Genomic DNA, 142,969 nt, shown 5'->3' with positions numbered 1-142,969 from the left:
ATGATGATAATGATGGTGATCATGCTGATGCCATTGATGATGCCGGCGATGATGGCGACGACAATGATGGCGATGATGGCGACCAGTTTCCCTGGTATCCCACCTGGCCTCCTTGGCCCGCTCCTCGGCCCTGCGGCCTTTCTTGGGCGGCTCCGGGTCTGGGTCCATCTCCACATGTTTGCGGCCGCCCTTCTCTGCGTGCTTCAGCTTTTCCGGTTTCTACGGCGGCACCAACGGCTCCAGTTAAAAGAGTTTCTAGAGCAGGTCAACCACCACCATCAGGATCAACACTACCAGGACAACCGACACAATCACCACCACGATCGCTGCCGCCGCCGCCACCACCACGACCGCCATCTTCATCACCACCGCCATCTTCATCACCGCCACCATCACCATCATTTACCAACATAACCACAAAATTCATCACCACCACCACGACTATTTTCAGCAAGGGGATGTTTGGCGAATACCAGATACACTGTAAGGTTTTTTGTTATAGCAACGACAAATTGGCACGTTCTGTTTACGTGACAACCCTTACTAGTTGGCTGTGTCGGGTGGTGGCGGGTTTAACGACACATTTAAATATATACCAGATCTAACCCAAAAAACCTCTATTATGGATGATATTGGTCGCGAAAGTCTCCTAAGTGTTAAACAGAACGCTCAAACTCCACAGAGAGGCGTCCGATTAAGGGAATCGAACCCGGGCCCCTTCTCCCTGTGAGACGCCATCGACCGTTCCCACCGCGACACTGCCCTGCCGCCCCCGCCCCCCAACCCGACTCACGGCGTCTGTGGTCTCCGAATCGGAGCCGCGCTTGCGCTTGCGGGCGCCGCCTGCCGCCGGGGCCTCGGCCTGCGGAGCCTTGTCTTTGCCACGCTCGACCTTGCGCTCCTTGCGGCGGGCCTGGCTCCCGTCGGCGTCGGCACCGCCGACGACGCTCCCTTCCTTGACGGCGTCGCCGTCGCCGCGGCCTGCCCTGCGCCGGCGCTCGCGGGCCACGCCGACCTCCACCGCCACCACCGCCTCCGCCTGCCTCCGGCGCCGGCGCTTCTCCGGAGGGGCCTCGTCGGCACCGCTCGGCTCACTGGTGATACCGACCGCAGAGACCATGCCCGCCGTGGTGAATACGGCAAGCGGTGAACTACAGCAACTAGAGCAAGCGCTGAACTACAGCAACTACAGCAAGCGCTGAACTACAGCAACTACAGCAAGCGGTGAACTACAGCAACTACAGCAAGCGCTGAACTACAGCAACTACAGCAAGCGGTGAACTACTGCAAACTACAGCAAGCGGTGAACTACAGCAACTACAACAACTACAGCAAGCGGTGAACTACAGCAACTACAGCAAGCGGTGAACTACAGCAACTACAGCAAGCGCTGAACTACAGCAACTACAGCAAGCGGTGAACTACTGCAAACTACAGCAAGCGGTGAACTACAGCAACTACAACAACTACAGCAAGCGCTGAACTACAGCAACTACAGCAAGCGGTGAACTACTGCAAACTACAGCAAGCGGTGAACTACAGCAACTACAACAACTACAGCAAGCGGTGAACTACAGCAACTACAGCAAGCGGTGAACTACAGCAACTACAGCAAGCGGTGAACTACAGCAACTACAGCAAGCGCTGAACTACAGCAACTACAGCAAGCGGTGAACTACTGCAAACTACAGCAAGCGGTGAACTACAGCAACTACAACAACTACAGCAAGCGGTGAACTACAGCAACTACAGCAAGCGCTGAACTACAGCAACTACAGCAACTACAGCAAGCGGTGAACTACAGCAAGCACCTCCCATTAGCACGGTTGGACACGTACGGTGCAAAAGAAGTTCAACGTATATACATATTCACAAGCGCTGAACAACAGCAAGCGCTGAACTACAGAAACTACAGCAAGTACTGAACTACAGAAAGCACAGAACTGAAACAACTACAGCAAGCGCTGAACTACAGCGCAGGTACTTGACCAGCGCTCTCTGATGGTGAGTGCCCCCGGGTCACCTGTTGGTCCCCGAGGGCTGCTTGGTTTTGTGAGGTTTCTTGGTCACGGCCTTCTGCACCTCCTCCTCCTCCTCCTCGACTGTGAACACGACAGACAGCGGCAGAGAGGTCACACGTCCACACACGGTCGCCGTTGTTGTTGCCGTCAGCCGTGTAACGTCCCACTGCTGGGGAACGGCGGTCCGCCCCATTGTTCTCACGTTCCCTCATTTGCTGAGGCTCACATTGAAAACCACAGTCACGTAAAGACCCACAGACTCACGTAAAGACCCACAGACACACACAGAGACCCACAGACTCGCACAGAGACCCACAGACTCACACAGAGACCCACAGACTCACACAGAGACCCACAGACTCACACAGAGACCCACAGACTCACACAGAGACCCACAGACTCGCACAGAGACCCACAGACTCGCACAGAGACCCACAGAGACCCACAGACTCGCAGAGACCCACAGACTCACACAAAGACCCACAAGCTAGCACAGAGACCCACAGACTCACACAGACACCCACAGACTCGCACAGAGACCCACAGACTCGCACAGAGACCCACAGACTCGCACAGAGACCCACAGACTCGCACAGAGACCCACAGACTCGCACAAAGACCCACAGACTCACACAGAGACCCACAGACTCGCACAGAGACCCACAGACTCACACAGACACCCACAAACTCCCATAGACACCCACAAACTCACACAAAGGCTCACAAAAGGAGAGAAAACACAGAAATCCATTGACTCGCCCACACTAAGAGACCCATACACGCAGAGACACAGATTAACAGAGGCCCATCCAATACAAGGTGGATTGAAATGGAGACTAAACACGACTGCATCTCACGATGCCGTGCAGAAGCAGTGCCCGTGTCAATTTTATAGAGGCGGCTTCACAAATTCACACGGACACCCGTGGGCTCTCAAGAGACCCACAGACTTGTGTTGTTGTTGTTATGGTTGTTGTTGCCAGCTGGTAACTTCCCACTGCTTGGCAAATGCCTCCCCTCCCCACCCCGTGTTGTTATCCTGCTACCCCCTGCTGTCCCCAGCTGCCCCCGAACTCCGTGACATCGAATCGCTGCCATTGGTTCCCCATCGCACAACTCCAACAGCGCAGCCACAACACGACGCACACACGCACAAAAAGACAAAGATCCCCCTCAAAGCCTTCACAGATTCTTGGGACAAGTGCTGTTAGCGAGCACCTACGAAGGCCGGCACAGCACACGAGGGGGTGGGTGGCCAGCACCATGCCCGACCGCCTTTGTCTCCCCAGTGGCGATGTTATCACACCTCACCGGGTACTCATTTGAGGCCGAGTCGACCTAGGGGAGGCCCAGGGCTGGTTAAGATAATCGTCACCGGTGTTGGCCATGAGTGGGAACCGAACTCGGGCCTCCGGGTTCGTAGCTCCGCACGCTAACTGCTACACCACCGCTCCCCACGCACGCACACACGTACACACACGTACACACACGTACACACACAAACCTTTTTTTTTCTTGGGGCCCTTCCTGGGAGGACTGGCTGTTGCTGCTGCTGCTGTTGCTGCTGTTGTTGTTGCTGCGTCCTCCGACCCCTGAAAAAAAATGCAGGCAGGGCGAGGGAGTCACAAGGGATCACGCGGGGCATAAACAAACACGCAGGTGGATAAATCAAAGCACCCGATTACGGTGCCACATTGCAGGAGCATTTGGATATCAGCACACGTGGCATTGGAAGCAAGGCCCGCTTGTGCTTAAATCCGAAGTCGTGTGGCTTGCATCAGAAGTTGCCCTTTGCCTCCCACCCTGCCCCTGCCAGTCTCATAATAATAGTGTAATGCGTGTCTGGCGAGGCACACACTGGGATAGGAGGCACCACACTTAATTCACTTGAACAGTAACAGCTACAACAAGGCTACTCGATACCCCAACGAGAGAGGGGAAGGATTCTTCATACCCGGAGCCTCAACACTCTCGGCTCCCGCTTCCACCGGCGTGACCATGCACCATCAGAACCCCACACCGACTGACCCACATGGTCCGAAGGCCCCGCATCCTCTTCCCTTCCCCGAGCGTGGCCCAGAGGTCGCAACCGGGTACCCGATACCCATACCCGATACCCGGCTACCCGTACCTGGCCGGGTACTGGTACGGGTAGCCGTTTGCGACCCTGGTGCGGCCGGGTACGGGTAGGCCGTGAGTCACTGGTGAGTAGCCGTTTGTCACTCATATCGGGTACGGTACGGGTACGGGTAGGGAACGGCTACCCGTACCCGGCCGGGTACGGGTACCCATTTGCGACCCTGGTGCAGCCGGGTACGGGTACGGGTAAGGAATCAAAACCCGTTTGCGACCTCTGGCGTGGCCCCCACCCCGCCTCTTGCCACGTCACTTCCCCTGACCCTCCCGATAGTACCCGAGCCAGCGTGACAGGCCCCTCGAGTCCCCATCGGCAGGTAAGTGCAGGTAAGGGAGCGAGTCTCCTCACAACAGTCACTACCCCAGGGACGCCATTTACGTCCCTACAATAGTAGCAATTGAGCAACTTGCGGTGCGATTTAAAACAAACCCGCGCTCTCCCTCCCCCGCCCCACAATGGGGGCCTGCCACTCTTTTTCGAATGACGTCACGGGAGAATCTTTAACGTCAGCTGTGAAGCGCACAAGACGGCGCAGCGGGTCTATGCTCCAATACACACGGAATACGCGGTATTAACCGGGGCGGCCGTGAGACTCAAGCAACGAAACCCTCTGCGGCAAACTCTTTGGTTTTTTCGGTAAAGTCACGTAGGTAAAAAATAAAATAAATGGAAAAACAACTAAATAAAATCACGACGTTTCGGGCGCAACACAAGCGTCCTTCTTCAGGTGGGGACAACGTAGCGAAAGCACAACCGCTGAAGTGCGTCTCGACACACTTGATTTAATTCAGTTGTTTTTCATTTATTTGTTTTTTACTTCCTCCTTGCCGATCTCGTCAAGGAGGATAAAGCATCATCCTCGCAGCGGCGGACTTTTGGCTAGCCATTGAACAAAAACGGTCGGTCACCGCATCGCGCGTTTTCAGATGCGCTTCCGCGGCAGTCTGGAACACTCTTCCTTTCGATATTAGGAATCCGCTGGAGCTCTGCACTTTTAAATCTACATCGAAAAATAATTTCTTGAGAATGGCTATGAAGGAGGCCGGTGCACTAAGAGGGTGGGTGGCCAGTAGGGCTGAACGATGAATCGATTTCAAATCGAAATCTGAAACAATGCGATTAGCAAATCGCAAAGGCTACGATTTTTTGCGATTTGAAAAGTCCTGTTACTTTCTTATTGGAATTGTTTTATTTTTTATTATAACTTTATTTAACTTAACAATTTTTCTATGTTTGATTGTTCTATTTCAATTAAAACATTTTCATAAATACATGTTGGAAGCAATTCACATCTTTCAAGTTCTCATCCTTGCATTAGAATATATAGAGCAGTTCATATTTTGATGGTATCATGTGGTAATGCTCCATCACATGTTTTACATTTATTACCAAGTGAATATTGAACTGAAGCTTGACTTCAAAAAATGTAATCGCAAAGGAAATCGCAATATCTGTCAGAAAAATCGTAATTAGATATTTCCCCCAGATCGTTTAGCCCAAGTGGCCAGCACCACGCCCGGCCGCCTTTGTCTCCCCGTCAGACAGACATCAAAGTCGGTCACTTGCATCACGGCGCTCTCAGATGCGCTTCTGCGGCCCGTCTGGAAGGCTCTTCCTTCGATATTAGGGAGCCCCTGTGGAGCTTTGCTGCACTTTGAAATCATCATCATCTAGATTGACAACCTCGTGTTTAGGTTGTTGTCCTTCCCCCGCACCTCCGCTCAGCACGGGTTGGCTACGTACGGTGCGAAGGAAGTCCAACATGCATACGTACAAACGTGTATCCGGAGTCGCCTGTTACTTGCCTTCCTTCTCGAGCGGGCATCTGCCGGCCACTCCTCGCCCTGGGCCCTCTTCCTCCGCTTCCTCTGCAGAGAGTCCTACACACAGAGATAAACTCCTGCTGAGCACCCCAAAGATTGCATCATGATGACAACAACGATCCTCCGTATAGCCTTGACAGACTGTCGGGGCAAGTGCTGTTAGCGAGCACCTACGAAAGCCGGAACGGCACACGAGGGGTGGGTGGCCAGCACCACGCCCTACTGCCTTTGTCTCCCCAGTGACGATGTTTACACACCGCACCAGGTACTCATTTCAGGCTGAGTCGACCTAGGCGAGGCCCAGGACCGGTTCAGATAATCGTCACTGGTGTTGGCCGTGAGCGGGAAACGAACCCGGGTGACCAGGTTCGTAGCGCAGCGCGCTAACCGCTACACTACCGCACGCACGCGCACACACACATAACGCATACCAACCGCAATTTAAAAAATCTGTCAACCACGAGACAAATGGAACCCCACCGCAACAGAAACCTTAACGTAATGCAGTTCTTGCTCGATTCTTATTTGTTTCAATCAACTGTACTCTGTTTGCTTTAGTAATTTTCGGTGAGACGGGTTCCCTCGTGCGAAGGAAACTCACCCTAGGTCTCTCAAGTTCTCAGCTGGTTCAACACAATCGCCCCGAAACTTGGATCTCTGTGCGTGAATGCAGCTCTCTGTGAGCGCACTGCTCCACGGGTGCGGTGCTGTGAGGGTGGTGGCTCTGTGTGAGGGTGTTGTGAGGGTGGTGCTATGAGGGTGGTGCTATGAGCGAGGGTGCTGTGAGGGTGGTCGCTCTGTGTGAGGGTGTTGTGAGGGTGGTGCTATGAGGGTGGTGCTATGAGCGAGGGTGCTGTGAGGGTGGTGGCTCTGTGTGAGGGTGTTGTGAGGGTGGTGCTATGAGGGTGGTGCTATGAGTGAGGGTGTTGTGAGGGTGGTGCTCTGTGTGAGGGTGGTGCTATGAGGGTGGTGCTCTGTGTGAGGGTGGTGTGAGGGTGGTGCTCTGTGTGAGGGTGATTCGAGGGTGGTGCTATGAGTGAGGGTGTTGTGAGGGTGGTGCAATGAGTGAGGGTGGTGCTATGAGGGTGGTGCTATGAGTGAGGGTGTTGTGAGGGTGGTGCTGTGTGAGGGTGGTGCTATGAGGGTGGTGCTCTGTGTGAGGGTGGTGTGAGGGTGGTGCTCTGTGTGAGGGTGGTGTCTCTGTGTGAGGGTGGTGGCTCTGTGTGAGGGTGCTGTGAGGGTGGTGCTCTGTGTGAGGGTGGTGCTGTGAGGGTGGTGCTATGAGTGAGGGTGTTGTGAGGGTGGTGCTCTGTGTGAGGGTGGTGCTCTGTGTGAGGGTGGTGCTCTGTGTGAGGGTGGTGCTATGAGGGTGGTGCTATGAGTGAGGGTGTTGTGAGGGTGGTGCTCTGTGTGAGGGTGGTGCTGTGAGGGTGGTGCTCTGTGTGAGGGTGGTGCTATGAGGGTGGTGCTATGAGTGAGGGTGTTGTGAGGGTGGTGCTATGAGTGAGGGTGGTGCTATGAGGGTGGTGCTCTGTGTGAGGGTGGTGTGAGGGTGGTGCTCTGTGTGAGGGTGATTCGAGGGTGGTGCTATGAGTGAGGGTGCTATGAGGGTGGTGCTATGAGGGTGGTGCTATGAGGGTGGTGCCATGAGGGAGGGTGTAACTCCGCCAGCGTGGAGCTCCGCGAATGTGGTGCCCTGCGAGTGCGGCGCTCGTACGGGCTGCGTGGGCGGCGTCGCTGGACGTTTGTCCTCGGTGACCTCTGACCCCGAGCCGCCCCCCGCCTCCACCTTGGCACCCGCTCCGGCCTTGTGCGCCGCTCGCCTCCCTACCGTCTGCAGAGCGACCACACAACGCAAAGCAGCGAACTTGAGCGTACAAAAACAATACAAATTAAACAGGCCCGAGACAAATCACAGAATGAGATGGTAATAACGAGAAATGTATAGTTGAATCAAAATCTTTGTTCATCCTGGAGGAATCCGATGAGCCGAAGCTCTTGTTCACAGATGTCCAGTATAGGCGGGAAGGTAAGCAAATCATTAAAAATCAATTAACTAAAAAAATGTTGTTTAACCAGGTAAAGCCCACTGAGCTATTAGTTATTTTTCAGAAGCGACCTGGCCACAAATGATAGCTCAACGAAGTGGCCTATCATGTGGACATTTATAGCAGATGATTCGTCAAAATAATAACTGCGACAGAAGTGATAATTCACAGTCCTTGCTCAATCCACTGCTGGATAAAGTCCTCCCCGTGTCTTTTGGTCGCGGAGGTTACGTGAGCAGACTGCACCCGGGCTAGCCAAAGCAGGTCGGCGAAAAGGTCAAGGTCTAGGCCGGTTATCGCTGGGCACGGATGTTGCGCTTCGACCAAGGGATCAAACCCAGATTCTCATAACGCGGTGGGGCCAACAACTTCACCCCCGCCACCACCCTCCCGCGGTCATCGACTCCGTTATAAACCCGTACGTTGCGTGAAACTTCGAGCGCGTGTCAAACCCGCGTACCGCGGCTTGCGTGCTCCGCTTGCGCCGTGCGCCCGGCCTGCCCTCGTCAATCACGAGCCTCCCCTCCTCCTCCTCCTCGTCCACCTCCACCTCCTTCTCCTCGTCGGTGCTGCTGCCCTCTTTGTTTTCCTTCTTGGTTTCCTCCATGGCACCGCGGGCCGCGTCCGCAGAGTCCTTCCGCACACGAGGGTGTACGCATTCACCATCGACTCGCAAAGGGACCCGCAGGCTCAAGAGAGACACACTCACAGCGGTGCATACAATACAAGGAAGGCTTTACATGGAGTAGAAGTACGATTGCTTCCCATGATGCTGTACCGAAGGAGTGCGGGTGTTTACTTTAAAAAGGCGGCTTCACCGACCCGCACAGACTGGTGTGGCGAAGTACGGTCAAACATCTCCCACACGACCTGCACAGGCATTTTTGGGGCAGCAGGGTGTGAGGTTCTCATCCAGCAGTGGAACGACAAGAGTGCCCCAGTGGCGAGATGTTATCTGCTTCGCCTGGTATGCAGGAGGTCGTTGTTTCGATCCCGACCCTGACGACTGTATATTTGGAGTTTGCGTGTCTCTCTCCCCGTGGTCGCGTGGATTTTTCTTCGGGTCCTCTGGTTTTTCCCCTCCACATTTAGAATCAACATCACGCGTTTAGAGTATTTGGCTGCTATAAATCTCCACGCAATGAGCCACTTCATTGGGTTACCATTTGTGGCCTGGTCGCTTCTGAATAAGAGCTACATAGCTCAGTTGGCCTTACCTGGTAAAATAATAAAACAGGAGATCATCGATTATCCGGCGGCTTCGGGGGGAGGGGGAGCCAAATTTAAAAAAATGCCGGATAAGCACATCTTATTTATACATTTTATTTTTGCACATTCTTGTATGAATCATGTTTGTTGGTGTTGTTAAATGTTTTTCTGTGTTTAAAATTTGCTAGCTATATAAAAGTGGCAAATAGACTAAAATAAATATCCTGTAAAAAGTTCCTGTATTTACTGTACCGTACTTGCCACTCCAATCTCGAAGACTCTGCATGGGGTGCTGTATCAATAGACACACGTGCAGTATTTTCATTGTTAAAGTTTAATGTAGTGTATAATGTACTGTATATCTTTTAGACTGAATTCAAGAATACCTACTTGTTTTGTTCACGCGCGTGGTGCCGATCGCCAGACTGGTTACAGCCTTCGAAGCGGTTTTGCCGGATCGGCCCGGGACTGCCGGATAATGTTGCAAGCTGGATAATCGCGTGCCTGATAACCAATGATCAACTGTAGTTGAGCTTTAAAGGAGCGTACACGTCACACGTCGAAATGAGAGATGAGGCCGTCAACCCCTCGCGCCCCTAACCTGTGGCGCGTGGGTCCTGAACTGCACCATGGGATTATTCTCGATCTCCCACAGGCCCTCGTTGAAGCCCTTGCGCTTGCAGGGCACCGCGTACTTGAGCTTGTGCTTGCGGTACGGGAACACGTCCTTGCTGCACAGGAAGCCCCTGAGCTCATCGCACATGTGGGGTGGGGTCGGGTAGGGGGGAGCATCAATCCATCAATCCACAAATTAACCACAATACCTTGCTGAGCTCATCAAGGAGAATCAACCATCATGTCCAACTCCGGTCATCCTCCCAGGGAGCTTTTGGCTCGCCATCGAATAAAGACGGTGGTTACCGCATCGCGCGCTTTCAGATGCGCTTTGAGATGCGCTTCTGCGACCGTCTGGAACGCTCTTCCTTCCGGTATTAGGCAGCCACTGTAGCCATGCACTTTTCAATCTAAATTCAGAACAAATTTTGGATCTCATCTTAACCGAATTTATAAGCGCCTTCACTAAGGCACTTTACGAAAAAATTATGTATGAGTGTGATGGTGGAGATGAGGTGAATGAAAAAGTTTAGAGAGGAAGCAATGGCAAATCTGTGATGTGTGAATTCGGTGAAAGCACAATTGATGACAGTAAATGATGACGAATGGATTGAAGTGATCGCCGTAAAATGAGAATATGAAGAGGGAAAAGTAACGGTGGCGGTTACGAGGGGGAGATTAAGGGGTCGTGGGGTGAGCTAGGGGTAACAATAAGTGAGTTTCGAGTGAGGAGCGGAAACTAAGTGAGCGAAGGTGACTCTTTAATGTAGAGTGGGAAGTTTGTTCCAGTTAAGGGGGGTGAGAAGAGAGAAAGAGCGAAAGCATGGACTGAGCGCAAGGAGGAGGAACAGAGAGACAGGCAGCAAAGACTGTGAACGTAGCGGGCGGGAAGGCGACACAGACACAAGAGTGGCAAGATATGGTTGGGGGCAAGGCCATGAAGGGATTTGTCGACTAGCATGAGGAATTTGAACAGGCAACGGCGGTACACGGACAGCCACTTCGGTTGCGCGAGGAGGGTCGAGGGGTATGCGAATTACAACTTCTCGTTTGTGTTTAGTTTGTTGTCACCCCCGCCCGCACCTGCGTTGGCTACGTACGGTGCGAAAGAAGTTCAACATACAGTACATGCAATCACACAACCTCCCTCCCTCCCCTGTCCTGCTTTGACCCTCTTGACATTCCGGGGAATTGGCATCCGTGTTCAGGGGTTGGCAGGCATTGATTTGTGACCCGAGATCTGGTACCAGTATTATGTTGAACTGCCGTTACGGTGTTCTGCGCCCTTTTGATAACTCACCCGTGTGCCGACTTGTAAAATATGTCTACAGTGGAAAAATGTGGGTGACCCCCCCCTCCCCAACCCGCTTCTGTCAACAACGCAAGCGTAACGAAGCTCATCCGTGCGCAACAGGCCAGAGGGGGTTCAAACCGGGGAACCCATCAGCTCAGGTGTATACGAACACAGCACACGTCGCGATACACAAGGGGACAGAGAGACCACTCACTTCGCCATGCATCCACGGTTCGGGGTAGGTATTTGGTGCTGACTTTTACAGCTTTCAGGGATAGGGCTGAGCCAGCAGGAGCTGTACTAACATCGGCGCCAACACCAGGGTTGCGTGTCCACTGGACGTGCTATGCAAAGTTCCCCCGGCCGCTATCACCTTTAACAGCGGTTAGCGAACAGCACCCATGAAGGCCGGAACGTCGGACAAATGGGGTTGTGACCAACATCACCCTCGGCCGCCTTCCATCTCCCCAGTGCCGATGTTCACAGCACACCGAACCAGGGTACTCGTTTAAGGCCGAGTCGACCTAGAGGAGGGCCAGCTACCGATTCATGAATCCGGCTCGCGAGAAATCGAAACTGGGCCCCGCTTGGGTTCACTTGCAACAGCCGCCAAGCGGCGAGTGACGTCCCCACGGCGCTTGTGCCAGGCTAGGTGCACCTTGAGGCCACTCGACACACACACACACGCACGTACGTCTCGTGAGTGCCGAAGAAGAAGATGGGGAGCTTGTGAGTCGGCGCCTTGCCCGCGCCCTCCGGAAGATGGTTTACCTGCAACCACCACAAAACCACCACGCACAGTCTCTCTATCCACTGCTGGGCAAGCCGAATTCAAATAAAACACCGCACAAACCCTTCCCCCCCACTACCACCACCACTACCACCCAACCCACCCCGCACAGCAATGCAAACAAAGCGGTGAGTGCGCGAAGGGCGAGAGACGGAACAATAGAGGCGAGCCAGGCCATAGCCACTACCGCCGCCTCGCCTACTCCTCCCCGGCGATACGACCGCTTGTCCCGGGATGATGATAGGGGGGGGGGGGTGGGGATGGGCGCCTTACACGGAGCCGGGCCCGAGACCCGGTGCAGCCACTTTAGTCGGGGACCCACGAGCCGTGGAGATGGACGGGGAGAGGAGGAGGAGGAGGGGAGGGATACAAAAAAATCTGTGGTGGGCGAGGAGGAGGCGGAGGTTGCAACAGCAGCAGCAGCGGAGGCGGCGGCGGTGTGGGTGGTAGGCGGGGCCGACTCGGGTGCGGGGTCAGAAGTCAGCGGCTCGGGGTGGGGGTGGTGGTGGGTGGTGAAGGGGGGTGGTGGAGGGGCGGGGTGGTGGAGGGGCGGGGTGGTGGGGGTGGAGGGGCGGGTGGTGGAGGGGCGGGGTGGTGGAGGGGGAGATGGAGGGGGGTGGTGGTGGTAGTGGATCGGGGGGTGGGTAGTGGATCGGGGGGGGGGTGGTGGTGGTGGAGGTGGTGGAGGGGGGGTGGTGGGGGGGTGGTGGAGGGGGGGGTGGTGGAGGGGGTGGTGGATGGGGGGGTGGTGGAGGGGGGGGTGGAGAGGGGGATGGATCGGGGGGGTGGTGGTGGATCGGGGGGGGTGGAAGGGGGGGTGGAAGGGGGGGGTGGAAGGGGGGGGTGGAGGGGGGTGGTGGTGGATCGGGGGGGTGTCTCTTAACAACAAGGACGACGACGAAGCCACACTCCAGCCACCTGTTTATCCCAATACAGTACATGACTATACTGTATTAGGATAAACATGACAGTACTGTATTAGGAATGACGCCCGACGTTTCGGCCCACGTACCAAAAAGCTTCTTCAAGGAGAATAAAAAACCCAAGGCATACAACGGTAGCTTTGGGGGAGGGGGGGGCGAATATTGAGCGACATTTGAAGCTCCCTGCTCAGAAAGGGTTAAGACATTATCATCTTTCTGCCAGAACGCCACCCACCCACACGCACAGAGGGCCTCGTTCCGAGTCAGTTCCCGAGAGAAGCTGTCCAGCATATGGAGGAGCGCGAACGCGTCGGACAGAATCGGAACATTTCTGTATGCTGGAGAAATCCGATGACCTATAAAGCTCTTGTTTGGTTTTAACCGATGTCCCAAGTAGGGCGTAGTGGCTACAAGCACGCACTGAAGAGCTATTGGGAGCAAGGCGCATTTAACCATCATGTCAACAGGTGGACTTATCCACAAATCTGGCAGTCGCCTGATGAAGCTCGTTGTAATTACTGGCGAAACGTCGTACTCGGATTGTAAATGTTGTGGCTTGGCTCTCCAACACACAACCGGTTAGTGCTGTACTAGTAAACTGCACTATACACTACTATACACTACTATACACTACACTATACAATACTATACACTACACAATACACTAGTGCTGTACTAGTATAGTACACTATACACTACACTAGTGCTGTACTAGTATACTACACGATACACTACACAATACTATACACTACACTAGTGCTGTACTAGTACACTACACTACACATTAATGCTGTACTAGTGGCGAATTGGCAACGTTCCTTTTACGTGACAACCCTTACTCGTTGGCTGTGTCGGGTGGTGGCGGGTTTCACGACACACATATTTATGCGATCTAACCCCCCCACCCCCAACTAAACCCTCTATTATGCATCACGTCAAACTCCAGTCATCCTCCCCGGAGGAGGGGGAATTGCATTTTTTTGTCTCGCCATCCAAAAACAAAGACGTTCACCGCAATTTGAAGTCGAACGAGAAGCCCCATAACGTGTCCGCTGCGAACGCTTTCGCTCGCGAGGTTAAACAGCCGTGACGCCGGCGAAACGTGCGAAACGTGCGAGACCAAGACCGGCCGGCGCCCCTAAAAAAGGGGGGCGGGTGAGAAAAACAAAAACGCGTGCCCCACGGAAGGGGGAGACGTCTCGGCGAGGGAGACTCGAGTCGCGGACCAAAGGAGCATCATCCCACGCCGCTTAACACACCCGGGTCGCTTGGAAATATATCGGGTCCGTCCACATTGCTCCATTGAACGGCTTCGTTCGGCATGGAGCGACCCCGGGTGGCACCACGAAGCTGATATCATGGTCCCCCATCACCACCCACCACTCTCCTGTTACCCCCCCTGAAGATTGCCACCGCTTTTCATTGCTGCGGCGAATTTGGCAAAACGCACCCCGGTGTACACGTGAGCTGTTAACCCTAAGGCAGCCCAGAGGTTACCCTCGGATAACTTGAGGCTGATTACCCCCCCACCACCACCACCCCTCCTACGGTAACTCGGCATTAACCCTTCCCTGTCACAAGCGGCCACGGCCAATCCACTGCTGGATGAAGGCCTCCGCCAGAGAGCGAAGGAGCTGCCCGGGGAAAGTCTGCCACGATTCGGCGGCGTTAACCATTCCCCAACCCCTAAGCACCTGCTGATTTCATCGCTCCGTCTCCCCGGTGGACGCCCCCGGCGATCAGTGGCGCCGTGAAGGGGGGGTGGTGGTGGCTGGGGGTGGTGGCTGGGGGCTGTCTGTGTCCCACGTACCCTGGATCCTGTGCCCTGCTCCCCCAATAAAGGGGGCACTCCCGCCGCCGCGTACAGGGGTTCAGCGAGCCGGCGGCCTGGCGCAGGCTTCCCGCACAAAATCTAGGAAACACGGGGGGGGGGGGTGGTTCGCGGGGGGGTTCACTCCGGACCCAGCGGCGGTCTATGTCGACTGCGCAACTCAACGCAACTGACCCTGGCCGGCCAGTGCGGGTATCCCTTCATCTTGGCGAAGATGAGGTCCCCGGGTTTGTAGTCGGCGGCCGACATGGTGGAGCACGGGGACTTGGAAGTGGTTTCGAGAGTCGCCAAGTCTAAGTTGGGACCCCGGGTTGAGTCGCACGCAGACTCCGACTCCCACCCCCCCCCCCACGCCGCCCTCTCCTCCTCCTCCTCCGCCTCCTCCTCTGTCTCCACCACCACCACCGCCGATGCTGCAGAGAGCGCGAAACCTGACGCAGCTCTTGAAGAGATGATGTTGTTGTTGTTGTTGCTGCTGAAGAAGATGAAGATGTTGTTGTTGTTGCAGTTGGTGATGGTGCTTCGCGATGCCTGTGCAGATTTCGTTGACTCTGAAAGTGGCGATGGTATCGATGACGACGATGCTGTTGCTGATGGTGACAATGACAATGATGGTGGTGTTGTTGTTGATGTTGTTGTTGATGGGGACGCGAGGTGGTGCAGAGCCACGCGGGGACCCAGGTTTCGCGCCTCTCGGCCACGACCACTTATAGCGGCGGGGGGGGGGTGAGCAGGCGAAGTTGTCAAACTTATACAATAACCACGCGCTTAATTTATTTTTTAAAATGTAAAAGAGTAATACATTAAACTAAGTGCGCGGAATATTTGTTTTTTAATTGAGCGAGGAACTACGCGTACGTCTATCCGTGCGCGCCTGTGAATGGGTTCGTCCCGCGCCGGGTGGCATAGGTGGGGGGGGGGCGCACGGCCACAGCTTCTGTATAAGCAACATTAAAGTGCGACTTTAAAAACAAAACCCGTTATTCACGCAGCGTGAAATAAAGTGATACGTCAACAACAACAAAACCCACTACGCACAACTCACAAGAACACCCCACTCCCTCCTCGAAAACATGCACAGAAACATATCTGCAATGTATCACTTTATTTTGACTTTGCACGATTGTACATCGGGGCTGTGGAGGAATTAAACAGCCACACTTGGCTGGTAATGGCTTCTGTTTATTCTCGCTGCACGCCAGTTTACCGTACGGCGGATTCCTGCATGAGGACGATCGTCCGAACCGTCTTTTCTCGGGTCATCTCGCCTGTAGCTGTGGTGCAAGGCTGACAATAGCGCACATCGTTGAAGATTGCTCGGTGCAAATTCACAAGCTGAATAAGACCCGATCTCAACTCTAGACATTGACCCTGAGACCCGGTCTCAACTCTAGACACTGACCCTGAGACCCGGTCTCTACTCTAGACACTGACCCTGAGACCCGGTCTCTACTGTAGACACTGACCCTGAGACCCGGTCTCTACTCTAGACACTGACCCTGAGACCCGGTCTCTACTCTAGACTCTGACCCTGAGACCCAGTCTCAACTCTAGACACTGACCCTGAGACCCGGTCTCTACTCTAGACACTGACCCTGAGACCCGGTCTCTACTATAGACACTGACCCTGGGACCCGGTCTCAACTCTAGACACTGACCCTGAGACCCGGTCTCAACTGTAGACTCTGACCCTGAGACCCGGTCTCTACTCTAGACTCTGACCCTGAGACCCGGTCTCTACTATAGACACTGACCCTGAGACCCGGTCTCAACTCTAGACATTGAGACCCTGAAACCCGGTCTCTACTCTAGACTCTGACCCTGAGACCCAGTCTCTACTCTAGACACTGACCCTGAGACCCAGTCTCTACTCTAGACACTGACCCTGAGACCCGGTCTCAACTCTAGACACTGACCCTGAGACCCGGTCTCTACTCTAGACTCTGACCCTGAGACCCAGTCTCTACTCTAGACACTGACCCTGAGACCCGGTCTCAACTCTAGATGCTGACCCTGAGACCCGGTCTCTACTCTAGACTCTGACCCTGAGACCCAGTCTCTACTCTAGACACTGACCCTGAGACCCGGTCTCTACTCTAGACCCTGACCCTGAGACCCGGTCTCAACTCTAGATGCTGACCCTGAGACCCGGTCTCTACTCTAGACTCTGACCCTGAGACCCGGTCTCTACTGTAGACACTGACCCTGAGACCCGGTCTCTACTCTAGACTCTGACCCTGAGACCCAGTCTCAACTCTAGACACTGACCCTGAGACCCGGTCTCTACTCTAGACTCTGACCCTGAGACCCGGTCTCTACTATAGACACTGACCCTGGGACCCGGTCTCAACTCTAGACACTGACCCTGAGACCCGGTCTCAACTCTAGACTCTGACCCTGAGACCCGGTCTCTACTCTAGACTCTGACCCTGAGACCCGGTCTCTACTCTAGACTCTGACCCTGAGACCCGGTCTCTACTCTAGACATTGACCCTGAGACCCGGTCTCTACTCTAGACTCTGACCCTGAGACCCGGTCTCTACTCTAGACTCTGACCCTGAGACCCGGTCTCTACTATAGACACTGACCCTGGGACCCGGTCTCAACTCTAGACACTGACCCTGAGACCCGGTCTCAACTCTAGACTCTGACCCTGAGACCCGGTCTCTACTCTAGACTCTGACCCTGAGACCCGGTCTCTACTATAGACACTGACCCTGAGACCCGGTCTCAACTCTAGACATTGAGACCCTGAAACCCGGTCTCTACTCTGGACACTGACCCTGAGACCCGGTCTCTACTCTTAACTTTGACCCTGAGACCCGGTCTCAACTGTAGACTCTGACCCTGAGACCCGGTCTCTACTCTAGACACTGACCCTGAGACCCGGTCTCAACTCTAGACACTGACCCTGAGACCCGGTCTCAACTCTAGACACTGACCCTGACACCCGGTCTCTACTATAGACACTGACCCTGAGACCCGGTCTCAACTCTAGACATTGAGACCCTGAAACCCGGTCTCTACTCTAGACACTGACCCTGAGACCCGGTCTCTACTCTAGACTCTGACCCTGAGACCCGGTCTCTACTATAGACACTGACCCTGAGACCCGGTCTCAACTCTAGACATTGAGACCCTGAAACCCGGTCTCTACTCTAGACTCTGATCCTGAGACCCAGTCTCTACTCTAGACACTGACCCTGAGACCCGGTCTCAACTCTAGATGCTGACCCTGAGACCCGGTCTCTACTCTAGACACTGACCCTGAGACCCAGTCTCTACTCTAGACACTGACCCTGAGACCCGGTCTCTACTCTAGACTCTGACCCTGAGACCCGGTCTCTACTCTAGACACTGACCCTGAGACCCGGTCTCAACTCTAGACACTGAGACCCTGAGACCCGGTCTCTACTCTAGACACTGACCCTGAGACCTGGTCTCTACTCTAGACACTGCCCTCAGACCCGGTCTCCACTCTAGACTCTGAGACCCTGAGACCCTGTCTCAACTCTAGACTCTGACCCTGAGACCCGGTCTCTACTCTAGACTCTGACCCTGAGACCCGGTCTCTACTCTAGACTCTGACCCTGAGACCCGGTCTGTACTCTAGACACTGAACCTGAGACCCGGTCTCTACTCTAGACACTGAGACCCTGAGACCTGATCTCTACTCTAGACACTGAACCTGAGACCCGGTCTCAAATCTAGACATTGACCCTGAAACCCGGTCTCAACTCTAGACTCTGACCCTGAGACCCGGTCTCTACTCTTAACTCTGACCGTGAGACCCGGTCTCAACTGTAGACTCTGACCCTGAGACCCGGTCTCTACTCTAGACACTGACCCTGAGACCCAGTCTCTACTCTAGACACTGACCCTGAGACCCGGTCTCAACTCTAGACTCTGACCCTGAGACCCGGTCTCTACTCTAGACGCTGACCCTGAGACCCGGTCTCTACTCTAGACACTGACCCTGAGACCCGGTCTCTACTCTAGACACTGACCCTGAGACCCGGTCTCTACTCTAGACTCTGACCCTGAGACCCGGTCTCAACTCTAGACTCTGACCCTGAGACCCGGTCTCTACTCTAGACGCTGACCCTGAGACCCGGTCTCTACTCTAGACTCTGACCCTGAGACCCGGTCTCTACTCTAGACACTGACCCTGAGACCCGGTCTCTACTCTAGACTCTGACCCTGAGACCCGGTCTCAACTCTAGACACTGACCCTGAGACCCGGTCTCTACTCTAGACACTGAACCTGAGACCCGGTCTCTACTCTAGACTCTGACCCTGAGACCCGGTCTCTACTCTAGACACTGACCCTGAGACCCGGTCTCTACTCTAGACTCTGACTCTGAGACCCGGTCTCAACTCTAGACACTGACCCTCAGACCCGGTCTCTACTCTAGACACTGACCCTGAGACCTGGTCTCTACTCTAGACACTGCCCTCAGACCCGGTCTCCACTCTAGACTCTGAGACCCTGAGACCCGGTCTCAACTCTAGACTCTGACCCTGAGACCCGGTCTCTACTCTAGACTCTGACCCTGAGACCCGGTCTCTACTCTAGACTCTGACCCTGAGACCCGGTCTCTACTCTAGACTCTGACCCTGAGACCCGGTCTCTACTCTAGACTCTGATCCTGAGACCCGGTCTCTACTCTAGACTCTGACCCTGAGACCCGGTCTCTACTCTAGACTCTGACCCTGAGACCCAGTCTCTACTCTAGACACTGAGACCCTGAGACCCGGTCTCTACTCTAGACACAGAACCTGAGACCCGGTCTCTACTCTAGACTCTGACTCTGAGACCCGGTCTCTACTCTAGACTCTGACCCTGAGACCCAGTCTCTACTCTAGACACTGAGACCCTGAGACCCGGTCTCTACTCTAGACACAGAACCTGAGACCCGGTCTCTACTCTAGACACTGAGACCCTGAGACCTGATCTCTACTCTAGACACTGAACCTGAGACCCGGTCTCAAATCTAGACATTGACCCTGAAACCCGGTCTCTACTCTAGACTCTGACCCTGAGACCCGGTCTCAACTCTAGACTCTGACCCTGAGACCCGGTCTCTACTCTAGACTCTGACCCTGAGACCCGGTCTCTACTCTAGACTCTGACCCTGAGACCCGGTCTCTACTCTAGACACTGAGACCCTGAGACCTGATCTCTACTCTAGACACTGAACCTGAGACCCGGTCTCAAATCTAGACATTGACCCTGAAACCCGGTCTCTACTCTAGACTCTGACCCTGAGACCCGGTCTCAACTCTAGACTCTGACCCTGAGACCCGGTCTCTACTCTAGACTCTGACCCTGAGACCCGGTCTCTACTCTAGACTCTGACCCTGAGACCCGGTCTCTACTCTAGACTCTGACCCTGAGACCCGGTCTCCACTCTAGACTCTGACCCTGAGACCCAGTCTCTACTCTAGACTCTGAGACCCTGAGACCCGGTCTCTACTCTAGACACAGAACCTGAGACCCGGTCTCTACTCTAGACACTGAGACCCTGAGACCTGATCTCTACTCTAGACACTGAACCTGAGACCCGGTCTGTACTCTAGACACTGAGACCCTGAGACCTGATCTCTACTCTAGACACTGAACCTGAGACCCGGTCTGTACTCTAGACTCTGACCCTGAGACCCGGTCTCTACTCTAGACTCTGACCCTGAGACCCGGTCTCTACTCTAGACACTGAACCTGAGACCCGGTCTCTACTCTAGACACTGAGACCCTGAGACCTGATCTCTACTCTAGACACTGAACTTGAGACCCGGTCTCAAATCTAGACATTGACCCTGAAACCCGGTCTCAACTCTAGACTCTGACCCTGAGACCCGGTCTCTACTCTTAACTCTGACCCTGAGACCCGGTCTCAACTGTAGACACTGACCCTGAGACCCGGTCTCTACTCTAGACTCTGACCCTGAGACCCGGTCTCTACTCTAGACTCTGACCCTGAGACCCGGTCTCTACTCTAGACACTGACCCTGAGACCCGGTCTCTACTCTAGACACTGACCCTGAGACCCGGTCTCTACTCTAGACACTGAACCTGAGATCCGGTCTCTACTCTAGACTCTAACCCTGAGACCCGGTCTCTACTCTAGACACTGACCCTGAGACCCGGTCTCTACTCTAGACACTGAACCTGAGACCCGGTCTCTACTCTAGACTCTGACCCTGAGACCCGGTCTCTACTCTAGACGCTGACCCTGAGACCCGGTCTCTACTCTAGACACTGAACCTGAGACCCGGTCTCTACTCTAGACTCTGACCCTGAGACCCGGTCTCAACTCTAGACGCTGACCCTGAGACCCGGTCTCTACTCTAGACACTGAACCTGAGACCCGGTCTCTACTCTAGACACTGACCCTGAGACCCGGTCTCTACTCTAGACTCTGACCCTGAGACCCGGTCTCAACTCTAGACTCTGACCCTGAGACCCGGTCTCTACTCTAGACACTGACCCTGAGACCCGGTCTCTACTCTAGACTCTGACCCTGAGACCCGGTCTCAACTCTAGACACTGACCCTCAGACCCGGTCTCTACTCTAGACACTGCCCTCAGACCCGGTCTCCACTCTAGACTCTGAGACCCTGAGACCCGGTCTCAACTCTAGACTCTGACCCTGAGACCCGGTCTCTACTCTAGACTCTGACCCTGAGACCCGGTCTCTACTCTAGACTCTGACCCTGAGACCCGGTCTCTACTCTAGACTCTGACCCTGAGACCCGGTCTCTACTCTAGACTCTGACCCTGAGACCCAGTCTCAACTCTAGACACTGACCCTGAGACCCGGTCTCTACTCTAGACACTGACCCTGAGACCCGGTCTCTACTATAGACACTGACCCTGGGACCCGGTCTCAACTCTAGACACTGACCCTGAGACCCGGTCTCAACTGTAGACTCTGACCCTGAGACCAGGTCTCTACTCTAGACTCTGACCCTGAGACCCGGTCTCTACTCTAGACTCTGACCCTGAGACCCAGTCTCTACTCTAGACTCTGAGACCCTGAGACCCGGTCTCAACTCTAGACACTGAGACCCTGAGACCCGGTCTCTACTCTAGACACAGAACCTGAGACCCGGTCTCTACTCTAGACACTGACCCTGAGACCCGGTCTGTACTCTAGACACTGACCCTGAGACCCGGTCTCTACTCTAGACTCTGACCCTGAGACCCGGTCTCTACTCTAGACACTGAACCTGAGACCCGGTCTCTACTCTAGACACTGAGACCCTGAGACCTGATCTCTACTCTAGACACTGAACCTGAGACCCGGTCTTTACTCTAGATCCTGAGACCCTGAGACCCGGTCTCCACTCTAGACTCTGACCCTGAGACCCGGTCTCTACTCTAGACATTGAGACCCTGAAACCCGGTCTCTACTCTAGACCCTGACCCTGAGACCCGGTCTCAACTCTAGACACTGAGACCCTGAGACCCGGTCTCTACTCTAGACACTGACCCTGAGACCCGGTCTCCACTCTAGACACTGACCCTGAGACCCGGTCTCTACTCTAGACACTGAGACCCTGAGACCCGGTCTCAACTCTAGACATTGAGACCCTGAGACCCGGTCTCTACTCTAGACACTGAGACCCTGAGACCCGGTCTCTACTCTAGACACTGACCCTGAGACCCGGTCTCTATTCTCGACGCTGAGACCCTGAAACCCGGTCTCTACTCTAGACTCTGACCTTGAGACCCGGTCTCTACTCTAGACACTGACCTTGAGACCCGGTCTCCACTCTAGACACTGACCCTGAGACCCGGTCTCAACTCTAGACACTGATCCCGTAACCTGGTCTCAACTTAGGACACTGATCCCGTAACCTGGTTTCAAACACTTGAATAATTTTGTTTTATTGTAGAGGGACAGATATATATACAATTGGGTAATTGGATGAAAACGATCTCGATGCGTCGAGGATCGCAGAACTTGGGCAATTGTTTGGGAGCGCCGGCTCACCACGTGGCCACTAACTTGTGATTCCTCCTCGCGCCCCCGAGTTGTTCTCTCGCAGAGGCAGCGAACGCCGTGCGGCCAATGTCAGGTTGTGTCGTGCGTTCTATCCACGTTAGGGGCTGTCCATAAATGACGTCACGCACCTAGAGGGATGGGGGGTCAGACATTTGTGACGATGTGTGACGAGGGGGGGGGTTTGAGAAATGTGACGTCACATCAAAATGCGCAACTTTAAATAAATATAGACAACACGTTCTACTTAATTAAATTGACTTTTTAATAAATGTTTTCTCCTACAACATCAGAGTGCAGCGGCACATTAAATACGCACTACAATGACAATAGTTTAAAGCGATTTGAAGCATGTTTTATTTTTTGGGGGGGGCAGAGCTTTGTGACGTCATATTTGAGGGGGGGGTCTGACTTTTTGTGACGCCGTGTGACGATGGGGGGGGGGGGGGTCAAAAATCGTCCAAAAATCACGTGACGTCATTTATGGACGGCCCCTTATGGTCATTTTTATGGTCATTGACAGTTTGCCTTGAGAGCTAACCCCACTCTTCCTGAAGACGACCGCTTGTGTTGCGATCGAAACGTCGTAGTTGTTTTGTTATTTTTTTATTATTTTCTTTGAACCAATCTACGTGACTTTACCGAAAGACCCAAGCATATAATGATATTATCATTCAAATCTAGAATGATAATTCTGTTGAGAATTCATCCAAAGGGGTTGGACCATTTAATGGGCGGGGCTAGAGGAGGAGGGTGGGGGGGGGCAATTATAAACAAGCCCCGCCCCGCTACGTTGCAGCCAACCAATGGAGAGCGGTGGAGCGAAGAGGGGGGGGGGCAATTATAAACAAGCCCCGCCCCGCTACGTTGCAGCCAACCAATGGAGAGCGGTGGAGAGAAGAGGGGGGGGGGGGCAATTATAAACAAGCCCCGCCCCGCTACGTTGCAGCCAACCAATGGAGAGCGGTGGAGCGAAGAGGGGGGGGGGCTCGGTGCGGGGTTTCCTAGGGCCCGCGGCAGGGGTACCCCCCCCCACCCCCCGAAAACCGCCTCACACCCGTGCAGTGCATGTGAATCTAGAGGTTTTTTACCTTTGTGGCATTTCTTATTAGAATATATTAATTTTATTATTCATTTTAAGCCAGGATTTTTTTTACTTGAAGGTGCATTTTAGGATGATCTTATTTTCAATACATTTATTAATTACCGGTGCTTGATTGGTTGCAAAAAATGTGATTATTTCCCTTTTTGATTAGCCATGAAAATTTCGTGTTATCCCATTCACTTTCAGCGTGAACGAATTTCGCTGAGGGAGTTGTTACGTAACCGGCCGCGGCTGCATGAAGTCTGAACGAACGGTGTGGGCCCGCACACGCTGAGGGGATTAATTGCAATCCGGTGCTTTAGTGATTCTATGAAGTTTGATGACGTCATCCAGCAGTGGATTGACCATGGCTGCTGCTGATGAAGGTGTCAGGATGACGTCATCCAGCAGTGGATTGACCATGGCTGCTGCTGATGAAGGTGTCAGGATGACGTCATCCAGCAGTGGACTGACCATGGCTGCTGATGATGTCAGGATGACGTCATCCAGCAGTGGATTGACCATGGCTGCTGATGATGGTGGTGTCAGGATGACGTCATCCAGCAGTGGATTGACCATCGCTGCTGCTGATGATGGTGTCAGGATGACGCCATCCAGCATTGGATTGACCATGGCTGCTGCTGATGGTGGTGTCAGGATGACGTCATCCAGCAGTGGATTGACCATGGCTGCTGATGATGTCAGGATGACGTTATCCAGCAGTGGATTGACCATGGCTGCTGATGACGATGGTGTCAGGATGACGTCATCCAGCAGTGGATTGACCATGGCTGCTGCTGATGGTGGTGTGAGGATGACGTCATCCAGCAGTGGATTGACCATGGCTGCTGCTGATGAAGGTGTCAGGATGACGTCATCCAGCAGTGGACTGACCATGGCTGCTGCTGATGGTGTCAGGATGACGTCATCCAGCAGTGGATTGACCATGGCTGCTGAAGATGTCAGGATGACGTCATCCAGCAGTGGATTGACCATGGCTGCTGCTGATGATGGTGTCAGGATGACGTCATCCAGCAGTGGATTGACCATGGTTGCTGCTGATGGTGGTGTCAGGATGACGTCATCCAGCAGTAGATTGACTATGGCTGCTGATGATGGTGTCAGGATGACGTCATCCAGCAGTGGATTGACCATGGCTGCTGCTGATGGTGGTGTCAGGATGACGTCATCCAGCAGTGGATTGACCATGGCTGCTACTGGGGGTGTCAGGATGACGTCATCCAGCAGTGGATTGACTATGGCTGCTACTGGGGGTGTCAGGATGACGTCATCCAGCAGTGGATTGACCATGGCTGCTGATGATGATGTCAGGATGACGTCATCCAGCAGTGGATTGACCATGGCTGCTGATGATGTCAGGATGACGTCATCCAGCAGTGGATTGACCATAGCTGCTGATGATGTCAGGATGACGTCATCCAGCAGTGGATTGACCATGGCTGCTACTGGGGGTGTCAGGATGACGTCATCCAGCAGTGGATTGACCATGGCTGCTGATGATGATGGTGCCAGGATGACGTCATCCAGCAGTGGATTGACCATGGCTGCTGATGATGATGGTGGTGTCAGGATGACGTCATCCAGCAGTGGATTGACCATGGCTGCTGCTGATGATGGTGTCAGGATGACGTCATCCAGCAGTGGATTGACCATGGCTGCTGCTGATGATGGTGTCAGGATGACGTCATCCAGCAGTGGATTGACCATGGCTGCTGCTGATGATAGTGTCAGGATGACGTCATCCAGCAGTGGATTGACCATGGCTGCTGATGATGGTGCCAGGATGTCATCATCCAGCAGTGGATTGACCATGGCTGCTGATGATGGTGGTGTCAGGATGACGTCATCCAGCAGTGGATTGACCATGGCTGCTGATGATGGTGCCAGGATGTCATCATCCAGCAGTGGATTGACCATGGCTGCTGATGATGGTGCCAGGATGTCATCATCCAGCAGTGGATTGACCATGGCTGCTGATGATGGTGCCAGGATGTCATCATCCAGCAGTGGATTGACCATGGCTGCTGCTTATGATGGAGCTAAAACCTGGAGGGTTTTATGACCTCTGGGTTGGCACCACGATGTTTTACCCCCCCCCCACCACTTCCATACGCAGCACACATCCCCAAACAGCAGCAGCAGCACCACCGTCATTGCACGAGACACCACCAGCACCACTCACATCCACACACACACAGAGAGAGATACAATCACGCTGCTGCTGCTAACAGCGACGCCAACATCTGGAAGGGGATAGCAGACAAATTTTAACCGGCTCACGGTGACGGACATTTAACGAGAGGTACGTGCATATTAATTGCAACATTTATTTTTAAAAAATATATATATGTAAAAAATATAGAACAAATACACGATTGCATTGCGGAGAGAGGCTGATGATTGAGGATGATGGTGCCGGTTTGGGGGATGGAGATGAGAGCGTCAGGGATGCGTTGCTCCGGTGTGTGTGTCAGTGTGTGTGTGTCAGTGTGTGTGTCTGTGTCAGTGTCTGTGTGTCAGTGTGTGTGTCTATGTGTGTGTCTATGTGTCAGTGTGTGTGTCTGTGTGTCTCAGTGTGTGTGTCTATGTGTCAGTGTGTGTGTGTGTCAGTGTGTGTCAGTGTGTGTGTGTCAGTGTGTGTCAGTGTGAGTCTATGTGTCAGTGTGTGTGTGTAAGTGTGTGTCAGTGTGTGTCAGTGTGTGTCAGTGTGTGTGTGTCAGTGTGTGTCAGTGTGTGTCTATGTGTCAGTGTGTGTGTGTAAGTGTGTCAGTGTGTGTGTCAGTGTGTGTCAGTGTGTGTGTCTATGTGTGTGTCTGTGTGTGTCTGTGTGTCAGTGTGTGTGTGTCAGTGTGTGCGGGGTCAGTGTGTGTTGGTGTGTGTGGGGCCAGCGTGTATGTGTGTCGGTGTGTGTGGGGTCAGTGTGTGTGGGGTCAGTGTGTGTGTCGGTGTGTGTGGGGTCAGTGTGTGTGGGGTCAGTGTGTGTGGGGTCAGTGTGTGTATGTCGGTGTGTGTGTGTCAGTGTGTGTGTGTTTGTGTGTGCGGAGTCAGTGTGTGTGTGTTGGTGTGTGTGGGGTCAGTGTGTGTGTGTTGGTGTGTGCGGAGTCAGTGTGTGTGTGTTGGTGTGTGCGGAGTCAGTGTGTGTGTGTTGGTGTGTGTGGGGTCAGTGTGTGTGTGTTGGTGTGTGCGGGGTCAGTGTGTGTGTGTTGGTGTGTGTGGGGTCAGTGTGTGTTGGTGTGTGCTGGGTCAGTGTGTGTGTGTCAGTGTGTGTGTGTGTTGGTGTGTGTGGGGTCAGTGTGTGTGTGTGTTGGTGTGTGAGGGGTCAGTGTATGTGTGTGTTGGTGTGTGTGTGTTGGTGTGTGTGTGTTGGTGTGTACGGGGTCACTGTGTGTGTGTTGGTGTGTGTGTGTCAGTGTGTGTGTGTCGGTGTTTGTGGGGTCAGTGTGTGTGTGTTGGTGTGTGCCGGTGTACATATCAATGTGCGTATTTCAGTGCGTGGAGAGCGGTGGGGCAGAGGTTAGCGCGCGCTGCGCTGCAAACCCGGCGACCCGAGTTCAATTCCCGCTCACGGCGACGATTATCCGAGCCGGTCCTGGGCCTCCCCTAGGTCGACTCAGCCTCAAAATGAGTACCCGGTACGGCGTGTAAAAAATAAAAATCGTCACTGGGGGAGACAAAGGCGGCCGGGCGTGGCGCTGGCCACCCCAGAGGTTAGTGGTGGTGGGTGGTGGTGGTGGTGAAATCTGCGTCTCTGTCAACAAAATTGTCGACACGACAATTTTTCTTCGCACGGCTGAAGTCGATGCTGATTTTGTGGAGCAACAGGCTTGCGATTTGTACATTTGGTTGGTGTGCCATGGTGTAAGCTGTGATGATGATGATGACGACGGTGCCAATCTTCTAGTCAATCGGACATTGGAGTCGTCGAATGGTCTCTCTCATCTCTTCTTCATTATTATTCTTCTTCTCGATCGGATGTAGCGGTCCAGCCCTGGACGCGTTGGTGCGTACGGCTATTTGCCAAGTGCAATGCACCCCCACCCCCTCCTGTTCAGCATGCTTCTGTTTAACACGATGTAGGAGGCTTTCGCGACCAATATCATCCATAATAGAGGGTTTATTTGGGGGGGGGGTGGTTAGATCGCGTAAATATTTCAATGTGTCGTTAAAACCCGCCACCACCCGACACAGCCAAACTACACTATGAGACCTCTTTTACCAGTGGCAAAATATAGTAGTAGGTTTTTACCCTTTTAAACTGGTACAAAACTGACACCTTTGTACAAGGCATCATTTTTGCAATAACCACAACACAAGTAGTCAAAAATGCAAACAAAAAGAAGAACTCTGATAATGATAATAATGTCAGTTTTGTACCAGTTTAAAAGGGTAAAAACCTACTACTACAGCCAAACTAGTAAGTAACAAGAGCATGCCAATTCGTCCATAGTACAGCACAACAAACAGGTTTTGCTGTGCTAGTGACGAATTGGCCACGTTCTGTTTAGGTGACAACCCTTGCTAGTCGGCTGTGTCGGGTGGTGGCGGGTTTTAACGACACATTTATATATTTACGCGATCGAACCCAAAAAAAAAAACCTCTATTATGGACAGCATGCTTCTGTTTGGCCATTCAGAATGATGATTCCAGACACTCTATTGAATGTTACGCAGCAGTGCTATCTATGCCTGTGCTGTGATAGCGAGGCACATCATTTACGCACAGCATAGACCGTAGGCTCATAGATACCCATGCACATAGACCCATAGACTGACGCAAGACCGTAGCCATGGAGTCAACATTGGGGGGGGGGGACCAAATCTTACAGGGGCCCCCCCCCCCCAGAAAAAAATCAAAATTTTAATTTCCTGCCTAAAATATTTAAAAAAAATAGTAACACATACGATGGACTTTTAATACAAATTTTAACAATGATGTCTAATAGTGTATTGTATTACATTGCTCTGTGTTTTCTTTTTTTAATTTTCTTGTTTCATTGTATGTAATGGCAGAGATTAGGGATTAATAAAGTACAACCATAACCCACAATCATATAAACAGAAATCAATTTTATAGCAATATATTGGGGGGGGGGGGCATTTTGAGCATATTTGAATATTGGGGGGGATGTGTACCCCCTCAATATATATTATAATTATGGCATTGGACTGACATACACAGAGACCCAGAGAATTGCACAGAGACCCATAGACACGCACCTTTCTACGTGCTATGAAGAGTGACCATTGCCCAGAACGTCACCACTTTTATTCATATACTAGCTGTACTACCCCGGCTTCGCCCGGGACTTGGATCCACCACGCCCGGCGATGTTCACACCCCAACAGCAGTTACTCGTTTGAGGCTGAGTCGACCTAGGGGAGGGCCCAGGAGCTGGTTGAAATAATCGTCACCGGCGGTGGCCGTGAGCGGGAATCGAACTCGGGTCGCCGGGTTCGTAGCGCAGCGTAGCGCTAACTACAACACGACAATGCGTTACGCTTCCACGTGCGCGGGTCACATGACAGATTTGACGTCACAGCTCAATTGCCGTGCAAAAGATAAATGCATTATTGAGCTCTCCCCCCAAAAAAAAATCAAAAGTGTATTTTTAAAATGTTTGCATGGTGTACAGTCTGGAAAGTACCCTCATGACACATTTTAAATTTGTTGCATGTCGGGAAGTACGCTAAACATTTTGAACAGACACACATATTCACGACTTTGCCTTTTATATATATGGAGATATTTTACTTTTTAGGCGAATCTGTTAAGATGTTTTCTTCCAGATTGTTTATATCTACGTGCTACTACTGGTACAGCATTGTGTATGTTCATACTCTCTCCCTAGGTGCTGAGCAACAGCAGTAGTTAAGCCCTTTGTATGAGAACAACGTTCCTGTTCAGGATGTGGAGCGCATTGTTTGACTCAGTCTGCAATTGTATTGGCTACGACTGGGCAGACAATTACCGGAAACACGAAATTAGCCCGCAGGAAATTCTCACCATTCACTGCGAAACAATCTAGGTTAGTGAGGCCAACGTAACGATTCCAGTTAATGTATGGGGCACTCATCAGTCCACCGCTGGATAGAAATGCCTCCCCCCCCCCACGCCTTTCACAGTTGACCTGAGCCCCAGTGCAAAGAATTCAATTTCCCGTCACCAAACCTCTTCCCCTACCTCTTCATAGCCCGGCAACCTGGGCCACTTTCAGCCTGGAGGTTCCCGGTCCAGTTGCACCGCATGCCACACTTTGCCCTTTTTAGTCACGTGGGATGTTTGACCATATTTCGTGCTGCAGGTTGGTGAAGATGGGGGGGGGGGGGGGGGGGGGTATGTACGTGTGTTGAACTTCTTTCGCACCGTATGTAGCCAACCGTGTCGGGTACCGGTGTGCGGATATCACTCGCCACATTCCGGGCAGCAGAGATTACGGAGGGGACGCTCGTTTCATGGATAAAAACAAATTTTCACACGACGCAGCGTGTCGCCGCTATTAGCCGGAGAAACTTGCGGAGTTTCCAGGGACTGTCAGAGACGCGAATGTGCCAATTTTCACGACTTCGCCAGACACTGAAATCAATGTCGGCGTGGAATTGAGGCCCGCCGTTTGAGCGCGAGCGCGCGAAAGGAAAAAAAATTGAATCAACTGTCACTAAATATGAACATGTTTTTAATATGATCTCATTAACAAATTAATGTCGCTGCCATACATCATTTTTCAATTGTGGTTTTACGTAGCAGTAATAATAAGAACGGTAATGATGCCCCTCACTCGTAAGGCCCACTGAGTTATACAGCTCTTTTTCAGAAGCGACCCGGCCTCTCACACATGATATCTCTACGAAGTGGCTTATCGTGTGAAAATGTATAGCAGCCAAATACTCTTAGACGCATGTTGCTAAATGCGAAGGGAAAAATCGGAGGACAGCGGAGAAAAATCCACGTGACCCACGTGGAGCGGGACACGCAAACTTTAAATATACAGCAGGCGTCAGGGTCGGGATCGGAACAACGACCTCCTGTATACCAGGAGAGGCAGTCAACATCTTGCCACCACGAAGGAGACGTAGAAAATCCAGAAGACCACGGGGAAAGAGACATGTAAACTCTAAATATACAGCAGGCGTCAGGGTCGGGATCGAATCCACGACCTGTATACCAGGCGAGGTAGTCAACATCTTGCCACCACGAAGGAGACGTAGAAAAATCCAGAAGTCCACGGAGAGAGAGGCATGGAAACTCCAAATATACAGGAATCAGGGTCGGCATTGAACCCACAACCTCCTGTATACCAGGCGAGGTAGTCAACATCTTGCCACCACGAAGGAGCTGGAGAAAAATCCACATGTCCACAGGGAGAGAGGCATGTAAACTCCAAATAGACAGGAATCAGGGTCGGGATTGAACCCACAACCTCCTGTATACCAGGCGAGGTAGTCAACATCTTACCACCGCAGAGGACCCGGATAAAAATCAACGTGGCCACGGGGAGAGAGGCATGTAAACTCAAAATATATAGGAATTAGAGCCGGGATTGAACCCACGACCTCCTATATACCAGGCGAGGTAGTCAACATCTTGCCACCACGAAAGAGCTGGAGAAAAATCCACATGTCCACGGGGAGAGAGGCACGGAAACTCCAAATATGCAGGCATCAGGGCGGGGATCGAAAAGCCAGTGATTGATGGAGCCTCTTGAGTGGTCTCTCTCGCAGCCGCCTAATCGAGTCTGACTCACGTGTCCGCGATGAGCGATGATGTCACCAGGTTCATTCAAGGAAACTTTCACACGTGTAGCCCATGAGCTTCGAGCATATATTTCACTCGGTCAGTCCGCACCATCCGAGGTGGCATCACTTTCGCGGTTTTCAATTTCTTTATTAAATTTACGCGACCTAGAACAGTGCATGATGCGATGACCGTTTGTAATGAGTGGGGTTATCAAGTAATTCGCTCATTCTTAGCCCTACAAATAAACTGGTACGACTAAAGTGTTGCTCTCTTAGGTGGTGACCAGTGTCTGATTTGGCCCGTGGACTACGTTGTCCAGGGGCAGGTGATCAACACACTGTCCACGTCATGGTACCTCCTTTGCCAGTACCAAAATATACTAATAGGGTTTTTACCCTTTTTTTCTGGCAACAAAACTGACACCTTTTGCAAGGAATCATGCTTACATTAACCACAATACTTGCAGTCAAATGCAAACAAAAAACAATACTCTGATAATTTATGCATTGTCTTTGAAACTGATTGGTCCACACCAGAGACAGCTTTCTTTGGAGCCTAGTCTCATATGGTGTTCGACCAGATGACGCCAAAAGGCGCACAACTCAAAGACAATGCTAGGCTCTAAAGAAAGCTGTCTCTTGTGTGGACCAATCAGTTTCAAAGACAATGCATACATTATCAGAGTATTGTTTTTGTTTGCATTTGACTGCAAGTATTGTGGTTAATGTAAGCATGATTCCTTGCAGAAGGTGTCAGTTTTGTTGCCAGAAAAAGGGGAAAACCCCTATTAGTACACTGTCCACGTGTTTTCGCCGTCTTACCAAATGTTATTGCAATTGCGCCACTGGTGTCACGTCGCGAGACAAAGAATCCATACGGAACTCTCACAGCACAGTCAGACCCCCCCCCACTCCGCCCGCAGCTCTCCACCAATATTTCAGCACGGCCCACAGAAATGAATATCACAGAAATATTTCTGAGATTCATTTCAAGTCTTAGGTTTTTTCGGTAAAGTCGCATACGTAAAAATAAAATCAAAATTAATAAAAGTAATAATAGAAATAAAATAAAAAATCACATAGAAATAATAAATTATAAAATAAATTATATTATTACTTTTATTAATTTTATTTTTTACCTACGTGACTTTACCGAAAAAAAAACCTAAGAGTATGATACCTTGCAGTCACGAAAGCTTCAAATCTAGAATTCCTTTCAAGCGCCGTAAAGGAGGTGGCCAGGGTGACTGACACCGCTGAGACCCTGGTTACAAATTCAGGTTTAAGCTGCCCGGAATTAAACTGGGTCCTCAAGTGTAGTGAGTTGATGGTGTCAGTCCAGTCTGTGCATGACCCCCCCCCCCCCACTTGTGACACGACACTGTGGGTGGCCGGTCCATCACGACTCCCATCGTCACCCCGGAGACCGCCGCCGTCGCTATGGCAGCGGTTTCCATGCCCGCCGTGACCCGTTGCCTCGGGGTGCAGGAAAATCACAATGATGGAAATTATCACCGACCTCAAATTTGTCTCCAAAAACACGCTCGCTTGCTCGCACCGGCTCACTGCACGAAGCACTGGGTCGCGGGCGTCGCTAGCGACTGTGCTTTTTCTGGAAGACTTTGCTGTTTTTTCCATTTTCTGTTGCGTGTAGTCACTTGAAGATGTTCCTTGTTCATGTTTTTGTTTGTTGCGGTTGCACCCGATTCAAATAGCCGCACGGCTCACAGGGCTATGCCTAATAAATGAAACTGAAACTGACTACACTTATTTGGCCAATCTTATTTGACAGACAACTATATACAGGTTATTGATAGACAGCCAGGCTTGTTTTACCATGTTTAGTTGTTTTCTCCTTTTCACACTATTGTTATATAGGCCAGGTTTAGTCACAAACCTCTCCATAACAAAGGCTCAGCCTCTTAAGCCTCACCTTACCATATGAATAAAAAGTGTGCCGTACTTGGCCCTTCCCCCCTCTACAACCATTATATATACGGAGTGGTAGCTCTTGCAATCTCTCATTGACTTGATACAGCTGTCGTGGCTGTGACGGTTCCACCTGAAGACGGAAGCTTGTGTTGCCTCCGAAACGTCGTGATTTTTATTTTATTTTACTTTTATTAATTTTAATGTTTTACCTACGCGACTTTACCGAAAAAACCTAAGAATATGAAACTGACTGTGCAGGCAGTTGCAAATGTGCCAGGGCTCACGGGGCCACTTGATGGGTCCAGGCGATGGATATTCAGAGGGGTGGGTGGGTGAATCGTATGGGGGGTGGGGGGGGCATTTAAATTCTCGCACCTGGGCCCATTCAGCACTGGATTGATAAAGGACTGTAAATTATAGTGGCCCGTGCTGACCACCACTGCGGCAGACCGATGGTTTGGGCGACGGGCTCTTCTTCAGAGATCCGAGGAGGGACAGAGAGGACAAATAAATTGAATGACTTGTAAAGGTGAGATTATCCTTCTTGGTTCTTTCGGTAAAGTCACATAGAAGGGAAGTAATAAAATAATAAAAATAAAACATAATAAAATAATTCTCACGACATTACGTGACTTTACCGAAAGAACCAAGACGATGAATCCCTGCAGTCACGAAAGCTTTAAATCGAAATTTAAGGTGAGATTAGAATTTACATTTTGGGGGAGGTGGGGTGGGTGCTTCTGAGAAATCTGGGGGATTTTTTATTAAGTTCACAAATTAACGGGTATTCTAAGATGGAACAGAGCGCCGTTTAGCTGCCACGAGACTCGGTCCCACTCGCAAAGGGTGGCCACAAGCACGCTTGCCAGGTCGCAGGACCGGCTCCGACATCACTCGCACACCTCTCCCACCGTCGCTGCACCCCTGTATTTAGCGCTCCATTTTTATCGAAACGCTGCGGATGCAGCCCACGCAGGCGCGCATTAAGGCGTCAGCCACACTATAATTACGAGCCTAGCCTCCTCCGCCTCCTGCCTTTCGGAGCAAGGAAGCATCGAATCTAATTCTGGCCGCATTGGCACAACCAGAGAAGAAAGTTTTCAATCGGGGCAGGTTAGCCGTTACGACAAGCGACGAATCGGTGATGGAGCGAAAACTGAAGAGTGCGAAAATCAAGCGTGGAGAGGTGGGTGCGAGCTTGGAATTCCACCGAGATGCAGGAAGGGGAACACTATGGATTGGAGGAATAGATGCAGGTTAAAGAAAACATTATTATCAAAAAAATACGTTTATTTGGCCAGGACATGCAGCTAAAACAAGATGACGGCCAGTGGCTGAGACTCACGAGAGAATGCCAATCAAGGGAAGGAACACGCCTGAAGGGTCGTCCGCTATGGAGATGAAGCGAGATGAAAACAGCTCGTGCGCAGATGCTTGATGGATCGTAGCTTCGCGGGACCATGACGGGATGGCAACGGTTTGGGGAGTCACTCATCCAGCAGTGGATTGATACTGGCTGACTATGAATTGTACGAAATTATTGGGTGGTACAATCACATTGAATAATTGGCCTCTGTGTTCCAGCTACCCTCTGACCTGGTATCCCCGACTGTGTCGTCACGATTTTCTTATGCATTTTCTTTGTTTTCCTTTCATATTTGTAGTTTTCTTCCTGAAGTTGTTCAAACATTTCCTGCACGGTGCGAAAGAAGTTCATTATACATACATACGACTCAGCCCCATCGGACTGAGTCGTATATTAATATTTTCTCTATCGTATCGCTGATGCCTTTAAGAAGTTAGATTGACCACGGCCGATGATTACGACAATACATTTTTTTAATTAAATTGCACAGAATATTTGTACAGGATGCTATATTAATATATATGCTTATTCAACAAGGAAAAAACCTCTCAACAACTCATTTGCATGAAGGTCCTGTCGAGTTTTCACAGCAGGGGGCGATGATCGCTACGTATCGGCACCTTTGGTCAATAACCAGTTGCATTGTACGACTTGTTTTGTATAATCAAATCGCATTATTTTGCTGTATCACCACATCACGTGCAATACTCAATTGCGATTACCTTAATACAAAGCGATCACTGCCCCATTACTGGCGGGCTACACGGATCGAATGTCCTCCCCTCTTGAGGAACCCCCCAACGTTCTGAAAATTAGTTGTTTCTATCCCTCAACTGCAGATCTGACGCCGAGCCTGACGATCCACACCAGGTGCCATGGACCCGGTAAATGGGGGGAGCCTGTGGGGGGGCGGCTCTCCGGACGCCCTCCTGGGCTCAACGTCGCCCTTCGACCTGTTGGAGCCTCCGCTGGCAAGCGGCTTCCTCAAGCTGTCTCGTCCGTGCTGCTACGTGTTCCCCAGCGGGCGCGGGGGACTCGGCGCTCTTCGCCGTAGGCGGTTTCAACCTCCTGGTGGATGGCGGCTCGGAGGCCCGGTCGTGCTTCTGGAAGCTGGTGAGGCACCTGGACCGTGTCGACGCCACCATCCTCACGCACACGGGCACCGACAACCTCCCCGGCTTTGCCTCCTTCCTGCGGCGGAAGATCTCCGAGGCGGTCGCGGAGGAGGGAGGAGGGGGCAGCGACGATGAGACCGGTCCCAGGTCGCCGCCGTCGTCGTCGTCGCCGGCCTGGTCGCTCCGAAAGTCACCGAATCTCCTCATCTCTCCCGAGCTGGGCGTGGTGTTCTACAACGTCCCGGAAAAAAGCAACAACAACAACAACAACGCTGAATTGGCGGCGGCGGTGGCCACTGCCCGTGACAAGGGGAGCCTCGAGGTGTCCACGGTGATCCTGGAGAGCTTGGAGAAGCTGCGAGTGGCTCCACAGCCGTTATTCCGGCTGTCGGCGCCCACCATTGAGCCGGTGATCCTCTTCCACAAGTTGGGCGTGGGACACCTAGACATGTACGTGCTGAGCCCAGTGAGGGAAGGCCGCGAGGGTAACCCACTCGGGCAGAAGCTGCCGTCGAACAGGGCCAAGGGCGGCAACGGCGTGATGGGGCACAAGGAGAGCGGGGCGGCGGTGCCGGCGGCGGCGGCGGCCCCCTGCGCCACTGGCACAGAGTCTGTGGCGGTGCTGGTGGTGTGGCATCCCGCAGACCCGACCGAGAGGATCGTTCGCGTCCTCTTCCCCGGTAACGCGCCACAAGCTAAGGTCCTGGAGAGCCTGGAAAAGCTCAAGCACTTGGAGTTCCTCAAGATCCCTTTGGCCACGCAGAGAGACGTGACGTCGGGCACGGCCACAGCAAAGAACGCCAGCCCGGGGCAGAAGACAGCCAGCAAGGAGAACGTGAAGTCTTCTTCATCCCGCTCCTCCTCCAGCAGGAGGAACCTCAACAAGGAGGTGGTGGAGAAGTCAGACGCCAACAATAGGCAGAGCAAGGGTGGAGAGAAGATGGACAAGAGGGACCCGTTAGCGAAGAACAAACTGGATTTGTCTTCCGAGGCGGTGAAGAACAGGGGCTCCGTGAAGAAGGACGGCAAGAAGCCGGAGGTGAAGAGGGATGCTCAGAAGGTGAGTAAAAACGACATGAAGCCCGCCGGGAAAAAGGACGATGAGCGGAGATCACCAAAGCCAGCGGCGAAGGCCGCGGGACCATCCTCAGAGGGCAGGAAGGGCTCAGCTAAAGCCAAATCTCCCAAAAAAGAGGCCGCAGACATCAAGAAGCCACTCGCGGGAGTTCATCCCAAGTTGAGGGAGAAGCTGAAAGGGCGGTTTGATGCATCAGCGGGCCCCAAGACATCTCCCACATCGTCGCCGGAAGACCTGATGAAGGAGTTTGATGAGGTGAAGCAGGACAACCTGCAGGCGATGATGGCGGTACACAAGGCCCTGGTGTCGGAGAGTCCCAGCGACATCTTCGTGTCAGAGGAGCAGTACGTGGAGAAGATCATCCCGAGCCCCGTGCACGAGGACTACAGCAAGACGCCCGACAGCACCGACGTGGCCGAGTCGCTGCTGTCCCCCGACGAGGGGATCACCACCACGGACGTAGAGGGCGACCTGGACTCGTCTCCCCAAGAGGACCAGGCCCAAAAGCCCGACAGAGAGAAGAATGAACGCTGTGCGCCAGATAAGAACCAGCGGAATGCGTCTGGAGCCGAAGAGCGCACGGAAGCGGGCGGTGAGAAGCGTTCTGCCGACGGAGATGGCGCAGTCGCGAGTGGCATGCAGCAAGAGTCCAACGAATTTCTCGACAAAGCGGAGACGGAAGCGGTGGAGAAGCATGCGCCGAAGGCAATAACAAGCGACGCGGAAACAAGGCAGGGCCACACATTTGACGCTGCAAACACCGACCCGGAAAATATCTCCGTTCACGGTGCCGCCGCGGTGCCGCTTCATCCGCATGCAGACACAGGCCCAAAAGGTTCCGCTAGTGATGCGGCTGCTACGGAGCCGACTCCAAAACCCCATGGCAGTGCATCTGCCACGGAGAAGGACGTCGCTAATGTCACGTCGTCGCAGACATCTGAAACGTCTGACTTTCCACCGAAGACTTCCTCGTCGCCCTCCCGGGAATCCCTGGCGCTCCCCGGCCTGGAAAGGGGCCCTCCCAGCGCCGGGGTCCACGACGTGAAGGACGGTGCCGTGGCAGAGGGTGGCACCTTGCGCGCTCCCACGTCCATTTTGCACCGCACGAAGACCCCGTCGTGCGAGCGGTCCGTGCTCTTCGACCTCACGCCACTGGAGATCAAGCTGACTCCGGACGAAAGCCCTGCCGACAAGGGACCCCAAGGCTCGGACAAAAGTGGAGAAAGCGACGCTTTGGCCGATGCCGATTCCCCAGCGCGCTCCCCTCCATCCAGCGCCGGGCACACGCCCTACAACCTCTCGCCCGTCGACGAACCCTCCTTCCTGTTTGAGGAGGCGGCAGCAGCCCGGGAGCAGGAGGAGGAGGACGCGGGTTTGGAAGAACCCAAGCTGCGCTCGGTTGAGGTATCGCCTGGGAGCTGCAGCGTCAATCAGACCGACGATCACGAGTCCGTCCCCGCCAGGGGCCTAGGGTCCAGGGAAACAATCATGAATGAAATTAAGGACATTGCGAATAAGGAGGTGATCCACTTGGCGGATACCAAAACGTTCGGCTGCGTGCCTCTTCCGGACGATGAGAAGAAAGAGACAGCCAGGCACTTGGCTAATGAGGTGCTGCTTTCCCTAGGCATGCTAGGGAATGCGAGCGAAGGGCCATCCAAGGCTGCCGAGGAGGAGCATCATCTGCAACATCAGAGTTACAACAGTGCGGCGGGGACATCAGAGCCAACTGCCAAGGACAAGCTGAAGACCTCCGCAGTGGACTTGCCCTCCCCAAAGTCCATGACGCCAACAGAGGACAGCTTCCTGCAGGCGTGCGTCACCGTCTCTACCACGTCGATCGCCACCAGCTCCTTCCTCAACGAACCCAACGCCCGCACAATGGACGACGTGTCTCCCTCATTGCCCGTCGATGTGGGCTCGCCGCAGTCCACCGAGGTGGATGAGTCCCTGTCCACCTCCGTGGAGAACCCATCGGTGGGCCGTGGTGAGGCCTCCAGGCCAATGTCGGCCTCGCCCGACCAGATCGTGTCCCCTGGGCGGGCGGACGAGGTGAGCGGGACAATGGCGAGTGATCAGATGACGCAGAAGCAGCACGGATCTCTGGCTTCGTCCGTAGCGTTCCAATTGGACAGATGCGACAACAGTAGCAGCAGCAGCTCCCCAGCCAAAGCAGGTGGTCACCACACAGCTCAAGACAAGAACCAGAGTGCAACTCAGGCTGCTCAGCCAATAGATATCCCCCTTCTTTGCAAAGAGGACCGACAGAAGTGTTTGGAGGCTTCGGCATCCACGGGTGGCAATGCCCCTTCTGTGATGACCTCGGGTCAACTCCAGCAAGGGATCTGCGAGGCTGCGGCGGCACTGACGACCCCAGGACAGCTGTTCCCCTCCTCCGCCCGGTTAGACGACCCCACCACCGCCGCGTCATCGTGGGCGACGCAGCCGCAAAGCAACGTGGACATCGAGACCCCGTCGACGTCGGTCAACAACTCTGTGGCTTCGTCGTCGGACTCGGAAGGGCCTCCGGAACTGAGTCGCGGCTGGGCCGCAGCTGCGATGGAAGGGAGTCCCTTGGCCTGTGGCCCTGCAGCTGCTGCTGGCGCTGCTTCTGCTGTGGGTCCGGAGGCGACACCAGCGCCCGTCAGCTCACCCACCTCACCGCCAGGGGGAGACCCGTGCTCGGCGTGGTCAGCCGAGCGCAAACTCGACCCCACGCCGCCCCCGCCCGACCCCGCCGTGCGCATGGTTGACCCCGAGCTCGCCAACTATGGACCGGCCATGGAGAAGATGCGAGGGGGAGCTGCGACGAAGAGAGATCCCCAGAGCGTGAAGACCCAGAAACAGCCGCGGGTGAAGACGCCGTCACCCGGAGCGAACGCTAAGAACCTCGGGAAGGCCACGACGCCTCCGGGAAGGCCCGGCGTGGGCAAGAAGTCCCCGGGAGATTTGAAAACGACCACGGGCGTCAAGAAGAAGGGTAAGATGGCACGCTAAGAATGGCGCGATGAACATTGTTCATGGGGGGGAGGGGGGAATTATTTGACCATACTTCACACCGCTGGTCGGTGCGGGTCAGCGAAGGTGGCAGGGAGCATAGCCGTTTGGAAGATAGTACAGTACAACAATGGATTGTTTTGCTGCACTGCCCTCTGCTCACAATACTGCCCCATTGCCTTGATCCGTTTGGTGTGCGTACAAACGCTCTAGTCGATGACGACCTGCGGCCCTTTAGCCAGGTCTGTCTGTGCGTTTTATGTAGTCACTCTCTTAGTCACTCTCTTAGTCGATTAAAGGAGTCACACATTTATGAATGGGTTCATTCATAAATGCGCTGCTACCACCCTGCCGAATGGTCCTTAAGACTTTACTGGAAGACAATTGATTGATGCTACATCATGGGACCTCCTTTGCCAGTACCAAAATATGAGAGTAGGTTTTCCCCATTTTTTCTGGCAACAAAACAGGTGTTAAGATGTTAAAAGACCAAACTGAAACCTTTTACAAGGAATCATGTCTGCATTAACCACAATACTTGTGGTCAGAATGAATACAAAAAACAAACTCTGATAATATATGCATTGTTTTTTAAACTGATTGACCCACACCAGAGACAGCTTTGAGCCTAGTCTATTATTTTAGTTTTTCTTCCGGTTCAGTTCCGATGACGTACGTTTCATTGCCGTATGTGTACGTCATTGGAACGAAACCGGAAGAAAAACTGATGACTTACACGTACGTCATTACACTACTAAACACTACACTACTATACACTACTATACACTACACTATACACTACACTATACACTACACTACTATACACTACACTACTATACACTACTATACACTACACTATACACTACACTACTATACACTACACTACTATACACTACACTACTATACACTACACTATACACTACACTACTATACACTACACTACTATACACTACACTACTATACACTACACTATACACTACACTACTATACACTACACTACTATACACTACACTACTATACACTACACTATTATGCACTACACTATACATGACACTACTATACACTACATTATACACTATACTATACACTACACTACTATACACTACACTATACACTACACTACTATATACTACACTACTATACACTGCACTACTATACACTGTACTACTATACACTATACACTACACACTGGGCTCTATGGAGACGCGTCATTAAGCGATTAGTCATTAACAGGGCTTGTTGTTAGGAGGGGTTCTACTCTAAACTACTATACACTATACTACTGTACACTATACTACTATACACTACACTATACACTACACTATACACTACACTACTATACACTACACTATACACTACACTATATACACTACACTATACACTACACTATATACACTACACTACTATACACTACACTATAAACTACACTAGTATACAATACACTACACACTACACTATACACTACACTATACACTAGACTACTATACACTACACTACTATACATTATGTTACTATACACAACAATAGTATACTACACTATACACTACTCTACTATACACTACACTATATACACTACACTACTATACACTACACTATACACTACACTATACACTACTATACACTACTATACACTACATTAGACACTACACTACACATTGGGCTCTATGGAGGGGTTCTGCTGTATCACGCTGACCCTCGCCGTCCATTGGCGTCTGACCCCTAACCCCGACCCAGGAGGTGGCGCGGGTGGCGCGAGTGGCGGCGCGGCCCCCCCCCTCGCCGCGGTGTACGTGGACCTGGCCTACATCCCCGCTCACGGAGCGCAGGGGCAGGTGGACGTCGACTTCTTCCGGCGCGTGCGGGCGACGCACTACGTGCTGAGCGGGAACGACGCGGGCGGCGCCGCGAGGGCGCCGGGTCGCGCCACGCTCGACGCGCTGCTGGTCGGCCGGGCCGAGTGGGGGTCAACCACACGGTGAGAGCGGTGGGGGCCACCCCCCACCCCCCACCGTGATGTGGGGGGCGGTGGAACAATGACAGATAATGATAAACGATAAACGAACGATTCTAATGGGACCCTTTTTGGCAGGATTTAAAATGATGATGCCATAAGAAAAGGCTTTAGCACAGAGGTCGCAAACGGGTTTTGATTCCTTACCCGTACCCATACCCGGCCGCACCAGGGTCGCAAACGGGTACCCGTACCCATACCCGGCCGTACCCGTACCCTACACGTACCGGGTACCTGATTGCGACCTCTGGGATGAAGCCATGTTGCAGGCGCTGGTGGGTTGATTCTAGGAACTTGAATTGTGAGAAGAGACAAGACGTTGGGAAATGAGTGACAAACGGTGACTCACCAGTGACTCACGGTCTACCCGTACCCGGCCGCACCAGGGTCGCAAACGGGTACCCGTACCCGTACCCGGCCGGTACGGATAGCCGGGTATCGGGTAGGGTATCGGGTACCCGGTTGCGACCTCTGCTTTAGCACTTTCTAGCAATCAAACAGGAGGTGTTAAGATGTTCGAACACCCATTGCAAGGCATCAAGCCTGCATTGAATACACGTGGCAAAACATGCAAAGAAACATACTCTGATAACACTGCTCAACAAAGAAAAACATTTTTTTCTAGCCTGGACTTTTGCAGCTGTTTTTGCAGACTAATTTCCAAATCTGATCTCAGATTTGCTCTATCACATCTCATTTTTATGCTATCGGCATACCCAATTTTCATTCATTTTACCCGAAATTAACTCTGTCACTTACGATTGCAAGTTGTTGCGAGTCAGTGACTGCTTTAGTGTTGAAATATGGTGCTGTATTTTTAGGATAGTGTATTTATAATATCATTTTATGTAGATATACACATTTATTTAATATTTTTCTTCTGCAGTTTTTATTGAAAATGCAATATTTGATATCTCAAAAACCTGATGTGATAGACAAAAACTGATGCCACATTTGGAATCAACACCCGAAAATGACCTTAAAACCGTTGGAATACAGTGATCCCTCGTTTATCGCGGTTAATGGGGACCGAACCCCTCGCGAATCTCGTCTCTGTTTCAAAGAACAAATTTGACCTAAGGTCTACACTCATTTACCAGCTTAATATTCCCTATTGCCGTACATATACTGGAGGAAGGGCCTTTGCTATTGATGCCCCCAGGGTCTGGAATGCTGTTGCAAATAAATTGAAACTTGAGTCACTACCTATGAGATCTTCACTCAAAACTGCTCTAGAGGAGTTGTACACCCCTAGCTGCCAGTGCTATTCAGTGACCTAAAATTAAATGTTTCGCTCCGGATGATCGCTACAAAGTATGACCTGTGTTTTGATTTAGTGTGCTGATCTTAAAGGTGCATTGAAAAATTACAATACTCCGATTGATGCTCCTGCTGTTGTGGAGTGACTCATGCAGCCAGCTATGGCTGCAGGGTTTTGGTAGTAGATGTTGTTTATGCCATTTATTGTGAAAATTCCGTCACAGTTCCTATGGTTGCTTTTTCATTGCTTTCATGGCTTTATTTTGGTGATTTCGAAAAGTGTATTGGTTTAGCCATGTTTGTTTGTTGTAGTACAGAGTTAGACTGATGGCCTTAATCTAAGCTGTCTTGTGGTTGTTGTTGTTTGACTTGCATCCCACTGAGATTTTTGCACACAGCGTTGGTGTACGGTGTTTTTTCTGCAATATTTTTGCTGTCTTTTCTTGAATTTTCTGTTTGCACTTAGTCACATATTCACTTTAAGATGTTTTTTGTTCATGTTTTTTGTTTGTTGCGGTTGCACCCGATTCAAGAGCTGAATGGCTCACAGGGCTATACCTAATAAATGAACTTGAACTTGAAACTTGAACTTGATGGGTGAAAATCCGCGAAGTAGGATTGGCCCCCTAGGAATTTCCGTATATGTGTGTGTGGGTACCAGAATGTTTAAAATATGTATATTTATACTTTATATATATATTTTACTTAAATCTATTTAATTATAAAACCTTAATATTATACATTCACTCTCTCTCTCTCATACGATACGTATTATGGTGTTCTACACTCACCAATGACAGTAGTATCTTGAGACTTGACTCCAGTAATGACGACGATGACGATGACAATGACGATGGCAATGACGACGATGACAGACCTGTGCAGTTCGATGAATGTGATGATGAATGATGATGATGGTGTTACTGCACAGGTATAATGAGGCCTTTAAATCAGTTCGAAAAATCCGCGATGCACTGAGGCCACGAAACTTGAACCGCGAAGTGGCGAGGGGTTACTGTACCTTATGCCAGAAAAAGTGTGTTGACCAGTGTAATATGTGCATTGTCTTTGAACCCGATTGGCAGAAAGGGTGAAGCCTAATTCTTATTTTTCCATCATGATAAATCCGACACGATAACATCTGCCTCCGCCTGCCGCGTCATTCCGCTCTTCCCACCGTCGTGCCGGCGTTCGCTCGTTGCCAAGCCGATTCCGACGCCGCCCGCGTTTTGTTTCGGGCGCGCAGGTGACGCTGATCCCCACGTACGACACGGCGGCCGTGCGCGGCTGGTACCAGGAGACGCACGAGCGGCAGCGCGAGCTGGGCATCATGGTGCTCGCCAGCAGCAGCACCGTGGTCATGCAGAGCGAGTCCTTCCCCGCCTGCAAGATCGAGTTCTGATCACAGCCCCGGCCGCGTTCATCGCCGCCGCCGCCGCCACCGGGTCCGCGGGATGGAGGCGGTGGGGAGTTTGTGCTGGCGTCAGCGGCGCCGCCTGGCACCCCGGCGGGTTTTCCCGGCGACGCCCGTAATCCACGGCTGCCGCTTGCGGCTCAGCGGCGGGCTCGCACGCGTTCCGGCCTCCGTCCCGGATTAACCGGCGCTGGCTGCGAAGCGCCGCTTGCTCGCCGGTCCCCCGTCGCGCTGGCACGGAGCCGCAGGCGAGCGCCGCGGTGCCCTCTGGCTCGGCGCCAGCGCGTGGCAGGGTGCGTTGCACGGCTGCCCCCGTCGACTGTTGGCCGCGAGACGGCCGGGCTCGTTCGAAGCCGTCCTCCAAACTTTGCACCGTCTGTCGGGCTCGCGGACTCGCTCGCCCCTGCCGGCCCTCCTTTGCACCCCCCACGCCGTGATCCCAATCACCGGGGCGCAGCTTACCGGGCGAGCGCATGGCCTCGAAAGCACAAGCGGGGACGTCGCGGGCGTTCAGGCTGACCGGGCACGCGCACCGGCTCCGCTGGCTCACCGGCATGTGTCTCTGTGTTGCTACGGTAGCATGGTCGGGTTTCATCATGAGTAGCCGTCACAGTCGTGTCGTCGTCTAAATTATATTGAAGGAAGCCACCGAGTGGTTCAGAGGTCAGAAACGTTGAGCCGGTACTTCTGAGTCCTTGGGTTTAACTGTGCAGGTTTCAGCCTCTGAACTACGGTGATTAAACCAGGTTCCAAAGTGAAGCAGTCTCAGCATTTGTCGCCACTGACTCACATACAGACCCATAGACTCGCATAGAATGACCCATAGACTCACGTAGAGACCCATAGACTCGCATAGTGTGACCCGTAGACTCACATACAGACCCATAGACTCACATACAGACCCATAGACTCGCATAGAGTGACCCATAGACTCACGTAGAGACCCATAGACTCGCATAGTGTGACCCATAGACTCACATACAGACCCATAGACTCACGTAGAGACCCATAGACTCACGTAGAGACCCATAGACTCACGTAGAGACCCATAGACTCGCATAGAGTGACCCATAGACTCACGTAGAGACCCATAAACTCGCACAATGGTCCACATGCTCAAGTAGACCGAAGTTGTGCAATGACTTAATGGTCTCAGCCAGGTCACCAATGACTGCCCAAAGTAAATAACAACCCATGACTTCAAACTCAATTTGGCAAAATCCCAACTCTTAGAATTAAAAATATGCGGTTGCAAAGCGGGCGGGGAAGGTGCTTCCGCCGTCTGTGGGGTTCAGAGGTCACTCTGCAAGGGATTTCAGAGGTCGCTCTGCCAGACCGCGATCTTCAACAGATTCTGCGTCGCACGACGGCGTTGGCGACAACTCGGTTAAAAGACAAACGGACGAACAGAATGCGTGTCACTCGGAGCCGGCGCGAGAGCCGCCGGTCGCGCGCACGGCCACACTCAACGCCGGGCGAATTCCCCGTCCCGCGGGCTCCCCTGACGCACAATAGATTTCTAGATTTGAAGCTTTCGTGACTGCAAGGATTGATATTATTTTGGTTTTTTCGGTAAAGTCACGTGGGTAAAAGATAAAAAATATATATATATTCAGAGCCCACCTTGGCTCCTGCCACCCTCAACCAGTATATATACAAGGACTGTTTTCTTGGAATTTCTCATTTACTTGATACAGCAATCGTGCTGTGACGGTTCCACCTGAAGACGGAGGCTTGTGTTGCCTCCGAAACGTCGTGATTTTTATTTAATTTTTATTTTACTTTTATTAATTTAATTTTTTTATCTACGTGACTTTACCGAAAGAGATTTGTCGCTGGCCAACCCACGCAGATCGGGGCCCCCGGCTGAGAGCCCCCCCCCCCCCCCCCGTGAGCATGGCGAGTGTCGGCGATTTAATTTGCGCGCCCACGGCAAGGCCGCCGACCTCGCGGACAAAAAATTCCGACATCGCCTTCGGTTGAACCCTCCCGCGCATCGCGTGATGAGAGATATACATAGGGGTGGGAAAATTCGTAGTGATGGAAGTGACTTGCCACTCGGAGCGAGCGTTGAATAATTGGTGCTCAAATTTCGATTTGAAGCTTTCGTGACTGCAGGGATTCATCTTCTTGGTTCTTTCGGTAAAGTCACGTAGAAGGGAAATAATAAAATAATAAAAATATAACATAATACAATAATTATCACGACGTTTCCGCCACAACGCAAGCAGCCGTCTGAAGACGCTGTCTTTCCGACAGACCTGTTCTTCACCTGAGGACGGCTGCTTGCGTTGTGGCCGAAACGTCGTGAGAATTATTTTATTTTGTTTTATTTTTATTATTTTATCATTGGTGCCCGTTTGCCGTTCACAGCTTTGTGAAAAGGGGTTGGTGGAAGTTCCACGTTCCGATGGCAGTGGGGCGAGTCCGTCCATCATAACAAAAACCACCCGTTGACTTCCCCACAACAAAGTGGTTGTCATTTTGTTGACCCCAGAGGGAGGTATGATGGCACCACCACTCCGCTCGCCCCACCGCCCCAAATCATGATTTAAACTAACAACCTTCCGATTGAGAGCCGCTCACTCTAACCAAGGAAACGTGTCTCGGAGGTTTTTCGTCACGAATTCATGAACAGGGTTAACCAAATCATCTCGTCCGATCTCGGAAGACGTGACAGGTGTTGTAGGTTACTGCGGAGGCTACGTGGGGGGGCCGCGCGGCAAATATTTCACTGTCGCACCGTACTTCTGCGCTCCCGATACCTGCCCCTCCGCTCCCCAACCACCCTTCTCTTTCGCTTGCAACGCGTTGCGCCGGGTCCACACTCGCGGCGTAGCTAGCCCAGTGCTGTGCAGGCACCGCGTGGGCCGGAGGGGGCTCAAGCGCTGGACTCAGAGGTCGCAAACGGGTTTTGATTCCTTACCCGTACCCGTACCCGGCCGCACCAGGGTCGCAAACGGGTACCCGTACCCGGCCGTACCCGTACCCTACCCGTACCCGGCCGGGTACGGGTAGGGTACGGGTACCCGATTGCGACCTCTGGGATGAAGCCATGTTGCAGGCGCGGGTGGGTTGATTCTAGGAACTTGAATTGTGAGAAGAGACAAGACGTTGGGAAATGAGTGACAAACGGTTACTCACCAGTGACTCACAGCCTACCCGTACCCGGCCGCACCAGGGTCGCAAACGGGTACCCGTACCCGGCCGGGTACGGGTAGCCGGGTATCGGGTAGGGTACGGGTATCGGGTAGGGTACGGGTATCGGGTACCCGGTTGCGACCTCTGACTGGACTAAAAATAGTTGAGAGGGATGGGAGGAGGGGGGGGTGAAATTGAACAGGGGGGACCGTACCCGAACCACGCATGTGTCCCGCCTTAAGTGGACCATTGAGCAAATGCTTCCTGCAACCGCGTGCAGATATGATCGTCCGCATGCAAGCGTTTCGGGTGCACGCGACCAAGTTGCATGAGACTGATTGCTTCAGCTGTGGACTGGTCCTCAGCGATCCCCCTAGCCGGTAATGACGAGCGCTGTGGCGAGTGTGCTGAATGTACCACGGCGGCCGTTAGACGAAGCATTAACATTCCACGTGGGATCCCGGAGGAAGGGAGGGAGATGACCAGGGCATTGATGTATCCTGTACAGTCGTGCTAAAAGCTGCAGATGAAAAAAAGCAACCGTGCAGTCATCTGCACAATCGTCGTAGGTGTTTTGACAGATGCTACTATATTTGTGTACCGCGTGAAACTTAGACTTATTTAGTGACGGAGCCTGACCGAAAGGGGACCAAGAATTGTGATACAAAGACGTATTTCTGTACACCGCACGGGCGGATTTTGCAACGGGCACGCGTTGTGAGAAGAAAGTAGGCCGTACGAGCGAAGGCCGACTCCGTGCAGTGTTCATCGGGGGCATCTGCGTTCACATTGAATGTACGAGCGAGCTGTGCTGGCATCGGCAATGAGCTGAAGCTCACGGTCGCTCAACGCAGTCTGTTCTTCTATCACGCGGTCATTGCGTGTCCCGAAGAACGCCGCGTTACGGAACAATTGCCTGATCACAAATGATATGTAATATGGAGGGGTAGAGCACGGCCCGCGATAATACGCGAGATGCGCACGCAGGCCGAGCGAAGACTTGAGGCGTGCGGGAAGCATCTGGAAGCATCCAGCAGCATCCCGAGGCAGCCGTGCGACCGCTTGTTCCGGCTCGCACGACGTAGTTCCGTTCACTCGATCGCCGTTATATTCAATTCGCGTTATGAAAACCACTCGCGGTGTTGTAAGAGAATGGACTGTGCTCGTGTTTTTTCTCCTGGCACATCCGAGTCAGGGACCAGAACCGGGCCACCGGGCGGCGTTTCGACTGCCGATTTACCGAGCCGAGCCGCAAAACCGAAGCCGCGCAACGCCGGGCTCACACGAGACTCCGGGGCCCAAGAAGGGCTTGCCGGGCTCGGGGCTGATCGCGTGTCCATTGCGCGCGCCGTCGGTCAGCTCGAATCGCAACGACGGCGTCGCCGCGCGCGTGTCCACGTCGCCCGTGTGACGTCGCTGGCACGGCTCGGCTTGCGCGGTGGGAAAAGCAAACCGCCGTGTCTTCCTGAACCCGTGCCGCTGCGCTGGCTCGGCACTGCCCCCACCGGATGCGCCAGTGGAATAGAAGTAAATGTCCCCCTTTTGCCACCGGGGAATCTGCAATTCGTGGGGGGCGGGGGTCGTAATGCCACTCGATAATCAAAGAATCCATCTCTCTGTGTTCACATCGCAGTGCACGGTAGCGCCTCTTCCAAACGGCTGCAGGAGGGGGCTGACGGACGGTGGCAGTGACTCCGAGACCAATTGCACGCAACGCAGAACGAGCCGAGGCCCGTGGATTCTTCCGCGCGATTTCGAGATGCGGGTACCGTGAGCTCAAGAAATCAGACTGATGGACCGGTGCATCGTTACACCGCTGAGAGATAAAGGCGCTGTTCGTTTTGGTGAACCACTCGCGGATCTGAGAGAAAGTTCACTACTATATCAGGGTATTCACTAGAACAAATTCTAGATTTGAAGTTTTCGTGACTGCAAGGATTCATACTCTTTGGTTTTTTCGGTAAAGTCACGTAGGTAAAAATTAAAATACATTAAATCACGACGTTTCCGGCAGCAACACAAGCGTCGGACACACTTAAGCAGTGTTGTGCTTTTGCTAAGTTGTCCCGACCTGAAGAAGGCCGCTTGTGTTGCGCCCGAAACGTCGTGATTTAATTTATTTTAATTTTTTACCTACGTCACTAGAACGAGTCTAAACACAATTTGAACCGGCACATTTCAAGAATCACTTGGGAACACCGACACATCGTGTGTAAATGTGCATTTGTTCGGGTCTCCTGTTCAAATGCGAAATGAAACCACGACACAGACGGGTACACCGACAGCCCCACATTCTCTGTAGAACTGCACCCGAGGAGGTAGCTCACGATCTTATAAAAAGTTCACAGTTTTAGAGCGATAAACTAACTCGCTTGCGCGCTCAATCACTCGACGACACCGCGGTGGACTCACCCAGCGAGCCCTGGGTGGACGATTGCTCGGAGCAGATGGATCGTTCCGTGCACAGCGATCGGTCGGAGCATTACGATCGAGGAGGAATTGACGTTTGGCAGCGTACGCGGTCGCTGTACACGGGGTCTTTGCGATCGTAATGCGATCGCTGCATGGAATCATAAAGACACACGGGAAGACGGTGCTCATGCAGTTATATTCGTTATGAATGAGGTGGGGGGGGATGGGATCGTTATAATAAGCAGGGTTCGGTGTCACGGGGTTACGTAATAATTTAAAAACGACGTGTTTATGCCGAGTTGCACATTATATATCGTGACGTTCTACAGCTGGGCAATTACAAGCAGGCGCTTAACAAGAGAGATTATATTCATTCATATATACGGTATACGTGTGTGTGTGTGTGTGTGCAAGTTGCATGGGACTTACCATGCAGTTACTTATGAGCTACCCTTATAGATATAAATGAATATGAATGCAACGAAAGCATCCTATTATACGACACAGATATTTATATTGCTAAGCAAGTCAATTATTCATCCCGTTGGTAGGGCGCCCCCCAAACCGCCGGTGTCGAACGGGCCGCATTGGGTCCACTGTGCATGAGTTTGGGTGCTAATCCTGGGGCTTAATTTCTGACGGAATATTTTCCGGGTCGCTGGAAGACTATGAAAGGCTTGCCTGGAAACAGGATCGAGGGGGGCGAGTGGGAGGAGGGCGGCGGGCTCCTGGCCAAAATTATGAAGTTAATAAATAAAAAATTAACCCGTAAAAACAAAGTTTTTAACTATAAATCCTTTATATGCGTGGCATCGGGGCGGCTAGAGTCCTCTCGTCCTCTGGCTTGAGATGGCTGCCACCTATGGGTCAGATGATTGTCTGCCACCATTAAGCAATTGGTAATTAAATATTTTTTAAAAATTGCACTAAACAGTGTCAAATTTTGGAAAACATTTTTCAAGAAAATTAATTGTCACGCACAACGAGTCTGTGTGCAAAATGTTAGCTCGATTGGATCACGGGAAGTGGGTTAAAAAACGACCGAAAGATTTGCACGGTCGTAAGCAAGCAAGCAAGCACGCAAGCAAGCAAGCAAGTGAACTTAATATAAAGGATTTAAAAATGTAATGGGTAGTGGTGGCCTGGCAGTTCAGAGGTCAGAGGCCATTGAGCCGGCCCCGTCTGGTTCCTGAGTTCGAATCTGGGTGTCGGCCACTGCCCGTGATTAAACCGGGTCCCGAAGTGAAGTGAGTTGATGTTCTCAGCCCCGGTCACCAACGACCATGCGAAAAAGAAAAGAAAACTAGCCGGAGTACATTTGGTTCTGCACTTAACAAGAAAACATTACATCGAATTAAGGTAATCATTGTCTAGTTGACATAGAGGTATGCTCGACTACTAAAACGATTGCAACTTTTTTTTATTTAGTAGGTAAGGCCCACTGAGCTAGTAGCTGTTTTTACGAAGTGACCTGGCCACAAATGATCGCTCGTCAAAGTGGCTTGCCATGTGGAGATTTGTAGCAGCCAAATACTCGCATATTGCTAAATTTGGAGGGAAAAACTGGAGGACCCGGAGAAAATTCCTTGTGACCACGGCGAGAGAGACACCGCAAACTCCAAATACACAGCAGGCGTTAGGATCGGGATCGAACCCACGTACCTTCTGTATATCAGGCGAGATAGTTAACATCTCCTAGCCACCGTGGAAACCCGTGCCGCATCCAGACCCTGCTGGAATTAAGCCCCTTGCTATGTGAGGCCACTGAGCCACCGTGTCCTGTTGGCGTGGGGGACACGTGTGAGTGTCGTTGTGGGTGTAGCCTACGCTGGGTGGCTGTCTTGTGTGGGGCCGATTCTATGGGTTGCCTCTAACCATATCGATCGGCCCAGGGCTTCATTGGCTCGGGGCTGAACTTCTAAATCAATATTTTCCGAGTCGTTGGTCGACTGGAGTGGGTGGCACACAGCTGCCAAAGCCATAGTGAGAGGTAAACTGAATGTGGTGTGAAAGATGCAGAAATATTTTTCGGGTGGCCAGACCACAGAGACCCAGCTGAAAGTAAACCCAGGATGTCGCGAAGGGTTGGTGGAAAAAGACCTTTCGCTGGAATTTTAGCGGAAAGACGAAAACATTTTGCCGGCATATTCTGCAAATTTGGGGTATTTTCTTTCCCGACAGATATCGGTGGGGGTTCTGATTTGAACCGGCACGGGCATGGAGGTCCCTTTGGTCCCTCCGACAGAAGCCGCGGTGACGGTGGTGGTGGCCGATGAATGTGAATTGTACAGAAATCAAATCGTGCACGGCAAGCGCGCACGATTGTAAAAAGCACAGCTGCTTCACTCGGACGAACGGAGCTGTTCGAAGGTGTTTTCATTTTTTGGTGTAAAATAAGTGCTGTATTTTTTTGTACGATCATTATTTTTCTATACCTGTAATTCATTTTGGTGACGGTGCTGTGCTGTGTTTGGGGTTTTTTCTTTCTTTTCAGTTCGACCGATAGCGGCTCGCGCAAATTAGTGATTCGTCAGCCGGGCCCGGCCAAACAAAAATCCCCATCGGGCAATTGAAATACATTCTGCGTTGTGTTTTGACAGAGCGGGTCTGCGCCTCCATAGCAATGCCGAATCACTACTCCACTCCAATAGTAGATACCTTCAGGGTTTTACACACATTAATGCTTTTAGGAAGAAGAAAAAGAAACGTCAGTTATTTATCCAGGCAAGTCTCACCGAGTCTAAAGACTTCTTAGGACGGTCCTGCCACAGTTTGGGATGTGTGGCCCCGTGAATGAATTCCATTAGCAGTGATAGTTTTGGCTTTCGTGTGGGAAGCCAAATTGGAGACGCCGGAGAAAACCCAGCACTGCTGCCACTTGACCACCTCGCAGTCACATTACATTGGTCAACCAAAAAAAAAAAATTCTGGCCTGGACTTTTGCAGCTGTTTTAGACTAATTTCAGGGTGCTGATTCCAAATCTGATCTCAGATTTGCTCTATCACATCTCATTTTTATGCTATCGGCATGCCCCATTTTCATTGATTTTACCCGAAATTAACTCTGTCACTTACGATTGCAAGTTGTTGCGAGTCAGTGACTGCTTTAGTGTTAAAATATGGTGCTGTATTTTTAGGATAGTGTGTTTATAATATCATTTTATGTAGATATCCACATTTATTTAATATTTTTCTTCTGCAGTTTTTATTGAAAATGCAATATTTAATATCTCAAAAACCTGATGTGATAGACAAAAACTGATGCCAGATTTGGAATCAGCACCCCAAAATTACATTAAAACCGTTGGAATACCTTATGCCAGAAAAAGTGTGTTGACCAGTGTTATCAAGAAGAAGCGACATTTTAGTAGCTAAGGTGTTTGCTCGCTCCCGCCTCTTCCAAGCCCAGCTTGGAAGAGTCGTCGGCCCCGAGTTGAGAGGAGGCTCCTCTAGAGCTCCCTCTGGTGGAGGCCCTTCTGCCGGCAGGAGTGTGAGCGAGTAATTGCAGGGCTGCACCTTGACCCGTTTAACTTTTAAAGCAATGGAGATAATTTACACTATGAGACCTCCTTTACCAGTGGAAAAATATAGAAATAGGTTTTACCCTTTCAACTGGTACAAAAACTGACACCTTTATACAAGGCATCATGTTTGCAATAACCACAACACAAGCAGTCAAAATGCAAACAAAAAGAAACAACTCTGATGATGATAATGATATGCACTGTCCTTGAAGTTGATTGGTTTGCATTTTGACTGCTTGTGTTGTGGTTATTGCAAACATGATGCCTTGTATAAAGGTGTCAGTTTTTGTACCAGTTGAAATGGTAAAACCTATTACTATACAATGGAGATAAGTTTTGTGGGGTTTTGTTAAACGTCTCCTGCACCCACATTGAGTGCCGGTAAGAGAATGCTGCTGGCAAACCAAGAGTGGAAGAATGCCGACGTCTTAGAATAAACGCCTCCTCATTCGAGACCCAAACACCGCAACTTTCCTCTTTCTTGGCTTTCACATTCCTCCTGGAAGGCACTGGCGGCATAAACCATCGACCGCGTCAAAAACGTCAACCCAGTGGGGCCCGATGCACAAACAAATTCTCCTTCCTGAGTTGCCAAATTAAAGACGCAGGCCACAGGAATGCAATCGTGGCCATGCCACCCAAACGATTGACCCATGTAGCAAAACCAGTAGTCCGCGCCTCCTTCAATCGGAGGAGCGATAGCAAAACGACACGAACTCTCTCCCCACCCCGAAGCCCTCCCGTCGTGGCAATCAGAGCTCGCGACACTGGCGATCGGGGCCGTATTAAGGTCCTTGTAAGCCCAAAGCAACTTCTAATTTCCTGGCAGCCGCATCACCTCTACATAACTAAAGGCTCAGTCCCATTTACACGCACCTTTAAATCATCCGCACCTAGTTTACACAACAAAGGCTCATTCCTAACAGCGTGCTTCAGCCGCACCGAATCTCACAAAAATAATATTCATGGCCTCCCACCCTCAACCAGTATATATACAAATACGGGTTTCTTGGAATTTCTCTCACTTGATACAGCTATCGTGCTGTGACGGTTCCACCTGAAGACGGAAGCTTGTGTTGCCTCCGAAACGTCGTGATTTTTATTTTATTTTTATTTTACTTTTATTCATTTAAATTTTTTACCTACGTGACTTTACCGAAAAAACCTAAGAATAACTTCTCTTTCGTAGGCCGTCGGTGATAACTTTCTAACGGTTGGCACTGCTGCTGCCTCAATGTCACCGCTGTTGCCCCCCGGCTTGCTCCACGCGGAACCTCGTTGGGCTGCTGTGCAGGCGACGTTTTCCGCTGATCAGTGCCACTATTTTAGATCGATGGGAGCGCAGAGTGTGCCGCAGATGGGCAGGTTTTAATTTGAAATTAGTGAGAGGGAGAGAGAAAAAAAAGCAACGTAAGCTTACAAAAACATTTTATGAGAAGATTTCTCGGTTACATTTTTTGTAGGTTATCATATAAACAACAACAACAACAACAAAACGTGGTCACATTTTTTTTCTTCTTCTCGTGGGCCCTTTAGGTTTGGTAGGCCCTTGGCCCTGTGGCCTCGTAGATAAATAGGGCCCCTGATCTGGCATTTAGTTAAACATATTTCTTCTTGGCTTAAAGCTTTCGTGACTGCAGGAATTCATATTCTTTGGGTCTTTCGGTAAAGTCACGTAGATAGGTTCAAAGAAAAGGACAAAAGCTACGACGTTTCGATCGCAACACAAGCGGCCGTCTTCAGGAAAATAAGACGACCGCTTGTGTTGCGATCGAAACGTCGTAATTTTTAGTTTTTTGTTCTTTTCTTTGAACCTATCTACGTGACTTTACCGAAAAACCCAAATGATAACATATTTCTTGCCGCTAGATGGTAGCAGAGCACCATTTACACATTGCCGAGGGCCGATCGAGCCGAGGCGTTGTCCTCAACCAAGTTTCAAATTTCATTGATTAGGTATAGCCCTGTGAGCCATTCGGCTTTTGAATCGGGTGCAACCGCAACAAACAAAACACTAAAACATGAACAAGAAAACATCTTAAAGTAAATATGTGACTAAGTGAAAACAGAAAATCCAGGAAAAAACCCAGCAAAACCACAACTCTTCAAACTTTATTTGAAGCTTCAACAACGCACTCATCCATTACATTTGTGGTCTTAACAGGCGACGTTTCGGGTAACGACCCCTTCATCATAACACACGGAGACGCAGTTACATCGGTGGTGGTGGTAACTCCTTGCGAGAAACCATCAAATTTCAATAATAACAATAATGGTGATTACAAACCAAGGCATAATTAAATTAACAAATTTCGATTTAAAGCTTTCGTGACTGCAGGGATTCATCTTCTTGGCTCTTTCGGTAAAGTCATCACGTAGAAGGGAAATAATAAAATAACATTTATTATTATAATATTTTTTTCTTATGTTTTATTTTTGTTATTTTATTATTTCCCTTCTACGTGACTTTACCGAAAGAACCAAGAAGATAAATTAACAAACTTTAAAGTCATGCGGCACGCGTGTGGGGTCCTATAGAATCATGACGAGGTCACAAATGTGCGCTTCGATATTTAAACCGCGTTTGCGTTACGAGTGGATGTTTAACTTCTTATAGTGAAGTGATTGGGGGTGCAACCTGTGGCCCTGGCAAACCCTTCATGGTGCCAGTGAATCGTGTTGTTGTTGTTCTCCGTGCGTATGTGTGTGTGCGCGTGCTGTGAGTACTTGGATTTTATCGGCCCCCTGGGCTGTGGGTTTGTGAGCTTTCGTGAATTTGCCACGGTTAGGAAATCGCCTCCGTTCACGTTTCGTGAGATAAATAATTCAATAAGTCAATAACAATGTGCCCCCTAAAAGGGAAAATATATCATATGCGACGTTCTTACTTTGTAGGGCAGTTGTGTTATTATTTGATGAATTGTGTTGAATTTCCGTTGCGCGTATGTGCCACTGCCACACGCAGTATCATCACACAGCACGTCTCGTCAGCACAGACGTGCGTTGCCTGCCCTGTAACCCGGCCGTCCGCTCTCGCACCACAACAATGAATGGTGTCCACTCTTGCCGTGCAGCTAATTAAGAATGCTTCATCACCATCTCACACACACACACCTCCCCCAACCCGCGCGTGACTCACCATTTCCAACCTCGTCATCTCGAACCGCCTCCGTTCGGAAGCTGGTGCATGTCACCGTGACTATTCTGTTCGTGAACTGCCAGCTCACCTCGATAAATAATAGAACGACGCTTTCTCTGTCTACTGCTGGATGAGGCGGTGGGAGAGGGGAGGGGGACGACGCGTCTGTACCCCCCCCCGTGACACCGCTGGACGCACGCACACGCACGCGCACAGGTGTGTGCGCGCGTGCGCGTGTCACCTGAGATGATGGTGGGGCTGTCTCTGAACACCGCGTGTCGCTTGGTGTGAATTTAAACGTGAAATAAACAAGCCGTCACTGCCAGACCTTTTTGCCACGTCTGAGTTGTAACGATGCGCCTGCCACGAGGCTGATTTTTCCTCCCTCTGGGTCATCGTTTTAGACTGCAGTAGGTGACCCTGTGACTCGTGGTCGCCACAGTCAGAGTAATATGAGGGTGTGATGGATGTGGTGTGCCGGGTGTGCACATATTCTCCGTGTGGTAGAATCGTTGGTCTGCGTGACATTTCTCTCCGAGGTTTCTGTCATCAATCGTCTGGCACATGAGGCTCTGCTCGGGATCGTAATTTGGTTATTCCCAACAGCTGGCTTTAGCAGTCGCCCAACATCCCACCAAATGTACACTCCATTACAACCACTTAGCCCCCATTCATTACGGACCCTGATGTGATAACTTGTCTGCAAAGCAGATGTAACGCATTTTGCGGCGTGTGTGTGTGTATACGTGGTGTCTGTGTATGTGGGGAGCGGTAGTGTAGCGGTTAGCGCGCTGCGCTATGAACCCGGCGACACGGGTTCCATTCCCGCTCACGGCCAACACCAGTGACGATTATCTGAACCGGTCCCGGGCCTCCCCTAGGTCGACTCAGCCTCAAATGAGTACCTGGTGCGGTGTGTAAACATTGCCACTAGGGAGACAAAGGCGGTCGGGCGTGGTGCTGGCCACCCACCCCCTCGTGTGCCGTTCCGGCCTTCATAGGTGCTCGCTAACAGCACTTGCCCCGACAGTCTGTTAAGGCTATATGGGGGATCTTTGGTTTCTGTGTGTTCTGTTGGCAGGAGCGGTGGCACGGTGGTCAGCGCACCGCGCGAGACGAACCCAGCCAACCATAAACCAATTTTATATTGTGGCACAACTCATCAGACGGAGAAGCGTGAGGCAGTCTGAGTGCGATGCCCAGGCCACGACTTGCATCATTGATAGGTAATATAAGACCCCTTATATTGTGCTTCCCTCTGGGTCACCTCAGCCTTAAATGAGTACCAAATTCAATTTTATCAACACTGGGAATACAATCTAGATTTGAAGTTTTCGTGACTGCAGGAATCCATACTCTTTGGTTCTTTCGGTAAAGTCACGTAGGTAGAAAATAAATTAAATAAAAACACATTCCTGCGGAGGAGGGAGCTGTGAGGACCGTTGAGTTGCTCGGTCAATGGCCAGGGTCAACGGCGGCGTGGTGTATTCCGCAAATATGGCCGACTGTGAGGGCGGGCACAAGCCGGCGTGAGTAGGTGAAATGTTGAGTTTTATAAGGGCACCACGGGGTGACCAGCCCCTCCCCACCCAGCCCCACCCCTCCCACCCTCCCCACCCAGCCCCTCCCTCCCCATCCAGCCCCTCCCTGCACGACGGACGCAATAATCCCCTGTGGGCTGGTGTAACCAGGAGGTTCCTACCAGTATAAGTGTATTTTATTTTATACCTACGTGGCTTTACCGAAATAACTGGGAATACAGCCCAGGTGGCCGGGGCGTGGTGCTGGCCACACCACCCACATCATGTGCTGTGCCCGTCTTGGCGCTCGTTGTCAGCACTTGCATCAATTAACAGCCTCTAAGGCTTCACAGGTGATCGTTGTGTGTGTTGCTTTATCTGAGTGTGAGTATGCATGCATCGTATCTGTGCAAGTGTCCTTATTCATTGAACGCTTTAGGGAGCAGTAGCGTGGTGGTTAGCGCACTGCACTATGAACCCAGGGGCCCGAATTCGATTCCTGCTCACGGCCAACATCAGTGGCGAATATCTCAAGCAATCCTGGGCCACCTCTAGGTTTACTCAGCCTTAAATTAAGTACCTGGTACAATGTGCAAACATCAGCACTGGGGAGACAAAGGCGGCCAGGCGTTGTTCTGGCCACACCACCTCCCTTCATACACCGTTCCGGCCTTCGTAGGTGCCCGCTCATAGCATTTGCCCGAGTAGCCTCCTTAAGATATACGTGGCATCTTTGTTAAACGAAACAATTTTACCAGGTAAGGCCCACTGAGCTACATAGCTGTTTTTCAGACGCGACCTGGCCACAGATGATAGCCCAACGAAGTGGCTTATGATCTGGAAATTTATTAGCAGGGAAAAACCGGAGGATCCGAAGAAAAATCTACACGACCGTGGGGAGAGAGACACCGCAAACTCCAAATATACAGCAGCAGGCGTCAGGGTCGGAATCGAACCCACGACCTCCTGTAAACCAGGCGAGGTAGTTAACATCTCCGAGCCACCGTGATGGTGATGCTGTTGAGAGAGACACCGCAAACTCCAAATATACAGCAGCAGGCGTCAGGGTCGGGATCGAACACCACGACCTCATGAAAACCAGGCGAGGTAGTTAACATCTCCTAGCCACCGTGATGATGATGCTGTTGAGAGAGACACGCAAATTCCAAATATACAGCAGCAGGCGTCGTCAGGGTCGGGATCAAACACCACCACCTCCGGTAGACCAGGCGAGGTAGTCAACATCTCCTAATCACCGTGATGATGATGATGATGAGAGAGACACCGCAAACTCCAAATATACAGCAGCAGGCGTCAGGGTCGGGATCGAACACCACTACCTCCTGTAGACCAGGCGAGGTAGTTAACATCTCCTAGTCACCGCAGCGCCCTTGTTACTGCGTATTCGCCGTCGCTGTCATCACGCGCGTGCGTGCGCGTGCGTCCCCTCGGGGCAGTTGCCACGCCGACCAGGTGACGACAGCGTCGTGTTATTTTGATGCGGCGTTTGGTGGCTCCCCGGCTCGCGATGATTCCCAAGTGAGGATGAGACGACCGGCTGCCCCCCCTCCTCCCCCACCACCATCACACCCCACCACCGCACCACACCGCTGACTCTGCATTGCCAGGTCTTGGGGGCACAGCGGAGGCAGTGGCAGGATTAAGCTCGTGCGGGGCCTGTAGCAGGTGTTATAAAGGGGCCCTAAAACACATTGTCCTGCGGAGAGAGCTGGTAGGAACGTTGGGTTGCTCGGTCAATGGCCTGCAGGGTCAACGGCGGCGTGGTGTATTCCGCAAATATGCCCGACTGTGAGGGCGGGCACAAGCCGGCGTGAGTAGGTTAAATGTTGAGTTTTATAAGGGCACCACGGGGTGACCAGCCTCTCCCCACCCAGCCCCACCTCTCCCACCCCCCACCCGGCCCCACCTCTCCCACCCCCCACCCAGCCCCACTCTCCCAACCCAGCCCCTCCCCACCCTCCCCACCCAGCCCCTCCCCACCCTCCCCACCCAGCCCCTCCCCACCCAGCCCCACCCTCCCCACCCAGCCCCTCCCCACCCTCCCCACCCAGCCCCTCCCTGCACGAAGGACACGATAATCCCCTGTGGGCTGGTGTAACCAGGAGGTTCCTACCAGAATTAAATAAACACGTAAATATTAAAACATACATTTTTTAATTGCATAGTAATTTTTTTTTCATTTGCTATACAGCCAGATAATATGACAAATCGCTAACCTTAAACACCCAGTCGTTCATAAAAGTTGAAGGCAGTATAGTACTATAGTAATAGAGCAAGTGCAGAATCACTGAATCTGAATTGATAGCTTGAAAGCATTTCGCGCGGGGCCCTTGAAAGTGCGGAGCCCGTAGCATTTGTAGCTACTGTTGCTACGAGGATGATCCGGCACTGGGCAGAGGTGACAAGGGACACGGGGGTGCGTGCAGCCCTCGTTGGTGGTGGCAAGGCAACGCCCGTGCCTCGCGGCAAGAATGGCCTGGGTTCGATTCCCAACTCAGGTGACATGATACCGTGTGGAGTCTGCACGTTGTTCACCTAGCTCTGCGGAGTGTGATCGGGTGCGGAAGTTTGTAAGCGGTCAGCGCTGCGCTACGAACCCGACGAAACCCAGGTTCGATTCCCGCTCACGGCCAACGCCAGTGACGATTATTTGAACCGGTCCTGGGCATCCCCTAGGTCCACTCGGCCTCAAATGAGTACTTGGTGCGGTGTGTAAACATCGCCACTGGGGAGACAAAGGCGGCCGGGCGTGGTGCTGGCCACCCACTCCCTCGTGTGCCGTTCCGGCCTTCATAGGTGCTCGCTAACAGCACTTGCCCCAACAGTCTGTTAAAGGCTATACGGGGAATCTTGATCTTTTTTTGTTTATCTATGGAGGGAAACACGGAGTACCTGGACGAAACCCATTCAGAACAGGGGAAGAACAGACACATTCCACACAAACACACAAAAAGATCCCCCGTATAATCTGAGCAGACTGTAGGGGCAAGTGCTATGAGCGAGAAGCACCGATGAAAACCGACACGGTGCATAAGCGGGGTTGGGTGGCCAGCACCACGCCCGGCCGCCTTTGTCTCCCCAGTGGCGATGTTTACACACCGCACCAGGTACTCATTTGAGGCCGAGTCGACCTCCGGGAGGCCCAGGACCGGTTCAAATAATCGTCACTGGCGTTGGCCGTGGGCGGGAATCGAACCCGGGTTTCGCCAGGTTCGTAGCGCAGCGTAGCGCTGACCGCTACACCACCGCTCCCCACTCCGTGTCCACCTCCATATCTAACCCTCCCCCCACACACACGCGCACAATGTAACCGGTATTGGCCAAAACATCCCCAGTGCTGACAAAATGACCTGCGAGATGAATCAGGAGGGAGCCCACACCCAGAGCAACATCGCTCCCCCGCCCGCCCCTGCTGTGAAACACTTGGCAGGACCTTCCTATAAAATATCCTTGAGACTCGGGAGGCATTCCAAGGCAATTAGCCATAAATATATAAATAGACATACTGTACCATATGAACTGGTGTCATTAACTCAGGGGACATTGAATTTCAATGTTTTGCAACTCGATAACAGACCCCGTTAGATAAACGTCTGTGAGAGGCATGTCCATTCTCAAAGACTTGGTCTTCCTTCTAACTAAACTAAACCGGTGGCTCGAAAATGTTAACTACCTCGCCTGGTATACAGGAGGTCGTGGGTTTTATCCCGACCATGACGATGCCTATTGTATATTTGGACTTTGCGTGTCTCTTTCATCACCACCATGATGGCTAGGAGATGTGAACTACCACGCCTGATCTACAGGAGGTCGTGGGTTTTATCCCGACCATGACGATGCCTGTTGTATAGTCGGACTTTACGTGTCTCTTTCATCACCATCACGATGGCTAGGAGATGTTAACTACATCGCCTGGTCTACAGGAGGTCGTGGGTTTTATCCTGACCATGACGATGCCTGTTGTATAGTCGGACTTTGCGTGTCTCTTTCATCACCATCACGATGGCTAGGAGATGTTAACTACCTCACCTGGTATACAGGAGGTCGTGGGTTTTATCTCGACCCTGACGATGCCTGTTGTATATTCGGACTTTGCGTGTCTCTTTCATCACCACCATGACGACTAGGAGATGTTAACTACCACGCCTGGTATACAGAAGGTCATGGGTTCGATCGCGACCCTGACACCTGCTCTATATTTCGAGTTTGCGTGTTTCTTTCCCCGTCGCTGCGTAGATTTTTCTCCGGGTCCTCCTGGGTTTCCCTCCACATTTAGAAACATCACGCGTTTAGAGTTTGTGGCTGCTATACATCTCCATGTGACAAGCCACTTCGTTGAGCTATCATTTGTGGCCAGGTCGCTTCTGAGAAAGAGCCAGATAGCTCAATATTAATCTCTGTCAATGTTATTTACTCAAGAAAGCTGCATTAGGAACTCCTCCCAGTTGCATCCGGTTGTTCAAATTGCTCGTGCAAACTTAATCTGCTGTCTTCCCTGCCTTCTTGTAGTCCCATTAATGTTCCCGGTCAAAACACATCAATATATTCAATCTCCTGTTTTCCCATCACGTGTCCAAGAAACATCGAACTTTGCCTTCATTCGTGATAATTATCATGAATGTTCTTGTTGTTTGCCTAGCTGCTGCTGCTATCCGTGATACTTTCAAATCACTCACCTTTCGTCGGTCCGAGAAATGTATAAGATCCACCTTATTAAACACCCCCCCCCCGCCACACACATACATTTCTCTTCTTGGTTCTTTCGGTAAAGTTACGTAGAATGGAAATAATAAAATAATAAAAATACAACATAATAAAATAATTCTCACGACGTTTCGGCCACAACGCAGCCGTCCTCAGGTGGAGAACAGGTCTGTCGAGAAGACAGCGTCTGAATGGCACACCCCATTCTACGTGACTTTACCGAAAGAACCAAGAAGATGAATCCCTGCAGTCACGAAAGCTTTAAATCGAAACATACATTTCTGTTGCTTCCAGTTTTCTCTGCAGAGTCTTTGTAATCATCCATCTTTTACGTCCGCAAGGGGAGAACGGACCACGTGATGCAAGACCGCAGCATACAAATTATTGAGAAACGTGACACATCACGGAAGACGCGACCGCTACAGTTTATTTAGAAACCAGGCTCTGTTTTAAAACGCAACTTAATAACAATCACAGGAACATCCACGTATTGCAGGAAACAATAATAATAATAAATACATTTAATGTAACAGTCAACATCATCAGAACTGCTGCAGTTGTGTTTTTTTCTGCAAAAGATCGTCCCAGACAGCCGTGAACACAATCGAGACTACAACTACGACTAACAATATAATTACTGAACCGACTCATGGCTACGGATCGTAACATCTCATCGAATCGTGGTGTGGGGGTTGGAGGGGAAGGAACCATTGGTGTCCCATTGTAAAATCTTCTCTGCTCAATATTTATCTTAATGCCACGGCTGGCTAAAGGGCCCTCCCACCGGACGGGTGCCTTGGAGAGCCGCTCTATTGCAAGTTATTTGTGTCGCCTGCTCTCGCTCGCTGGCCCAGTGACCTATCGGGAGGGGTGTGAACACCCACGCTTCACCCCACCACCGCACGCGATCTGCCAATCGATTAACTGATGTGGGGGCCATTTACTGCTGGGTGAACAGGAGACCTCTAATATTTGAAAAATAAGAATGGGGGTTTTACCCTTTTTATTATTTTACACGCTTTTATTTAACTCACTCTGTCTTGTTGTATCCTCAAATCTTGCAACTCAATTTTTACCCACTTCCCAATGTGGTATCGACTGCAAACTTGGTATACTTATGTCACTACTGATGACAATACAATATTCTATCATAAAAAAACATATATTTTAAAACATATTTTTTATGATGTTATTTTCGGCTTGGGTCTAATTTTCCACGGTCGGCTGTAATTGGCCACGGTCCCTGACGATTTGGCAAGCTTAGGGGCCACTTCCTCGAGTCGTGGAATTCTTCCATTACTCGTACGGTACATTTCATTAAAGCGTGTTTTAAAAAAAGTTAATTTTTATATTACTTATTTGCGAATAAAACAGGCGTTAAAATGTTCAAACACCAAATATAAACCTTTTGCAACGAATCAAATGACTGCATTAATCACGCACGGTACTTGTGCAGGACATGCAACAAAAAATAAAAATTCTGGCCTGGACTTTTGCAGCTGTTTTAGACTAATTTCAGGGTGCTGATTCCAAATCTGATCTCAGATTTGCTCTATCACATCAAATTTTTATGCTATCGGCATGCCCCATTTTCATTGATTGCAAGTTGTTGCGAGTCAGTGACTGCTTTAGTGTTAAAATATGGTGCTGTATTTTTAGGATAGTGTGTTTATAATATCGTTTTATGTAGATATCCACATTTATTTAATATTTTTCTTCTGCAGTTTTGATTGAAAATGCAATATTTGATATCTCAAAAACCTGATGCGATAGACAACAACTGATGCCAGATTTGGAATCAACACTCCAAATCTACCTTAACACCGTTGGAATACCTTATGCCAGAAAAAGTGTGTTGACCAGTGTTATATATGAAGCGTTGTCTTTGAAACTGATTGGCTTCCACCACAAGGACGTGTGATCAATGCAGACTTTATTCCTTGCAAAAAGGTTTCTATTTGATGTTTGAACATCTTAACGCCTGTTTTATTGTCAGAAATGGTAAACCCTATTCTTATTTTCCATACGTTGATACCGGTAAAAAGATCCCACCTCGATATTTGCTCTGGTGCGAAAACCATTACGCTTCTGTGGCAGCGTCCCACACCTAACTCTGTAACCACTGAGCTCACCACAAATGCGTTGCAGCTGAGAACTACCGCCACGTATGACGATTATGATTCTCTGTAAACACTGCATCTCACCACCATCATAATCAAATACAGGCAGCCACTCACAACACGAATGCGCTGACACCGCGATGATACACGATAGCCCAGTCGCAATACTCAGCCCGGTATTGCCTCGGTCAACATTCCAACGTTGGGCCGATGGTTCCAACCACAAGCCCAACGTTGGGCCCACGTCAGCGTGTTTACCGGGTTAATCCATCAGTGTGATATTGCCAAGACCGCGATATGCGGTTCAAGCATAATCATAATAATGCAGGCTTTGATAATTTGATAACTCTGTAAATTACAAAATACAGTGTTAACACACGAGCAATGTTATTGTCATCATGAATTCACGTAATATTGACGCAACCACGCGTTCAATAAACCGCACCACACTGCTGGCCTCTGACCAAATCGCCCGCAATGCACAATCTCGGAAGCTAAGCAGTGCCCGGCCACGGACAGCCCTTGGATGAGCGACCACCTCATCACCGGAGCAGGTTTAACGCGTAGCCTGTTCACGACCCCTGTTAATATACACAGGTAGTCCTCGACTCACGATGGAGATGCGTTACGACGACCCCCATCGTAAGTCGAAAATATCGTAAGTCGAAGATGGCCTAGCCTACCCAGGAGTCTTAAAGAATGGAGATAATTTAGCAAAAGAGCAATTTACAGTACCGTACTGTAGACACTTTCTACTGTATGTATTTATTAATTACAATACTGTATTGCACAGTAAAATGTTAAGTAAAAAAAACGAGGTAAATTCTTAGTCTACCTATATGAACTGCAATTTAATAGAAAGTTTTTTCAGGAAACAATCCTATCTGCTATAAAAACTTTTAACATGCATCGAACGTACCGTATCGTGGTAACTTGAACGATGTGAAGGGTTGTGGATGGCAATTTTGTCGTATCGCTATCGCCATCGTAAGATCGAAATATCGTAAGTCGGACCCCATCGTAACTCGGGGACTACCTGTATTCATCATTTATTCTGTCTGGGTCAGAGGTCGCAAACGGGTTTTGTTTCCTTACCCGTACCCGGCCGCACCAGGGTCGCAAACGGGTACCCGTTCCCTACCCGTACCCGTACCCGAAATGAGTGACAAACAGTGACTCACCGGTGACTCACGGCCTACCCGTACCCGTATCCGGCCGCACCAGGGTCGCAAACAGGTACCCGTTCCCTACCCGTACCCTGCCCGAAATGAGTGACAAGCGGTGACTCACCGGTGACTCACGGCCTACCGTACCCGTACCCGGCCGCACCAGGGTCGCAAACGGGTACCCGTACCCGTACCCGGCCGGGTACGGGTAGCCGGGTATCGGGTAGGGTACGGGTATCGGGTATCGGGTACCGGTTGCGACCTCTGGTCTGAGTCAGATCGCCACGTGCGTACGATGCCAACGCCGTGTCGTCCGCCCCTCCACCAGGGGCTGGCTCTATAAATAACGTTGCGTGGACAAACGCGCCAGTTTCTTACCGCTGCGGTGCACCGGTGCGTTGGAGGGCGATCCGCACTCGTTGAAACAATCTGGCTCAACGTTCCCGCCGGTGGCTACGCAACCAGCATCCATCGGTGACCGCCTGGAAGGGCTTAGTTCTGGCGATCGCAGCCGATGTTGGGCCATGGCGGGCAAATCGCTGGAGGAACGTTACGATTTGCAGCATTCCTTCGTCATGTATGTACTTGCTGTCCGCAATTTTAGCCGTAATCGCGAATCGCATCCGTAACTCTCTCGGCAAGAGAGAGATTGTGACGTGAGAAAATCGATGAGATGAAGTGGCGAGAGAGAATATGATATTCTTGGTTCTTTCGGTAAGGTCACGTAGAAGGGAAATAATAAAATAATATAAAAATAAATCATCAGATGATTGCTTGTGTTGCAGTCGAAACGTCGTGAGAATTTTTATTGTTCTATATATTTTATTTTATTATTTCCCTTCTACGTGACGATGATTGCTTGTGTTGCAGTCGAAACGTCGTGAGAATTTTTATTGTTTTATTTTTATATTATTTTATTATTTTCCTTCTACGTGACTTTACCGAAAGAACCAAGAATATGAATCCCTGCAGTCACGAAAGCTTTAAATAAAAAAAGAGAATATGACGTGAGAAAATCGATGAGAGATAAAGTTATGGTGCGTAACATCATCATCATTTAAGGTAAGTTCATTCATCAAGTATTATGTAATACTTTAATATTCAATTTGATTTCCTTACCGTTTATTACAACCAATGTTTTGGTTGCGTTATGATAATTTCACGTATTTAACTGCTAATTAACGTATTTATTTAGGGTAATTCATTAAAAGCATAGGTTTTCGCAGGCCAATATTATCGACCAAGTTTGCTACTAATACACTCACCATCATCATACCCCGGTCAGACTGCAGCAACTCCATCCTACTCGGCCTCGCAGCCCATGCGCTCACTCCACGACAACAGATCGAAAATGCGTCTGCACGCTTCATTCACAAACAACCAAACACTGCTGCCGCATCTCCACCCTTCTTATAGAAACGCACCGAGCTCCCCATCTCAAGCTCCTTACACTCGTATATGGGGCCGTCCATAAATGACGTCACGCGATATTTGGGCGATTTTTGAACGATTTTTGACCACCCCCCCCCCCTCGTCACACGGCGTCACAAAAAGTCAGACCCCCCTCCTCAAATATGACGTCATAAAGCTCTGCCCCCCCAAAACCATATTTCAAATCGCTTTAAACCATTGTCATTGTAGTGCGTATTTAATGTGGCGCTGCACTCTGATGTTGTAGAAGAAAACATGTATTAAAATGTCTATTTAATTAAGTAGAACGTGTTGTCTATATTTATTTAAAGTTGTGCATTTTTATGTGACGTCACATTTCTCAAACCCCCCCCCCCCTCGTCACACACCGTCACAAATGTCTGACCCCCCCCCCCACACCAGTTGCGTGACGTCATTTATGGACGGCCCTTATACAAATCTCGCCACGGCCTTGCCCCACCGTTACCCTATTACATCCCCTTCCCGGCCGCTCCGTTCTCAATCTCTCAGAACTCCTCACCGCCAACCCATCTCTCGCCTTGTGCACAATCATCATCTCTGCTCCTTATCCCCACTCGCCCCCGTTGCACTGGCGCAAACTCCCTGTCGAGTTTCCGCTCCAACCTCACGACCCCCCCCCCTCTCTCCTCCCTGGCCCATCCTTCCCTCCATCCCTGGGTACCCCCCCAGTAATTCCCGTTCCCACTAAACCTCCCTCCCCATGCCCCCAACCCTATTAAGCAAGCAGCCTCTCCCTGTCGAGTTTCTGCTGCTCCGTCAAGACCCCCTTCACCCTGGCCCATCGTTCCCTCCATCCATAGGTAACCCCCCAGTAATTCCCATAACCACTAAACCTCCCTTCCCATATCCCCTCCCGCCCCCATCCCTATTCACCGTATCACCTTTAGCTACCTTCATTGTACCACTCCACGTCTCTTGTAAAGCGCCTTGGGTAAAAGGTGCTGTATAAATATAGGATAAAAGATAACGAAGAAATCCTGCACAGAGGACGGCTGCTTGCGTTGTGGCGGAAATGTCGTTAAAATTGTATTTTATTATGTTTACATTTTATTATGTTTACATTTTATTATTTTATTATTTCCCTTCTACGTGACTTTACCGAAAGAACCAAGAAGATAAATTCTGCACTCTAGTTTGGGTTTCCTGCCTGAAGCCACGTGATGGGAATGGCGTGGCCGGGAATCGAACCCAGTTAGCCACGTTCGAAGCACAGTGTTCTCATACTCTTAGGTTTTTTCGGTAAAAGTCACGTAGGTAAAAAAATAAAATTAAAATTAATAAAAGTAATAATAGAAGTAAAATAATAAAAATCACGACGTTTCGGAGGCAACACAAGTCTCCGTCATCAGGTGTCACTTGATACAGTAAATCTGGCTGTGACGGTCCCACCTGATGACGAAGACTTGTGTTGCCTCCGAAACGTCGTGATTTTTATTATTTTATTTTTATTATTACTTTTATTAATTTAAATTTTTTTACCTACGTGACTTTATCGAAAAAACCTAAGAGTATGAATCCTTGCAGTCACGAAAGCTTCAAATCCACAGTGTTATCACCACTGCGCCACCACTCCCCTACTATACAGTATAAAGAAACAGACAAATATCCCCCATATAGCCTCCACAGACTGTCGGGGCAAGCGCTGTCGGCAAGCACCTAAGCCGGCGTGCCCAGCACCACGCCCGGCCGCCCGTGTCTCCTGAGTGGTGACGTTGACACACCGCACTAGGTACTCATCTGAGGCTGAGTCGATCTAGGGGAGGCCCAGGACCAGTCCACATAATTGTCGCCGGCGTTGGGCGTGAGCAGGATTCGAACTCGGGTCGCCAGGTTTGTAGCGTGGCGCTAACTACAGCACCACCGCTCCCCTTGCATAAAAACAGCACGTCCGCACACACAGGCTGAAACAACAACACAAGCAAACACAAGCTGATGTGTTCAGCTAAAGCAGCAGCAGCAGCTGTTAGGGTCACACGGTGTCATGTGAGGGGCCGTCCATTTAGTAGGTACGCAAAAATCTGTCAAAACTCCCCCCTTCCTTACACCCCCCCCCCACCACCTGCGAACGTACGCCTGACGCACCCCCCCCCCCCGAATCCTATAGAACGGCCGATATTTAATCCACGCAGAAACGATCAAGGATTCATAATATTGACGTGTTTAAGCAAACAGATAGTCCACCGCCGGACTATGCAACTCATTTGAAGGCCAATGTAGACAAATTATTATCGAGGCTTCACTCCCCACCCCCCCGTTTCCTATGCGTACATTGTCAGTAGACCCCCCCATACGCAAGTGTACGCATTTGGGTTAACCCCCCCTCCCCTCCATGTGTACGTACTAATTGGATGGCCCCTGATTCTCATGTGGTCACATCATCGTGGTCGCCTTCTCATCGACCACGATGCCATCTCTAAAGGTGCAACAACAACAGGCAGGGGGCAACGTCACAAGAGGAAGAACATCTCACAACATCGGGAGAGGGGAGAGCTACGTGTAAACACGTTGTCTTCAGTGGCGGATTACGATTATTGTTATTCCTAAGCAGTGCCGGATCAAGCTCGTGCGGTGCCGCCTGTATTTTTTGTTATAAAGGGGCGTTAAATAAAAAAACCCACGTAAATATTAAAACGCACATTTTTTAAATTGCATAGTAAAGCAATTGTATTTTTTCATTTGCTACACAGCCAGATCATACGACAAATCGCTAACCTTAAACACCCAGTCGTTCATAAAAGTTAAAGGCAGTATAGTACTATAGCAATAGAGCAAGGGCAGAATCACTGAACCGTCATTGATAGCTTGAAAGCGTTTAGCGCGGGGCCCTTGAAAGTGCGCGGCCCGTAGCATTTGTAGCCACTTTTGCTACGAGGATAATCCGGCACTGTTCCTATGCCACTGTCAAAAAAACTGGACTTTTTAAGCCAGGACAAGTGGCGACCCTACCCAGCGCACTGACCCTATGGCGGGGCCGGTGGCGGAGTGTGGTTGGCATGGCCCCTCGTAGTGCGAGGAATTAAACGATGGGCACCCCCCCCCGCCCCGTCCCGTTTCCTTTCTTTGTATCCCAATGCTTGGGGCCCGTTCCAGCATCGTGGGCTCCCCCGTGCAGTAGCATCGCTTGCCCCACGGCTACTCGACAGCCACACCACTCAGCGGGGCAGGCGCCCGCACAAACAGCGGCACGCGTGGTGCACGCTCCGCAAAGCCCCAGGACACGCGCACTGCGCGCGTCGCTACGACCTCGTTCGTGACGTTTTCTTGCCGGCCGCTTGACGTTTCCTTTTGGTGGCTTTCGCGCACGCACCCTTGGGCGGCCTTGCGAGCCGTTAATCCGCCGCGCATAGGCGTCGCATCTTAACGGGAGTCTCAACTGTGTTTTGTTGTCTTCGCGATGGCAGACCCACCGATTCGTCTTTGCCTCCGCCACGGTGACACTCGACCACCGCTCCCCCTCACCGTGTCCCGCGCCGGCGGTGTGGTCAACGCGGCGCGCTCTGGCCGTCGCTCGGGGTGGGGAGGCCATCACGCGCTGGTCTCGCCCACCGTGCCATTGTTGCCGGGCACCTGCTGCAGCCGGATCGCGGCGTCCGCCTGCTCGCCGTTGTCGAGCCGCGTGGGGCTGTAGCCGCGTCGGCTGCCGTCGCCGCCGCCGCAGCACACGAGCAGGCACACGGCCGCGACGGCCACCACCAGCAGCGTGGCCAGAACGCCCGCCGCCACAGTCGCGCTGCCCGCGCTCGCCACCACGCCCGCCAAAGCCACCGTGCGGTTGGCCACGAGGCGCCGGTGGCCGCCCTCCTCGGCCCAGCACAGGTACGTGCCCGTGAGATCCTGGGGGGCCGGGGGGGCGCCCTGGCGGAGCAGCAGCCCCGCCTCGGGCGGGGGCAGCGGCTGCCCCGGGGCCGGGCCCGAGTCTCGCTCCCAGGAGAGGCGCGCCAGGCGGGAGGGGGGAGAGCAGGGCAGCAGCAGCACCGGCGCCAGCGGCACGCGGACGGCCACCACGTCTGCACGCGACGCGGAGACGGCAGTGACGACGGTGAGGACGGGACAGCGGAGACACGGGGAGGGACAGACACGGGGAGGGAGAGACAGCGGAGACACGGGGAGGGAGAGACACAGGGAGGGAGAGACACAGGGAGGGAGAGACACGGGGAGGGAGAGACACGGGGAGGGAGAGACACTGGGAGGGAGAGACACGGGGAGGGAGAGACACGGGGAGGTAGAGACATGGGGAGGGAGAGACACGGGGAGGGAGACACACAGGGAGGGAGAGACACGGGGAGGGAGAGACACGGGGAGGGAGAGACACGGGGAGGTAGAGACATGGGGAGGTAGAGACACGGGGAGGGAGACACACAGGGAGGGAGAGACACGGGGAGGGAGAGACACGGGGAGGGAGAGACACGGGGAGGGAGAGACACGGGGAGGGAGAGACACGGGGAGGGAGAGACATGGGGAGGGAGAGACACGGGGAGGGAGAGACACGGGGAGGGAGAGACAGCGGAGACACGGGGAGGGAGAGACACGGGGAGGGAGAGACACGGGGAGGTAGAGACATGGGGAGGTAGAGACACGGGGAGGGAGACACACGGGGAGGGAGAGACACGGGGAGGGAGAGACACGGGGAGGGAGAGACACGGGGAGGGAGAGACACGGGGAGGGAGAGACATGGGGAGGGAGAGACACGGGGAGGGAGAGACAGCGGAGACACGGGGCGGGAGAGACACGGGGAGGGAGAGACACGGGGAGGGAGAGACACGGGGAGGAAGAGACACAGGGAGGGAGAGACACAGGGAGGGAGAGAGACGGGGAGGGAGAGACAGCGGAGACACGGGGAGGGAGAGACACAGGGAGGGAGAGACACAGGGAGGGAGAGACACGGGGAGGGAGAGACACGGGGAGGGAGAGACACGGGGAGGGAGAGACACAGGGAGGGAGAGACACAGGGAGGGAGAGACACGGGGAGGGAGAGACAGCGGAGACACGGGGAGGAGAGACACGGGAGGGAGAGACACGTAGGGAGAGGACACGGGAGAGGGAGAGACACGGGGAGGGAGAGACACGGGGAGGGAGAAGACACGGGAGAGGGAGAGACACGGGGAGGGAGAGACACGGAGAGGGAGAGACACTGGGAGGGACGAGGACACGGGGAGGGAGAGACTCGTAGGAGGGAGAGCACGACGTGGAGAGGGAGAGACACGGGAGGGAGAGACACGGGTGAGGGAGAGACATCGGGGAGGGAAGGACACGGGGAGGGAGAGGACACGGGGAGGGAGAGACACGGGGAGGGAGAGATACACGGGGAGGGGAGAGACACGGGGCAGGGAGAGACGGCGAAGGGAGGAGACACGGGGAGGGAGAGACACGGGGAGGGAGAGACCGGGGAGGGAGAGACTCGGGAGAGGGAGAGACACGGGGAGGGAGAGACACGGGGAGGGAGAGACACGGGGAGGAGAGACACGGGATGGGAGAGACACGGGAAGGGAGAGACACGGGGAGGAGAGAGACACGGGGAGGAGAGACACTGGGAGTGGAGACCACGGGGAGGCGAGAGGAGAGACACGGTGAGGGACCGAGACACCGGGGAGGGAGAGACACGGGGAGGAGAGACACGGGGAGGGAGAGACACGGGAGGAGAGACACGGGGAGGGAGAGACACGGGGAGGGAGAGACACGGGGAGGGAGAGACACGGGGAGGGAGAGACACGGGGAGGGAGAGACACGGGAGGGAGAGACACGGGGAGGGAGAGACACGGGGAGGGAGAGACACGGGGAGGGAGAGACACGGGAGGGAGAGACACGGGACGGAGAGACACGGGGACTGAGAGACACGGGACTGAGAGACACGGGGAGGGAGAGACACGGGGAGGGAGAGACACGGGGAGGGAGAGACACGGGGAGGGAGAGACACGGGGAGGGAGAGACACGGAGAGGGAGAGACACGGGAGGGAGAGACACGGGGAGGGAGAGACACGGGGAGGGAGAGACACGGGGAGGGAGAGACACGGGGAGGGAGAGACACGGAGAGGGAGAGACACGGGGAGGGAGAGACACGGGGAGGGAGAGACACGGGGAGGGAGAGACACGGGGAGGGAGAGACACGGGGAGGGAGAGACACGGGGAGGGAGAGACACGGGGAGGGAGAGACACGGGGAGGGAGAGACACGGGGAGGGAGAGACACGGGACGGAGAGACACGGGGAGGGAGAGACACGGGACGGAGAGACACGGGGAGGGAGAGACACGGGGAGGGAGAGACACGGGGAGGGAGAGACACGGGGAGGGAGAGACACGGGGAGGGAGAGACACGGGAGAGGGAGAGACACGGAGAGGGAGAGACACGGAGAGGGAGAGACACGGGGAGGGAGAGACACGGGGAGGGAGAGACACGGGGAGGGAGAGACACGGGGAGGGAGAGACACGGGGAGGGAGAGACACGGGGAGGGAGAGACACGGGGAGGGAGAGACACGGGGAGGGAGAGACACGGGGAGGGAGAGACACGGGGAGGGAGAGACACGGGGAGGGAGAGACTCGGAGAGGGAGAGACACGGGGAGGGAGAGACACGGGGAGGGAGAGACACGGGGAGGGAGAGACACGGGGAGGGAGAGACACGGAGAGGGAGAGACACGGGGAGGGAGAGACACGGGGAGGGAGAGGACACGGGGAGGGAGAGACACGGGGAGGGAGAGACACGGCGAGGGAGAGACACGGGGAGGGAGAGACACGGAGAGGGAGAGACACGGGGAGGGAGAGACAGCGGAGACACGGGGAGGGAGAGACACGGGGAGGGAGAGACACGGGGAGGTAGAGACATGGGGAGGTAGAGACACGGGGAGGGAGACACACAGGGAGGGAGAGACACGGGGAGGGAGAGACACGGGGAGGGAGAGACACGGGGAGGGAGAGACACGGTGAGGGAGAGACACGGGGAGGGAGAGACACGGGGAGGGAGAGACACGGGGAGGGAGAGACACGGGGAGGGAGAGACACGGAGAGGGAGAGACACGGAGAGGGAGAGACACGGGGAGGGAGAGACACGGGGAGGGAGAGACACGGGGAGGGAGAGACACGGTGAGGGAGAGACACGGGGAGGGAGAGACACGGGGAGGGAGAGACACGGGGAGGGAGAGACACGGGGAGGGAGAGACACGGGGAGGGAGAGACACGGGGAGGGAGAGACACGGGGAGGGAGAGACACGGGGAGGGAGAGACACGGGGAGGGAGAGACACGGGGAGGGAGAGACTCGGAGAGGGAGAGACACGGGAGGGAGAGACACGGGGAGGGAGAGACACGGAGAGGGAGAGACACGGAGAGGGAGAGACACGGGGAGGGAGAGACACGGGTAGGGAGAGACACGGGGAGGGAGAGACACGGGGAGGGAGAGACACGGAGAGGGAGAGACACGGGGAGGGAGAGACACGGGGAGGGAGAGACACGGGGAGGGAGAGACACGGGGAGGGAGAGACACGGGGAGGGAGAGACACGGAGAGGGAGAGACACGGGGAGGGAGAGACAGCGGAGACACGGGGAGGGAGAGACACGGGGAGGGAGAGACACGGGGAGGTAGAGACATGGGGAGGTAGAGACACGGGGAGAGAGACACACAGGGAGGGAGAGACACGGGGAGGGAGAGACACGGGGAGGGAGAGACACGGGGAGGGAGAGACACGGTGAGGGAGAGACACGGGGAGGGAGAGACACGGGGAGGGAGAGACACGGGGAGGGAGAGACACGGGGAGGGAGAGACAGCGGAGACACGGGGAGGGAGAGACACGGGGAGGGAGAGACACGGGGAGGTAGAAACAAGGGGAGGTAGAGACACGGGGAGGGAGACACACGGGGAGGGAGAGACACGGGGAGGGAGAGACACGGGGAGGGAGAGACACGGTGAGGGAAAGACACGGGGAGGGAGAGACACGGGGAGGGAGAGACACAGGGAGGGAGAGACACGGGGAGGGAGAGACACGGGGAGGGAGAGACACGGGGAGGGAGAGACACGGGGAGGGAGAGACACGGGGAGGTAGAAACACGGGGAGGTAGAGACATGGGGAGGTAGAGACACAGGGAGGGAGAGACACGGGGAGGGAGAGACACGGGGAGGGAGAGACACGGTGAGGGAGAGACACGGGGAGGGAGAGACACGGGGAGGTAGAGACACGGGGAGGGAGAGACACGGGGAGGGAGAGACACGGGGAGGGAGAGACACGGGGAGGACGAGACACGGGGAGGGAGAGACACGGGGAGGGAGAGACACGGGGAGGGAGAGACACGGGGAGGGAGAGGCAGCGGAGACGTGGTGGTTGTGGGGGAGGTGAGGCTGGAGACGGAGTGCGGCGCGGCGAGCACCGACCTGGCGGGTGAGCGGAGCAGAGCGTCGTCGCGTCCCCACCTCTCACGTCCTGCAGCCACGACCTGTGGGGAGGAGCACGGGGGGACGGTGGGGGGAGCAGTGGTGTAAGGGAATGTACACATGTGTGCGAATGTGTGTCTAAGCGGTGGTGCAGCTGTGAAAACCCCGCACTACAAACCCCATTCAATTCCCACGTACGGCCAACACCATTGACGATTATCTCAACCGGTCCTGGGCCTCCCCCATGGTCGACTGAGGTGTCAGGCTACATGCAGGAGAGTGTGTTTGTTGGTGTGTGGAATATGTCCGCTCTTCCCCTGTCCTGCATGGGGTTTCTCCAGGTTCTCCGGTATCCCCCCCCCCCATAGATGAACTCACAGCGCGCACACAGCACTTGCCTCAACAGCCTGCGAAGGCTACGGGGGGGGGGGGATCTTTGTCTTTGTGCGATTGCCTCCCCGCTCACCCGGTGCCGGTCTCCCCGCCGTGACGCCTGCACAGCCTCCGCTGGGGGTCCCAGGCGCAGCAGGGATCCCGCGCCAGCACGCAGTCCCAGCAGGCGCCGTAGCGGCCACAGCGGCACACGGGCAGCTGCACCACCCCCGCGGGGCCGGCCACAACCACCGAGGTCTGTGCCGCACGTACACACCGCACGGGACCGCACACGCACCGCACACGCACCGCACACGCACCGCACGTACACACCGCACACGCACCGCACGTACACACCGCACGGCGCATACACACCGCACACGCACCGCACACGCACCGCACGTACACACCGCACACGCACCGCACGTACACACCGCACGGCGCGTACACACCGCACACGCACCGCACACGCACCGCACACGCACCGCACGTACACACCGCACACGCACCGCACACGCACCGCACACGCACCGCACGTACACACCGCACACGCACCGCACACGCACCGCACACGCACCGCACGTACACACCGCACGGGACCGCACACGCACCGCACACGCACCGCACGTACACACCGCACGGCACCGCACACGCACCGCACACGCACCGCACACGCACCACACACGCACCGCACACGCACCGCACACGCACCGCACGTACACACCGCACGGGACCGCACACGCACCGCACACGCACCGCACACGCACCACACACGCACCGCACACGCACCGCACACGCACCGCACACGCACCGCACGTACACACCGCACGGGACCGCACACGCACCGCACACGCACCGCACACGCACCGCACGTACACACCGCACGGGACCGCACACGCACCGCACACGCACCGCACACGCACCACACACGCACCACACCGCACACGCACCACACACGCACCACACACGCACCGCACACGCACCGCACACGCACCGCACGTACACACCGCACGGCGCGTACACACCGCACACGCACCGCACACGCACCGCACGTACACACCGCACGGCGCATACACACCGCACACGCACCGCACACGCACCGCACACGCACCGCACGTACACACCGCACGTACACACCGCACGTACACACCGCACGTACACACCGCACGTACACACCGCACGTACACACCGCACGTACACACCGCACGGGACCGCACACGCACCGCACACGCACCGCACACGCACCGCACGTACACACCGCTCGTACACACCGCACGCACACACCGCACACGCACCGCACACGCGTTCAGCGCTCGGCAACACCAATAAACGCCACCAGTCGGCACGCAGAGACAGTGAGCGCGGCGCCACAGTCGTAGCGAGAGCTTCAGACTAGCAGCGAGTGCACCGCTCTAGTGGGCGAGTGCACCGCACCCGTTGCGAGTAGTGAGGTGCGCCGCACTGGGAGGGGTCACCTGGTCGTGGGTCAGCACCATGGACAGCACCGGCTCGTGCTGCCCCAGCGCCTGCAGCTCCTCCACCAGGTGAGGAGCTCCGCGCGACTCCGGCAGCACGGCGCGGTGCAGCGCGCCCGTGTCTGGGGGGGGCGGCCGAGACGCAGCACAGACACACGCGCCGATTCAGGGGCTGGGGCCCAACACTGGGAAATCAGGGGTGTGTGGGAGTCTCTGTGCGTTGGGGGTCTCCGTGTGATGGGGGTCTCCGTGTGTGGGAGTCTCCGTGTATGGGAGTCTCCGTGTGTTGGGGGTCTCTGTGTGTGGGGGTCTCTGTGTGTGGGGGTCTCTGTGTGTTGGGGGTCTCCGTGTGTTGGGGGTCGCTGTGTGTGGGGGTCTCTGTGTGTGGGGGTCTCTGTGTGTTGGGGGTCTCCGTGTGTGGGAGTCTCCGTGTGTGGGAGTCTCCGTGTGTGGGAGTCTCCGTGTGTGGGAGTCTCCGTGTGTGGGAGTTCCGTGTGTGGGGGTCTCTGTGTGTGGGGGTCTGTGTGTGTGGGGGTCTCCGTGTGTGGGGGTCTCCGTGTGTTGGGGGTCTCCGTGTGTTGGGGGTCTCCGTGTGTTGGGGTCTCCGTGTGTTGGGGTCTCCGTGTGTGGGGGTCTCCGTGTGTGGGGGGTCTCCGTGTGTTGGGGTCTCCGTGTGTTGGGGTCTCCGTGTGTTGGGGTCTCCGTGTGTGGGGGTCTCCGTGTGTTGGGGGTCTCCGTGTGTGGGGATCTCTGTGTGTGGGGGTCTCCGTGTGTTGGGGGTCTCTGTGTGTTGGGGGTCTCCGTGTGTAGAGGTCTCTGTGTGTGGGGGTCTCCGTGTGTTGGGGGTCTCTGTGTGTTGGGGGTCTCCGTGTGTTGGGGGTCTCTGTGTGTTGGGGGTCTCCGTGTGTTGGGGGTCTCCGTGTGTTGGGGGTCTCCGTGTGTTGGGGGTCTCTGTGTGTTGGGGGTCTCTGTGTGTTGGGGGTCTCCGTGTGTGGGGGTCTCCGTGTGTGGGGGTCTGTGTGTGTGGGGGTCTCCGTGTGTGGGGGTCTCCGTGTGTTGGGGGTCTCCGTGTGTTGGGGGTCTCCGTGTGTTGGGGTCTCCGTGTGTTGGGGTCTCCGTGTGTGGGGGTCTCCGTGTGTGGGGGTCTCCGTGTGTGGGGGTCTCCGTGTGTTGGGGTCTCCGTGTGTTGGGGTCTCCGTGTGTTGGGGTCTCCGTGTGTGGGGGTCTCTGTGTGTTGGGGGTCTCCGTGTGTGGGGATCTCTGTGTGTGGGGGTCTCCGTGTGTTGGGGGTCTCTGTGTGTTGGGGGTCTCCGTGTGTAGAGGTCTCTGTGTGTGGGGGTCTCCGTGTGTTGGGGGTCTCTGTGTGTTGGGGGTCTCCGTGTGTTGGGGGTCTCCGTGTGTTGGGGGTCTCCGTGTGTTGGGGGTCTCCGTGTGTGGGGGTCTCCGTGTGTTGGGGGTCTCCGTGTGTTGGGGGTCTCTGTGTGTTGGGGGTCTCTGTGTGTTGGGGGTCTCCGTGTGTTGGGGGTCTCTGTGTGTGGGGGTCTCTGTGTGTGGGGGTCTCTGTGTGTGGGGGTCTCCGTGTGTGGGGGTCTCCATGTGTTGGGGGTCTCTGTGTGTTGGGGGTCTCTGTGTTTTGGGGGTCTCCGTGTGTGGGGGTCTCCATGTGTTGGGGGTCTCTGTGTGTTGGGGGTCTCCGTGTGTGGGGGTCTCCGTGTGTTGGGGGTCTCTGTGTTTTGGGGGTCTCCGTGTGTGGGGGTCTCCGTGTGTTGGGGGTCTCTGTGTGTTGGGGGTCTCCGTGTGTTGGGGGTCTCCGTGTGTGGGGGTCTCCGTGTGTGGGGGTCTCTGTGTGTTGGGGGTCTCTGTGTGTGGAGGTCTCTGTGTGTGGGGGTCTCCGTGTGTGGGAGTCTCCGTGTGTTGGGGGTCTCTGTGTGTTGGGGGTCTCTGTGTGTGGGGGTCTCCGTGTGTGGGGGTCTCTGTGTGTGGGGGTCTCTGTGTGTGGGGGTCTCTGTGTGTTGGGGGTCTCTGTGTGTGGGAGTCTCCGTGTGTTGGGGTCTCTGTGTGTTGGGGGTCTCTGTGTGTGGGGGTCTCCGTGTGTGGGGGTCTCTGTGTGTGGGGGTCTCCGTGTGTTGGGGGTCTCCGTGTGTTGGGGGTCTCCGTGTGTTGGGGGTCTCCATGTGTTGGGGGTCTCCATGTGTGGGGGTCTCCGTGTGTGGGGGTCTCTGTGTTGGGGGTCTCTGTGTGTTGGGGGTCTCCGTGTGTGGGGGTCTCCGTGCGTTGGGAGTCTCTGTGTGTGGGGGGTCTCTGTGTGTTGGGGGTCTCCGTGTGTTGGGGCCCCCCCACCTGTGCCCAGCAGCAGCGTCCTCCAGCTCGTGCCGTTCAGCGCCGCCACGTCGACCACCAGCAGGCGGCTGTAGGCCACTCCCGGCACCAGCAGCCAGGGCCGGCCCCCCTCGGCCTTCACCGCCTCGTCCATCAGGGGATGGTCGGAGATGAAGTTGAGCGTCTCGGAGGGCAGCGTCTGCGAGTCCCAGCCCAGGGGGCACTGCGAGGGGGGGAGGGGGGAGCGGAGGGGGGAGTGGAGGGCCGCGTGTCCTAGCGAGGACTGGAGTCCGCACCGCGCGCGTACTACGAGTGCTGCAGCGAGCGTCACGTGTACCGTGGAGTGTACCGTGACGTGTACCGTGGCGTGTACCATGACGTGTACCGTGGCGTGTCCACGTGGCATGTACGGTGACGTGTACTGTGTCATGTACCGTGACGTGTACGGTGGCGTGTACTGTCACGTGTACCGTGGAGTGTACCGTGACGTGTACGGTGACGTGTACTGTGACGTGTACCGTGGAGTGTACCGTGACGTGTACACGTGACGTGTACGGTGGCATGTACCGTGGAGTGTACCGTGACGTGTACGGTGACGTGTACTGTGGCGTGCGCTGTCGGTACGCACGTGTCCGGGTCGTCGTGCGGGCAGGGCCCCGGCGTAGGGGGCCCACCGCTGGTCGGCCCCTCCCTGGTGCTTGAAGCGTCCGGAGAAGACGCGCTGCACCTCGTCCATGCGGTACGAGCAGACGGCCGAGACGGCGCCGCCGCCCCTGCAAGGACACCCACAGCGGCACGTGTCAGAGCCCATGACGACCACGCGTCGGTACCCATAGGAACAACGTATCGGTACCCACAGCAACCACGCGTCGGTACCCACAGCGCCCACACGTCGGTTATCCATAGCAACCATGCATCGGTACCCATAGCGACCACGCGTCGGTACCCATACTAACCACGCATCGGTACCCATAGCAACCACGCGTCGGTACCCATACCAACCACGCATCGGTACCCATAGCGACCACGCGTCGGTACCCACAGCACACAAAGATAAAGATCCCCCTCATAACCTTCACAGACCGCGAGCGCCTATGAAGGTGCAGCGTCAGTGCGCCGACCTGGCGGCTGTCAGGACTGATCGCCGATGGCAAAACAGCAGCACACGGTCCAAGTGCGTGCTAGTGACCACAAGCGGGAGAAGAACTGGGCCAAGGATCAACGAGGGGGTCGATCGGGAAGCTCCCAGAACCCGCGAGAGACTTTGCGGAGAGGGGCGTGGATGCGCCAAGGGGCTATAAGGGAGAGCGGAACGGGGTTCCGGGCGCGCGGGGAATTCGGGGTCGTCGTCCTCGTCGGCGCTGTGTAGTTGCCTCACGATATAGTTAGCATCGTCATCAGTCGCTATATAGTCTACCAGCTGTCTAGTCAGACATCGCCACGTCGCTGTAGAGTCAGCCAGCTAGATAGCCAGTCAGAGATAGGTTTTAGTGACCGCGTCATAAAAAGTCGTAACAGGATTTCAACGAGAAATAGATGAAAAGCCCTCCGACAGTCAGTGTCCGAAGTCGACACGTTACACAAGTAAGCGTGGCACGCGATGGGCTCGGTGGCCAGCACCACGCCCGGCCGGCTTTGTCCCCCGAATTCCGATGTTTACACACCGTACCAGGTATTCATTTGAGGCTGGTTCGACCTAGAGGAGACCCAGGACCGGTCCAGATATTCGTCACCGATGTTGCCCGTGAGCCAGAATCCAACTTGGGTCGCGGATTTGCAAATATGTGCGTGGCGAGGGAGGTGGTGAGTTGTCGCATGTTGCGAGCGTGTAGGCGGCCGGGCGGGCGGGCGGTCGGACAGACGGACAGACGGGCAAGGCAACCGACGAACGGATGGCGCCAACGCGTCGTCGCTTTCAACCGTGGCGCGTCGTACACGGCAGTGGAGGTGAAGGCGGCGTAGAATGTGATGTTGCGCCAGCCCTCCTTCGGTCGCAGCACGAACACGTCGCGAACCGACGGGAAGAAGAGGTTCTCCCCGGGCACCGAGCACGGGAGCAGCGCCTTCACGAACGACGTCCACTTCCTCTGGAGGAAACTCTGCCCACCGCGGTCTCCCTGTGGCGGGGCGGGGAGGGGCGGCCGTGCAGGTCAAAGGGCACCGTTGCGGACGAAGAGACACACCGGGGCAACGCAAACGGGCCACGCGGAGCACTTTAAAGGCCTGTCTCCGTATGTCCACGTGTCCCCCCGGCTCCCTGGGTTCCCATCTGCCCGCATCCCGCCGTGTCTCCCCGTTTCCCCCTGGCCCAGTCTTCACGTATCGCTGTGCACCCCATGTATGGTGAACTTCTTATCGCACCGTACGTGGCCAACCGTGCCAGTCGGAGGTGCGGAGCAAGGACAACAAACTAAACACACAATGTAGTTTCTAAAGAAATGAGTTTGTCAATCTAGATGATGATGATGATTTAAAAAGTGCGCAGCTCACAGCGGCTTCCTAACTTCGGCAAGGAAGAGCATTCCAGACGGCCGCAAAAGCGCATCTGAAAGCGCGCCAAGCGGTGACCGTCCTTGGCATGCCAAAAGCCACTGCGTGGATGACTGCAGTTCCCCGTGTCCCCTTCCACCACGTCGCTGTCTTCCCATCTCCTCGTCTCTCCGTCTTCCCATATCCCTGTGCCCCCTGTCCGCTCGTGTCCCCCCCCCCACCCCCCACCCCCCACTGTGTCCGCACCGTGCATACGCGCGCCACCCTGGGCACGGCCACTTTGCTGGAGTAAAAGTCGAACTCCTGCGCCGCCTCCGTGAAGAAGAGGTAAACCTTGTCGTCCTCGTCTCCGCCCTCCTCGCTCTCCGCCACATGCTCCGCCGCCGCAAACTCGGGCTCTGTGGGGGGGGGGGTGGGAGGAGTAGGTGGGGAGCGAGGGGGGAGGGGCAGGTGGGCCCGGGGAGGAGCAGGAGGAGGGTGAGCGAGAGCAGGAGTTGAGTGTTCTCCATACGGTGGCACTCTGCCGCATTGGGCCCGTGTTGTTGTTTGTTGTTGCTGTTGCCGTTGTCAGCCGGTCACTTCCCACTGCTGGGCAAAAGCCTCCTCCCACTCCTCCCCCCATTTCTTCCATTGCATTCCTTCATTTGCTGCCGCTGCTGCTGCCCAGTAGTGGACTTCGAACTCTTTGATTTCAGGCGAGACGGATCCCAGAACCTAACGCTCTCGGGTCAAGCGAGGTGACGAGAGGGAGGAGGCCGGCGCCTGTTGCAGCCTGCTGGCTTCCCCACCGGTCCTGGCTTTTCCCATCCTCGAGACGCTCTCTGCTTCTCCGCTCACAGCTTCTCCCACTGCTCCCCGGCCTCCGCAGGGACTTACCAGAGAGCCACGAGGACTTGTAGAGGGAGCGCAGGGGGTCGTCGGGGCCCATGTTGCGCATGACGACGGGCTCCGTGCCCAGGAAGTTGTAAAACGTGCCGGAGTAGAGCTTCCCACCTGCAGCTCGCGCACAAGCGCCGCCGCGACAGATGGAGCCGTCACGGTAGCAGGAGCGGGGGGGGGGGGGGGGGGGGGGGGGGGGCACCCGGTGAAGTCTGGTGGCGCCGTGCCACGCTCGATCGTGCAAACGCTCCGGAGGGAACTGGCGGAACGGAGGCCCCCGTCGCAGGAGAGGGTGGTGTGGCTGGCTGGCTGGGTGGCGTGGCGAGGTTGCAAGAAATGTAATCTATGCTTCCTGTCGTTCGCCTAGAGCGTGTTGCTAGATTGCAGGGAGGGGTGAGTGAGGGGTGAGCCGGCGGGTGAGGGGTGAGTGGCGGGTGAGGGGTGAGTGGCAGGTGAGGGGTGAGTGAGGGGTGAGTGGCGGGTGAGGGGTGAGTGGCAGGTGAGGGGTGAGTGAGGGGTGAGCCGGTGGGTGAGGGGCGAGTGGCGGGTGAGTGGCGGGTGAGGGGTGGGTGAGGGGTGAGTGGCGGGTGAGGGGCGATTGGCAGGTGAGGGGTGAGTGACGGGTGAGTGACGGGTGAGGGGCGAGTGGCAGGTGAGGGGTGAGTGAGGGGTGAGTGAGGGGTGAGCCGGTGGGTGAGGGGTGAGTGGCGGGTGAGGGGTGAGTGGCGGGTGAGGGGTGAGTGGCGGGTGAGGGGCGAGCCGGTGGGTAGGGGTGAGTGAGGGGGTGAGTGAGGGGTGAGTGGCAGGGTGAGGGGTGAGTGGGCGGGTGAGGGGCGAGCCGGTGGGTTAGGGGTGAGTGAGGGGTTAGTGGAGGGGTGAGTGGCGGGTGAGGGGTGGGTGAAGGGAGTGAGTGAGCGGGTGAGGGGTGGAGTGTGAGAGGTGGTGAGTGGCGGGTGAGGGGTGAAGTGAGGGGTGAGTGGCGGGGGTGAGGGGTGAGTGAAGGGGTGAGTGGGGCGGGTGAGGGGAGTGAGGAGGGTGGAGTGCGGGGTGAGGGAGGAGGGGTGAGTGAGGGGGGGTGGGAGGGGGAGTGGCGGGTGAGGGGTGAGTGAGGGGTGAAGTGTGGCGGGGTGAGGGGTGAGTGAGGGGTGAGTGGCGGGAGGGGAGGAGGGGTGAGTGGGGGTGATGTGTGATGAGTGGCGGTGAGGGGTGAGTGAGGGGTGAGTGGCGGGTGAGGGGTGAGTGAGGGGTGAGTGGCGGGTGAGGGGTGAGTGAGGGGTGAGTGGCTGGGGTGAAGGGGTGAGTGAGGGTGAGTGGCCGGGTGGAGGGGTGAGTGGGAGGGGTGAGTGGCGGGTGAGGGGGTGAGTGAGGGTGAGTGCGGTGGTGAGTGGCGGGTGAGGGGTGAGTGAGGGGTGAGTGGCGGGTGAGGGGTGAGGAGGGTGAGTGGCGGGTGAGGGGTGAGTGAGGGGTGAGGGCGGGTGAGGGGTGAGTGCGGGTAGGGGTGAGTGAGGTGAGTGGCGGGTGAGGGGCGAGTGAGGTGAGGGGTGAGTGAGGGGTGAGTGAGGGGTGAGTGGCGGGTGAGTGGCGGGGGAGGGGTGAGTGGCGGGTGAGGGGTGAGTGAGGGGTGAGTGGCGGGTGAGGGGTGAGTGGCGGGTTGAGGGGGTGAGTGAGGGGTGAGTGAGGGGTGAACGGTGGGTGAGGGGTGAGTGGCGGGTGAGGGGTGAGTGGCGGGTGAGGGGTGAGTGAGGGGTGAGTGGCGGGTGAGGGGTGAGTGGCGGGTGAGGGGTGAGTGAGGGGTGAGTGGCGGGTGAGGGGTGAGTGGCGGGTGAGTGGCAGGTGAGGGGTGAGTGGCAGGTGAGGGGTGAGTGAGGGGTGAGTGAGGGGTGAGCCGGTGGGTGAGGGGTGAGTGGTGGGTGAGGGGTGAGTGGCGGGTGAGGGGTGAGTGGCGGGTGAGGGGCGAGCCGGTGGGTAGGGGTGAGTGAGGGGTGAGTGAGGGGTGAGTGGCGGGTGAGGGGTGAGTGGCGGGTGAGGGGCGAGCCGGTGGGTAGGGGTGAGTGAGGGGTGAGTGAGGGGTGAGTGAGGGGTGAGTGGCGGGTGAGTGGCGGGTGAGGGGTGAGCCGGTGGGTGAGGGGTGAATGGCGGGTGAGGGGTGAGTGACGGGTGAGTGAGCCGGCGAGTGGCGGGTGAAGGATGAGTGGCGGGTGAGTAGCGGGTGAGGGGTGAGTGAGGGGTGAGTGAGGGGTGAGTGGCGGGTGAGTGAGGGCTGGACGTGCTCACCGGCCATGGTGGAGGCGTAGCGCTGCGAGGGCGAGTAGGGGCACTGGCCCTTCCCGTCCACCAGCTGAGGGCCCCCCCCGCTCACGGCGCTGGTGACCAGCGAGAAGGAGTTCAGATCCTGGTGGACCGGGGGGGGGGGGCATGGGGGGGGGGGGGCATGAGGGGGGAGGAGAGGGCACCACGGGGAGAGAGGGCGGTGAGCATGGAGTTTTCCCATCAAGAAATACCTCAACTTAATGCTACCCCTATCCCCTCCCTTTGACGCTGCTAATCCTGCATAATGCACGGGCATATGACTTTAAACCCCCCGCCAAACCTCCTACGCATTTCACAAGTAGTACTAATCGCATATCTGCATTTCCCATAAATATGCTAAATTCCTCTTGATATGCAAATTATTTTGTCAAGGCGCTCTTCCCCCCTCCATCCCAGCTTAAATAGACGCTCCAAGCCTGGGGTGTGTCATTCAGACTCTGTCTTCTCGACAGACCTGTTCTCCACCTGAGGACGGCTGCTTGCGTTGTGGGTGAAACGTCGTGAGAATTATTTTATTACGTTTTATTTTTATTATTTTATTATTTCCATTCTACGTGACTTTACCGAAAGAACCAAGAAGATGAATCCCTGCAGTCACGAAAGCTTTAATTCAAAATTTGATCAACGACTTCCTGCTTTCATTACACACAAGTTGGGCAACCACCGTTCTGCAAAACGGCCGTGGCCGGTGATACGAGTGACGTCTGACCAGGTCCAGGTCCCCTACCGCCCCTCCCCCCCCCCCCCCCCCCGCCCTTCACCAACCCGCACGAGCCAGAGCATTGTAAGATACGGTCAAAGAATACCCGCGTGACCGGCACGGCGTGGCATGGCAAGGCCTTCGTCCAGCAGTGGATAAATGTGAAGTGAACCGTGGCTGATGCGCGAGGCAGGTCGGGTGGCTGGGGCAACCGTGGAGAGGGGTTGGCCTCTCTCCACCCCCTTCAAAAACATCCCCAAGTGCTGAAAAATGTCCTTGCAAGTTCCCCAATTGGGATCGCACACAGAGGAGGAGCAGCAGTAGCAGCATCATTTATTTTGTTTAACCAAGAAAGTCGACACATATTCGTCGATAACACTGCGTGGCCTTCAAAGAGAAACGTATACAAGAGGTGATTGTTGTGGGTAGGCGGCGTGGCCGGGCGGGCGGGCGAGCACGTACCACGTAAGCGCACATGGGCCGGAAGGCGTAGGTGCCACACACGTACAGGTGCGTGCCGTTGAGCTGGTGCAAGGTGCGCACCACGTTGTAGCAGTCGACGGCCTGCGCGCGCAGCGGAGGACAAAAAGCCGACGGGGCAGCATGGTCACCGGCGGTCGGTGGCCTCCACTCGGCGGCCCCGGCGGGAGCCCCGGAAGCAGCCCCGGCGGCGGCCCCGGTGGCGGAGGAGCGCCGGTTGGCGCACCGGTTGCCGATGATGCAATCGCGGACGACACCGACCGAGCAGGCCCAGCCCTGCAAAGTTCTTGCTTGGTGCCACTTCTGGCAGTAAGGGGCCTCTCGCCCGCTCGAGACCTTTGTCGGCATGTTCGTCCCCACCCAGACAGACGTGTCGGGAGAGACGTGGCTTTACCCCACCACCACTCGTGACGGGCCGGGCAGAGGCGGTGGGGGGAGGAATTAAGAAACTTGCTCCCCCCCCCTCCCCCCATATTGTTTCAAATTCCACGCCATGAGAGATGAAATCTAACCGGCGACCTCTGGATCGCAAGTCCAGCGCGCTGCTGACCATTGTGTCGCTGTGGCAGTGTCCGCGTCCGTGACATCGGTTAGCGGTTTTTCGGTTAACGTTTCACCGCCCCATCGAAGACCCACGGTTTCAACCAACGTAAAATTGTTGACGAGCGGGCAACGTTTCACGTTATGCACGCGGGTGCCAATTTTGGCCAATCCGAGCGCTCGGAAGTGGGGCTGAGCCATGTCCTCAGCCAATCAGCGACGCCCATTTATGAGCGTTTAGACCTCAACTGGATTTGTTAACTAATAGGGGTTTTTTCCCCTTTTTTCTGGCAACAAAACTGATACTTTTTGCAAGGAATCATGTTCACATTAACCACAATACTTGCAGTCAAATGCAAACAAAAAACAATACTCTGATAATTTATGCATTGTCCTTGAAACTGATTGGTCCACACATTTTTGTTTGCATTTGACTGCAAGTATTGTGGTTAATGTAAACATGATTCCTTGCAAAATGTGTCAGTTTTGTTGCCAGAAAAAAGGCGAAAAACCCTATTAGTATATTTTGGTACTGGCAAAGGAGATCCCATGATGGATTTGTTAAGATTGTTTCTATTGCGTTTTCTGTTTTGGCAGTGGAAACAGCCTCTCTTCCAGACTCATGTAATGTCTGTTTTCGATTAACAGTTATTTTGGTTGACTGTAGTTTTCGTGTAACGGATTAAAAACGTCAACCCAGGGAACGACTCAAATGATATTTTCACTCGGTGGAACAGAAACCCCTTGTTGGTGGCGTTTATTATCACAGGAAATGAAATCTCTTCATGTGGTTTCACGATCTGTGGGCAATGTCAGTCTGTGGGCAGTGTTAGTCTGTGGGCAATGTTAGTCTGTGGGCAATAATAGTCTGTGGGCAATGTTAGTTTATGGGCAATGTTAGTCTGTGGGCAATGTTAGTCTGTGGGCAATGTTAGTCTGTGGGCAATGTTAGTCTGTGGGCAATAATAGTCTGTGGGCAATGTTAATCTGTGGGCAATGTTAGTCTTTGGGTAATGTTAGTCTTTGGGTAATGTTAGTCTATCGGCAAGGTTAGTTTCTGGGCAAGGTTAGTCTATGGGTAATGTTAGTCTATGGGCAATGTTAGTCTATGGGCAATGTTAGTCTGTGGGCAATGTGAGTCTATGGGCAATGTTAGTCTGTGGGTAATGTTAGTCTATCGAAAAGGTTAGTTTCTGGGAAATGTTAGTCTATGGGCAATGTGAGTCTATGGGCAATGTCAGTCTGTGGGCAATGTTAGTCCTGTGGGCAATGTTAGTCTGTGGGCAATGTTAGTCTATGGGCAATGCTAGTCTATGGGCAATGTGAGTCTATGGGCAATGCTAGTCTATGGGCAATGTGAGTCTATGGGCAATGTCAGTCTGTGGGCAATGTTAGTCTGTGGGCAATGTTAGTCTGTGGGCAATGTTAGTCTGTGGGCAATGTTAGTCTGTGGGCAATGTTAGTCTGTGGGCAATGTGAGTCTATGGGCAATGTTAATCTATGGGCAATGTTAGTCTGTGGGTAATGTTAGTCTATCGGCAATGTTAGTTTCTGGGCAAGGTTCGTCTATGGGCAATGTTAGTCTGTGGGCAATGTCAGTCTATGGGCAGTGTTAGTCTGTGGGCAATGTTAGTCTATGGGCAATGTTAGTCTATGGGCAATATTAGTCTGTGGGCAATGTTAATCTATGGGCAATATTAGTCTATGGGCAATATTAGTCTGTGGGCAATGTTAGTCTGTAGGCAATGTTAGTCTATCTCTATGTGAGCCAGGTCCTTTCTTAAAGATGTCAGCGACCACGGCCTTCCTTCTATTGAGCTCTGTCCACGACATTTACTCAAGAACTCCGCATTGGATTGCCCTCCCGGTTACACCCAAATCTTGAAATCGCTCACGAAACCCGGCCTCCTTGCGGCGCCTATAACGTGCCCAGTCAAGTGAATGTATGACTCGGGACTCAAAACCACCGTATCTGCAGCTCTGCCCAGTGCCCCAGCGAGCCGGAGTCTGCCCCCCTCGCCCACCCTCCTCGACTGTGCCCGGCGTTGCCGGATCGGTACAACGCTACTGCCGGGTCGCGCGGCGCCGAGACTCACGGCGGCGGGGGAGACCTTGGCCCGGCAGTCATCCTGCGTCTGCTCGTCGGCCTTCCACGTGATCTGTGGAGAGAGAGGATCCACAGGACCAAGCCTTAAAGAGCGAACGTGCCAATGTTGTGCAAACGTTGGGGGCTGACTTTCGCCCAACGTTCCATGTTTACTGGGGGTCTGTGTCTAGAACGGTGTCATATTCTTAGGTTTTTTCGGTAAAGTCACGCGGGAGACGTTGCGTTACCTATGTGACTTTACCGAAAAAACCTAAGAATATGAATCCTTGCAGTCACGAAAGCTTCAAATCTGGAATAGAATGGTGTCCCCTGTCTCCCTCAATCCCCAACCCCCTGGGTCCCCCCCCGTCTCTCTTTGTCCCCCCCCCGTGCCCCGGGTCCCCCAGCTACGGGGGGGGAGGGGGGGTGGGGGGGTCCCCCCCCTAACTCACGGCGGGGTGGAGCTCGCGGGAGACGTTGCGGGCGTCCAGGGCGAGGATGGCGTCGCGCGCAGCCCACGTAGAGCGCCGAGCGCTGCGGCACCAGCAGCAGCGCCGACGCGTCGGGCACGGCGCGGAAACTCATCGCCGCCTCCTGCGCCAGCTCTGCAGGGGTGGGGGGGGGGGGGCAACGGTTTGGTGGGGGGGGGGGATGCGGGGTGGGGTGGGGGGGTGAGAGAGTGAGGCCCTTGCAGTGACAGCAGTAACTGATGGCGCTAGAAATAGAGACGCAGCACCGCAGTCGCACCGAATTCTCTCCTCGAGACGAGCGGGAAGGCGGCCGTCGTTGCTGACATTCGCCCGAGCTCTGCGGTCCTCTCTGTACACGAAGGCGGCGTGGGGCCAATTCGTGACAGCCAGAGCACCCGGGAGAATAACCCATTGCGTTCGACGGGGGCAGCACGCTCCTGTTCGGATGCAAGTGGTGAAGTACACATTCGCTGGACCGCGTCCTCGCGGCGAGCGAGGGCCGTAGCACCTCCGTGCCCACGGGTAGAAAGGAAGGGAGTGTCGCAACATTTCTCCGTGCGAGCCACCAGAAACCCTCGCCGCTGCGTCCACGCTGCAAGGCCGTGGACAGCGCCCCCCTCTAGAGATGGGCGGCACCCACACTTTACCCGACCGCTCACAACCTGCCTCCGAGTGACCCTGCGCACTCATTTCACTATCAATAAATAACTACTGGGTCGTCGTCCTGACGGCGCGGGGGTCGGGGAGGCGTTCTTGCGATTTGTCGCGTGTGTGTTGTGTGTGTCTTTGTGTGCGTATTTGAGTGTGTTTGTGTGTATGTGTGTATTTGTGTATTGTGTGTATTGTGTGTATTTGTGTGTTGTGTGTTTGTGTGTATTTGTTTGTGGGAGAGCGGTGGCGCAGTGGTTAGCTGACTGCGCTACGAACCCGGCGACTCGGGTTCGACTCCCGCTCACGGCCACCAACACCGGTGACGATTATCTGAACCGGTCCTGGGCCTCCCCTAGGTTGACTCAGCCTCAAATGAGTACCTGGTGCGGTGTGCAAACATCGCCACTAGGGAGACAAAGGCGGCCGGGCGTGGTGTTGCCCACCCACCCCCTCGTGTGCTGTGCCGGCCTTCATAGGTGCTGCTCACTAACAGCACTTGCCCCTACAGTCTGTTAAGGCTATACGGGGGATCTTTATCTTTTCATTTTTGTTTGTGTGTGTTTGTTGTAACTTCCCTGACCCGCCCCGAACTGGACATCTGTGAAAAAAAGATCCTCACAGCTAATCGGATTTCTCCTCCTGTCCATCAACGCAGATTCTGTTTGTGAACAAGCTTGCACCATTGTTACAATCTGCCGGGCCGGGAGATAATACTGGGAATGCAAAACAAACCCGCCCCGATATTAACCAAAAAAAAGACCACGTGGGGGTGCGTGCGTGGGGGAGACGTGCAAGACACGGGGGGGGGGTGCGTGGGGACACGTGCAAGACACGGGGGGGGGTGCGTGGGGACACGTGCAAGACACGGGGGGGGGGTGCGTGGGGACACGTGCAAGACACGGGGGGGGGGGTGCGTGGGGACACGTGCAAGACACGGGGGGGGTGCGTGGGGACACGTGCAAGACACGGGGGGGGGGTGCGTGGGGACACGTGCAAGACACGGGGGGGGGGTGCGTGCGTGGGGACACGTGCAAGACACGGGGGGGGGTGCGTGGGGACACGTGCAAGACACGGGGGGTGCGTGGGGGTGCGTGGGGACACGTGCAAGACACGGGGGGGTGCGTGGGGGGTGCGTGGGGACACGTGCAAGACACGGGGGGGGGGTACGTGCAAGACACGGGGGGGGGGGGGTGCGTGGGGACACGTGCAAGACACGGGGGGTGCGTGGGGGGTGCGTGGGGACACGTGCAAGCCACGGGGGGGTGCGTGGGGGTGCGTGGGGACACGTGCAAGACACGGGGGGGTGCGTGGGGGTGCGTGGGGACACGTGCAAGACACGGGGGGGTGCGTGGGGACACGTGCAAGACACGGGGGGGGGTGCGTGGGGGTGCGTGGGGGTGCGTGGGGACACGTGCAAGACACGGGGGGGGTGCGTGGGGGTGCGTGGGGACACGTGCAAGACACGGGGGGGGGTGCGTGGGGGTGCGTGGGGACACGTGCAAGACACGGGGGAGTGCGTGGGGACACGTGCAAGACACGGGGGGGGGGGTGCGTGGGGGTGCGTGGGGGTGCGTGGGGACACGTGCAAGACACGGGGGGGGGTGCGTGGGGTGCGTGGGGACACGTGCAAGGCACGGGGGGGTGCGTGAGGACACGTGCAAGGCACGGGGGGGTGCGTGGGGGTGCGTGGGGACACGTGCAAGGCACGGGGGGGTGCGTGGGGGTGCGTGAGGACACGTGCAAGGCACGGGGGGGTGCGTGGGGGTGCGTGGGGACACGTGCAAGGCACGGGGGGGTGCGTGGGGGTGCGTGAGGACACGTGCAAGGCACGGGGGGGTGCGTGGGGGTGCGTGAGGACACGTGCAAGGCACGGGGGGTGCGTGGGGGTGCGTGGGGGTGCGTGGGGACACGTGCAAGGCACGGGGGGGGGTGCGTAGGGACACGTGCAAGGCACGGGGGGACTGTGCCGTGTCCTCACCATCGTAGGATATCTTCACTCTCGGCACGGCGAGGAATTCCTGGGCCTGTGACCCCCACAGCGGCGGCGGCGGCAGCATCGCCGTGAGGGCGAGAAGCACAACGGGGAGGTGGTGCTTGGCCATGGCGGAGCGAGGAGGAGGTTGGTGGTCACCTCTGGCTGCAGGTCCCCCGCCCAACACATCCCCTACCCCCTCGGGAGGTGGTGGGGAGTCAGGGGTCAGGGATCGAGGGGACCCGGCTGGAGCCCCGTGCCTGCGAGCGGGAGGGGGGCGGACGGGGGGGGGGGTCGTGGAGTCACCCACGTGGAAAAGAGACGCAGCTTCTGCCGGCGGTGTGACTCATCTTCAAGCCACGTGAGCGAATTAAGAATTAATGTCGATGTGGGGGCAGGTAGGAGGAGGATGGGGGGGAGGGAGAGGAAAAAGGAGGGGTGGGTGGGGGTGAGGAAGAAGGAGAGGAGGGGGAAGGCACGGGGGTGGCAAGGGGGGGGGGAGGTGTCACCTGTACATTTGGCAGGCGTGACTAACACACCTGGGGAAAGCGTTTGGCTTCCGATTGGTCAATATTCCGGGGACATCGCGAGCCATCGCCACTGGCGACGCTGTCGCGAATCACTGCCAACGTCTAACATCGAGATCAGCTGAAGCCTCCCGTGAGTCACGTGACTTGCGTGCGCCCCCGCCCCCTCCCCACCACTCTGGACCCACGTCACCGCCCACTGTGAAAACAGACGCCGCTGTTGATGCTGCTGCTTCGTACAGATGCAGCAGCATCGAGGCCCTCGGGTGGTCTTTATTATCTCTCACCTCTCTCAGCTCTCCTCTCCTCTCCCGATCCCCGTTCCTCCCCCATCATTTCCCCTCCAATTCCCCGTTCCATCTCTTCCCTCTCCCGTTCCTTTTATTTTTCCCCCCAATGCGTGACGCCCTTGACTCGGCTCTCCTTCCCGCGGTGGAAGCCTATAGGCTTCACAGTTGCCCGTTACAATTACGACCATTTATCAACATGATAATAGGTTTTCCCATTTTTTCTGGCAACAAAACAGCTGTGTTAAGATGTTAAAACACCAAACTGAAACCTTTTACAAGGAATCGTGTCTGCATTAACCACATTACTTGTGGTCAGAGTGCAAACAAAAAACATACTCTGATAATATAAAAAGAAGGCTTTGATCATATTTTGGTGCTGGCAAAGGGGGGTTAGAGCGTGTAAATAAATGTGCCGTTAAACCCGCCACCACCCGACACAGCTAATTTAGTGCAAGCGAGCGAGTGTGGAGAAGGTGAGAGTGATTTAAAGCTTTCGTGACTGCAGGGATTCATCTTCTTGGTTCTTTCGTAAAGTCACGTAGAAGGGAAGTAATAAAATAATAAAAATAAAACATAATAAAATAAAATAATAATATAATATATTTTATTTTATTATGTTTTATTTTTATTATTTTATTACTTCCCTTCTACGTGACTTTACCGAAAGAACCAAGAAGAAAAAAGGTGAGAGTGGTGAGTGTCCCCCGCCCCCATCATCTCATCGTCGTTAAATATTAAAGTTAACGTTACGTTAATTTGCGTACGATTGCATTGTTGTGTACTGTACTGTACTCGACGTTTCGTAGATAAGGGGCCGTCCATAAATGACGTCACGCGATTTTGGACGATTTTTGCCCCCCCCCCCTCGTCACACGGCGTCACAAAAAGTCAGACCGCCCCCTCAAATATGACGTCACAAAGCTCTGCCCCCCCCCCACAAAACCATATTTCCATTTTGAAATCAAAACATGCTTCAAATCTCTTTAAACTATTGTCGTTGTAGTGCGTATTTAATGTGGCGATGCACTCTGATGTTGTAGGAGAAAACATTTATTAAGAAGTCTATTTAATTAATTAGAACGAGTTGTCTATATTATTTAAAGTTGCGCATTTTGATGTGACGTCACATTTCTCACCCCCCCCCCTCTTCTTGGTTCTTTCGGTAAAGTCACGTAGAAGAAAAGTAATAAAATAATAAAAATAAAACATAAAAAAATAATTCTCACGACGTTTCGGCCGCAACGCAAGCAGCCGTCCTCAGGTGAAGACCAGGTCTGACAGCTGCTTGCGTTGTGGCCAAAACGTCGTGAGAATTATTTTTTTATGTTTTATTTTTATTATCTTATTACTTCCCTTCTACGTGACTTTACCGAAAGAACCAAGAAGATGAATCAATGCAGTCACGAAAGCTTTAAATCGACCCCCCCCCCCCTCGTTCACACATCGTCACAAATGTTTGACCCCCCCCCCCTCTAGGTACGTGACGTCATTTATGGACGCCCCCTAAACGGGCAACTGAGTTCAGCTGCGACGAGTCTGACCCCTGACCCCCGATGACCCCCGTTGGTCCCCCTGAACTCTATCGACCACGAGGTTGTTTCAGGAACCGAATCTTCGTGGCGGGTTCACAATGGGATCACTGCCGTGTTGTGGAACTTCTTTAAAACCATGATAATCGCGTGGGGGTAGGGAGGGGGGGTTGCGGAAACATCCCTGATGCCACGATATTCTTGGGGCTTTCGGTAAAAGTCACGTAGATAGGTTCAAAGAAAATAACAAACAAAAAACTACGACGTTTTGATCTCAACATCTTCCTGATGACGATGATCACTTGTCGAAGTTTTTTGTTACGAACGAATCTACGTGAAATTTCGATTTAAAGCTTTCGTGACTGCAGGGATTCGTCTTCTTGGTTCTTTCGGTAAAGTCACGTAGAAGGGAAATAATACAATAAAAAAACAAAATAATTCTCACGACGTTGCCAAGCGTGGTGGTGTTCATTCAGACTGTCGTTCCGACAGAACTGTTCTTCACCTGAGGACGGCTGCTTGCGTTGTGACCGAAACGTCGTGATAATTATTTTATTATGTTTTATTTTTATTATTTTATTATTTCCCTTCTCCGTGACTTTACCGAAAGAAGCAAGAAGATGAATCTACGTGACTTTTACCGAAAGACCCAAAGAATATGAATTCCTGCACTCACGAAAGCTTTCAGTCAAGATCCTATCACCGATGCCGTCATCACCACCACGCGTGCCGTTTTGCCTGCTTGTTGCTAATACAAATTCCAGCGCGTGCGAGAGTGCATCACCTGGGTACACGTGCGGTGCGAAAGAAGTTCGGCATACACGCACACAGCTCATGTACACGATTCCAGTTGCTCTGGGTACAGATGCGCGCGTGTGTGTCGCTGAGACGATTTGACTGACTGGTCTTGCCAAGACACCCCGTGTAGCCTGTAACAGACTGTAGGGGCAAGTGCTGTTAGCGAGTAGCAGTACCTATGAAGGCTACCGGCACTGTGGCACACACGAGGGGGTGGGTAGCCAGCACCACGCCCGGCTGCCTTTGTCTCCCCAGTGGCGATGTTTACACACTGCACCAGGTACTCATTTGAGGCTGAGTCGACCTAGGGAAGGCCCAGCACCGGTTCAAATAATCGTCACCGGTGTTGGCCGTGAGCGGGAATCGAACTCGGGTCGTCGGGTTAATAGCGCAGCGCGCAAACCACAACGCCACCGCTCCCCACGAACCACCACCATCACAACCACCATCATCACAACCACCATCACCGCGGCAAACATCGTCTCCGCCTGCATCACCAGCATCAACACTATACCACCACCTTCACCATAACCACCAGCATCGCAAGCACGACCATCAACCACCATCACCCACCACCAGAGAAGCCGGCTCCCGTCTCTCGCCCTCATCTTGACGCGCGAGACGACGCTCATGCCGGCTCCGACTTTCAATGTCTCTCTCAATGTCTCTCTCCCTCTCAATGTCTCTCTCTCAATGTCTCTCCCCCTCTCAATGTCTCTCTCCCTCTCAATGTCTCTCTCTCACTCTCAATGTCTCTCTCCCTCTCAATGTCTCTCTCTCTCAATGTCTCTCTCTCTCAATGTCTCTCTCTCCCTCTCAATGTCTCTCTCCCTCTCAATGTCTCTCTCCTCTCAATGTCTCTCTCTCTCAATGTCTCTCTCTCTCAATGTCTCTCTCCCTCTCAATGTCTCTCTCCCTCTCAATGTCTCTCTCCCTCTCAATGTCTCTCTCCCTCTCAATGTCTCTCTCCCTCTCAATGTCTCTCTCCCTCTCAATGTCTCTCTCCTCTCAATGTCTCTCTCTCTCAATGTCTCTCTCTCTCAATGTCTCTCTCTCTCAATGTCTCTCTCCCTCTCAATGTCTCTCTCCCTCTCAATGTCTCTCTCCCTCTCAATGTCTCTCTCCCTCTCAATGTCTCTCTCCCTCTCAATGTCTCTCTCCCTCTCAATGTCTCTCTCTCTCTCTCAATGTCTCTCTCCCTCTCAATGTCTCTCTCCCTCTCAATGTCTATCTCTCTCTCAATGTCTCTCTCCCTCTCAATGTCTTTCTCCCTCTCAATGTCTCTCTCGCCTCACGCCGGCTGATTGCGAGCGCCACCCTATACCCCCCCTCTCCTTTCCCCCACCCTACTAGGGGGGGGTGGGGAGGCACGGGCGGCGGCTCCGTGTCTCGTCTCACCTGCGAACTCACCTGCCTGCCTGCCCGCTTCCTCACCTGGCCTGCCGAAGCCAGTCGATGGCCTCCTTTACCTGCCCAGCTTCTCACCTGCGGAGCGCCCCGCTGATCTCTTCCCTTGGCTGCTTTACCTGCCCGGTGACCTCCTCCTACCGCTCACCTGTTTACCAACCCGCTCACCTGCTTGTTTACCTGGTCACCTGTTTGTCTCCATACCTGGGGCTGCTCGTTGCTGCTGCTCGCTGCTGCTGCTCACCTAGGCGCGCGCCTCCAGCTCTGCACGCGAGCGTCGCAGCGTGGGCGGGGGGTGAGGGGCGGGGGGTGAGGGGCGGAGATCCCCACCCCCCACTAACCCCCCACTACCTGCCCACTAACCCCCCCACCCGCTCACTAACCCTCCCACTAACTCCCCCCCTACTAACCCCCCCCCCACTAACCCCCCCCCCACCCGCCCACTAACCCCCCCCCCGCCCACTAACCCCCCCACCCGCCCACTAACCCCCCCACCCGCCCACTACCCCCCCACCCGCCCACTACCTTCCCACCCACCCTCCCACCCCTCCCACCCCTCCCACCCATCCACCCCACTCTCCCACCCACGCCTCTTCTCGCTTCGCCTCAACCCGTTCAGGGCGATTATCCTCCTCCCGCTCCTCCCACCAAGCCTCCTCGGGAGCGATGGAGGGCGTCAGGGAGAGGGTTGACATGTATAGAGGGTCAGGATATAGAGGGTCATGGGGGTGGGAATGCAGGGGGTCAGGGATCTTGGGGGGTCAGGGGGTAGGGCTGTAGGAGGGAGGGGTATGGATATAGGGGCTTATGTGGTAGTGTGTAGAATAATCTTTATTCATCTTGTAGGAATCCGATGAGCTATGAAGCTCTTTTTAAACAGTTGTCCGGTAAGGGGTCAGGGGGTAAGAATGTAGGGGGTAGGGGCTCAGGAGAGGGGGGGAAGAGACAGGAATTCAGGGGCGTGGTGGGATGAGCTGCACGTATGGGCATGGGGGTCGTCTCGCGATGCTATCGGAGCCGCCGTGTTGTGGTTTCAAAAGACCATGGCGCCTCCTCCTCCTCACCACCCCCCACTCCCCCACCACGTGCCCGCCCACCACGTGACCTTTCTGATAATTTCTCAAACACCACGTGGCCTGGCAGGGTGGTGCAGGGAGGAGAGATTCAGAGAGGAGTAGGAGATGCAGGGAGGAGAGGGAGATGCAGGGAGGAGGGGGAGATGCAGGGAGAAGTGGGAGGAGTGGGAGATGGAGGGGGGAGTGGGAGACGCAGGGAGGAGTGGGAGATGCAGGGAGGAGTGGGAGATGCAGGGAGGAGAGGGAGATTCAGAGAGGAGTGGGAGATGCAGGGAGAGGGAGACGCAGGGGGGAGTGGGAGATGCAGGGAGAAGTGGGAGGTGCAGGGAGTAGGAGATGCAGGGAGGAGAGGGAGACGCAGGGGGGAGTGGGAGATGCAGGGAGGAGTGGGAGGAGTGGGAGATGCAGGGAGTAGGAGATGCAGGGAGTGGGAGATGCAGGGAGGAGTGGGAGATGCAGGGGAGGAGTGGGAGATGCAGGGGGGAGTGAGAGGAGTGGGAGATGCAGGGAGGAGTGGGAGACGCAGGGAGGAGTGGGAGATGCAGGAAGGAGTGAGAGGAGTGGGAGATGCAGGGAGGAGTGGGAGATGCAGGGGGGAGTGGGAGATGCAGGGAGGAGTGAGAAGAGTGGGAGATGCAGGGAGGAGTGGGAGATGCAGGGGGGAGTGGGAGATGCAGGGAGGAGTGAGAAGAGTGGGAGATGCAGGGAGGAGTGGGAGATGCAGGGAGGAGTGGGAGATGCAGGAAGGAGTGAGAGGAGTGGGAGATGCAGGGAGGAGTGGGAGACGCAGGGAGGAGTGGGAGATGCAGGAAGGAGTGAGAGGAGTGGGAGATGCAGGGAGGAGTGGGAGATGCAGGGGGGAGTGGGAGATGCAGGGAGGAGTGAGAAGAGTGGGAGATGCAGGGAGGAGTGGGAGATAAAGGGGAGGAGTGGGAGATGCAGGGAGGAGTGGGAGATTCAGGGAGGTGCCCTAAACCAGTTTGACACCAAGTCCTGGCCGAGGGAATGTGGGACAGGATAAATATTGGTCGACATGGGGAGCCAGTTCTCTCGTGGGCTGGAAGCCAGGGGGGGGATCAACCAATCCTTGCCTCCCTACCTAACCCCCCGCCCCTCCATCCCTGCAGGTATGGGCCGCGAGTTCCCGGTAAGCAGAAGTAGCCTCGCCTGTCTGGTTCCCCGGGTCTCCCACACCTTTACGTAAAATAAAACATCGATCAAAGCCACCACCCCCTCTCGCGAAGGGCGTCTGACCGGCGGCGTGGAAGAGTAGGCCAACAAATACACCACCCTGGTCTAGTAGGGCGGGGGGGGGGGGCTCTTAGAGCGGGGGGGCCACGTCAATTTTGCGCGGCTGCATCTCGACGGAGCACGGCCGACCCCGACCGAACGAAGGGGAAGTGACACAGATTCTGAAAGCTCTTGGCCGATACCTGCCGGGGACGATCGCGAATCTTCGCGCGGACAAAAGCGATAATTGAAATGTCTATTTGCGGCTCCGGGTAGGAGGGGGGGGGGTGTAATGAGAGGTTGCCACACGCGGCACGTTCATCCCCTGAAGTCGAAGGCCCCAAAAATGGCTCGGTTGTAACGCCACCCTCCCCCCTCTCCCTCAGGGTGGCGGATGCTAATAGTGATTATTTAACGGCGTTAAGCGCCTCGATTAAAAATATCTCCGACGGCAAGGTCACCTTGGCAATGAATGATGGGGAAAACAATATGCCATGAAGTTAGGGCGACCGGAGTACATTTGACAATGTCAAATTCTGATCACATTGTCAAATGTAAAGACGTGAAACTGCGGGAGAAGATGGACATGGAACTGTGGGGGCCGAGAGAACGGCCGATCTCTGTCCTCCAAGCTACCCGTGCCCTCGGTAGGCCGCAGGTGGCCAGGGATTCATGTCTCTCCATATTTTTCCGGAACCTTGCGCAAGCTTTCAACAGCGCGGACAACTTCCTGCTGGGTAAAAAAAATGCTTTTCGTAAAAAACAACAATCAATAAGAAAAATGTTAACTTTTATTTTAGCCACGTAATTGTTTTAAGTCGTTCCTTGAAATGCACGAAGATTACTGCAACACTTCAAAACGCAGGTACCGCGCGGTTAACACGATGCTTAGTCAGTTTTATTTGTTGAGGACTTTATCAGCCAAGGGTGTCATCAGCGAAGTGTTTCATCAGCGAAGGGTTTTATCATCTAAGGGTTTCATCAGCGAAGTGTTTCATCAGCGAAGGGTTTTATCATCTAAGGGTTTCATCAGCGAAGTGTTTCATCAGCGAAGGGTTTTATCAGCGAAGGGTTTCATCAGCGAAGGGTTTCATCAGCGAAGGGTTTTATCAGCGAAGGGTTTTATCAGCGAAGGGTTTCATCAGCGAAGGGTTTTATCAGCGAAGGGTTTCATCAGCGAAGGGTTTTATCAGCGAAGGGTTTTATCAGCGAAGGGTTTTATCAGCGAAGGGTTTCATCAGCGAAGGGTTTCATCAGCGAAGGGTTTTATCAGCGAAGGGTTTTATCAGCGAAGGGTTTCATCAGCGAAGGGTTTTTATCAGCGAAGGGTTTTATCAGCCAAGGGTTTTATCAGCCAAGGGTTTCATCAGCGAAGGGTTTCATCAGCGAAGGGTTTTTATCAGCGAAGGGTTTCATCAGCGAAGGGTTTCATCAGGGAAGGATTTTATCAACGAAGGGTTTTAACAGCGAAGGGTTTTTATCAGCGAAGGGTTTCGGTTTCCGGGTTGGGACGAGTTTATGTGGAGCGTCGTGAGGCCGGCCGCGTGCGAACAGTGCCGTGCACAACCACCGCTCTCGTGGCGGCGCGTGGGTGGTGTTTGGTGTTTGGACTGCGCAACGAAAACGCGACGGAGCAGGCGCGGCGCCCCGGGCGAAGGCGTTCCCCTCCCACCCCACCCCGCCCCCCCCCATCGGGGAGCGACGTGGGGATCAGGGGGGGCGACGTGGAGATCGGGGGGGCGACGTGGGGATCGGGGGGAGGCGACGTGGGGATTGGGGGGGGTGGGCAGGGTGCACGCACGCCGCCGAGTTTGCGCCGTTCAACAGGGACCGCACGGTGTTGCCCGACGTTTCGCCCCACGTGCCGGCAGCGTCCTCGGGTTGTTGCTGTGCCGATCCCCCACCGTGTTTTGTTTTGGGGGGGCAGGGGGCCGGTATTGCCGTGCGCTGTTCAGGAACTGCAGAGCTCAAAGTGGGTGCAACGAGACGTCGGGCATCGAGTCCCCAACAAACCGATGACGCGTCGGAGAGGTGCGCGGCACAACCGCCATAGTCACATCGTTGCCACTGTCACGACTGTCGGCATTGTCTTCATCACTGTCATCGTCACCATCGTCGTCATCGTCACAACAGTCATCGCCGTCGGTGGCGTCACCGTCACCGTCACCACCGCTGCGGTAAACGTGGGGACTGCCAGGGGCCATCCTGCGGTGTCCGGTCTCTTCTCACGGCCGGCTGGGCACGCACAGGAAAGTCCGGTTTGTGGGGATGGTGGTGAGCGGTGGGGGGGGGGCCAGGTGAGTTGATTTTCGCGCAGAACCGGTCGGTGCTGTTGACAAGTGGTGGCCAATGGGGACAGCCCCCCCCCCACCCCCGTGCGCATGGGGAGGTGTGGGTGTTGGGGTGTCGGGGAGCGGCGGCGCAGTGGTTAGCGCCAAAGCGCTACGAACCCGGCAACACCCGCGCTGTGACGGCTAACGTCGGGAGCGAGCGATGCCTCAACCGGTCCCAGGGCCTCCCCTGGGTCGACTCGGCCAAGGCGGCCTGGCGTGGTGTCGTGGTGTCACCCACCCCGCCCCCACGAGCGCCGCGCCGCTCCCAATAGACGCTCGCAAACAGCACTTGTCCCAACAGTGCCGTGCAGGCTGCAAGGGTGAGGGGTTTGCATTTGCGTTGAAGCGTGTGCACCAGGGTAGGCTTGTGCCACGTGACGCCGGGTGCCATGTGGGACTAACGCGGAAGCATCCATTGTTCCTGGCTCGATTGGGGAGGGGGGGGGGGCATCTCCGAATCCCTCCAGGGCTGCCGGTCGTCGTGCGGAGGGTGGCGGGCGCTCCGCTGCAGGCGCGAGATCTGCGACCCTGCACCACCCCTGTGGGGAGAACGTGCAGACGTCAGCCCAGCCTGGCTTCACGCAGGCTCGGTGGTAGGGATGTACCACGTGGGCGGGCGCGTGGGGGTGTACCACCTCGGTCGAGGAGGGGGGGGGGTGTTCCTCTTCCCACAGGAGGGCAGCGTGGGGGGGGGGGCGAGGTCAGGTGTCGCTCGGCGACCTCTTCAGTGAGACGAGGACGCAGTTCCGAGGGGACAGCGTGGGGTCAAACAGCGGCACCAGGAAGCTCTCAAAGCCTGCAATGGGGGAGGAGGACATAGGGCAGAGATCGGAGACAAAATACGCTGAGAGGGCGCAAAGATCTCCCGTATAGGGTCTGATTAAAAAAAAAAGTGTGTTTCGGAAAGTATCGATGGCAAGTAAGACACCGATGAAAAGCCGGCACCGCACACGAGTGGGCGGGTGGCCAACACCACGCCCCGCTGCCTTTGTCTCCCTCAGTGGCGATGTTTTCGCACCGCACCAGGTACACGGTGGTTCAGGCTGAATCGACGGCTAGGGAGAGTACCGGAGGCAGCTCCAAAATACCTTCACCACGGCTATCGGTCGCGAGCGGGGCATCGAATCCAGGGTCGCCGGATTCGCGGCGCTACCGCTCGCCACCGCGGGACAGATCAACTTGGACGCGGACGCGTGCGTGTACGGGCCTGTGGCGTGAGCTGCGTTGTTGTTGTTACCAAGCCTGAGTCAGCGCGTCACCGCTCCGTTACGCAACCGTGAACTCCCGTCGCCTGGCGCCCCCTCCTGGTCTCGTGCAGGGTGCAGCAGCGGCGTGCAGGGAGAGCGTTGTGCGGGTGCAGGGAGGACAGTGCAGGGAGGAGAGTGCAGGGAGGAAAGTGCAGGGAGGAGAGTGCAGGGAGGCGAGTGTCCGCACCCTGCTCGTGCAGGTAGAGCGAGCGGTCGAGCAGCACGAGCGACTCGACCAGCGGCGCCAGCGCCAGCGCCAGCGTGAAGAAGGCGAGGGTCCGGCCCTGCTGGCCCAGCGCCGCCCGCACGCGCTCGCCGTCGCCCGTCCCCAGCGGCGCCAAACCCAGCCGCGCGAGGCCCAGCGCCGCGTACCTGGGGGGGGGGGGGAAGAGGCCGCGGTGAGCAACTGGGCACACGTAGCGCCGGTAACCGCAGTCGCCCTCCAGCAACAACGGAGGGCAGTGGAGCGGCGCTCGCAACGACGAGCGGGGCGCAGGTCGGATAGAATGCAGCGAGGTGGCGCAGTAGAGAGCAGAGCTGGTGGTGCATCTGCCGGCCGTCTCGGTCAGTCAACCCGTGGCACCTGGGTCTGTCCCGTGACCAGCCAGCAGTGAGCCTTCGACACTTCACGTGGCCTCAAGGCGCACCAAGCTTGGCACAGGCGTCGTGGCGGCGACGTCACCGCCACTTACTGGTAAAAAGTGATTGTACTTGCTCAAGCTCAGCAGGTGACCCTCCCCCACCCAACCGTGCGACCCCCTACCCCCTCCCCCCATGCCCACCCCACCCCCCACGTACTCGCTGAACTCCAGGCGGTGCGCGTGTTTGATGGGACGCACCGGCGCGCGAGACAAGTCACGCCGCCGATCGCGGATCAGGATCTCGAGGGCGGCGCGGTGTGCGTGGATCCGCAGGGCGGTGGCGGCAGCGCCGTCGTCGCTGGCGGTGAGCCGCTCGGCGTGATCCTCCAGCCCGTGGCACGCCAGCTCGCGCCAGCGGTACGGCAGGTCGTGGCCCGGCAGGGCCGCCAGCCACGAGCTCATGGGGTAACCGGGTTCTGCAGAGAAGGGGGGCGCGAGGTGTGACGTGCAACGGTGGCAAGATGTTAACTACATCACCTGGTATGCAGGAGGTCGTGAGTTCGTTCCCAACCCTGATGCCTGCTGCTGTATATTTGGAGTTTGCGGTGTCTCTCTCTCTCGCCGTGGTCGCGTGGATTTTTCTCCGGGTCCTCCAGTTTTTCCCTCCGCATTTAGAATCAACATCACGCGTTCAGAGTATTTGGCTGCTATACATTTCCACAAGATGATAAGCCACTTCGTTGAGCTATCAGTTGTGGCCAGATTGCTTCTTAAAAAGATCTACTAGCTCAGTGGGCCATACCTGGCAAAATAAAAATAGTTTTAGTAGTCTAGCATACCTCTCGCAAGGGCTGCGGTAACTAGACAATCACTACCTTAATTTGGTGTGATGTTTTATCTGACTTAGTTTTACTTTGAATAGTTCAAAAGTCATTTGACAAAGTCAACTTATGTTATGTGCAGTGTTTTTATTTCTCCTGCAACTCAGTTGTGCTGCTCTCATTTTGTAATTGCTGTCCTTGTATTTTGTTTTAATGCCTCTTATTTTTGGTGACTCAGTTTAAGGAGAGGGGGGCATTTGCACGTACGGAGCAACGGGGGGGGGGGGGGGGGGCTCGTGAAACTGTGGGAGTGCGTCGTCGGCCACGATCTATCCGCTGCTGGATGAACGGATCAAGGCCTCCCCAACTGTAGTCATCTCTCCTCTCACATTCTAGTGATCAGACAACACCGACGTGGGCCCTTGCGAGCGGAAACGAGTCACCGTGGTGCTCACCACGCGCGGGCGTCCAAGCCGGGTCGCCCGGCTGCTGCTGCTGCTGCTGCTGCTCGCACGTCGACAGCTTCATGTAGCAGCAGGCGACCGAGGTGACGGCGCGGACGCACGGGCAGCGTACGAACAGACGGAGCAGCGCGGCGCTCAGGTCCCCGCACGCATGCAGCCCCGTGAGCACCACGCCGGGCCCGTCCGCTGGCCCACATACCGGCCCGTCGATCGGCCCGTCGGTGGCCACCGAAGTCACCGCCGCTGCCGCCCCCCCATCAGCTCTTCCGGGGAGCCCTTCCTCCGGATCGCCACAGATCGGACCGCCCGTGTCGCCGCTCCCTGGGCCCGGCGCGTCTCGCAGCAGCGCCACGAAGTGCTGCCAACTGGCGGTGGCGTCGGCGTCCACCCGGCCCACCCGGTGGCGCGGCGGCCTGACGGGGGCGGCGGCGTCGCCAGTGCCGCCGGCGGCCCCGTGCTTGCGGGCCGCGGCCGCCAGGAGCTGGCGGTCGAGGCGGACGGCGGCGGAGACGAGGGCCGGGTCGGCCTCCACGGCCGTGACGCCCAGGCCCAGCCCAAGGCCCAGGAATCGGGAGAGGTGGCCCTGCGGGGTCACGCGGGCGGCGGGGTCAAGCGGGCGGCAGGAGCCCTGGGTGGGCCCTGAGTGAGGGTCAACGCAAGTCGAGCGTGTGGACGGCGCAGTGGGGAGCACAGGTGGTGCATCTGTCAGCCGTCTCGGTCGGCCAACCCATGGCACCTAACAAGTGCCGTGGTGACGTCACCGTTATTTAGTGGCGACTGGTGGATGTTGCTGCGGGTTAAGATGTGGATGTTGGTGAGGATGTTGGTGAGGATGTGGGTTTGTGCTGATGACTGCTCACCTGTCCTGAGCCGACGTCCACCACCTCCTCGCACCCCACCTCATCGCACAGCTGACGCACCAGCTGTCCGTGCCACACGCACACACACACACATGCAAGCATGTCAGCCTCAGCTCGTGCATATTTGTGCGCGAATGGGGAGCAGCGGGACATTGGTTTGCGCATTGCGCTACAAACTCAGCAACCCGCGAATATACGTAAAAAAAATATCTGAACTTTGTCCCGGGCATCCCCAGGGTCAACTCGGACTTAAATGGGTACCTGAAGTTGTGTGCAAACATCCGCACTGGTAAGACAAAGGCGGATGATGTTGGACATCCACCCCGCGAGTGCCGTTCCGGCCTTCATAGGTGCTCACTAATAGCACTTTTCCCAACAGCCTGTCAAGGCTAACACGGCGGGTGGATCTTTTTGTCTTTGTAGCACTCCTCACCATGCCCAGCCTCTGGATCTCGTGCTGCTTCTTTGGCTTCACGTGCACGCGGTACAGGTGCTGCAGCAAGGCGCTCTGGCAGGGGTTCTGCCTGAACTCCGGGGTCCCTCCCGTTGGCCCCGTGCCTCCCGCAGACCCCGTTACGCTCCCCCGCGGCACCCGAGGAAGCCGCAGCGCGGAGCACGCGGCGCGGAAAGCGAGCAGAGACAGCGGCCACACGGTGGGCAGCCTGGGCGCGACAGAGCGACGCGGAGACACGCGGCGGTGGGGTGGGTGGGTGGGGACACGCGTGGTGACACACAGAGCCATGTAGAACTTCACAGGGCCACAGTCGCACGACACCACCAATAACTACACGACATCTAAAGTGAACTATTTTTATATTAAACTGTGTTTATTTTACCAGGTAAGGCCCACTGAGCTATATAGCTCTTTTTCAGAAGCGACCTGGCCACAAATGATAGCGAAATAAAGTGTACAAATACTCTGAACGCACGTCGGTTCGAAATGAGGAGGGAAAACACCAGAGGACCCGGAGAAAAATCTGCGAGTCAAACACACAAGCACAGGGAATCAAATAGCTCCATGCGACGCAACATCACAAAGAACCATGCAGACCAATTAGGATCCGAATAAACTACACTGCACCGCAAGGCATCAGACGGAACGACTACACACAGATAATCACATGACACCACAGATAACCACAGACCACGCAGAATCTCGGAAACCACGTGGATTTCACAAAGACGCCTGCAACCACACGACACGATGCACGGTGAACCGCACAAGATCACGGAGAACTGCACGGCGAACCGCGCTTGACACCGCAGGGGCACGCCGTCTACGATCACTCGGAGCTCCCCGTGCGATCGAAGCTGCGGGGGGGGGGGCCCATCTCCCACCCTTACCCGCGCCGCTCCCCGCACAGCAGCAAGGAGCCCAGCTGGGCCGGCGTCAGCTGATCCAGAACCTCTCGCCACCGCGCTGGGAGCTTCTCCCAGTGGTTCTCCGTGAAGAATTCCTGGCGACACCGCAGGACGCGCGAGGGGGGGGGGGCGGTGGCGTGACGGACGGCGTGGCGCAGGAGGACACACAAACAAAAACCTAGGCCCGTATTCTTAGTCACGGCTCGGGCTGGCTCAAGCGAGCCGTGGCTCGTAGCCCTGCGCTTAACTGGGACCGCGCTCAGGATTTCTGCGAGCCGAGCCTTGGCCGAGCCGCTCGCTCACGCAGTTGTTGAAAGCAGGTGAGCGGCTCAAGCCTGAGCTGAGCCCGAGCGTTCGAGGGCGAGGCGTGACGAGTCAGTCGAGCTGCGACCAAGCACATGGCCCCCCTTAGCAGTTAACACAAAGCAATCATTCGCATCTTTGAAGCGGTAGGAGTCCCCGACACTTTACCCCACCACACGTGACCAGACGGTCGACTGTGTTGAAAGCATTTATACTGCTGGGTGGACACAGGTGGCGAGTGGTGGTGGTAGGTGGTGGAATTGAATAAACTTGCCGCGTCGTTTCAGCTGCTGCGCCGGAGGGGGGGGGACAGGGGAGATAGAACCGGCGGCGACCTCTGGATTGCGAGTCCAGCGCGCTGCTCCGTTACACCACCACCACCACCGCCGCCGTCGCCGTGGCAGGCAAGCGCCCGTTACACTAAACCACCCCGACTAAACGAGCGCCTTCTTGGTTCTTTCGGTAAAGTCACGTAGAAGGGAAATAATAAAATAATAAAAATAAAACATCATAAAATACAATTCTCACGACGTCTCGGCCACAACGCAAGCAGCCGTCCTCAGGTGAAGAACAGGCCTTTACCGAAAGAACCAAGAAGATGAATCCCTGCAGTCACGAAAGCTTTAAATCGAAACGAGCGCCGTTTGGGAGACGTGGAGGTGGACGGGCGGTAGGTACCACGATGTAGGCGTCCAGGATGTGGCGGTGCGCGCCCAGCATGCGGACGATGTGCGACGCCAGCTGCTGCTGCTGCCGCGCCGTCAGCTGAGTGTGGGACCCCGCGATCATTGCGAGCCTGGCACGAGCGCACCTCCGATTAGCACGGTTGGCTACGTGCAGTACGAAAGAAGTTCAACGTACATACACACGTACGAGTGCACGGCAGGAACACGGCAACATGGGTCGGCGTCAGGCAATGATGGTTAGAAACATGGCCGAGGGGTCCACCTATTCATTGGTAGCCGTCCCTGGGCAGCACAAATTAAAGACGGCACAGACCCGCAAGCGGATATGTGTTGGTCTGCCAGTAGACTGCGATGTTGCTACTTGTTATTGCAGTTAATAAATGTTTCAAATTTCGTAATTAATAATCAAGATCTTTGGGTTATATCGCGTAAGTATAAATGTGTCGTAACTCTCCACCACCCGACACAGCCAGTAAGGTTCGTCACGGAAACAACGCGCCAATTAGTTTACTACTTCAGCCCACCGGTGTGTTGGAGAGTAAATCCACAACATTTACAATCTGAATACGACGTTTTGCTGGTAATTACATCCAGCACCATCGGGCGATTTGCCAGAATAGTGAAATAATCCACCTGCTTCCGGTCTTAAACAGAACAGCAGGACGATGTCATCACTGAACCTATCAGGTGCAGAGATCAAAGGCGGAAGAGGGGGGTATTGTAATTATATAATATATTAGTAATTAATTCATTCGTATGTTTACTCTATAAGGAATTGTAGTTAAGATGTATTAGTTAATAATACGTTTCCAGGCCGCAATAAGCCTGTAGCTATCAGAGCGGTTAATGTATATCTCCCAATTTCAATGCATTCACGAATTAGCCTCGGCCAGTAATAATTAGTTTTACACAACACTTCAACGTTATCAAAATCAATTGAGTCTCCTTGTTGGCAAGCATGTTCTGCAACTGCTGACAGTTGTGTTTGAGAGTATTTAATATTTATTTGGTGTTCTTTCAGTCTAATGCTAATCTTATAGCATCTGCCAGATACGCAATTAATCCGAAACACACCTTCTGTTGTTAACTTACGCAATTCATCTTTAGTACAAGACACTGGTTTTTGAATTTTGTGTACCGCATCTGCCACATACGCAATTAATCCGATACACACCTTCTGTTGATAACTTACGAAATTCATCTTTAGTACAAGATACTAGTTTTTGAATTTTGTGTACCGTGTCAAATCTTAATGAGATTTTTTTTCTTCCAAAACTCTACCTAATTTGTCAGTTACTCCCGCAATATATGATATTTTAATTGTTTTAATAACCTGATCACTTTCAGCAGTATTGCTGTTCAATCTTGGTTTGGCATTCAATGCTCTGTTAATTTGAGCACTATTGTAGCCATTTAATCATAGCGCTTCTTTGACATGTTTAATCTCTCTCCTAGACTTTCACCATCTGACACTGTTTAGCCCGATGTACTGGCATATTGATGAGAGAGGATTTCTGTGCGGGGTGATGATGCGAATCTGCATTCAGATAGGCATCAGTGTGCGTTTCCTTTCAGTAAATGCTTTGTGTTATTTTACCATTTAGGCCGCGTCCGAGCAAAATATTCAGGAATGGGAGTGTGTTATACTGGTAGGAACCTCCTGGTTACACCAGCCCACAGGGGATTATTGTGTCCGTCGTGCAGGGAGGGGCTGGGTGGGGAGGGATGGGCTGGGTGGGGAGGAGCTGGGTGAGTAGGGTGGGGCTGGGTGGGGAGGGTAGGGAGGGGCTGGGTGGGGAGGGTGGGGAGGGGCTGGATGGGGAGGGTGGGGCTGGGTGGGGAGGGGCTGGTCACCCCGTGGTGCCCTTATAAAACTCAACGTTTAACCTACTAACCTTTATTATGAATAAAATTGCTCGCAAACGCCTACGTGTAAAATTTCATAATGTTTTAAAACTGTCAAATTTGGGCCATGAGAATGGAAAAGCATAAATTGAGTTATTCAACATTTTGATTTTAATGATTCTACCAGGGCTATTCATTCCATTTTGCTTAATTCTACTACAAAGTTTCAAGTATTTTTTATAGTTATAATTACTTTTAATATATAATTATAAGAGAATTTCAAAATAATATTCTGAACATCTGCAGTTTTAGTTAGACGATGAATATTTTCAAGTGAATTTTATGCTAAATTTCAGCGTTCCAATGCCTCCTTTTTAATACGTGTTTTCGCCGACAACATCAGAGTGCAGCGCCACATTAAATACGCACTACAATGACGATAGTTTAAAGCGATTTAAAGCATGTTTTATTTTCAAAATGGAAATATGCTTTTGGGGGGAGGGGGCAGAGCTTTGTGACGTCATATTTGAGGGGGGGGTCTGACTTTTTGTGACGCCGTGTGACGAGGGGGCGGGGTCAAAAATCGTCCAAAATCGCGTGACGTCATTTATGGACGGCCCCTAGCACTCGGACCCATATCTGACAGATAGACTTTGCCTAGAACAGCTGGAAAGTTCACCAGCATTGGTTCAAACAAGCCTGACTGCCGAATGTGGAAACCGGTCCCATAGTTTTCGCTTGTATCGTACCAACGCTGATGAGATTATGCACTACTCTTTGGTTCTTTCGGTAAAGTCACGTATAAAAATAAAATAATAAATGAAATACTAGCATACGACGTTTCGATTGCAACACAAGCAATCATCATCAGGTATAAATGAAATAGAAACACAAATCTAGTATACTTAGAAATGGAATGTAATACAACAGAGCTAAATTTGAGAGAGAGATAAAACACAGAACCAGAAACATATAGCATTCTCAGGAAGAATGTAATCAACCAGGTAGGGTGTTGACTGTTATTTTATCCGACTCTCTGTTGTATTACATTCCATTTCTAAGTATACTAGATTTGTGTTTCTATTTCATTTATACCTGATGATGATTGTTTGTGTTGTAATCGAAACGTCGTATGCTAGTATTTAATGTATTATTTTCTCTTTATACGTGACTTTATCGAAAGAACCAAAGAGTAATTCCTGCAGTCACGAAAGCTCCAAATTAAGTTTATGCACTCGCAGAGAAGCAAGACCACCGAGTGGCTGATGGGATTAGTAAGACGTACTAAACACGTGGTAGGCGAGCGATGTGAATGAAAAGGCGTATTGCCTGCTGACTTTGTTAACACGTATAATCTCCACTACCTTCTTCATTTTCGATTTAAAGCTTTCGTGACTGCAGGGATTCATCTTCTTGGTTCTTTCGGTAAAGTCACGTAGAAGGGAAGTAATACAATAATAAAAATAAAACATATTGGCGAGGGGGTTGAAAGTCATTATGCCCATGCATTATGCAGGATTAGCAGTATCAAATGGAGGGAGTAAGGTTAGAATTAATAAAGGAAAAGAATGTTAATAATATGGCGCCGCAGCAACTAATATGTTTTTAGACTATACATTGTAATATTACACTATGTATTATTCTACCCACCCAACTGTATACCACACTGCTGTATATTCACCATGCAATTACGATACTATATATTACCTTATACATTGTATTAAAACATTACACTTTAATACTATTTATTATTATACAATATGCTATACACTATACCACTGACCGTCGCGTGAAAGGCACCAAGAGGAAGCAACGAAATATGTTCTTTCGGTAAAGTCACGTAGAAGGGAAATAATAAAATAATAATAAAAATATTAAATAATTCTCACGACGTTTCGGCCACAACGCAAGCAGCAAGTAGCCGTCCTCAGGTGAAGAACAGGTCTGTCGGGAAGACAAGTGTCTGTTCTTCACATGAGGACGGCTGCTTGCGTTGTGGCCGAAACGTCGTGAGAATTATTTTATTATGTTTTATTTTTATTATTTCCCTTCTACGTGACTTTACTGAAAGAACCAAGAAGATGAATCCCTGCAGTCACGAAAGCTTTAAATCGAAATCTCCACTACGACGACGCTTGCTTTTGTTATTAATCTGGACTTGGAAGCCCAGAACCCAGAATCGTGACGATCGAATAGTCTTCGGTAGAGGGTTGACTCCTCTGCACGGCAAGTGTTTGTCCATCCGCCCTGTCCTGGGATCGAACCGTCACTAGTCTCCCTCCCCCAGACCGGGCTCCCTGCGAGATCAGGTTCCAAGCCCCTGAAACCACCCGGCGCGACCGTCATTATGCCCCCTAATGGAGACGGATGGCAACGTTTAGGAGCGGACCAGGGCCAAAACTCATAACGAGAGGCAGACAAGGGCAGAAGGGGTGGGGGCAAGAGAAATGGGGGGGGGGCAGGAGGGGTGGGGGCAAGAGGGGGGCAGGAGAAGTGGGGGGGGGCAAGAGGGGGCAGGTTAAGTGGGGGGGGGGCTAAGGGGTGGGGGAGAAGGGGGGGGCAGGAGGGATGGGGGAGAGAGGGGGTAGGAGGGGGGTGGGAGAAGGGGGGCAGGAGGGATGGGGGAGAAGGGGGAGGCAGGAGGGGTGGGGGGGCAGGATGGGTGGGCAAGAGGGGGCAGGTTAAGTGGGAGGGGGCCGGAGGGGTGGGGGAGAAGGGGGGGCAGGAGGGGTGGGGGAGAAGGGGGGGCAGGAGGAGTGGGGAAGAAGGGGGGGGCAGGAGGGGTGGGGGAGAGAGGGGGGCAGGAGGGATGGGGGAGAGGGGGGGGGCAGGAGGGATGGGGGAGAGAGGGGGTAGGAGGGGGGTGGGATAAGGGGGGGTAGGAGGGGTGTGGGAGAAGGGGGGCAGAAGGGATGGGGGAGAAGGGGGGGCAGGAGGGGTAGGGGGGCAGGATGGGTGGGCAAGAGGGGGCAGGTTAAGTGGGGGGCCGGAGGAGTGGGGGAGAAGGGGGGGGCAGGAGGGGTGGGGGAGAGGAGGGGGGGCCGGACGGGTGTGGGAGCGGGGGGGCAGGAGCGATGGGGGAGAAAGGGGGGGCAGGTGGGGAAGGGGGGGGGGCAGGAGGGGGGGGGGGAAAGGAGGGGTGGGGGATAAGGGGCGGGGCAGGAGGGGTGGGGGGGGTGGAGTGGCGGGAAGGTGACCCAGAGTCCTGTCCCCTAAACCCACGTCACCACGCGGCACAGTAAACTCAAGTTACCACACGGTGGCGCCTCGCGCTACCCGGTGTTAACCGACGTTACCACGGTGTGAAAGTCTAATGTTAGGGTAATGCCAGGCACACTGCATTACACGCGTTACCCACATGGGTCATCGTTACCCGATGGGGAATTCGCGTTACCTTTACCTCACCGTTACATTTCACATGACACGAGTGAGTGAGTGAGGAGGGCCTTTGCACCCGTGGCGACCCCTGGACCCCGCGTCCTCTGCGGTCCCCTAACCCCCTCAGGGAGACCCCCACCCACCCCCCAGGGCACCCGTCTGTAAGGGGATCTCTCCGGGGTAGGACTGGGACCCGGGGGAGGGGTGGGGGTGAATGAACTCCGCCGAAAGGGGTCACCCAAATGCCGCATGTGTGTTGAACTTCTTTCGCACCGTACGTAGCCAACCGAGTTCCCCCCCGCGTGATGTCCACGACGACGTGGAGCGCCGAGGCGATGTTACTGCTGCACTCAATCCACACCGCTGCCGTTCTTACCGCGCAGAGGACGACCCCGCGGAGACGGAGCGACGACGGCGGCGGCGGTGGGGATGGTGGAGTAGTAGGGGGGGGGGGGGTCAGTTCGTAAAGTCGGGAGCAGTGGTGGACGCTATTAGAGCGCCTCACAGCGCTGGGGGTGGTGGTGGTGGTGGTTGACCTTCCTCCAGCAGTGGATGGAGAATGGCTACCTTACCGCTGCAAACGTCGCCTCGTAGTTGGCAAGAAAGACGGGCAACCAATAAAGTTTCACCAAACACGTGCGGACCTCCCCCCCTCCCGCCACCTTCTCGCGCCGTCTTGGGGGGGGGGGGTGTCAATAAAGTTTACGACAAAACGGCCCTTGTTACGTCATCGCGTTCTATATTTCCCACAGTGGACGCGCGCCCAAGAACGCGTCCCATTGGACGAGCGCTTCCCCCACCTCCACCTACCCCCCCCCACCCTTACCCCGCCCCGCCCACCCCGCGCTGTCTTAGCCAATCAGCATCGCGCGTGTCGCGCATCCGCGCTGGGGAATTCAAAAGGCGGCGTGGCCCGCTTTAAGGGCGCTCCCCACGCAACTGCGACCCCCACTCTTTGGTTCCGGCAGCGCCGCCTCCTCCTCCTCCACCACCTCCTCCACCACCACCTTCAACAACCGGCCACCTCTTTCTCTTCTTCTGCTTCTGCTGCTGCTACTTTCGCGACACGACCGTAATGGCGAGCTACCTGATGAAAGCGCTGACCGGCGCCGGGCGCGCTGCCGCCGCCGGCAGGAGCCAACTCCTCGTCGCGCCCGCGGCGTCCGGCAACACGACTCAGCGGCGTGGATGTGAGTTGCCGGTTCTTATCGAGTGGCTCCTTACACCCCCTTACCCCCTTACCCCTCTGGCTCCTTCCCTTCCCCCATCACCCCGCGAGTTGTTGATGCCTGGCGGCTGATCGTGGCTCCATGAGCCGGAGCGCTGCTGATGTTAATGGGGTCGAATCAGCCGGCGGGTTTGACGAAGATTGCGATGTTATTAACGGTATCGGGGGAGTAACGATAGGTGGTGGGTGGTGGTGATAATAATTATTGGTAGTGGTGAAAGTCGTGATGAAAGTGATTGAGATAGTGTGGGGTGGGCATAGGGGCGATTGTGATGGCGATGAGGGTGGTGTGTGATAAGTGCTGACGTTAGTGATGTTGGCGATGCTAGATGGTGTTTTTGGCGAAAGTGATGGTAATGCGTGGCATTTCCTGGGAGCGGCGATGATTGTGGCAGTGGCTATGTGGCGATGAAGGCGGTGGTTATGAAGGTTAACGATGATGGTGAATCCGTGGACTCGAAGCGCCGCTGATTGCGAGCAAGCAGAGAAGGCTGCGTTACGGCTCGGGTTGTTCTGACCCCCGATTAAGTGACGTCTCTTTGGGCAAACACACGGCTGGAGGGTTGGGACAGGGTGCCAAGGGCATTCCCGAGGGCATTGCGGACCCAGAGGAGGAGGGAGGGAGGGCAGGTTGGCAAAGGGCAGCGCGACTCTGTGCGTCCGTGTGCGGGAAGGAGACGCGGCACGCCTCAAGGTCACGGGAGAGGCCTCAAGAGGGTTGGTGCCAGCTGATGGGGTTCCTCTACCCATGATCTGGGGGGGGGGGTTGTGTGGGACTCTGCGAACCTCTCTAATCCCCTTGCTGCTCCGTGTTGGCAATTTGGTTTAATGGTTCCTCGGTTGGGGCCGGTTTCTGGGATCTCTGGTCCGGGAACTGGGATTGAGGGTGCCGAGTTTGGGTTTTTGGATCCAGGGGGGTGTAGGAGGGGAGTGTGGATGGTTGTAGAGCGTCGTCTGGATTATTGGGTTTGGGGTTAGGATCTTAAACTGGGGGGGGGGGGGATCAGCTCCTGGGTTCTAGAATAGTTTGGTGCAGAGTTCGAGTTGAGGGTACTCGGAATCAGAATACTTATGCGAGAGGAATCCTATGAGCTAGAAATCCGAGAGCCAAAATCTACCGGTCCGCAATCTGGTGGTGTCTGGGTTCCAAAAGTCTGGGACTCAGAATTGGAGTCCCGGATTTGAGGTCTCAGTGGTTGGGATTTTGGGGGCATCCCTCCACCCAACACGGCTTCTCTCCCCAGAGCTCAAGGTGAACACCACGCTCGAGGGGGGCATGCCCCCCTCCCCCCCCAAAAAAAAATAAAACTCACACTCATGGCAGCCTTTCACTAAATTTGCGAAAGAGACCCCTGGGGGAGTGGGTAGGGAGGGGGTAATTAATTACGGCGCAGTAACTCAATAGACGCGAGTATAATTCATCACAGCCCGTGCTGCAATCCATGGAGTCCTCGAGGCGGACAGGCAGGCAGCCAGCCGCGTGTTGCAGCGTCGCAATCTTTGTCCTCTTCTTGGTTCTTTCGGTAAAGTCACGTAGAAGGAAAGTAATAAAATAATAAAAATAAAACATAATAAAATCAAATAATTCTCACGACGTTTCGGCTACAACGCAAGCAGCCGTCTTCAGGTGAAGAATGTTTTATTTTTATTATTTTATTACTTCCCTTCTACGTGACTTTACCGAAAGAACCAAGAAGATGAATCCCTGCAGTCACGAAAGCTTTAAATCGAAATTTAATCTTTGTCCTGTTGCCTCAATTAACGTCGTTTCCACGCGAGTAGCGGGGCTGGTGGTGTGGGGGGGTGGAGATCCGCTATAGAACTTGCTCAATTTACTGCTCTGTGACTCAAATCTACTGCTGGATGACGACCACCACCATCACCAGCAGCCACGCGGTTGGCGGGTCGTGTGATGGTCGTAGGATTCGCCACGCTGGTCTCGGTCCATGCAACGTAGTGGGATGGTGTGGTGGGCCCGCATCACTCGCCGCCGATGTTAGCCGTGGTTCGGACTCTTAACTCTGAGGGCTGGGGTGGTCTCATCGTGCAAGACACCGCCACCAATGCACCACCGCTCCATGCATCTCTAATGAGTGTTTTTGAAGTTCTATTTTTAAGTTAAATATGTGTATACAGTACTGTAACTGTGTTGCAACATCACAGTATTGCATTTTACAGATTTGACTGCTGCCGCTCCTGAGACCCGGAAAGTCAAAAGGGGGTCTTAAGTTTTGTCTACTTTTAAACGAACGCAATCGTAGTTCATAAGTTCACTAGGGCGATGGACTCAAACGAGATGATCTCTTAGAATGCGGAGAGGGGGGGGGAGAAACTTCCCTTTGTTGGCTCGACAATTTACTTATTTATTTATAAACACACAAAAGGAACGCGAATATGCGGGAGGTCCAGCCAGACTCACGCGCACCCATTGTTCAGCTCGCCCCCATGTGTATTGTGGCAAAGCGTCAGACGTTTCGCCACCAAACCCAAAGACTTAGGTTCCCCGGGCGGTACAACGCTAATGGGTGGTGGTGGTGGTGAGGCGGGGGCAGTTAGAAGGGCATGGTGGAGGTGGGGGGAGATGATGGCGAACCACACAGCCAGTTGCATTTGCGAGATTAACTCACAATTTCACCTCGCCATTCTTGCTTAATAGCACTTGCCCCATAAGTCTGTTGAGGCTATACGGGGGGGGGATCTTTGTCTTGATGGTGGTCGTGAGAACGTGTCCAACCGTTGTTGTTACACACCGCACCAGGTAACCCATTTGAGGCCGAGTCTATCTAGGGCACGAGGCCCAGGACCGGTTCAGATAATTCGTCGCCGGTGTTGGCCGTGAGCGGGGAATCGAACTCGGGTCGCCGGGTTGCGTAGCGCTGACCGCTACTCCACCGCTTGCAGTCCACTCCCCCAACCTCCCCCTTCCATTCAGCAATGGAGACTCGAGAAACAAGGATTTGTCTACTCAAGAATTGTAAAATGTTTGTTGCCCAATGAATGATTGAGCCCTGAGTAACCTCCCCCCCTCTTCCATTGAGACTTTGCCCGGAGTAGGTCGGGACTGTGAACACATTTTAAAGTTTTGATTTAAAGCTTTCGTGACTGCAGGGATTCATCTTCTTGGTTCTTTCGGTAAAGTCACGTAGAAGGAAAATAATAAAATAATAAAAATAAAACATCATAAAATAATTCTCACGACGTTTCGGCCACAACGCAAGCAGCCGTCTTCAGGTGGAGAAGAGATCTGTCAGACTCTGCCTTCTCGACAGACCTGTTCTCCACCTGAAGACGGCTGCTTGCGTTGTGGCCGAAACGTCGTGAGAATTATTTTATTATGTTTTATTTTTATTATTTTCCTTCTACGTGACTTTACATTTTAAAGTGTTGATTACTACTTCCACCGAAGATGAAGAAGCGGCGACGACGACACTCAAAAAAGAAACTGCTGCTCTGGGCACGCTCGTCTTCAAATGTAGCGGAGGAATTTGAATCCACACTCGAATCCACCAAAAGTCCCCCTTCCATTCAGCAGGATGTCCATTGGGTAAACCACGACCAGGGGTTGGCAACCAAACTAACAAGAAGAGCCAAAAGATTATTATTTATCATCGAATTGGAGAATTATTTCGAGAGCAGCCGGCAATAAATAAATATCATTGATTCTGATTATTAAATACATGCCGTGTCAACGCATACAATTTACCCGTATTCTTGTACAGGGAAATCGAGTTTACATTTTTTTGTCTTTGTGTTTCTCCCTTGTGATGGAACTTTGTGTAGGATGAACGTTGAGATTTATAAGACAGACCTGGTCTTCACCTGAGGACGGCTGCTTGCGTTGTGGCCGAAACGTCGTGCGAATTATTTTATTATGCTTTATTTTATTATTTCCATTCTACGTGACTTTACCGAAAGAACCAAGAAGATGAATCCCTGCAGTCGCGAAAGCTTTAAATCGAAATTTGGGCACGAGGTGACCAATACGGTCTGAATTGGTCTGTAATGAGGTAGGAGGCACTGATAAGGGGTTTACAGCTATAAAACTAACGTCACGAAAATCAGTGGTTAAAGATCCGCCAAGCCCTGGGCTAGACTCATGAGGGGGAGTTCCTTCCATGTAGGGACTGTGTGAGTGCATGGATGACTTGTCCTCAACATCCTCCCACCACCACGGCAAACAAAGAATGTCACTTCTCGTCTCTTTACACCCAAAGAGGCCACCACAGAGCCGGCCTGCCTTCCATGGCTTAACCAGGGGGTGTGTGGTGAGGTGAGTAGTTGCCAATTACTCTTAGCCAGGGGCGTGTGGTGATTCCAGTCGTTGCCAAATACGTTACTCTTAACCATGGGGGTGTGACGAGTGATTACTTTCCAATAGCGTTACTCTTAGCCAGGAGCATGTGGTGGTGATTACAATAGTTACCAATTACGTTACTCTCTTAGCTGCTTCATTTTCTGAGTCGAGTTTATCGTTACAATAGTTAGCAGCGCTTCTCCCGTAGTACATTGACGTGGAAATCACATCGCCCACTTGTCAACGATGATGATCGTGAGCCATGATCAGTCCACTGCTGGATGAGGGCCCCTGTCAACGTTGCTTGGGTTTAGGGGCCGTCCATAAATGACGTCACGCACCTGGGGGGGGGGGGGTCAGACATTTGTGACGATGTGTGACAAGGTTTGAGAAATGTGACGTCACATCAAAATGCGCAACTTTAAATAAATAGACAACACGTTCTACTTAATGAAATAGACTTTTTAATAAATGTTTTCTCCAACAATATCAGAGTGCAGCGCCACATAAAATATGCACTACAATGACAAAAGTTTAAAGTTATTTGAAGCGTGTTTTATTTTTTGGGGGGGAGGGGCAGAGCTTTGTGACGTCATTTTTGAGGGGGGGGGGGGTCAAAAATCGTCCAAAATCGCGTGACGTCATTTATGGACGGCCCCATACGTTTCAATACGGGCAATACATTTGTGATGGGACTTTGTGTAGGACGAACTTTGAAATTTATAAAGGGCACGGGGTGGCCAAATAATGTTGGTCTGTAATCAGGTAGGGCACTGATAAGGAGTTGATATGTATAAAGAGCCTAGGTCATAATACAGGTTTTTTTTTGGGTTAAATCGTGTAAATGTGTCGTTAAACCCACCACAGCCAACTATTAAGGGCTGTCACGTAACCAGAACATCCCAATTCGTTACTGGTACAGCACACCAGTGTGTTGGAGAGCAAATCCACAAACTTTACGCGATCTAACCCTCCAAAAAACCCGATGTTATGGATATTTAATAGGTTTTTATGGTGGTGGTCGTTTACACGCCACTGGGGAGACAAAGGCGGCCGGGCGTGGTGCTGGCCACCCACCCCCCCTTAATCTTAACCCGTCTTGGGCCTCCCCCTTAGGTCGACTCGACCTTAAATAACGCGGTGCAGCGTTAAAGTCTGCGCTGGGGAGACAAAGGCGGCCGGGCGTGGTGCTGGCCACCCACCCCCCCTTAATCTTAACCCGTCTTGGGTCTCCCCCTTAGGTCGACTCGACCTTAAATAAGGCGGTGCATCGTTAAAGTCCGCGCTGGGGAGACAAAGGCGGCCGGGCCTCGTGGGGGTTGTGAACCGTTGGGGGCCTTGCAAGTTTACCGCGCATGCTGCTGCTGTTAGTAAGCTAACAACATAGTGTTTAAACACGGTGGCGATGATTTATGGTGTTAGGTGAGGCTTTCCTGAGGGAAACCAATGTAAGTAATTGACATTTTCTACTTCTATTATGATGATTATTATGATGCTGATGATGATCTTGAGGCGTGCAGTTGAGGCGGGTGGGGAGAGTCGTGGCCACTCGGAGCTGGGCAAGGAAACCATCTTGGGTCTCCCTCCCGCCACGTCCCGTGGGGGGAGGGGGGTGGGGGGAGAGGGGGGTGGGGGGAGAGGGGGAGAGGGGGGTGGGGGAAGTGGGGGGTAGGGTGGTAGAGTGTGGGGGGTAGGGGAGGTCGAGGGTGGGGGAGGTGGGGGGTGGTAGAGTGTGGAGGTGGGGGGTGGTAGAGTGTGGGGGTGGGGGGAGAGGGGGGTGGGGGGAGAGGGGGTGGTAGAGTGTGGAGGTGGGGGGTGGTAGAGTGTGGGGGTGGGGGAGGTCGAGGGTGGGGGAGGTGGGGGGTGGTAGAGTGTGGGGGTGGGGGGAGAGGGGGGTGGGGGAAGTGGGGGGTGGTAGAGTGTGGGGGTGGGGGGAGAGGGGGGTGGGGGGAAGTGGGGGGTGGGGTGGTAAAGTGTGGGGATGGGGGGAGAGGGGGGTGGGGGAAGTGGGGGGTGGGGGGAGAGAGGGGGGGGGAGAGAGGGGGGTGGGTGGTAGAGTGTGGGGGTGGGGGGAGAGGGGGGTGGGGGAAGTGGGGGGTGGGGTGGTAGTATGTGGGGGGTGGGGGGAGAGGGGGTGGTGGGGGAGTGTGGGGGGTAGGGGAGGTCGTAGGGTGGGGGGGGACGGGTGGTGGAGTGTGGGGGTGGGGTGGGGGGAGGGGAGGGTGGGGGAGATCGGGGGTGGGGACGGTGGAGTGTGTGGGTGGGGGGCGGGGTAGGTGGGGGGTGGAGCAGGTCGAGTGTGGGGGGTGGGGAAGATGGGGAGGTGGGGGGGAGAAGTTGCGGGGTGGGGGAGGTGGGGAAGTTGAGGGGTGGTGGGGGGTGAGGTGGGGGGTGAGGTGGGGGGTGTTGGGGGTAGGGGAGGTGGTGGGTGGAGGGGTAAGGAGCGGTGGAGTAGCGGTTATGGCGCTGCGCTACGAAACCCCCGCGAACCGAGTTCGATTTTCCCCGCTCGCCGCCAGCAGCAGCAGCAGTGATGGTCCTGGGCCTCGCCCTAGGTCGACTCGGCCTCAAACGAGGAACTGGTGCGGTGTGTAAAATCATCGCCACTGGGGAGACAAAGGCGGCCGGGCGTGGTGTTGGCCACCAACTTCTTCGTGTGCCGTGCCGGCCTTCATAGGTGCTACTCGCTAACAGCACTTGCCCCAACAGTCTGTTAATGCTACACGGGGGATCTTTGTCTTTTGAGGGGGGCACCTCGGGGCAGCTCTGCCCCCTCCTGGTGGCGGGACGGGAGATCAGCCACGTGGGTGGGCGAGGCAGAAGAACCTTTATAGAATCCTTAGGTGACTTGAGCTGGCTACATCACAACGCCTCCCTGGTTATACATGACACGGTGTTGCATTGTAGGGCAAGTCTTAGTCAATGGAAGAGTAAAAAAAACATCTGTCCTTCCACGTAAAAACAACGTTTTCTTTTTCCACATACCATCAGTCACACGACCCTCTGGGAGTGCGTAATCTCCAACGGCATCGGTACAACGCAAGCAAAACGCTTGTGCCGGTTTTGCCCGTTCGGTGTCTCATCAGCTTTCTTGGACCGATCCTGGTGAGCTTTCCGGTATTTATAGATGTGGGCGAAAGTTCGTAGCTGTTGACATCGAACAGCGCCCAGTCGTGTTTCGTGTTGAGTCACGTCTAGGAAGCGAGCTGGATTGCGACATCGCGTATACGAATGTGGTTTCTCCGTACCTTCATCCAGCAGTTGAATAGCTCATGGCTGATGATGAAGTTGATGGTGCTGTGAAGGGAATGCTGTTGACGTGGGGAAGCCTTCAAGCAGCAGAGTATAGATCACGTGTCATTTCGATGGAATGTAGAGGCCCTTCATCCAGCAGTGGATAAGACCTTGGCCTTATGATGATGGTGTGGAGAGGCATCCGTCCTCTAGTGGGTAGACCGTGGCTCGTAATCACGGTTGTACCTTGCCTGGTACACAGGAGGTCGTGGGTTTGATGCCGACCCTGACGCCTGCCGTATATTCGGAGTCTGCATGCTCTCCCCGTGGACGGTTTTAGAATCAACACGAGTTTAGAGTAATTTTGGCTGCTGTCAATTTCCATACGATGAGCCACTTTGTCGAGCTATCATTAGTGCTAGTCAGGTCGGGTCTAAAAAAAAGAGCTGCGTAGGTCAGTGTGGGCCTTACCTGGCAAAAAAAAAAATATCTGGCGAGGGCAATGACGCGGTGAGGAGGGGAGACACGTGGACACCATGGGAGGGGGCACCCCTGTGCACCGACTTGGCTTGAGGGTGGAGAGTAGGGGTCAGGGCGTTGGGGCGGGTTCCTCCTCGGGTCGCCTTGATCTCTCCCTCCCCCGTCCCCCTGCCCACGTGTGGGAAAGGGTCCAGAGTTTGGGTGCGGTAATTGACCTTCACCTTCGTTCGCTGTCCTCACCTCCCCTCGCCGTCTGTGTCAGCTGCCCTGTTGTCCCCTCACCCCGAGGCTCATCTGTCCTCACCTCAGCTCACCTCTGGCATACACCTGTCCTCGCCTGCTCTGACCACTCCTCACCTCTGCAAACCTTCCGCTTACAGTTCCTCACCTTCTCTCCTACCTACACACCTTTCCCTCGCCACCACACACATCCTCTCGCCTCCTCAAACTCCACACACATCTCCTTACATCCACGCGTAACCACTGACGATCACAGACCTCTCCTTTAACCTACACACCCACCAACTTTCACTTCCCCTCTCCTCACCTCCACTCACCACCACCACCGACCTCTCCCCATCCCGCCCCTCTCCTAACAACCTCCTGTCACCTTCATACTGCTCCTTACCCCCCCCCCTCTCCACGACACGCCTCCCCTCGCCTGCACGTCCCCTGTCCACGCTCGCCCTCGCCTGCTGAGACCAGTCCCACCTGGTGCCGTAGAGGTGAGCGTCGGTACCACCGCCATCTCCCTGCCGCCCCCCCCCCCACAGCCCGCAGGTGTGCGGTTACCACCGCCGGCTATTTAGAGAAGCCCCAGGCCTGCATTCTTCGACGGCGGCCAAAAAACTCAAGGGCACCACAATGAGAGTGCAAGCGGCACCCGCGGGTAGACTGCTGGTCGGGCGGATGGGTGGGCATGGCGGGCGGGCGGGTGGCAGACGGGGCGAATGAAGAGGACACTGTTCACTCTCTCTCGCGCGCGCTCCTCCATTCATCTATTTTGGGGGTCGCCCAAAATATCTCGTACATGTCTGTGGGTCGCAATGTGTGTTGGGGGGCGGGGGCATTGTTAACTCGCGCTGTGCTTACCACCTCCCCTCGTCTCCCCCACTGTACCCCCCGCGTCTCCTCTACCAGTCCTAGCCGGGGTGCTCCACGGTGCCCAGAGGACGGGCGCGTGGCGCCGCCGCCGCCCTTCGCGCTCTGCTCACGAGATTTACGATCGCCGTGGGTTATTGCGGTAGCGAGTGTCGCCACGGTGCCTCGTGACCTCTAACGCAGCGAGACTGCCGTTTGTTAATTTTTGAACCGTGCAGTCGGTGCGGAGCCCTCACCCGCTGGCTCGCCCGCTCGCACTCCAGCACCACAACTTTCGCTTTCATCCCCCGTGGTGGCCTCCGTGGTACCTTGCTCCACATGGAGTGGTCCCATTCGTTCCATTTCTCTCGGCGCAGCGCTCCTGATTGTGCTTTTTGGGTTTGTGCCACCTGTTGATCGGAGCGGCGTCCGACGTTTCGGCCCACATGCTGGGTGGGAGCTTCGACACGAAGGACCCCGCGCCGAACAACACGTGGCACAACCTGAAAAACACGCCGGAGAGGGCTGCCCGGCACAACCGCGACGACCGATGCAGGCGGACGCCTCCTCCGCAGTGGGGAGAATGCTTCGCGTCTACAGAAACAAACTCTTTTTTTTCGTCAATGAACCACTCCACACTCCACTGCCGGTCAACTGAGTTTCACTTGGGCGCTCTCCTGAACCGGTGTCACACTGGACAAGGCGGACAGGTTAAACATGGGGTTTCGGAGACACGGGATACAACGACACGGGAATATGGAGACACGGACACACAGACGCGGGGACACAGGGATATAGCAACACGGGTACTTGGAAACATGGGGATATGGAGACATGGGGATCGTGGAAACACAGCGACACGGGGAATGCGGGGACTCGGTGCCCTTCATGTTCTCCACAGCGATGCCAAATTGGGCATCCGGGATATCCCCCAACGAGTGATTGTGCACACCACGCTGTGCATTGCGGTGGGCAACTGGCCCCTCTGCACAGAGCGGACGGAGGAATGATAACGCCGAGCACTGCAGATAATGTCTCGGTGGCCTGGCTCGACCAAGTGCGCAGAGACGAGAAGAAAGATTCCACTGATGGATGATGGGGGTGCGGGGGGGGTGCCTGTCTGTGGTCCTGTCTGTGTGTGTGGTTGGTGTTTGCTGTGTGTGTGACCTGATGTGAGAGCCTATAGCAATGCAGTGATTTGTCATCAGCAGCAGCAGCAGCAGCCGCCACAGCGGTCATTATCTATCCACTGCTGGATTTACACCTCCTCTGGCGGTTGTGCGATCACACCGCATCCAGCAATACCTCTCGCTATGACTGTGACCACCGCAAATCACGTGCCACCCACTCCAGCCTTGGCTACCGACCCAGAAAATATTCGGTGAGAAATGAGGCCGTGACTGTAGAGGGGGAGGACGAATGTTTGACCTGGCAGCCCAGTGCCAAGTGCGTTTCTAATATTAGCAGCGTGCCGAGTCACTTGCTCTCTCTCAAGTAGCTCTCTGAGCACACAGGCGAGAGAGACGCTTACTGTCCGAGTGTGGTCAGAGTTTACCGTCAACTCTGATTTCCCGCACCTCAGATCAGCCACTCGTATGTACAATACATACATAGGTGTGGCTTGTCAAAGGCGTTTGAAAGTCATCTTGGGCCTATTTGTGGATGCCACCACACTGGTGTGATGGGTTAAACACTGGACTTGCAAATCCAGAGGGTGTGCTGGTTTGTGATTTCCTGGTGTGGCAGTTGAAACAATGGACAGGTTTTTTTTTGTTCCATAATAGACGTTTTTTGGGTTAGATCGTATAAATATATAAATGTGTCGTTAAACCCGCCACAATCCGACACGGCCAACTAGTAAGGGTTGTCACGTAAACAGAACGTGCCAATTCGTCACTAGTACAGCACTAGTGTGTAGTAGTGGTGTATAGTGTCGTGTATAGTAGTATATATTTTAGTGTAGTGTGTAGTGTAGTTTACTAGTACAGCACACCGGTTGTGTGTTGGAGAGCCAAGCCACAACATTTACAATCCGAGTACGACGTTTCGCCAGTAATTACAACCAGCTTCATCTGGCGACAGCCAGATTTGGCTCCCCAACACACCGGCTAGTGCTGTACCAGGTGACGAAAATGGAACGTTCTGTTTACGTGACAACCCTTACTAGTTGGCCGTGTCAGGTGGTGGCGGGTTTAATGACACATTTATATATTTATACGCGATCTAACCCAAAACACCTCTTATGGATGATATTAGTTGCAAAAGCCTCCTACTACGTGTTAAACAGGTTTTTTTTTCACTTCACCTTTGTCTGCTGAGCAGCGTGAATGGGCCCACCATGGTTAAACCTTTCCTCACTGCAGGCCAATGTTTGTTGGATTTCTTTCGCACCATACTTAGACAACCGTGGTGATCAGAGGTGGCGGGGGGGAAGGACAACAAATTAAACAAAGTTTTTTTTTTAACTGACGCGTCGACAGATAATGGCGTTGCCACGTGGTGAGACGAGAGACACGGGGGATAGCGATGGTTCATGAACCGCACTTGCCCCAACAGTTTGTTAAAGGCTATATGGGGGACCTTTGTGTGGCGGGCAGGGACCGGTGGGGGGGGGGGGCGGCGATAGTGTCATGGCTATTGCACTGCGCCACTCATCCGGTGACCCGGGCTCCATTCCCGTTCATGACCAATAACATTGACTATTTGAACCGGTCCCTGGGCATTCCGTAGGTTGACTGGGCCTTAAATGAGTAACCTGAAAACATCAACATCGGGGAGACAAAGGCGGCTGAACGGAGTTGTTGGCCACCTTCCCCCGCCATATGCTGTGCCGGCATTCATGGGCGCTACTTGCGAACTGCACTCGCCCCAACAGTCTGTGAAAGGCAATCGTCAGGGGGGATCTTCATCTTCGTTGTGTGTGTGTGTACGTGTCCATTTCGACCGCAGATGCCAACAAGCGCATCAAGGTGGCCAACCCCGTGGTGGAGATGGACGGTGATGAGATGACCCGGATCATCTGGGAGATGATCAAGGAGAAGGTACTCGCTGATGCGGTGACGAGCGTCCGTGTGTGTGTACCTAAAAGTACTGCAGTCAGCCTCTGTCTGTTTCATGTATGTATGTTGAACTTCTTTCGCGCTCTCCGTAGCCAACCATGCTAATCGGAGGCACGGAATGATGTTTGTAGTTTTGTGCTTCGATCAGTCTTTGCGTAATCTGCCCGAGCCGACTTGTACCCGTGGCGGTCTCCTGCAGCCACCGCAGGTGCTGCACTCGCCGGCGGGATTCGGGGAAAAAATGAATTCCTGAATGAGATCGTGGTGGAATTACTCTGGTCCCACCAGTCCCAGTAATTTCTCCATCGTACAGAACAGGACAGGTGTTACCAGGGCCATTCGTAGGGGATAGGGGACGGGGTAAATCGGGCTGTGTGGGTCTCCTGACGCCTTCAAACTAAACTGGAAATATTACATCTGACACCGTGACGTCTTCATTGGTTAATTGTTCGGGCTCTGCTAACGACGTTGCCGGGCGCCGCGTGTCACCCTCGTCTCCCCGCCACCCCCCCCCCATGGCACCCCGTAGCTGGTTTTGCCCTACGTGGACGTTGACCTCAAGTACTACGACCTGGGCCTCCCGTACCGCGACCAGACCAACGACCAGGTGACCATCGACTCGGCACTCGCCACGCTCAAGTACAGCGTCGCAGTCAAGTGCGCCACCATCACTCCCGACGAGCAGCGCGTGGAGGGTCAGTGTGTGTGCGCACGGTCACGCACACACGCACGCGGATTCACTGGCACACACACAAATGTGAACATGCGCTTGTGCACACACGGATATTGCGCAGAGGATCCATAGACTTGCACGCGGATCTTCGTAGAGACCTCACGCGCTCGCGCACACGCGCGTTCTCAGCATGATTAATTCCCCTCCCTCCAATGGGTGACCTTATCCTGACCCCACCGTGACCCCCATTCCCCACCGTGAACCCCGCAGAGTTCAAGCTTAAGAAGATGTGGAAGTCTCCCAACGGCACCATCAGGAACATCCTGGGCGGCACCGTGTTCCGCGAGCCCATCATCTGCAAGAACATCCCGCGCCTCGTGCCGGGATGGACCCAGGCCATCACCATCGGGCGCCATGCCTTCGGCGACCAGGTGAGCATCTCCCGGTCGGCGCCATCAACGCCGCCGTCAACGCCGCCACCGCCACGTCAGCCTGGCCCGGCCCGGCCAGGCCTGACAGAACTGAGCTCTGCGACCGTCGGACTCTTGACTGACTGATGGTGGTGATGGTGCTGTTATTGTTGTGATGATGTATATTTGTATGTATGTTGAAATTCTTTCGCACCGTACGTAGCCAACTCACACCGTACGGGGGTGGTGTTGTTGCTGGTGTAGTGGGGGTCGTTTTGTTGTTGCTGGTGTAGTGGGGGTGTTGTTGTTGCTGGTGTAGTGATGGTTGCGTTGTTGCTGCTGTAGTGACGGCGTTGTTGCTGCTGCTGAAATGACGACGGTGGTGTTGTTGCTGCTGTAGTGATGGTTGCGTTGTTGCTGCTGTAGTGATGGTTGCGTTGTTGCTGCTGTAGTGATGGTTGCGTTGTTGCTGCTGTAGTGATGGTTGCGTTGTTGCTGCTGTAGTGACGGTTGCGTTGTTGCTGCTGTAGTGACGGTGGCGTTGTTGCTGCTGCTGAAATGACGACGACGGTGGTGTTGTTGCTGGTATAGTGATGGTGGCGTTGTTGCTGCTTGCTGCTGCTGCTGTAGTGACGGTGGCGTTGTTTGTTGTTGTTTGTGCGTGTAGTACCGTGCGACCGACTTTGTGGTGGACAAGCCCGGGGTCTTCAAGATGGTCTTCACCCCCAAGGACAAGAGCACCCCCAAGGAGTGGGAAGTCTTCGACTTCCCTGCCGGCGGCGTCGGCATGGGCATGTACAACACCGACGAGGTGAGCATGGTCACGTACAACACCGAGGTGGGCTTGGTATTGTACAAAACTGACAAAGTGAGCATGGTAACCTACATTGATAACAATGATGACGTGAGCGCGGGGGGGGGGGGGGGTCTCGCGGACACGGAGTTGCTCACCCCTCGGTGAGTGAGGGGCATCATCGCACCCTTTGGCCGGCGTGCGTCCCCATATGTTGCGTGTCGTTTGTTTCCTCGCGAGCGCAGTTCACCCCGGAATCCTTGACCGTTGACGACTTGACCCAGTCCTGTGTGTGTGTGTGTCTTCCACACCCCCCCCCCCCCCTTTACCCACTGTAGTCCATCTCGGGCTTTGCCCACAGCTGCTTCCAGTACGCCATCGGCAAGAAGTGGGCCCTCTACCTCAGCACCAAGAACACCATCCTCAAGGCCTACGACGGCCGCTTCAAGGACATCTTCCAGGAGATCTTTGAAAAGTACTACGCTGCTGCTGCTGCTGATTTTCCTTCGCCCATCCTTCCTCCCGCGAGTCGCCGTCCGCCGTCGTTTATCGTTCCGCTCGTTCTCGCCGCCCCCAGCTGGAGCCGCCTCGCCGAGCCTCGAGGGTTTTTCAGGAGGCTCCTGGCGAGTTTTCCCGGCAGCCGGGGGGGGGGATCGGTGAGAGCGGGGGAGGCCATGTTGCTGCTTCGTGCGATCCCAAATGAGTAGCTCTGCCGTAGCACCGGCGCTCGATGGCGCGCTGCTCTTTTCGAACGACCCCGCCGCGGGATCTTTTAACTTTACGCCGTGAAGCGGACACCACGGAGTGTTATGCCGTCTAACCCACCTGCGGTATTAACAGGGGCGGCCTGCCGGATTTGAACCACAGACCAACGCGATGAGTGGGGGAACGCCCTATGCCGCTGAGCTACATCACCGCCTCCCCACAAGTCGTTGCGTGGCGCGGTGTGGCGTCTGTTGGGTGGTGTGGCGCGGTGTGGCGTTGGGTGGTGTGGCGTACGGTGTCGTGGTGGCGGTGTGGTGTTGGTGCTGGTTCGATGGGCGCGTCTCTCGCCGGCAGGAGCTACAAGCCGCAGTTCGACAAGGCGGGCATCTGGTACGAGCACCGCCTGATCGACGACATGGTGGCGCAGGTGCTCAAGTCGACGGGCGGCTTCGTGTGGGCCTGCAAGAACTACGACGGCGACGTGCAGTCCGACATCCTGGCGCAGGGTGAGCGCAGGGGGGCTGACCGCTGACCGCTACTCGCCCACTCCACTCGCTCGGCCAGCTGACCGACTCAACCGCTCCCTTTCCTACACGGCCACTCGCGTTCCCGCTCGCTAAGCCATTGGCCTACGCGTGCCCACACTCGTCTGCTCACTCGAGCCATTGAGACGCACACTCCTCCACCCACTACGAACACGCTCGCTGTCCTAATCACGCAGTCACTTCGGCTCTCAATCGCCCATTGCATCATTCATTAAGACGCACACTCACTCGCCCACCCAACCACTGACACTCGCTTTCATTGACGTACGCACTCACTCGCCCACTTCTCTACTCGCTCGGCCGGTCACTAACCTGCTTGTTCAACCACCACCCCCCACGACCGATGCATGCACTCGCTCGCCCACTCACTCGCTCGCCCACTCACTCGCTCGCCCACTCGCTGACTTGCCCACTCACTCACTCACTTGCTCAAAAGTCACACACTTGTGCTACGAGGCTGAAGAGTTTAATTCTCGCTCAAGACCCATAACAGGGGTTAAAATTTGTCCTGTGCCTTAAATAAGTACCTGGTATAGTGTGTAAACATCAGCACTGGGGAGACAAAGGAGGCTGGGCGTGGATCTGGCCACACCACACCCCCCTCGTGTGCCATCCCGGCCTGCGTACGTGCTCGTGAACGGCACTTGCCCCAACAGTCCATTAAAGGCTACACGGGGAATCTTTGTCTGTGTGCGCGGTCAGGCTTCGGCTCGCTGGGGCTCATGACGTCGGTGCTCGTTTGCCCGGACGGCAAAACCATCGAGGCGGAGGCGGCGCACGGCACGGTGACGCGCCACTACCGCGAGCACCAGAAGGTGGGCACCACCGCCACCACACGGGCACCACCATGCAGAGACTGCCGCCACCACAGTACCACCACTACCACCACACAGATACCACCACCACCATCACACAGATACCACCACCATCGCACAGATACCACCATCTCTACAGAGATACTGCCACCAACACAGGCACCACCGCCATCACAAAGATACCACCACCATCGCACAGATACCACCACCGCTAGCACACATGCCATCACCACGCTAGACGTGGCCACCGACCCTCTCCGGTCCTCGCCACGTGGCGGTGCCGCCGTTGGTGTAGCGCCGGGCCGCGCATCGCTCGTTAACGACCAAGCGTCCGTCGCCGTGCCATTGCAGGGTAACCCGACGAGCACCAACCCCATCGCCAGCATCTTCGCGTGGACCCGCGGCTTCGAGCACCGCGGCAAGTTGGACGGCAACGCCGACCTCATCAAGTGAGTGCCGGCGTGGCCTCGCCCGCCCGCCACGCAGTGCAGCCCACCGCGGTCTTGTACGTTCACTGCGGTGCGCGCCGTGGTGTCGTGTTCAACGCGGCGTTGTGCGTTCACCTCGGTGCGCTGCAGGTTCTCCCAGACGCTGGAGCGCGTGTGCGTGGAGACGGTGGAGAGCGGCATCATGACCAAGGACCTCGCCGGCTGTATCCATGGAGGGATGTCCAAGTACGGTCACGGCTCGCTTACACGCTCACTCATCCACCCACCCACTCGCTTGGTCACTCACTCACACGTTCACCCACATGCACGCATCCGCACGCTCGCTCGCACGCTCACTCATCCACCCACCCACTCGCTTGATCACTCACTCACTCACACGTTCACCCACATGCACGCATCCACCCACTCACTCGCTCACTCACATCTTCACCCACTTACTCGCTTGATCACTCACTCACTCACACGTTCACCCACATGCACGCATCCACCCATTCACTCGCTCACTCACATCTTCACCCACATCAAATCATACACCCACTCACTCACATGCTCACTCGTCTACTCGCATGTTCACTAATCCGCTCGTACGTTCAGTCATTCGCTCGCGCATCACTCATCCACCCACCCGCTTGCTCACACGTTCACCCACACTTCTGCCCACTCACTCATTCACCATCCCCTGTTAATTTGACTTCTGTGGGGGCGAGCTCTCCAGCCCTGTGCAATGGGAGTGCGTGGCAGGGTATGCGAGGGCGTGGGCATGGCGTGGGCACGCTATCTCACTAGGCAGGATGTTCACACCAGCTCGAGGTTTATCCGTCGCCAACGCTGCGTAGATTAGCAACGGGAGATTTCAATCTGGAATTGCCTCCCGTTTGATGCACTGAGCAAACACGGCGACTGCTACTTCCAATCTCTGAATACACAGCGCTATCCGCCGAGCAAGCCCAGGGCCAGTAGACTGGCCCATCGTATCTGACCTTTGATCGTGGCTGGTGGACCAGCCATATGTTTTTGAGCCTGGCTTCATGTGTGGACGATGAAGGAGGGGCGGCGGGCAGATGGGAGGGGGGGTCAGGAATGGGATGGGTCGGAGAGTGTGTTGACTCTAACCCAGTGCGCGTGTTTGTGTGTTTGTGTGTTGTGCATATTTGGTAGTGGGTGGGCGGTGGCGCAGTGGTTTGCGGCACAGCGCTAAGAACCCGGCGACCCGAGTTTGATTCCCGCTCACGGTCATCACCAGTGACGATTGTCTGAACCGGTCCTGGGCCCTCCCCTATCTCGAGTCAGCCTTAAAATGAGTACCTGGCGTGGTGTGGAAATGTCCTGGCCTTAATAGGTGCTCGCTAACAGAACTTGCCCCAACAGTCCTGAGACTATACGGGGGGGGGGGGGGATCTTTGTCTTTTTCTTTTGTCCGTGTGTGTATTTTATGTCTACGTGCGTGCCTATCTTGATCCACCCGTGTGCGCGTGTCTCCGCGTGTGTTGGTGCGTTGCAGCGTGAAGCTCAATGAGCACTACGTCATCACCACCGACTTCCTGGAAGCCATCCACAAGAACCTGGAGAAGGCTCTGGGCAAGAACTAGGCCCCGCGGGCACCTCCAGTGCACCGCCTCGCCCCCCACCCCCTCCTCCTCCTTCGCGTCTCAAACATTTCAGGGTTTAACTACGGCCCTGGTGGGGGGGTGTGGGCGCACGAGGTCTCCGGCGCTGACCCAACAACAAAAACCCGGTGCGGAGTACTGCCTGCGCCCCCCCACCCCCGACCCCCTCAGGGCTGTTACTGCATTTGGGAGTCGAGCGAACAATCGAGAAACCGGGTGAGAGAAGGGAAAGAAAAAACCAAAAGGCCGATCCCGCAGCACGCATTTTAAATGTTTTTAGTATTTATACTCCGCTTGCCTTTCCTGCTGTCCCGGGATGCTCGGGAACCAGGTGACCCCCCCCCCCCCCCCATTTTTTTAGGGTGTAAAAACGTCGCGTCCAGAAGAGGGGGGTGTCGTCCCCTTTCCCGCGTCCCAGAACAGTTCCGCAAGTGTCATAACGCGTTGCCGGTGCGGGGTGGTGGGGGGGGAGGGGCGCTGATGCGGACCCTCCGGCACGTGGCATCCTCCCACAATGCACCTGTCCCGTGCACAGCTGATTAGCTTACGAGCTATCCCTCCTCCGCCTCCGGCCCCCCGCCGCTCGCTGGTTTTAACGCCGGCACGTCGCTCGACTACCACGGATCGCCTCCCGTAGTGGTTTTTTCTTTCTCTTCCTCCCCCCGCCCCCCCCCCATTCTTGCCTTGCCCGGTTCATCTCCACGGTCTTTATGAACGCCGTGGCGATTTTTTGTGTTGCACGTGTGCCTCTCGTGATCCAACCCGGTGCCAAACTCGACTCTTCCAATAAACCATTTCGGGAAAACCCACTCCTCTCGCCCACGTTGTTGTTGTTGTTGTTCGTCGTACTTTGGACCGCGCAGCGCGCTGACACCCCCCCCCTCCCCCAGAGCTCTGACCCCCCCCCCCCAGCGCTCTGACCCCCCCCCCCCCACCCGGTGTCTCCACTATAACCTCTTGACGCTGGAACTTCCACGGCGCTGGTGGTGCTTTTCTAACTGGTGGTTTGACTCGCCAGGCACCTCCGATTTGGCACGGTTGGCTACGTACTGTGCGAAAGAAGTTCAACGTGCAGCGGTCCCTCGGTTAACGATGTTAATTTGTTTCACAAAAAACATCGTCAATTAAAATTGGCGTTAGCATGCATTTCCTATATTCGATTAAAGACTTAATTTGTTCAAAGACTATCGGAAGTTGACCTTTTTCACCGTAAAAACGTTCATAATATTTAAACGGAGCAATTTTTATTAATACACGTTATAAGAACATATTAAAGCATTAATTTTAATAGAAACATCTATATAAATAAATACCTTAATCTGTGTCTCAAAAACCTCTGGGGTCCTTCCCGACATGGTAGAAACCTGAAATTTGGTACATAGGTAGCTTTTAAGACACACCAGGAACAATCTGAAAATCCGAGTTTTCAAATCTCTATTTTAAGTGCCCCATGAACATGTTTGTGCGTGTCATTCAGAAAACATTCAAAATATAAGTTTGCAGGTTTTTTTTACTTTTATAGCATTAAGCAGCAGTTACAATTAAGGCGAGAAACATTGTTATATCTTTGTTTTTCAGATATTTCGGATTAAAGCGGGTTTGAACGAAAAAATACGCATTTTATAACGTTCAAATTTGAGCAATTCGCAAACGGTAAGAGTATTAAGTTCATATATTTTTGTTCTTTTTAATTAGCAAAGAACGGAATCCTTAAACTGAGCGGTTTTGGATGGGTATGTCTTTGTAGCGGTTCACACGAAGGAGACCGAGACTAATACAGGTAGGAACAACAGGTTCCACACTGCCCACCAGGGATTATTTGTCTGTTGTGCATATCCGGAATTCCGCCCACCCATGCACCTCCCCACCGAACACCGAGCTTCGCCGCGATTGGTTGACGATGTCGAGGAGGGTGGGGGGGAAGGGTAAACACGCCCACTTATCCAACTGCCCCCCCCCCCTGAACGCCGCGCTGTCCAACCAAGTTCCTACCTGCCCACTCCGAAGGAACGTGTTTTGGAGGCAACGCGTTTTTAAATCCTTTGTATTAAGTTCACTTGCTTGCTTGCTTGCGCGCTTACGACCGTGCAAATCTTTCGGTCGTTTTTTAACCCACTTCCCGTGATCCAATCGAGCTGACATGCGCACAGACTCTTGCGTGACAATTTATTTTCGTAAAAAAATGTTTCCAAAATTTTCCACTTTTTAGGAAAATTTTTTTTCATATTTAATTTAAAATACCAATGTGATAAAAAATGAAACTCTTACTCAAGAAAAACAGAAATGAATAATAAAATAAAACCGATGCCACGCATATAAAGGATTTATAGTGAAAAACTTTGTTTTTACGGGTTAATTTTATTGAACATTAAACCCTAACCACGAAGGGGGATGCCTGTCCCCTCACTAGCTACCCTAAGGCTAGCTAACCACATGGTGGCTATCTCGGACCGGACCCTGCCTCGGGTCCGGGTCCTGTAGTCGGGCAGGTCTTCTCTTGCAACAGCTGCCGGACCCGTTCAGGGGTCCGGCTCTTATCACCATCCCGGAGCTTCCTCCGCCCCGAGCGACGCCTCCCTTCTCGAGCCTTCGAGAAGGACCTGGTCCCGTGGTCCCCCCAGCCCCCTTTTTGGGGGCCCCTGGGCTGGTACTTCCGGTCACCAGGCCCTCCGGGTTCATCCGGAGGGCCATGGCCCCCTAGGCTTTGGGGGCTAACGCTGCACACGGAGTGAGCAACGCGTCTCGTGCTTGACATACAGGCCGGTTCCACGTGACATGCAGTGGCATCCCCCGATGCCGCTACATCTTGAAATATAACAAGTTGAATCTGGTGGTCAGCTATTTTGCGTGTGGAAAAATACACATTTTTGGAGTATACTCTTTGGTTTTCTCGGTAAAGTCACGTAGGTAAAAAAGAAAATGTATTTGTTTTATTTTTCACAGACGTGACTTTACCGAAAAAACCAAAGAGTATGGATCCTTGCAGTCACGAAAACTTCAAATCTAGAATTTTTAGAGTCGTTGGTGTCTGATCGTAGGTAAAAAATGTAAAAACATCCTATCAGGTTCATTATATTTATTGAAAACTTTTGCCTGGTAAAGAAATGCTTTATGAACTAGTGGATAAACAATGACCAAATAGAACATAAAAAGGTGCATAAATAGAGCATAACATAAAAAAATGTTTTCTTTAAAGCTTTCGTGATTGCAGGGATTGATATTCTTGGTTCTTTCGGTAAAGTCACGTAGAAGGGAAATAATAAAATAACACAAACATAAAACAATTAAAATTATCACGACGTTTCGACTGCAACACAGCCGGGTACGGGTAGCCGGGTATCGGGTAGGGTACGGGTATCGGGTACCCGGTTGCGACCTCTGCCTCGTGCCCTTCAGACCCGGCTCGGAAACGCCTGTGCTGGTCGGTGCGTCCTGCAGGGGTCGCTGCAACACAAGGAGGCCGCTTTCCGATCTGAGTTACATGCTAATTTCTCACATTAACATCACTAGCCCCGGCCACTTCTTTATGACCCTTGGGCTACACCCATTTCAAACCTTTTAAAAACAGTCTGCCTCGGCAGCAGACCGTGCTTTTCCACCTGATGACGGACGCTTGTGTTGCGCCCGAAACGTCGTGATTAATTTTATTTTCTACCTACGTGACTTTACCGAAAGAACCAAAAAGAGTATGGATTCCTGCAGTCACGAAAGCTTTAAATCAAGATTGCAGAATTGTTTTTTTGTGTGTGCGGGTTTGATCGCGTAAATATAAACGTGTCGTTAAAACCGCCACCACCCGACACATCCAATTAGTAAAGGGGTTTGTCCCGTAAACAGAACGTGCCAATTCGTTACTCGTACAGCACAGCGGTGTTCAAGTTCAAGTTCATTTATTAGGTATAGCCCTGTGAGCCATTCAGCTCTTGAATCGGGTGCAACCGCAACAAACAAAAAACAAAAACATGAACAAAAAACATCTTAAAGTGAATATGTGACTAAGTGCAAACAGAAAATTCAAGAAAAGACAGCAAAATATTGCAGAAAAAACACCGCGTGCCGGCTGGTGGCGGGTTTAACGACACGTACATTTAGGGGGCCGTCCATAAATGACGTCACGCGATTTTGGACGATTTTTTTTACCCCCCCCCCATCGTTACACGGCGTCACAAAAAGTCAGACCCCCCCCCTCAAATGACGTCACAAAGCTAGCGAAGTTGTGGGAACGGCAGCCGTGGCAGTAGCGATAGAAGAGAGACGAGAGGGGCGGTTGACCAACCCGCACCGCCACCGATGAGCGAGCCGGCGCATGGCAAACGGTTGCTCAACTTCTGCATTCGAGGCACCCGATTGGTTGCTCAACCGCGAAGGAGCACGCGGTGGCTATGACGTGGGGCGCCATGGCCCCGGGGTGAGGGGACGGTGGTCATAGCGGTCGAGACTCGAGACGTAGCCGCAGCCAGAAGAGGAACCCCCCCCAATTGCAAGATCGCCCCAAGTTCTGCTTCTCGCTTGTGGGTTTGGTTGGCGGCGATTCTCAATGTCGAACTTCTTTCGCGCCGTACGTAGCCAACCGTGCCAATCGGAGGCACGGCGCGAGAACCGATGGGAATTTGCGAGGGTAATAAGTCGGCACGGAACGACGCGCCGAATCTTCCACCCCGCCACGTGCCGGTGAGAACCGGTAACCCCCTTCTCAGAATCGGTTCTGGAGAAGTTAAGAACCCGGTGATGCAAAGTTCGCCCAAGGCGGTAAACGTCAGTTGCGAGTGCACCGATTGGCCGCGCGCGAACGTGCTCAGGGCACGGCGCAGGCCTCGGTCACCGCGTGCTTACATTTACCGTGACCTCGTTGGTATTTGGCCTACTCTTCCTTGCTTGAGCGGTCGTCGTTGGAAGAAGTGGGCTTGCCCCTACGACCTCCTGTATACCAGGCGAGGTAGTTAACATCTCCTAGCTACCGTAGTGCCCCACTTCGTTGAGCTATCATTTGTGGCCAGTTCGCTTCTGAAATATGAAACTAATCGCTCAGTGGGATTTAGCTTGTAAAATAAAAATCGTGCTTTTGTATTCATCTTCTTGGTTCTTTCGGTAAAGTCACGTAGAATGGAAATAATAAAATAATAAAAATAAAACATAATAAAATAATTCTCACGACGTTTCGGCCACAACGCAAGCAGCTGTCCTCAGGTGGAGAACAGGTCTGTCGGGAAGACAGAGTCTGAATGACCTCATTCAAAATGACCTCATTCAGACTCTGTCTACTCGACAGACCTGCTCTCCATCTGAGGACGGCTGCTTGCGTTGTGGCCGAAACGTCGTGCGAATTATTTTATTATGTTTTATTTTTATTATTTCCATTCTACGTGACTTTACCGAAAGAACCAAGAAGATGAATCCCTGCAGTCACGAAGGCTTAAAATCGTGTTTTTTATTGTTTGTTGTCGTAACTTTCTGACCCGCCCTTACTGGACACCTGTGAAAAAGAGCTTTATAGCTCATCGGATTCCTCCGGGATAAATAAAGATTGTATTCACCCAGCAGTGGATAGACCATGGTTAACGAAGATGCACAGGGTGCACAAGCACACACGATGCAAGGATGGCCCGCCATCAAACAAAGACAGTGGTCCCCGCATCGCCGACTTTCAGATGCGCTTCTGCGGCCGTCTGGAACGCTCTTCCTTGCGATATTAAATCATCATCATCATCTGGATTGACAAACTAATTTCTTTGGAACTGCTTTTGGCTTTTAGTTTGTCGTCGTTCCCCGCACCTCCGATTAGCGCGGTTGGCTTGCATACGGTGCGAAAAAAGTTTGACGTACATCTATATATATATAAAAGGGAAATTTGTGAATATGTGTGTCTGTTCGAAATGTTTAGCATACTTTCCGACATGCAACAAACTTTACATTTGGCATGTGGGTACTTTCCAGACTGTACACCATGCAAAAATTATAAAAAATAGACTTTTGTATTTTGGGGGGGTGGGGCGCAATAATGCATATACAGTGTTTTGCACGCAAGTCAGCGGTGACGTCACATCTCTGTCATGTCACCCGCATGCGGCAGCGTCACGCAGTGTGCCTGCTGACGTCACGCAGTGTGCCTGCTGACGTCACGCACCCCCCCCCCCCAAAACCCTCCGCGTTGGCCGTATATCCCACACAAATGCGCGGCTGGGGGAGGGGGGAATAATGGATCTAATCTACTAGGCTACAAACATTCAATTTGCCATGTGGATAGCTCCCATACTGTACACAATGTAAAACGTTTAACAAGTAAACCCGTAAAAACAAAGTTTTTCACTATAAATCCTTTATATGCGTGGCGGCTAGAGTCTTCTCGTCCTCTGGCTTGAGATGGCTGCCACCTATGGGTCAGATGATTGTCTGCCAGTATAAAGAAATTGGTAATTAAATATTTAATTTGTTTTCCCTAAACAGTGTAAAATTTTGGAAAAGTTTTTTCACGAACATTAATTGTCACGCACAACGAGTCTGTGTGGAAAATGTCAGCTCGATTGGATCACGGGAAGTGGGTTAAAAACGAGCGAAAGATTTGCACGGTCCTAAGCAAGCAAGCGAACTTAATATAAAGGATTTAAAAATATATTCGCCTGTGGAGGACGCGGGGATCGATCCCGCGACCTTTGGCATGGGAAGCGAGGATGCTACCAACTGCGCTACTCTGCCACGGCCTGTGGAGGGGTTACGTTCTGGACTCCTACACTGTGACGTTCAGCCAAAGCCATGAATGAGTTCTATTTGAATAAATGTAAAATAAATTTTTTTTGCCGAAAAAGTGTAAAATTAAAAAAAACAAATTTTCACGAACATTAATTGTCTCGCACAACGAATCTGTGTGGAAAATGTCAGCTCGATTGGATCACGGGAAGTGGGTTAAAAAACGACCGAAAGATTTGCACGATCGTAAGCAAGCAAGCACGCAAGCAAGCACGCAAGCAAGCAAGCGAACTTAATATAAAGGATTTAAAAATAGACTTTTGTATTTTGAGAGGGGGGGGGGGGGATGACCATGAAGTGCGTGGCGAGAATCGATATCTGGTGAGCGTTTGTGGTATCGATTAAACGGGAATAGGCCGATACCAAAGAAATCTACAACCTTCGATTCGTTTGCTCGATTTAAAGAATGGAATCTTGGCACGCGAGCATAAGTTTTTATTTCCACCGCGCGTTGGGTTTTATTTTAATTTAAATTAATGAGGTAATGATCAAAGTTTTATTTTCATTTGTATATGTTATGTTTTAAAGTTTTGAGAAGTTTTAAAATATATTTTCCCCCCGGACAACGCCGGGTACTTCCCGCTAGTACATAGGAACGTTGGGTTGCTCGGTCAATGGCCAGGGTCAACGGCGGCGTGGTGTATTCCGCAAATATGGCCGACTGTGAGGGCGGGCACAAGCCGGCGTGAGTAGGTTAAACGTTGAGTTTTATAAGGGCACCACGGGGTGACCAGCCCCTCCCCACCCAGCCCCACACTCCGCACCCAGCCCCTCCCCACCCTCCCCACCCAGCCCCTCCCCACCCTCCCCACCCAGCCCCTCCCCACCCCCCCCTCCCTCCCCTCCCCACCCAGCCCCTCCCTCCCCACCCAGCCCCTCCCTGCACGACGGACGGACACAATAATCCCCTGTGGTCTGGTGTAACCAGGAGGTTCCTACCAGTATAACCCGTATTTACATCCCTTTGACGATTCACGTCAAGCTGGGTTGCTCTGGTTTGCTCTCGCACGTTATAGTGTCCAACTCATCACCATCATCATCATCTATCGGCTTACAGCATCTTACAAGCAACAAAGGCAAATGTAGCAGCAGCATGACCCTCTTGAAAAGGTTTTACGACTCACCGTGACTTTCCTGGGTAAAGTAATCATTAAACACGTATCATTTGTACTATTCCTAAATTATCTATATATATAAAAGATAAATTTGTGAATATGTGTGTCTGTTCGACATGTTTAGCCTACTTCCCGATATGCAACAAACTTGAAATTTGGTATATGGGTAGCTTCCAGACTGTATACAATGCAAAAAGTATAAAAATAGACGTTTGTATTTTGGGAAGGAGGGGGAAAATAATGGATATAATATATTGCACACGTGAGCGGTGACGTCACATCTGTGATGTCACCCGCATGCGGCAGCGTCACGCAGTGTGCCTGCTGACGTCACGCATCCCCCCACCCTCCGCGTAGACCGTGTATTAATCCAAGACAAAAATCCAAGTCCCGGGCGAAGCCGGGTAGTAAAGCTAGTTATGAATAAAGTACTGAACCAGGTTGGCCAATAGCGTGGAAGTTTACCACGTAGTAGGCTTTCGCGATCAATTTGATCCATAATAAAGTTTTTTTGGGTTAGATCGCGTAAATATGAATGTGTCGTTCGACCCGCCGCCACCCGACACAGCTAATAAGTTAGGGGGGTTGTCACGTAAACAAAGACGTGGAAATAACTTACGAAATCAGCACACCAGGTGTGTTGGAGAGTAAACCCACGACAGTTACTGTACAATTGGAGTACTGAGATGTTTCGCCGGTGATTACATCAACCAGCTTCATCAGGAAATTAGTCAGAATTGTCAGGTGGTGGTGGGTGGAACGACACATTTATACTCTTTGGTTCTTTCGGTAAAGTCACGTAGTTAGAAATAAAATAAAAACAAACCACGACGTTTCGATTGCAACACAAGCAATCATCATCAGATGGGAAAACCACAGCAAGAACATTTTTTTGCTGAAGTGGGAGAGAGATGCCGTGGTAGGAAGTTATTTGGTAAGAGAGGGGGGAGGGGCAAGGGGGGGGGGAGAGAGGGGGGTTGATGATTGCTTGTGTTGCAATCGAAACGTCGTGATGTTTTTATTTGATTTCTAATTACGTGACTTTACCGAAAGAACCAAAGAGTATAGATTCCTGCAGTCACGAAAGCTTCTAATCAAGACACATTTATCATTACGCGATCGAACCCCCCTAAAAACTAACTTTAAGTATAGTACCACCTTGGTTTATGATGCCATCGATTAACGATAATCCTATTAATGATCCGCCTGCCATAGGGTTCCCACATTGTTTCGCTTAACGATGCATATTCGATTAACGACGTGTGGTTTATGATACCACGTGGCCGCCGTCAATGTCAGCCAATCGGAGCGCTCTTAAGTTGTCTCGGCGGCAGCCCTCGGCCAATCGGCGAGGCGCTCTTTTAGGAGCGTTTTGAGGGCGACTGGCTGCTGGCTAAGCTTTTAAATCTTCTATGAGATCTCTTTTACCAGTGGCAAAATATAGTAGTAGGTTTTTACCCTTTTAAACTGGTGTCAGTTTTGTACCAGTTTAAAAGGGTAAAAACCTACTACTTTTAAATATTTTTATATGGTGCGTTGCTTATGGAAACAGCTCTCTAGAATGCTTAGTAGTTTTTGTTACTTAAAAGTGAAACAAGATCAATAACAATGGCCCCTAAAACGAATGTAACGGGAGACAACATTGCCCTCAGCCCAACTTCTCCATAAAACCCCTTAAGGCTTAAGCCATCTTCTTAGCCTAAGGTAATAATTAGTGTTTGATGATCTACCCGTGCACTTTTGTAGGCTCAATTGATTAATTATGTATCAATGTTTCTATTAATGTTAATACTTTAATATGCTCTTATTACGTTTATAAAAAAAAAAATGCGTGTTTAAATATAAGCTAAGCTTTTCGGGTGAAAAAAAGGTCAACTTCCGATCAACAAATTAAGCCTTCAAACATGTTTTTTCAGTTTTTCAGTTGCAATTATTAGGTACCAGCTGTACCCGGCTTCGCCCGGGACTTGGATTCACCACACCCGGCCGCCTTT

At 53.9% G+C, this 142,969-nt stretch overlaps 5 protein-coding genes across 10 annotated transcripts in view; 2 read left to right on the top strand and 3 right to left on the bottom strand.

Moving 5' to 3' along the window:
• The window catches only part of LOC133348251 (PC4 and SFRS1-interacting protein-like), a 25,234-nt gene extending 10,215 nt beyond the window's left edge, over nt 1-15,019 (bottom strand). The window contains exons 1-10 of one of the 2 annotated variants that reach the window (XM_061561001.1): nt 14,866-15,019; nt 11,842-11,918; nt 9,840-9,984; nt 8,490-8,663; nt 7,699-7,815; nt 5,964-6,038; nt 3,526-3,613; nt 2,024-2,102; nt 794-1,094; nt 104-219 (exon numbers count right to left, since the gene is read on the bottom strand). In XM_061561001.1, the coding sequence (XP_061416985.1) occupies nt 104-219; nt 794-1,094; nt 2,024-2,102; nt 3,526-3,613; nt 5,964-6,038; nt 7,699-7,815; nt 8,490-8,663; nt 9,840-9,984; nt 11,842-11,918; nt 14,866-14,940 (1,247 nt within the window). In that variant the 5' untranslated portion in view covers nt 14,941-15,019. Of the gene's footprint in view, nt 1-103; nt 220-793; nt 1,095-2,023; nt 2,103-3,525; nt 3,614-5,963; nt 6,039-7,698; nt 7,816-8,489; nt 8,664-9,839; nt 9,985-11,841; nt 11,919-12,210; nt 12,344-14,865 lie in introns of those variants that run through there. The other variant, XM_061561076.1, reaches the window with a different exon arrangement.
• A 10,958-nt stretch (nt 15,020-25,977) lies between these two features.
• LOC133341420 (microtubule-associated protein 1A-like) lies at nt 25,978-49,261 on the top strand. The gene is given in 7 exon segments (XM_061550076.1): nt 25,978-26,104; nt 35,674-35,862; nt 35,864-40,007; nt 41,759-41,999; nt 44,502-44,680; nt 44,854-45,002; nt 49,046-49,261. Coding segments are annotated over 6 exon segments (5,082 nt in total). The 5' UTR covers nt 25,978-26,104; nt 35,674-35,709.
• Nucleotides 49,262-71,295: 22,034 nt separating this feature from the next.
• LOC133346488 (semaphorin-4C-like) lies at nt 71,296-94,264 on the bottom strand. The gene is given in 16 exon segments (XM_061558143.1): nt 71,296-71,915; nt 76,264-76,325; nt 76,730-76,893; nt 78,111-78,232; nt 80,451-80,652; nt 81,058-81,202; nt 82,365-82,546; nt 83,166-83,317; nt 83,796-83,912; nt 86,073-86,190; nt 87,271-87,372; nt 89,925-89,987; nt 90,367-90,426; nt 90,428-90,519; nt 93,014-93,267; nt 93,547-94,264. Coding segments are annotated over 16 exon segments (2,373 nt in total). The 5' UTR covers nt 93,603-94,264; the 3' UTR covers nt 71,296-71,433.
• Nucleotides 94,265-100,637: 6,373 nt separating this feature from the next.
• Nucleotides 100,638-114,382, bottom strand: METTL25B (methyltransferase like 25B). 5 transcript variants are annotated; one of them, XM_061563007.1, is made up of 10 exons: nt 114,121-114,382; nt 108,514-108,631; nt 107,515-107,627; nt 106,604-106,832; nt 106,171-106,233; nt 105,302-105,893; nt 104,243-104,501; nt 103,632-103,816; nt 102,833-102,993; nt 100,638-102,736 (listed from the first exon to the last, which is right to left on the bottom strand). In XM_061563007.1, exons 2-9 carry the CDS (start codon nt 108,622-108,624, stop codon nt 102,899-102,901), a joined length of 1,647 nt encoding a protein of 548 aa, XP_061418991.1. In that variant the 5' UTR covers nt 108,625-108,631; nt 114,121-114,382; the 3' UTR covers nt 100,638-102,736; nt 102,833-102,898. The 5 variants fall into 5 exon arrangements, with proteins under 5 accessions (XP_061418991.1, XP_061419078.1, XP_061418811.1 ...); XM_061563094.1 differs by lacking the exon at nt 100,638-102,736 and having other exon boundaries at nt 102,852-102,993; nt 104,284-104,501; XM_061562827.1 differs by lacking the exon at nt 100,638-102,736 and having other exon boundaries at nt 102,860-102,993; nt 103,286-103,816.
• A 305-nt stretch (nt 114,383-114,687) lies between these two features.
• On the top strand, nt 114,688-133,933 carry IDH2 (isocitrate dehydrogenase (NADP(+)) 2). The gene is made up of 11 exons (XM_061565916.1): nt 114,688-114,934; nt 127,010-127,101; nt 127,649-127,814; nt 128,063-128,223; nt 128,870-129,013; nt 129,334-129,470; nt 130,055-130,206; nt 130,948-131,060; nt 131,412-131,509; nt 131,639-131,734; nt 133,011-133,933. Exons 1-11 carry the CDS (start codon nt 114,820-114,822, stop codon nt 133,096-133,098), a joined length of 1,362 nt encoding a protein of 453 aa, XP_061421900.1. The 5' UTR covers nt 114,688-114,819; the 3' UTR covers nt 133,099-133,933.
• Nucleotides 133,934-142,969: the final 9,036 nt, after the last annotated feature.

The sequence above is a fragment of the Lethenteron reissneri genome, chromosome 1, assembly GCF_015708825.2.
Source record: "Lethenteron reissneri isolate LAM-NWPU_2019-01 chromosome 1, ASM1570882v1, whole genome shotgun sequence".
Lineage (NCBI taxonomy): Eukaryota > Metazoa > Chordata > Hyperoartia > Petromyzontiformes > Petromyzontidae > Lethenteron > Lethenteron reissneri.
The sequence above is the reverse complement of the archived record's forward strand: the minus strand, read 5'-3'. Positions and strand labels throughout refer to the sequence as shown.

Coding starts and splice junctions, on each gene's coding strand:
- IDH2 (XM_061565916.1), top strand. CDS start 114,820: ATGGCGAGCTACCTGATGAAAGCGCTGACCGGCGCCGGGCGCGCTGCC. Junction 127,102..127,648: donor GGGAGATGATCAAGGAGAAG/GTACTCGCTGAT, acceptor GGCACCCCGTAG/CTGGTTTTGCCCTACGTGGA. Junction 130,207..130,947: donor GTCCGACATCCTGGCGCAGG/GTGAGCGCAGGG, acceptor GTGCGCGGTCAG/GCTTCGGCTCGCTGGGGCTC.
- METTL25B (XM_061562827.1), bottom strand. CDS start 108,624: ATGATCGCGGGGTCCCACACTCAGCTGACGGCGCGGCAGCAGCAGCAG. Junction 107,628..108,513: donor TCCTGGACGCCTACATCGTG/GTACCTACCGCC, acceptor CGGTGTCGCCAG/GAATTCTTCACGGAGAACCA. Junction 104,502..105,301: donor GGCTTGGACGCCCGCGCGTG/GTGAGCACCACG, acceptor CCTTCTCTGCAG/AACCCGGTTACCCCATGAGC.